The sequence below is a fragment of the Hippocampus comes genome, unplaced genomic scaffold, assembly GCF_001891065.2.
Source record: "Hippocampus comes isolate QL1 unplaced genomic scaffold, H_comes_QL1_v1.1 scaffold443, whole genome shotgun sequence".
NCBI classification, from domain to species: Eukaryota; Metazoa; Chordata; class Actinopteri; order Syngnathiformes; family Syngnathidae; genus Hippocampus; species Hippocampus comes.
In genome coordinates, this window is record NW_017805111.1 from 1 (window position 1) to 144179 (window position 144179).

The 144179-nt window shown below is 42.0% G+C and overlaps 3 protein-coding genes across 4 annotated transcripts; 2 read left to right on the top strand and 1 right to left on the bottom strand.

Annotated features, from left to right (window-relative positions):
* Window positions 1-119: 119 nt before the first annotated feature.
* Window positions 120-60405, top strand: LOC109513217 (ryanodine receptor 3-like; the record flags this gene model as incomplete). Its single annotated transcript, XM_019865505.1, is given in 93 exon segments — window positions 120-284; window positions 588-709; window positions 1309-1489; window positions 2788-2923; window positions 3593-3688; window positions 3774-3892; window positions 4006-4139; window positions 5557-5798; window positions 5909-6101; window positions 8579-8795; window positions 8871-8975; window positions 10991-11094; window positions 11589-11672; window positions 11770-11929; window positions 12227-12371; window positions 12541-12743; window positions 13221-13395; window positions 13920-14128; window positions 14210-14409; window positions 14682-14748; window positions 14827-14987; window positions 15063-15228; window positions 15825-15911; window positions 16574-16800; window positions 17486-18296; window positions 18459-18659; window positions 19597-19699; window positions 20793-20924; window positions 22833-23106; window positions 23202-23349; window positions 24135-24246; window positions 24445-24548; window positions 24947-25082; window positions 25167-25353; window positions 25511-25619; window positions 25712-25832; window positions 27518-27687; window positions 27991-28211; window positions 28436-28526; window positions 29080-29220; window positions 31207-31370; window positions 31471-31549; window positions 31920-32009; window positions 32100-32246; window positions 32342-32404; window positions 32547-32622; window positions 34102-34225; window positions 34302-34417; window positions 34496-34563; window positions 34643-34764; window positions 34919-34968; window positions 35678-35738; window positions 36840-37078; window positions 38709-38790; window positions 38882-39012; window positions 39110-39433; window positions 40035-40275; window positions 40341-40428; window positions 40502-40594; window positions 42857-43027; window positions 43100-43157; window positions 43160-43302; window positions 44324-44436; window positions 45841-45937; window positions 47418-47527; window positions 47603-47654; window positions 47719-47769; window positions 47851-47950; window positions 48024-48103; window positions 48180-48256; window positions 48356-48429; window positions 49723-49740; window positions 50749-50829; window positions 50917-51005; window positions 51108-51236; window positions 51326-51430; window positions 51713-51794; window positions 51911-53241; window positions 53949-54007; window positions 54341-54512; window positions 54597-54683; window positions 54770-54967; window positions 55465-55595; window positions 55683-55725; window positions 56758-56885; window positions 56947-57007; window positions 57083-57229; window positions 57380-57514; window positions 57586-57742; window positions 58247-58311; window positions 58405-58505; window positions 59240-59291; window positions 59514-60405. Coding segments are annotated over 93 exon segments (13710 nt in total), but the record flags the coding sequence as incomplete, so codon positions are not given.
* A 6394-nt stretch (window positions 60406-66799) lies between these two features.
* Window positions 66800-70995, top strand: tmem179ab (transmembrane protein 179a, genome duplicate B). Its single transcript, XM_019865494.1, has 4 exons — window positions 66800-67603; window positions 68814-68951; window positions 69548-69626; window positions 69712-70995. The coding sequence occupies exons 1-4, from the start codon at window positions 67095-67097 to the stop codon at window positions 69883-69885; spliced, it is 900 nt and encodes a 299-aa protein (XP_019721053.1). The 5' UTR covers window positions 66800-67094; the 3' UTR covers window positions 69886-70995.
* Window positions 70996-71394: 399 nt separating this feature from the next.
* cunh14orf180 (chromosome unknown C14orf180 homolog) lies at window positions 71395-84695 on the bottom strand. Of its 2 annotated transcripts, XM_019865492.1 has the most exons (10): window positions 84314-84695; window positions 83874-83904; window positions 81394-81480; window positions 77916-78036; window positions 76282-76312; window positions 76010-76118; window positions 75086-75249; window positions 74716-74848; window positions 73788-73814; window positions 71395-72847 (listed from the first exon to the last, which is right to left on the bottom strand). In XM_019865492.1, exons 1-10 carry the CDS (start codon window positions 84464-84466, stop codon window positions 72630-72632), a joined length of 1074 nt encoding a protein of 357 aa, XP_019721051.1. In that variant the 5' UTR covers window positions 84467-84695; the 3' UTR covers window positions 71395-72629. The 2 variants fall into 2 exon arrangements, with proteins under 2 accessions (XP_019721051.1, XP_019721052.1); XM_019865493.1 differs by lacking the exon at window positions 73788-73814 and having other exon boundaries at window positions 84314-84693.
* Between the last annotated feature and the right edge of the window lie 59484 nt (window positions 84696-144179).

Below are 144179 nucleotides of genomic sequence, written 5' to 3' on the forward strand. Positions count from 1 at the left end.
TTTTTTTGCATTTATCACTGTATTCTGCAAGTGGGCATAATGTTGACTGGTGTCGAAACATTTATCGGGTGATACACAGACAACTTTGACTTTTTGTTTCTGTCTCCTCCCCTGTCCAGGAGAAGCTTGACCAGAGCCCCAAGCGGGACATTGAGGGGATGGGCGTGGCGGAGATTAAATATGGAGACTCGCTCAGCTTCATAATGCACGTGGCCACAGGGTTGTGGCTCTCCTACCAAGCACCTGATGTCAAATCTGCACGTTTGGGTCCTCTCAAGAGACGAGTGAGTGTCGTAACTAAAGCGCGCACACCATCAACTTAGAACGTAAAGCAGAGACGGAAGCAAACAGTGAAGTCAATTATATGCAGGGTAATGAGTTGATTCAACTTGTATCGCCGCCTCGACTAAATGTAAAACTTCCCATTATTTAGGGTACATAGAGGCGTGAATGACAAACGATTGGAATTGATGATAACATACACCTTCATTGAAACAAAGCAGGACATCCTCCTGACATCCTGACACCCAATGTAGCTTTTCCTCATCATGACAAAATCTCCCTTTTATTTCTCTCCCCTTCCGTAGGCCTGTCTACATTCCGAAGGTCACATGGACGACGGCTTGACTCTGCAGCGCTGTCAACACGAGGAATCTCGAGCAGCGCGTATCATCCGCAACACCACGCTCCTCTTTAACAGATTCATCAGGTACGCAAAGGTGCTTCTGCTCCATATTGTGCGGAGCAAACACGCGCCGCTTTTTTTCCAGATGATGTTGTAAGTTATCCTGGTGATGAAAAGTACAAACTCATCCCACGAATGCTTGCTCAGCGCCGTGAGTCATTATGTAACGTTGCTCCAGATTGTAAAAATATTGGAAGTGAGCGGAGACAGCGGTCCATTCATGCTTTTCCAAATCATAAATGTGGCCCGCATATTGTCCAAGATGAACGAGGAAGCAGTGGAATGTGTAAGCGGAAGCGCTTACTACCTTTATTTGTCATCAAGCCGCCCATCTTGTGTCCCTTGTGTGGAATTGGACGCACTCATGGTGGGAAGATGTGAGTGTGTGTCAGCCTCCCTTGAGGCGGTGACACACACATCCCCTCACACTCCTCCCATGCCCACGACAGGAGCTATTTTTAGCCAACCAGTGGGAAATCAGCATTTCAGCATAGATGCCCCTGTGGGCTTAAACATCATGCTTTTGTTATCCCAGCCTATCGTCATTTAGAGAGCATATTCATCACTGGTAGTATTTTGTCGACACGCGAGCAATATTTTGCACGTCTGTGTCCCTTTGTCAGGGATCTGGATTGTCTGGGTTTGAAGAACAAGGCACTTGTGGCTCTGCCCATTGAGGAGGTACTCCAAACCCTCAACGACCTCATCACCTACTTCCAGCTTCCTGACGCTGAGCTGGAGCACGAAGAGAGGCAGATCAAGCTACGCTCCCTCAAAAACAGGCAGAATCTTTTCAAACAGGAAGTGAGTTTGAGTACACCAGGAAATATTTGAGTAAATACCTCTTAATTAATTAGTTAGCAATCAGGAATTGGGGTCCCCGGATTTGGATGCTTTGGTGTCCCGATACTTTTGTCCTTGTCGTGTCTCCATCAATCCAGTTTCTTTTGGGCTTGTCCTGATTAGAGTTGCGGGTGAGTCGGAGCCTGTCCCGGCTACGGTTAACCAGGAAGTGGTCGCGAGCCATCAGGAGCGACAATATAGTGTGAGGCTGGCACGAATGCACTGAGGCATTGCGCAGAGCCTCCAACACCCAAATTGTTTTCATCGGTTAGCAAATGTTAGCTTCACGCTAAGTGGGGAGGAAAATAAAAAGGATCCAGACTCGTTTTAACTCTGATAATAATCACATCACATTATTAAAAATGTATTTGCATACAACGTGAAAATTGGGCGTATTTCATCATCTTCTGTTGAGTTTAACTCTCGAGGTACTGTTGGGGTAATCTGTGATCCACCCTTTTTACTTTGCACTCACAAGGTCAATTTATCACTCAAAACAGCTGACTCTGGATTTTTCCTGCCATTATAAATCATCAGCAATTTCCATTTGGTGCGTTTAGCATAGCTGATCACTGGAGATACTTGGCGTGCAGCATAAATCACCATGACACCAGCACCGAAGGGGACAGGAGACAAGCCAATTTGGGGGGGGGGGGGGGGGGGGTGTTGCCTGTGTGATTGCAATGCTTCCTTAGTCGGTGTGAATGTCATGTGCTTTTAGATAGACAACTATATACACACTGTATACTTTGATTGATAGATTAGGGATTGCCAAATGTATCTTGATGTGTTGGTCTCATCTGCAAACACATAGTGACTCCCTATAGACCACTGAAAAAAAAACCTGACATTTCTGGTAAGTAGCTCACTATGACATTGTAATGATGGCCCTTGTCCCTCACTATACCTCACAGTTCTTATCTTCTGGATTCAAATTTAAGCTCTGGCCTATCTCAATGGAGATTGCATATTCTCGCCCCGCTTGCATGGGTTTTCTCTGTGTACTGCGGTTTCTTTCCACATTTGAAATACTTGTTAGCTTGACTAAAGACTCTATATTTTCCACGAATATGGACGTGAACGGTTATTTGTGTATATGTGCCCTGTGATTGACTGGCGACCAGAAGTCAAATGGCTGCCAGCTTCCTGCACCCTTCAGGGCAACAGGGGCACCACAGATTCCAGGCTGTGGGGTACATCAAAGGAAGTGTCCCATGTGTGCCATTTTTGACAAGCTATTGGTTGGCTTCATTTTGTAGGGCATGCTGACACTTGTGTCCAACTGCATAGACCGTCTGAATGTTTACAACAGTGTGGCCCATTTTGGAGAGTGTGCTGGCCCAGAGGCCGGAGCAGCCTGGAAAGACATCCTCAACCTGCTTTATGAGCTGTTGGGTAAGCTATGATAATACAATGCACACATGCAATTCCTTGCCGTGATGAATGGCTTTATCCAGCCAGAGCTGCGCTGACATGCTATTTAACCCCCCGTCTTACTGACTCTGCACACTTGGGATTGATTTCCAAGGTCGTGACGGTTCAGAAGGTTCAACTTGCACACTCATAAATGTTCTGCTCACCTGTGACAGCTCATAAATTCAGTGACGTGACGTCGAAAGATGACGGCATTTCATTTTCATCTTATACGACAAACACTCTCTGGTTAATTAACGACCAGAAAGAGATGCGAAAAAGGGAATGATTCATTTGTGATCTGTTTTCGATTTTTTTGTTCGGCAGCAGTTCATGTGGACAACCTTAATCCTAAATATGACTGTCATCCTGTCATCCTGAAGCTACTCCTCACCCTTAGCTTGTGGCCTTCAGAGGCTTATGTACACTTATTTCACTTGCAGGGTTATAGTATATTAGTATTTCAGCCATGTCTCGTCCTCCTTCCATTCAGTCCTCCTCCTCCTCCTCCACACCTGCTCCTGTGCAGTGTGAAGTGGATTTAGAATTGCCTCTCCATTTTTTTCCCCTTTCTGTGTTTGCCTTTATTTGTCTGCCTTCCATGACTCCCCTTTTTGTAACAAGCGCGCATTCTTTCCTTATACCATGCAGCAGCGTTAATCAGAGGAAACAGGAACAACTGCACTCAGTTTTCCAACAACTTGGATTGGCTTGTTAGCAAGCTGGAGAGACTGGAGTCTTCTTCAGGTAAGCTCACTGTAAGCTCCCTGATCAAAGATACCGGTTGATGCTTTGCGATCCGTGTCGTCGACTAATTGAAGACGACTCGTAGGCATTCTCGAAGTTCTGCACTGTATTCTCATTGAGAGCCCAGAGGCTCTCAACATGATCCAGAGAGGACACATCAAGTCCATCATATCGCTGCTATACAAACATGGACGTAACCACAAGGTCAGTAGCACATACATCAAATACCGGATGACATCGGTAGAGCGACTGCACTATTATTTATGATCTCGCTGCTGCCTCTTTCTTCCCGGCTCCTTCCTCTCCTCTGCCTCTAGATCCTCGATGTGCTTTGCTCATTGTGCGTGTGTAATGGCGTCGCCGTGCGAACCAATCAAAACCTCATTTGTGATCACTTGCTGCCCAAGAGAGACTTGCTGCTACAAACTCAGCTGGTCAATGATGTCCAAAGGTGAGAAAGCCAGTACTTCTACACTAGATGACCAACTTGTCAGCTTTATATATGCCAATGTATCGACCAGATTTTTACGGCCCAAGCACCATGCGATGCAACAGTCCACTCGGCGATGTTTATTATCCTTCTAATGAACCAACATAGAAGCAGCCCTTTTGGGTGAATTGTAGCGCTCGTCCTTTCAACAACTCCTAGTGGGAATTGACGAATGAGCACCGGTGGAAACCTGGTGGACTCGAACTAGACAGATGTCTGACACCAAATTGCAAAACATTTTTGTCAATGGTGGATTTGCATGTATGAGGATTTTTTTTCTTCACTTTTATTCAATATGTTTTTACATTTTTTTTTCCATTCCTTGCCATTTTACTGGAAAATGTATTTTGAATGTGTTTCATCATATTTTAAAAAATATTTTTGATGGGGGTGTGGGGGAGTAAAAAAAAAAAAATTGTTGCATTTCAAAGGGTGTCAATTGTATGTGGATTTTTGCTGTTCGTGGGCCGGACGAGTCCTTATTCCCAGAGTGGAGGTCCACTTTCACACCTAATGAGGGCGGACCATGGCATCAGTATGACAATCATTTCATGAAAATGGGGGTTGCTCGGTCCTTTTATTAAGATACTTGTGTTATTCTTTGACAAATTAAGAAAAGAGGTTTTTTTTTTTTTTAATTCAAGCAATCTTATGACATTAACAAAACAAACAAACACATCCTGGATACTTTTTTTTCAGATCTGTACTTAAATTGTTATGGATTTTGCGGAAATGATTTTGTGTAAATCTTCTCGATATAGCTGTTTGACTACAATGACTCGTAAATTTGCCATGGGTATGAATGCAGTGAGAAAGCTGACCATTTGGCCTCTCGTCATTATCCAATACATTTAATGTCCTTTATCCCTGATGATTAATGTGTGCACTGAAAGACTGGCTCAAGTGACATCATTTTATGAATTCCAATATAATCTCTTTGCTCTATTTTAATATTTCGCTCTGCCTTAAGATGTTGACATTTTTAGAAACTTCCCCAAAACAAACAATTACCGTAATTTCTGGACTATAGACCGCACCTGATTATCAGCTGCACCACTACATTTTAAAGGAAAAAAATATTTTGTACACACATAAGCCGCACCTGTGTATAAGCCGCAGGTGCCCGTATTGTAACATGAGATATTTACAAAGAAAGACGGTACACAGGCAGCCGTTAGAAAAGTCTTTATATAAGCCGCCTCATGAAATAAGCCGCAGAGTTGAAAGCGTGTGACAAAAGTCGCGGCTTATAGTCCGGAAATTACGGTAATTAAATATATTGTTCTTACGGCACACATTGAATTCGATCTGAGGAAGGGACAAATATATTGAAACAAAATTACTTAAAGTGACTCCATTTTTTTTCTTCCCTTGGCAGTATGAGACCGAATATCTTCCTTGGGGTGAGCGAGGGCTCAGCTCAGTATAAGAAGTGGTACTACGAGCTGATGATTGACCAGGTGGACCACTTTGTGACCAGTGAACCCTCTCACCTGCGAGTGGGCTGGGCCAACACCAAGGGCTACGCACCTTACCCCGGAGGGGGCGAGGGCTGGGGGGCAAATGGCGTGGGAGATGACCTCTACTCCTATGGTTTTGATGGACTGCACCTCTGGTCAGGTCTGAAACTCCTCGTGTGTTTTTCCGAGTCCCTTGATGCATGCAAGATGAGTTGAGTCTAGACAGAACTAAAACCCAACAACATCAGCATGCATTTGTATGTTTCCTAGGACGCATCCCCCGGGCGGTTGCATCCCTCCACCAGCACATTCTGACTTCGGAGGATGTGGTGAGCTGTTGCCTCGACCTCGGCGCTCCAAGCATCTCTTTCCGCATCAACGGACAGCCCGTTCAGGGCATGTTTGAGAACTTCAACACAGACGGACTCTTCTTTCCCGTGGCCAGCTTCTCTGCGGGTGTCAAGTAAGTTTTTAATTACACACTCTTTCTATGATTCCAAATCTGTCCTTGTTCTTTTCTCTAGTGCATCAGGTTTTCAGAACAATAACATCATACAATACCGTACAGTAAAATATTTAGTCACCTTTATGAATTAAGGGTTCGATTCAGCAAAAAGTGGAATTTTTTTCCCCCAACGCATGAGTAAAATCACGCAAGCTTTTATAGGTCAAACTTAAAAAGAGAAAATGAAAATATGTCCGAAACCTGATGCGAAGATATTTTTAAAATCGGTATGAAAAATACATCTTTGAGTAAGATTTGATGTTGACCAGTGTTTGTGTCAGGCAAATATACTCATCACACTCGCGCATGATGAGCAGACACAAGCACAATGAGATGAGACAGACAGACACACATTCCATTCCCACAAAACCCTGCATATTTGAAAGCCATCTCATCCTCCCAACCCACTCCAAATGCATGCACGCATGCATCCTGAAAGCCTTGAGATTGGAACGCAGGTAAAATTGGCTGGCTGGCCTGTATTTGTCTCTGTTGCTGTGGCGACCGCCGATAGTGTGGTTAACTTGCATTGATGCAATTTCATGCCCAGGCAGTTTTTCATAAGGACTGGCGGATTTTTGCAATGCCGATTTAACTCTTTGAAGCCCCCAAACATTTGACAGGAATTTTAATTTACTATTTGCTTTATTTAGCAGGATTGGTTTACTGTTTGGCAGCATTACTCAAGGGACACATTGGAACCATTCTAGTCCTTTTCATTCCCCGACATTGAGTGCACGTGCTTAGTCTGATGAAATCAAGTACAAGATCAGTCTCGGAAATGCTCACTTTGTAAAATGAAATGACTGTTAATGGATTATTTTATTATTTATCATCATAGTTGTAGGTTCCAGTGGTGTCCATTTTGGGTGGGACAAAATATTGTTTTTCTCATGTGGTACATATCAAATATTGTTAATGTCTTATACCCAAGTATACGCACTTCATGAATGTTAAATATGATACAGCATTCTCCCTTTGTACTCTCAACATGGTGTATCTAAGTAACAATTTTTACATACTCCGTAATGGCGCCGAAACATTAAAAAACATTACACATGCAACATATTGTCACGAATGTGGTGGCGGTGGAGGACCTCAAAAAGCAGGCAGAGGAAGGAGCAGGGTGAGCTAAACAAATTGTATTAAAACACAGAGAAAACTAAATCCAGAACAAACAAAGTCCTGAAAACAAGAATCCAAAGTAACAAACAAAAACCCACGGCATCAGCAAAAAGCATGACGTGACGAAACTTCAAACAAAAATCCATGGCAGTAACGCACAAACACTAACCAAAAGAAGCAGTGACAGAAACTATGTCGGCCCGGGAGTCCTTTTACCAAAAAAATCTACTAATGACATGATGACCAACAGGTGTGCTGCTGTGGGAGGGGCCACCTGTTGGTCTCAAACAGATCAACCGTGATGCAATTTTTTTAGTCTTCATTTCTGGTCCAAAATCAGTGTGATAACTTTTGTTTTTGTTGTGTTATAATTCATCACTGGGCTTTATTTCTTGCTTGTAAAAGAATGGCTCGTGAGGCACTGAGTCAAATTTAAAAATGTTCGAGCCAAACCTTGCAGTGTATTTCGAAATTCGCAGCCAAAAATTAAAAAAGAAAAAAAAAAAGAAAAAAAAGTTTTCCAAAAATACACCAGCATTCTTTTCACACACATTTTTCGTATGTTTTCAAATTGGAAATATACAAATTCAGCAGTTCTGTTGATGAAATCATGCATATTATTGGTTTCAAAATGAAAATGAATATAAATCGCACGACAAAGAAGTAAAACAAAACAATTTCATGTCATTATTTATGAACTTATTTTTTTTACTCTTCATATGCAGATGAGGCTTTGCCTCCCCTGCGTCCCCGCTGCCAAACAGAGAATTTGAACCCAGAGCCTTTGACTGTGAGGTCGATTCATTTGCCACATGCTCCACCAGTGGTGCGCAAATCCAAAATCACCCTCACATACACGGGATTCTCAACTGCAATGAATCAAAAAGGAAAATTGGCTGCCCTTGTTATTCCTTTCACGCTGTGTGATTTCCAGATGCGGCATTTAATTTGGGAAGTGACGTGCTTGCAAATGAACCCGCTGACCCACTGAACAAAGGTGAAAGTCTCTGCCATTTGTGGCATTCCGGCTCTTCAATAATTGAGGGCTGCGGCCATAAATGACTCATTTGCGTCACCACGTTAACGTCATGGCATCTACTCCAATCTTTTATTTCGGGCTGCCTCGGGAGGGCTTCATAACAGCGGCGACGGAGACGTTGTTTTTAATACTCTTGAGTTAAACTGGTCCCTCTTCAAGTTTCAGCGTCGCTGATGCAGATTTTTATGAGACCGCAAAGTGAGAAGCATCTGCTCCCTCTATTTGTATTGCATTCCATTGTAAGGAATTAACCCTTTTTTAATGTCATCAGGGTAAGGTTCCTGTTGGGTGGTCGTCATGGCGACTTTAAATTCCTGCCACCATCAAGTTATGCCCCCTGTTACGAAGCCCTGCTGCCCAAAGAGAAGCTGAGGGTGGAGCCAGTTAAAGAGTACAAGAGGGACGTGGACGGGGTCCGAGATTTGCTTGGCACCACCCTCATCTTGTCACAGGCCTCTTTCATTCCCACACCGGTGGAAACCAGCCAGGTAATGAGCGGAGTGTTGGTCTTTAATTGCAAGAATGACATGAAAAAAAATAATCCACTCCGTTTGTGTCATCAGATCGTTATGCCGCCTCATTTAGAGAAAGTTCGGGACAAGCTGGCGGAGAACATCCACGAATTGTGGGGCATGAATAAAATCGAACTGGGCTGGTCCTACGGCAAGGTGAGAGCATTTCCGTCAGCCATTTACAATGGCAACAAAATCCCCATCAAGATAATAAAATAACAAACAGTCCAGGCATTTTGCCATATTTTGGAGAAAACAAACATCGAATTTACACATGTTCTTAAGTTAAAAGTGAGTAACTTTAGGATTGAATCTATCACAAAAGCCTGTACGTCATCTTGCTTTTTCTCCCATAATTTGCGTTTCACACCAAAAAGAGGGTAAGTGGAAAGACAAATTACCTTCTCCATGCACAGAGCTTTCCATACCATCTGAAGCTTCCTCACAGTTTATTTGGAGGAAACACAACATGGCGGTCTGTGTTTCAATGTCCACTCAGTCACAACTGAGTGTTGTTTCACCCAAGGGCACAACAGGATCTCTCCAGTTTTGGTACAGTGACAAACCAAGAGGAACACTTTACTTTCTTTGCCTTTTCTGCAAGGTGACATTGAATTATCCACTTTATTGAAGAACATAAATGAGGATTTTAAATGAATATGCAAGCACCAGAAAGCACCCTGAACATGTAAAAATATAGGAGGCTGTAGTGCTTTCTTGCCTGAAGTGAGAAGTGACGATTCGACCAACAAAATGAATTTCTTTCAGTAGTACTCCCACAGAACCACATTTGTCAGTTCTATTTGTATCGGGGACTATGAACAAACAAAAAGTAAACCATATTATTCTTAATGTTTTAGGGGAAGAGGTTTAAATGATCATTTACCTAAATTACATTTTAACAACAAGAATGATTTGAATTGGAAAATGGGATTTGATTGAAAAGATTTAAGTGCATCGAATCGAACTGAATTGAATCGTTCCACTTTAAGATCTTTTGAGGTACGAATCGAAATGTCTTGTCGTTGAAGGAAATGCCACATTTACACAACTGACAAGTTCATTTATATCACAGGTGTCAAACTCAAGGCCCAGGGGCCAGATCTGGCCCGCCACATCATTTCATGTGATCCGCAAAAGCAAATCAAACACGTCAACTTCTATGATGCTTGCTAAAATCGCTACCAAAATGTAAAATTCTTATATGGAATAAATAAGAGAGATACTGTCGCGTAAGCATTTCTTTGTTACTAAACCCCTCATGACAGGAATTTAAAGAATAGTTGAATAAATAGTTTTTTTTGTTTTGTTTTTTTATGCTTCCAGTCAGAATGGCGGAGATGGTAACCAAAATGTGGCCCGCAATAAAAATGAGTTTGACACCCCTGATTTATATTGTAAAATGACAATGAGAAACTCATCTCATCTCATCATACAATATACACCCTCTCCAACTGAGCGGTATCATATCGAACTGAATCTTAATCTCGCCTGCGTGAACCAAAATGAGCCGTCGAGCTACGTATCGAATCAACTGAATAGAATGTCTCTCTCTTGGTTTATCATGCAGTGAGTGATGAACATACTAAACCTGTTTTGCCCTATTAAGAAGAAATAAAGACATGTTGAATATAGTATGTGTATTATTTAAACACATGAACATCCTCCCTCTATGACTACGACAGTATTTTCTTTTATGAGGCAAGAATTTGCAAAGGCCGAAAGTCTCAGCGAGCTTTCTTACATCCTAAACCTGTGTAGATGTGAAAAACTGCTTCAAAAGATACTCGAACTGTTTTCGAAAGAGCTGGCTGGTGTTCATCACGTCCACGCACAAACACAACTGCATATCTGTGCATGCATTTGTGGTAAACATCCACCATCGCCATGCAGCATTGCCAATAGGGGATTTTGGCAAAAAGCGCAGCCTCTCGAGAGGCAATACATCTCTCGCTTGGTATTCCCGTCATGCAAGGAGAGGATGTGTTTCTTCGTTGTCTTCCATGACATGTTCACTAGAGCAGCCTGTTACTCTTCATCAGCGGCAGCCTGTGGTATACATTTCTCTTCACTTGTCAGCCCACAGTGACAAGACGTGTAGTTCTGTACTTAGTACCAAATGCTGTTGGGGATGGAGATTCAGTTGATATACATCTTGTTATTGCCCTTAGATCAGGGATGATAATAAGCGGCAGCATCCGTGTCTGGTGGATTTCTCCAAGCTGCCTGAGACTGAAAAGAACTACAACCTGCAAATGTCGACAGAAACTCTCAAGTATGTTGACTGCTTTTGGATATATATATATATATATTTTTTTTTGGGGGGGGTTGTGAATTCTCCATTTGTAGTGTACATGCAAACAAGGTCAGATGTTCTTTGCTCCTGAACCGTTTGTCAGCATTCCACACAACACTTAAATTGGCCTCTAAAAGTCCCACGGGGACCTATTACAAATGCGTTACATAAATACTCTCGACTTGATGCACAGAAGGCCAGAATTTTCCATAATTATTCTTGATGTGTAGTCTGAGCCTCTGGATGACGTCCATGAAAAAAGTGCTTTTTGCAATGTCCTCTCAGAGGGTGTGAAGACAATTTCACACCCTTTGCAGTCCTATGGGAATTCCCTGGACTTTTATGATGGCAGATTTGTACAGTTTTGGTACATTACCTCACCACTCTAAGATGTACATACGGTAGTCAAGGCGAAGGCGGAGGTGATGTTTGGGATTAAACATGATCTGTGCTGTTTTTTTCCCCCTTCACAGAACTCTGCTGGCACTGGGCTGTCGAGTAGTTCAGGTCAATTCAAATGCTGATGAGTCACTTAAGAAGATTAAACTCCCAAAGAAGTAAGAGTACCGATTTTTCCTCCTCTTCTGGTCTAACCTTCTGGTCTACAATCATTTGGCATTTTTAAATCAATAATTTGCTCGATTTCTCTTGTAGCTTCATGATGTCCAGTGGTTACAAACCATCCCCTCTGGACCTGTCTGACATGAAATTGACGCCAGGTCAAGAGTTACTGGTGGACAAACTGGCAGAGAATGCGCACAATGTGTGGGCCAAAGACCGTATCAAGCAGGGTTGGACGTACGGTATTCAGCAGGTACATTGTCCATATGTGTCTTGAAAGGCGCTTATAAATAAAATGTATTATTATTATTATTATTATTATTATTATATGTGCTCATGTACAGTAAAGTGGAGGCTCAGCAAAAATGTTGACACATTCCTACAATACAAACAACTTTGCGAATTTATAATGCCGTTAGTTCAGCTTTTTTCATTATCCCGGAAGCATGAATGAATGCGACGTTCAAGTTGAAGTAGGTTGCCTGGTTAAACATGCCTTTGTGGTATACTGGACGTTTATATTGTTTTTTTTCCTCTGCGATGCTTTCAGGATCTGAAAAGTAAACGTAACCCTCGCCTGGTCCCTTACGCCCTGCTGGATGAGCGCACCAAGAAATCAAACCGTGACAGCCTACGCGAGGCCATTCGCACCCTGATTGGTTACGGTTACAATGTGGAGCCATCCGATCAAGAAGGTGGTGTGTTACATCTTAAAATGTGGGCTAAATGGACAAAAGCATTGAGGAGACGAGAGGTGTAAGAGCCAAGTGCCCCAATACTTTTGTCCATGCACATGGCTATTACTTTCCAAACTCTTTTTCACGTTTAAGAAGCCTTCTCTAATTACATTGCCATCCCTTCCAGGACAAATGGTTGAGCGACTCAGCATCGACAAAATCCGATTTTTCAGAGTAGAACGCACATACGCGGTGAAGACGGGGAAATGGTACTTTGAATTTGAGGCCGTCACAGGAGGAGACATGAGAGTTGGCTGGGCAAGACCTGGGTGTAAGCCAGATGTGGAACTTGGCACAGATCAGTTGGCTTTCGTCTTTGACGGATACAGGGTAATCGCATCCATTATTACTTTTCATTTCTCTTTGTCAAAGTAAGAGCACGAGAGATTATTTGAACCAATGTATCTCCTTCTAGGTGCTAGAGGTCAAATGTCAGATGAGCTGATACGTTTTGGCATATCTTCCGGCAGTTCTCAACCTGACGTTTTGACAACAGTCTTATCAATTCAATCAAGCTGAAATGAAGTCATGAAATATGGTGCAATTTTCATAGAAAGCTTTTCAAACTTGGAACAATTATTTCATGATGCCAAAGCAACCACCAGTGATTTCGAATCATCAACATGTATCTGAGAGGAAATTAATATCGATATGCACATCAGCCGCTTTCACACAGACTTTCTCACTAATCACTCGTTACTCTTTGCCAATGACTCATTGGGTGCAATATCGTCATTTTTTTTAAAAGGAGGCCTTCAACAGATCATTTTTGCACATTTTCATCCGGTCTTCTTGACATGTGCACAGGGCCACTGTCTGAATTTGGGTGGCCGTTTGTTCGGGCGCTGCTGGCACAGTGGCGATGTGGTTGGCTGTATGATCAACATGGAGGACAAATCCATGATCTTCACCCTCAACGGAGAGATACTCATCACCACCAAAGGCTCTGAACTTTGCTTCACCGACTTTGAAACAGAGGATGGTGAGAAACTGTGCGTTTGTGAAGTGGGATTCAGTGGACACCATTACTACAGGGCAGTGGTTCTTAACCTTGTTGGAGGTACCGAACCCAACCAGTTCATATGCACATTCACGGAAGCCTTCAATCGGGAAAAATAAAAATATGATTCAAGAAGTGTTCCTAATAAATCACACGCCGTACGATCACGACAGTCACACGTTGACAACTGAGCGAACTCAATTCCTCGCAGCACTGATTGGACAAGCCATGTAATGTGATCATCTGCAGCGGGCGTGTCAATTGACATTTTGAGTCGGATGTGTCTTAACCTCCAAGGCAGAGGCTCCGTTGAACCCCTGAGACCGATTCCACGAACCCTTGGGGTTCGATCGAACCCAGGGTGAGAACCACTGCTATAAGGTCACCAAATATAAGACTGCTATCGTCTTGAAATGAAGCCTTCGCATGCGCAGTGTATGTGGCCCATCCTGCAGGTAGAGGCGAAGATAATAGAGGATTTATTGACTGCCCTTGTTGCTTTTCAGGGTTCATCCCAGTGTGCAGCCTGGGCTTAGCTCAGGTGGGTCGTATGAATCTTGGCAAAGACGCCAGCACCTTTAAGTATTACACCATGTGCGGCCTTCAAGAGGGATTTGAACCCTTCGCCGTCAACATGAACAGAGAGCTCACCATGTGGTTCAGCAAGCGTCTGCCAACGTTTGTCAATGTGCCAAAGGAGCACAATCACATCACAGTTAAGACAATAGACCGAAATACCTTTTCGCAAACAACGGTGGTCATTTGTATGGATAATAAGACTGTCGATTCTTCGCAGGTGACGAGGATTGACGGGACTGTGGATAGCCCGCCGTGTCTCAAGGTTACTCACAAGACATTTGGCACCCAGAACAGCAACGCAGACATGGTGTTTTGTCGACTCAGTATGCCTGTGGAGTTTCACTCCTTCTTCAAGACCAGTCCTGTTATCGATGTGAACGGAGTGCACGATGATGACACCCTCAAAGTCAAACATAGGTGCTTATTCTTTGAACACGGGCCTTTAAAAGTGATGCGATCCAAATGAACAAAGCAGACTGTGGGTGTGGGAATTTGTTTCCATTTGGGTTTTTTTCTCTTGTTGTTTTTTTCCCTTTTTGCACTGCGGTACAGTCTTGCATAGTTTGTCCAACATATCTTGTAATGATGTAGCGAATTTAAGATTCAGGCTGAAGTGAAGAGCCACCACCTTTTATGAACAAATAAACTTTCTCATCTCAAAATCATCTTTTAAATGTGGTCGTTGATAGGTACCCCCTGCGATCCGTGCGGCACAGTGATGAAAGTAGACGAGTGGACTACAGCAGTATCACAACGGTAGTGAAACATCATCAATTAACATGCATAGTAAATCACTCCATCACAACATTTACACTCTTCAACATTTCCTTACAGTACTACCACTCCGTGAGGGTCTTTGCCGGTCAAGACCCCGCATATGTTTGGGTCGGCTGGGTTACCCCCGACTACCATTACTATAGCAACAACTTTGCCCTCAGCAAGACCAGAACAGTGACTGTGACCTTGGGTGATGAGCGAGGGCGAGTCCATGAGAGGTGAGATTTTCGCTGTGCCGCCTATTCAGTCTTGTCTTCAGCGTAGAGGAATCAATGATCGCCGCCTTCTGATAGCGTCAAGAGGAGTAACTGCTACATGGTGTGGGGTGGCGATGTGACCAACGCTACTCATGGCTCAAGCAGTCGCAACGTCGACCTGGAAATTGGATGTCTCAGTGACCTCGCCACTGGACTGGTAAAGTTCACAGTCAACGGCAAGGAGGTATCCACATCCTACCAGGTAACGAATGCGTTTGCTGTAGAAGCTAACACGCCTGTCGATATTTAAAGATTAATACGACGCTGTAGAATGATCTGTGATAGATAATCTGAGAAATATTTCTCGATGTCGAAGAGTGACGATAACGCCCTCTGCAATTGTTCATCCATCCATCTCGTAGCAGTTTGTAATGGTAATCTTGTCAGGAACTTACTTCCTGTCTTTGCATATTTTCCTAACATCGTCATGACGTTTGCATTGTTGATTTTCAGACATTTGACAACTTCTCTGTTCGGCTCTGAGAACTCTTTTGAAGGGTTTAATCTTCTTAAATTCAGTGGCGTCATCCAGCGCTGAGTCATCCTCACTGTCGCATTCATGATGCATAACACACACACACACACACACACACACACATACACACACACACACACACACACACACACACACACACACGCATACACGCACGCATACACACACGCACACACACGCACACACACTATCCGAAATGGTGACGTTTTATGATGCCACATTAAGCTGCTTTGCTCAAGTCATACATTTGTATGTGTTTTTTTTTTTTTTTTTGTGTGTGATGGCTACTTTTGTCTCTGCTCCAGGTGGAACCAAACACCAAGCTTTTCCCTGCAGTATTTGTGCAACCCACCAGCCCTAACCTCTTTCAATTTGAACTAGCCAAAATAAAGGTACAATTTGTGACTCTTTGTGTAATATTTCCGAGGTTACTGTATGTTCTGAAACACAGAATCATTCAGGCTAACATTGTCATCTAACCAGAATTCTGAAAAAAAAACACTCTGCCAGTCAATGCTTTATGACTAATCAAGTGCCTCTTGCATTGTGCTGCTCTGCTTTGTAGCCCAAGTAGAAAGTGCCAAAAAGTAGAATGGAACACATTTGATAATTTGGTGACAGTCACAACTTTTGAGATTGGAATTGAAAAAAAAAACCACATGCAGAAGCAATATATACATAACTGTACCCTTTGATGGAAATAATGTTTAAGGGGAAATCATGATGGCTTTCTCTCTGTAACTCTCGCACACATACGGAGGAAATTAAATTGCTCTGTCTTGAATAGCTCAGACGAGTCCCTATTTAGCATTTTAATGTCTTCATAAGATGCTAAAGGCAACAGGAACAAGATAGGTACTTATGCCATTTGCTTGTCGGAAAATAGGATAAATCATCCACATAACCACATTCTACTTTAAAAAAAGTCATTTGTTCAGAAAGTTTGAAATCACTTTCATTTTAAATATTTAAATACCGCATTGCGTTTTTATCGCGGATGATCACTCCGTGCACGGAGCTCTCTAACGGCCTAAATGTGACGCCCCCTGCACAGAACGCCATGCCACTGTCATCAGCCATTTTTAAGAGTGAGCATAAGAACCCGGTGCCTCAGTGTCCCCCTCGCCTTGATGTTCAGACCATCAATGCGGTTTTGTGGAGCCGTATGCCAAACACCTTCCTGAAAGTTGAAACGGCGAGGGTCAGCGAGAGACACGGATGGTCGGTCCAGTGTGTGGAGCCTCTGCAGATGATGGCGGTTCACATACCTGAGGAGAACAGGTATTCATTTATGTTTTTTATTTCACTGCTGCAGTTTCTGGTTAATTCTCTCAAGACCAAACTGAATTATTACAGTGGTACTTCTATTCACAAGTATGCAAAGTTGTTATTGCTAGTTTGAGTATATTTCCTCCAGTCGATCAAAGTCTGCAAAGACCAGATTTTCGGATGTCTCAGAAAGATCATCCGAAGCCGTTATCTTGTGGTGTGCGCCCATGTGTGGCTCGGGAATCGTTTTTCCTCTCCGATCTGCTCGAAAAAGTTTCCGGGTTGACAATCTATAAATGTCAAAACGGTTCCATTTCGAAATATCAGGTGTTTACTCTGCTTTATGCATCAGACTCGTGACTGTAAAATACAATGACCAGGAGTGTGACATTCTATCCATCTTCATCAACTGCCATTATTAGAGGGATGCCTTCGACTCGGATATTGTTCGAGGTTGAACAGTTACGAACATTAAACAAAACGCATTTGCATTCCAATTAATTCATCTGTCCAGTAACACTTAATTTCTGGTGGGATTTTACAAGTAAGAAGTGCTTTTAATGAAGTCTCAACAGAGTTCCTGAAATCTTTTTAACGTACACGGTTGTCATCAAACAGTGACGACAAATGGTTTACTGGATTTTTCCCAGAACTGTGTATGATTTTCAGTGTACAAATCTATTATATCTATTTGAAGGTGTGTGGACATCATGGAACTGTCCGAGCAGGAGGACATGAGGGAGTTCCACTACCACACCTTAAAGCTCTACTGCGCCCTCTGCGCTCTGGGCAATACCCGTGTGGCCCACGCCCTCTGCAGTCACCTGGATCAATCCCAGCTTTTGTACACCATTGACAACCAGTACCTATCCGGCATGTTACGAGAGGGTTTTTACAATCTTCTCATCAGCATCCACCTGGAAACCGCCAAAGGTGCTCGACTCATGATGAAAGATGAATTCATCATCCCGGTCACAGCGGAGACGCGTTCAATCCGTCTCTTCTCCAACGCTTCCAAAAAGCACTCGCCGCCAGGGGTGGGACTGAGTACGTCGCTCAAACCCCGCCTCAATTTCGCTCCTCCCTGCTTCATCAACACCAAACGGGAGCATCACCTGTACAGTCCGCAGATCCCGCTGGATGCATTAAAAGAAAAATCCATTTCAATGTTGACAGAGGCGGTCCAAGGTGGTGGCCACTATATCCGCGATCCTGTCGGAGGAGGTGTAGAGTACCAGTTTGTGCCAATCCTGAAGCTCATCAGCACTTTGCTGACCATGGGCGTACTCAGCAGTGAGGACGTTCACAAAATTTTACGCCTCATTGACTCGAATGTATTTAGGGAGACACCGCATGACAAAGGGCCCATTGGTACAACTGACAAAGAAGGATTAACGGGGACGGAGGACAAGGCGGTGGAAGCAGGAGAGGAAGAGGCAGCCAAAGAGGCCAAACAGCTGATGAAAGGACTTCTGGAGAAAAGGCTGCCTGAACCTGTGAAACGTCAGGTGAAAGCATGCGCACACAAACAGATTAGGTTTATTCTGGATACCTGCCCGTCGCATCAACAGGAATGTTTACAGTCAAACTTTCGGTAACAGGAAAGGGAAATCGAGTACAAGAGCACTCGATTTACAAAGCATTCAACATAATGTTTGTCTACTCCCCAGATGTGTGAGCTGCTACACTACTTCTGCGATTGTGAGCTCAAGCACCGCATCGAAGCTATCGTGTCCTTTTCCGACAACTTTGTCTCCAAGCTACAGTTCAACCAAAAATTCAGATACAACGAGCTGATGCTGGCCCTTAATATGTCCGCCGCTGTCACGGCAAAGAAGACCAAGGAGTTCCGCTCGCCTCCCCAAGAACAGGTGTGGCCACTAGACACCGTCACCGCAGTGCTCATACAATGATAATAATCATTGCCGTTATAGCAGAAATACTGTTGTTCATTATTATTTGTTTTTATTTTTATTGCTGTTATGGTTCCATCATTTGGTGATCGTGGGACATCCTACAAGCTCGTCTAATTATGATACATTCGTGCTCCATATTTGCACTACAATAATAAGGATAGATATCGGGCAGTGTTATCTTTTGATACTGTAGAGGTCTTTTTTTTAAGTGTATGGTAAATTTTGCAGCGCGTACTTTCAATGAAACCATTGTTTTACTGGATTTAATTTCCAAATGTGGAAACACGAGATGAATACGCCTAACATTTCAAAATATCCACATACTGAATGCATTATTTGACTCACTTGTAAACGCATTTGCTTGCAGATAGAACAAATCATAAACCACACACATACCTTCATGTTCATATCACTGACCACAGAGTCGGCAGCCTCTCTGGCTCTCTAATTAAAAGATTTATGAGCAACATTTTACATAACCTACGTAATTTTCCACAAACATGACTAATTTATCTGCATACACTCCAATTCCCAATGGCCTTTTTTGTATCACTGAATTCTTGAATCGTGGCGTCACAGCCTAGTTCTAGTGTAGTAGGTGTTAAAAGTCCTCTTCATCAATTTGAATCCACACACTTTTCTCGCGAAATACAGCTTCAGTTCTGCAAGCACACACCCGCACAGGCACAAATGCTCACCCAAGCAGACACATGCGCACAGACACTCCACACCTCCCTTGGGGGGGTCACAGCTGGATACAGAGTACTGTGCTTTAATGACTTCCAATGGTCTCCTTCATTCTCACTGCCAAATTGAACACATGAGCTTTTTTTGGGTGTTAATATTTAGAATTATTTGCAAAAAAATTGTTGTTATCCTTTTTATATTTTAGATCAACATGCTGCTGACCTTCAGCACTGGCGATGACTGTCCGTGTCCATCAGATATCCAAGGAGAGCTTTTTGATTTTCACAACCAGTTGCAGCTACATTGTGGTGAGCTGGATATTATGGTCGAAAATCAAAATTTTTTTTTGAAATGGTCGCATTGCCAGAGATGACAAAAGGACTTCCATGCTGGACTATTTAAATAAAAGTACAGATATGTCTGTAAAAAAACTAGTTCATCAAAATAAAGAGTTTCCCTTTTATTAAATTGCAGTGTCCTTATACGGAGAAAGAAAATCACGTTAGACATCACATTTGATTCTTTTTCTTTTTCTTTCTTTTTTTTTTTTACAAAGAAATAGCTAGCATTGACTCGACTTTTTTTTTCTTGACAGTATCCTTCAAATCTGTTGTCATTGTCAATTATGGTCCCTATTTAACATTTTTTTTTACTCTCTGGAAATATTTTCCTTTTTAGTTTAAAACAACTTACTAATACCTCCAGGATGCCCCACCAAACCTACAAAATAATATACGAGTATTTATAATATGTATTCATATTGTATCGTGTAGTTTGTCATTTTATTTAAGAATACCTCAAATAAATATTTGCAAGTTGCTACTATCTGCAATTAAGTAAATAAATGTCTCTGGTCAATTTTTTAGGTAAATATGCAGTATGTGACCTTGAAGTAAGCCAAAATGTGTAGGGGCTCAAACTTAGAACACCAAAAACTCAAATATACAACACCAAACAGCAGTACATGTGATTTCACTCGATATTCACAAAACTCAAAGTGATCTAATTTCTATTACAAACATACACAGAATAGCCCTATGCCGAAATAGCGCGACTCACTATTGCTTTTAGCAATTATGGATCACCAGTATTTGCTTTCCTCTTTCGTCCTCTCCAGTGTGCGAACATCTTGCTAAATATTTGAACCGCCCGGCCCTGCACAGTACAACCGATCTAATGGCAGCTTTAGTCCAGCGACACAGCACCAACCTGTCATGAGCTTCCTCCACGAAGAGAAGCAATTAACTTGGAATTACCCACAAGCATGAGAACCCGTTCCTACCGCAGCACACGTCTTATATTTGACATGTACAACCCCATACGAGGCTTAGCTTGACCTGACATAGTGCCACAATAAGCTTTTCACATGATGTTTACGCCGCGTCCCTTTGTCTTTTGGAGGAATCCCGATGGAGGAAGACGAGGACGAGCAAGATACATCCATTAAAGGCCGTCTTCTAACTCTGGTGAACAAAATCAAAGGACAAGCTCATAAAACAGAGCAACCGTTGGAGAAGGAACAAGCTGCGCCATGTGAGTATGATATTCATTTATTTGGGGTTTTGAAGTGTTTGCAGTATTTTATTTTCTGATCATCGGAAGGACTCGCTGGTGTTTCCAATTAACCGCTGACATGATGCAATACCCTGTAATGATAGCATTTGGCACCCCGCTTGTGCAGTAAATCGGTGCCTGCACCAAAGTTTAGATGACATTTAATACATCCATGCTCCACTTGATGCCAACAGAAGATCATATATTTCACCAGTTGGGAGAAAACAAAACAGAGGTCTGCATCCAGGAAAGAAGCCATTGAGTACTTGCTAAAACGACTATGTCCGCCCAACCCATTAAAAACTGGAAATGAAACGGTCAAGAAACAAACAATTTTTCTTTTTTTTTTTTTTTTTTGTGGAAATCAGAATATTTTCATGGACAATGTAATCAGAACAAAAGTAGCTGTCACTCTAAGAAAACTACAAAGTACTTTTGGTAAGACTAGAGGCGTGTACAAAGGCTTCAAAAAGCGAGGGAGCATAAAAAGCCTAAAAATGCAACTCAAAACCAACAACGCCTTAAAAATAATGTTAGCTTTTAAGTGTGAAAAGGTCTCGTGAACCAAATCACGAGGTTGGCCGAGATTTCCTCTTTCAATTTCTTTGCAATTCCATTATGCTAATGGGGCTCCAGAGTGAAGAGCATCATTCACCCGTTTGTGGGTGGTGGGGTGGTGGGGGGAGTGGGGGATAAAAACAAAGCACTTATGATCAAATCCGCTCCTTCAACTGATTAAAGCAATAGACAGGCTGTGTTTGTGCCCCAGCAAATGTGCTGGTGTAGCACAATCACGGCACGCTCAGTTTCCGTTGAAACATAATCCAAAATGCAGAACAAAAGGGGGATTCGTTTTCCACTTGGATGACCTCTTATCAAGGCGCACATTTGAAATTATTACAGAATCAGTGATATGTACATTTTACTATTCCACTCATTATTATTATTATTGTTATGGATATTTGCCATGATGTTATCATCAAGTGTCACACTGTTTCTGTTCAGAGATACGAGCGTACGCCTGTGTCATCGTGAAAGCTGATGCAAGGCTTTTAAATTAACAAGATGCGGACCGCCCAAGTACTCAAAGTGCAACGTAGGATTGAAATTGAGGAGTGCACATTTGTTTGTGAAAGACTGTGAGGAGTGTTACATAAGGGCTGATTGATCAGAGCACCGGTTTATAGTGGCAGCTGCAGTTCAGAAATGTCTACCTCAGCAGCATCTGGTGGCTTTGGAAAGTGTGCGAAGGGCAGCGGAATAACCGAGGGAGAATTGAATCGCTGCAGGCAAGGCTCTTTTTGTTTCATTCTCTCGCAATAAATAAAACCCTTTATTTTAAATGCGCATATGCCAGTTTTTCTGTTTGTTGGTTAGGTAGTGGGTGTGTTTTCTTTTTCCTTATTATGGTGAGTACATCCATCTATCTTCTAAAGCGCTGGTTTTTCCTGTTCGTTCTTTCCATGGAGGGCGTGAAAGACGCATACATTGTTGGAACCTCGATCGGAGGTATTCTGTCGTTTGGAGTTGGCAGTTTCCTGATTTATAAGAAGGTTCAGAAGACGCTGACAGTACTACTGGAAATGGGCTAGCTGCCAATCACTTTTGATGGGCTGGGGCGCGTGGTCAACACTCAAACTCAGGTGACGAGTTGAGCTCAGTCGCGGGCCACATAAAATGACGTGGTGGGCCAGATGTGGCACTGGGCCTTGAGTTTGACACCTGTGCATTAGGTTGTTGGATGGAGAAACTGGCATTGTTTAAGATCACTTACAATGGAGAAAAAAAACCAATCTCGGCTCCTTTTGTCTAAGTGTGGACAAATCGGTGTCTGCAGGGCGTGTTGACACACATGAAATACTGTATTTCCTCTAACGTTTCTTGCAGCCAACCTGAAGGAATTGATCTCGCAGACGATGGTCAGCTGGGCCCAGGAGTGTCACATCCAAGACCCAGAGCTGGTACGGAGGATGTTCAGCCTGCTGAGGAGGCAGTATGACAGTGTCGGCGAGCTGCTCAGAGCCATGAGGAAGACTTACACCATCAGCGCCGCCTCAGTCCAGGATACCATCAAGCTCTTGGCTTCTCTGGGCCAGATCAGATCATTGCTTTCTGTTCGGATGGGGAAAGAGGAGGAGAAGCTCATGATCGATGGACTTGGGTGGGTGAAACTGTTTGGGTGGATCAGCATTGACCTCCCTCATACAGTCTTTAATACACACTTTATACCAACCGGTGCTCTTCTTTCCCTTCCAGTGACATCATGAACAATAAGGTCTTCTATCAACACCCCAATCTTATGAGAATTCTGGGCATGCATGAGACTGTCATGGAGGTCATGGTCAATGTGCTCGGAGGGGACAAATCCCAGGTTTGAAAGCTTGAAAGCTATTTCCTGAGTAGAATCAGAAATTGCCTTCACAAAGATAAAACTGCACACATTTGGGGAACAAAATCAGCAAGATGTTAATGACATATTTATTACTGCAGCTGTAGCGTACCGTGCTGCAGAACTGTCATTATCTCTCTTTTAGTGATAACGGTAGTGATTATGTAATGATGAACGGCGGCTGTATTTTATTGTCTGTCATCTACTCAGGGGCACCACGTTGTTTTTTTCTTTATTAAATTTTAAAGGCTTAAGCAGATGAAAAACCTCAGAAAATCAGTCATTAGTTAGAAGGCTGCTATATACTTTAGCGTTTCGACTTCACTTTTGAAGCTTGGAGACGAAGAACTTTTACTTCAGCACACATACAGAACACAATGTAGTTTTATGAGGTGAACATTACTTCTCAAAATCTACATGGGAATTGGGAAGAAGAGGCCATAAAAAGACTCACTATGGTGGAAAGGGGAGCAAAGAATGAGAACATTATAGGATGGAAGAAAATAAAACAAAAAAAAAAATCAGTTAAAATGGATGCTCTTGGCGTGAGATAGTGGTAACTTTCTAAAAAGATGGGCACGCAGCTCCTTGACTAACTTAACACTCAGTTTTAGGCACGAATTTTGTACACCAGCAATTTGCACTCACTGATTGTCTTCCGAATGGATGAGCTGTGAGGAGTTCATCCTTATTCGAGTCTGCAGTCTGGCAAACAAATGGAAATAACCACACACCCACTCACACACACACACGCACGCACGCACGCACGCACGCACGCACGCACGCACGCACGCACGCACGCGGCAAGCTGTTGTCGCTTCCTGTGTTACTTTTGCCGCATCAGTCGTCAGAACCAGAAAGCAATGTTTGACCACCTAAGTTACCTCCTGGAAAATAGCAGCGTGGGCCTTGGTTGGTGCAATTTGAATTCTGTTGACATGCTACATTTACACACTGCGCGATTGCACAATTGTTTGAATAGAGAAACACTGCAAATTCTATATTCTTGTTTGACTCCTCCCACCACATGTCCTTACACATAACCGCGAATGCAACTGAACAATGGGAGAATGCTTATGTCTGAAGTGTACATTATATTTTGTGCTGCAGCTTCACCAGCTATGAGGGGCTCCACTCCTCTCGATGTGGCTGCTTCCTCGGTTATGGACAACAATGGTCTGGCTCTCGCACTGGAAGAACCTGATCTAGACAAGGTAGAACTCTTTGGAAATGTCACTTCAAGATTTTGATGCTCGCCATCACCACACAAGGGCCACATCTTGGAACCTGGTGACAATCATTGGGTAAGAGATGGGTAGAGCCACATGGCACGGATCCTGGAGTTGGGTCCTTTCTGGCTGGCTGACTGACTGCCTGCGGGATGGCCAAGCGCATCCTTTTCTCCACATAGCATGGATCACTGGCTCAGTCAAACTGTTGTGGTATAAAAAAGTCGACAGATCCTCCATTTTGCATAACAAAGCAGAAAACAAAGAAATGTCACTTAAAAGGGCATTGTGCAGAATACATGACTTTTCTGAAACCAAACCCAAGGTATGTGGTTGAAATCCAGTTAGCAGTATGTTAGGTTATGTTTTCTGTCCACCTGCAGGTGGTGACCTACTTGGCGGGCTGCGGTCTCCAGAGTTGTCCAATGCTTCTGGCCAAAGGTTATCCAGATATTGGCTGGGACCCCATTGAGGGAGAACGTTACCTCTCCTTCTTGCGCTTTGCCGTCTTTGTCAATGGTACGACTGTTGTTGATATCTCCACTCTGCAGTGTCTGCTGATTGCGTGTGTTCTGATTCTTGAATGACTCCATTGTGTTGTAGGTGAAAGTGTGGAGGAGAACTCCAGCGTCGTGGTCAAGTTACTCATCCGTCGTCCGGAGTGTTTTGGACCTGCACTGAGGGGGGAAGGAGGGAATGGACTGTTGGCGGCCATGAAAGAAGCCATCAAGATCTCCGAGACACCGGCTTTGGATCTGCCTGGTTCGGTGCAGGGAGTCAGCTGTGACGTGTGAGCCCAACAGATCAAGCAAAATTTTGTGAATCAACCCAGAGTACTTGGACATTAGATTAGCTGCTCATCCCTTTTCCCTTCCATATATTTCCTATTTTAGTTAATGTCAGAAAGAAAGTATTTTTTTCTGTTTATGTTCACTCTCAACCTGTAGATCCACTGATGGTGACAATGAAGAGGAAGTGGTCCACATGGGCAATGCCATCATGTCCTTCTACTCAGCTCTCATTGACCTGTTGGGACGTTGTGCCCCAGAGATGCATGTGCGGTTGCTACAAATCATGTTTATGTCTTCTTTTATTTTTGTTTGTTTTGTTTCTTTGCATTTAAATACTTGTTCATTTGCTGTTTAAAGCTTATCAACAAAGGGAAAGGTGAAGCTCTTCGTATTCGTGCCATTTTGCGCTCCCTGGTGCCCACTGAGGACCTGGTGGGAATCATCAGCATACCCCTCAAAACACCGATCATTAATAAAGGTATCGTCTTCACTCTATAGCCAGTCGTAGGGCCCAATTTCCATTCCCAGTGCAAGTCTAACTCAAAGCGCAGTCAAAGTGTGTGCAAGGTTGGAGTTTTCTTTCTTTTGCTATTTTGCTAGACTTTGCAAAGCTAGAATCGGCATGTTGTGCGCCGTTGTGGGGTGTAAGTAGCCTATTCATGGCCAATTGTAGCAGTAACCCTCATTTGCATTAAAATCAAGGCAGTCAGCACACCGTATGCACAAGTATATCAGACTTGACGTTGTGGAAACAAGAAATAGAAATAGACTCGCACTGGTCTGTGCATGACATTGGCAGATAAACTGCAAGATCCACACTTGCGGATGATGTAATTGGCCGTGCGTGTGAGCAATAGGAGAACGCCTTGCACCCACGACTGTGTGTCCATGTGTTACACCACTACACCCCATTACTGACACATGTGCTATTAAAATATTGTTGAGATGATAATGATGATAATTCATTCAATGAATTGATTTCTACAATGATTCAGAAGGATTGTCCTAAGCAGTTGTCATCTTTATCAATGAAATGCGATAACATTCACTACGCATGTCCGCAGAGCGCCAAATCTGTCTACCTGCACCTCAATAAAATACATCAAAATCACATTACACCATCTGCACCACAAGTTAGACGTGGTTTTACAGAGTCTACTGTTGGAACTAAATTTGCAGATGCGCCGGGGGACGTGCACTAGAAATTGCCCTCGGCCCCCAGAACGCCGAGTGACGTGCAGCGCAGTCTACCAAATTCACAAACATGCTTAACTAGACTTGGCCTTGTATGGAAATCGAAATGCACCCTATTTTATACCAAGCTCAGTCTACCTTTTGTGACCAAATTAGTACGTCAGGGAGGAGGTAGCTCTGGACTGCGGAACGCCCAGTGAGATGTATCGTGGTCTCAAACGTGAGACTAGACTTGCCCTGACACCAAAATGAAGTGATGCTGTTTTTACACCGAGTGCAGGGACACTAGTTGACCAAAATAGTGTCCCGAGTATTTAGCACAAAAGCAACATACATTCCATGTAGTTCACAAGCTGTCAAACGTCAAATGTACCACTCTAATGACAGGTTGTATGATATTAAGCAGTATTAATTATATTTGCATATTACAACAGGGTGTCTCGTATATCAATGGCTACAAAAGCTTGGACATTTAGAGCAGGGCAGAAGGTTATTGATTTCATTTTACTGCTCATGCCTTTTTAATCAGCCAAGCGCTTTCCTGTGCACTCCCACAGCTCTGAGTAAGCCAGATCGCTTCTACACTGAGCTGTCTTGCTCTATTGATTGATCTGCATAAGCACGGCAAGATATGCCTCTGATGCAGCTGTGAGCTCTGTCAGCAGACCGTTGTAGAAGACAGAAAAGTCTCATCTGCTGAATAAACAAACATCCAATAGTGACCAAAGTATTGAGGCACTTATTTCATCAACATTCAAATCTTTACCCTTGAATCTCAATTGTTACCAAGAAATTTGGGGCAATTCCATGACTCCAATTTTTTGGAGTAGTTTACATTTTCCGCATGATGCATTTTCATTTCTTGTAAGTGTAATCCAGGACAGTACTTTCATTTGTATAATGTGCATCCAAGCAAGTTTTCAGGGGTCTTAAATCCAAATGAGACATATTCCTTTTGTTGTGTCTCAGATGGCTCTGTGACAGAACCTGATATGTCAGCCTGCTTTTGTCCGGACCACAAGGCCCCCATGGTGCTGTTCCTGGACCGAGTGTATGGTATTGAGGACCAGAGCTTTCTTCTTCACCTTCTTGAAGTTGGCTTTCTTCCTGACCTGAGGGCGGCAAATTCTCTTGATACAGTAGGTAGAAGTGTGGGTAGAGTGTCCTTCTAGCAATTTTAACAATTATTTTGTAGCTCAAAAAAATAGGTACTTTCAATTTAGGTTAATTAAGTTTATTATTGTAACCAGTTGTAATTCTGTATTTGTATTTACAATGTCATATTTCACAAAAGCTTCGGCAAAGTTGCAAGCAAAATCTCTATTTGAAATAAAGTAGAAAAATTGTGCCGTTCAGTTGGACTCTGTATCTCGCCACTGAAGTCTTACCGTCCCAAGTATTCATGAGCTATCGAGATCTAATTTTACCCCCACTCTCCGCAGGAGGGTCTGTGCACCACCGAGACAGCGTTGGCCATGAACCGCTATATCGGCTCAGCCATTCTCCCTCTCCTCACTCGCTGCGCACCCCTCTTTGCCGGCACCGAACACCATGCCACGCTCATCGATTCCACCCTGCACACCATCTACCGCCTCTCCAAGGGCCGCTCCCTCACCAAGGCCCAGAGAGACGCCATAGAGGAGTGCCTGCTGGCTGTCTGCAAGTGAGGAGATCACAAAAAGCATATTTAGCTGCGTCGACGGAGGTTGAGATGAACAATAAATCGGATCTGGCTTGTCTCTCAAGTCAGTGAGGGTAGTTTTACCCTTTCATGCACCCTGTAACCTGCCAACTCGACAAACTGTCCACTGTAGTAACCGCTGTCCCTGAAAGGGTTAAAGCAACTCAGGGAGGGTGCTCTTATCTCTTTCTCGCCTTTTTCTCCAGGCACCTTCGCCCTTCAATGCTGCAGCAGCTTCTGCACCGCCTCGTCTTTGATGTACCCATGCTGACTGAATACTGCAAGATGCCTCTGAGGGTGGCCAACATATTCTTTACTTCTGTTTCTTGTTTTGTTTAAATCTCTCATTATATTCCCCTCTATTGCCTTTTCTGCATACTTCAAAATCCTGCCTCATTATCAGACCTCTCTTTGGTACTCTGGTCACCTACAGTCTTACAGTGTGTTGTACGACTAAGATACCAGTTTTATTCCCCAGTGTCTCACTCGCTTGGTGGTACACCTCTGTGCTAAACTTAAAGTGTGGAAGCGGTGGGCAGCAAGGGAGGAAAAACATGTGGATAAAGCAGTAGATTTTGTGATTACAGTTTTGTTGGCTCTGCTCAGCCACTTCTTCCATCTGAGTGCCAGGAAAAAAAAAGTTATAAGATGTGACCTGCCTGTGAAATAGGGGAAACACTTTTACGCAGACACATCCAGAATGAATTTGTGCCGAGCCCGAGATGGTGCTTTTCTGCATTTCCAAAGCCTCCGTGCTTATTGTTAGTGTTCTCAAAGAATGAGGTGCATAATTTGTAACACCTTTTAAGTCTTGATATAAAGTGACCTTTTATCCCCGTTTGTCCTCCAGCTGCTAACCAATCACTATGAGCAGAACTGGAAGTACTACTGCCTTCCATCAGGCTGGGGCAGCTACGGCACAGCGCTTGAGGATGAACTCCAGCTCACCAAGAAGATTTTCTGGGGAGTGTTTGAGTCTTTGTCCCAGAGGGTGAGGCATCATGTCCATTTACATCAAGACTATCCACCAAGTCAACAACAACAACAATAACAACAACAGTTCCCCATGAAAGCTTGACAGATGAATCTATTCTTAAAAGATAGATTGATGGATATTGTGAAGAAAATATGGGGACAGTTGGTGTTTGTGAGAAGAATGCAAAAGGATGGCACGCTGCAGAGACGGGCTAACCGGACAAGCCACAGTGAAAAGATGAAGAGAGAAAGAATCGATTCTTAAAATAAATGTCAGTGAGCAGCTCTAAAATTGAAAAAATGTGTAGCTAATACATGTGATCCATATCTGAATCGGTAACAAGCAAAAACTCATAAATATTTTGTGCTCAGTAAACGATAATTCATACCAATATTTCATAGAAACACATTTGTATGGGGGGGACACGTTTATTTTGCAGGTCTACTTAAACATTCCAAAACATAAAACATAGACAGGCATGTCTACCTCCCAGTTTTGAGGTTCTCTGTTTGAATCTCGGCTGCAGCTTTCATGTTTGGAGTTTGCACGTTCCCCTTGTGGTTGCGTCGATTTTCTCCGGGTACCCAGATCCCTCTTGCATTCCAATAACATAAGTTCATTGGAGATTCTAAATTGAACATACATCTTAATATTTATTTATTTTTTAGCTCTACATTGGCTAACGACCAGTCTGGCATATACCCATCTCTGGACAAAAGTCAGCATCAAAGTAGACTCCAGTTCATCCTTGACTCTAATGAGGACATAGAAAATGGATGGTCTGTTAAAAGTAGACATATATAAATAATTTTCTCTTGTTCCTGACAAAGACATTAGTACACAATCAATGACAAAACAATATGAATTACACATAACTTGTACAGTTTACATGTACGTTTCAAAATACAGATTTTACTGCTGGGCAAGGTTCCAGGTTGCTTTTAGCTTCCTGCTGGTCCCTGCTGCTTCTGTTTTGATGTGATAGGTCAAATGAAAAAGCCTTCCTGCTAAACATGCGGTGAGAGGACCAAATCGCCGCCAAGGATTGCGGCGGGAGTCATAATTACACTGCCTCCTCCTATACATGCAAATTGGGACAAAGATAGAAGTCCCATCAAAAAGAATCATGAGCAGGACCGAGAACTAATATGTGATCAGAGTGAGTGAGCAGCTGGGATCTTAAGAACTATAAGGAGCTAAAATATTCTAAAGGGAGTCTTGGGACTAAGACTCAAGAAGATTTTCTCAAATTAAAACGACCACATTCATTGCAGTGGCCTTAGGGATCTTCATGGCCATTTGCAGTGGTGTACTAAATGAATGACCTGGACAAATGTGTGCAGTCTTTGACTTTGCATGCATACAGCAAATTTCATCTGAATTGCGTCGGATTGAATGGAGGTATAATTTGTCATTTTTGGAAGTTTTGATGTTTATTTTTATTATCAGTAGTATCATATTGTAAATGATTTTAAAAAATATATATATCCTTGTTCAAAATCAAGTTTCGGTGTCAAAACCTGTAGATGGACTCAGTTGTACACAAGCAACACCTGCACCTGAGGGATAAAAACATCTCTCCGGCAGAGCTGGCAAGCAAAAAAGCCCAATTTGTCCTTGGCAGCCAAAGACATTTAAATGTGCTTGGTGAAATGTCTTGACCGTGCACATGATCTATTATTTAAATGAACACGCACATGTGCAGAAGACATCTTGAGATATCGCAAATCTCTGGACTCAGCACACTTATCAAGAGGCATGCCAGCGAAAAGAGTCTCTTCCGAGCGCCAGCCTAAAAAAACATCAATATCCGAATGGATGATATTGATCCAGAGTCTGAAGCATGCGAGCGCTTCAGCTCTTAACATAATTCATCGTTAACGTCTGTTCTACAGCTTCCTCTTTGTCTTGTCATTACTTCATTCGCCTCCCAGCTCTGATGAGCAAGTAATGAATGACAATGCTTCAATTAGGCAAAGCTTTCTTCTTCCTTTTGAGCAGAAATATGACCCAGAGCTGTTCAAGATGGCGATGCCGTGCCTCAGCGCCATCGCCGGAGCCTTGCCGCCTGACTATGTCGATGCCCCCATTGGGGGAACAGAAGACAAGTCTGTTTCCGTAAATTCTCAAGGCAATTTTGAACCCAAACCTATCACAACTGCGAAGTAAGCCACACGAGAGCTACATTGTATCATGCTCGTTTACACACTTTTGTGGTCCTAAAGGAATAGAAATAAAGAGACTTCTGTCTTTTTTTTTTTTAAGCGTTTCCCTCCCGGAGAAGCTTGAGCACTTTGTGAACAAGTATGCAGAACATTCTCATGAGAAATGGTCAGCAGAGAAGGTAAGGCCATAGCGACCATCCTCAAACTACTTTTCATCAGCACAACACTTGAGAGAGAAAAAAAAAAAATCCCACAACAAAATAATCCATACTGCAATAAACTATGCAGCAATAGATTCGTGGTTGTAGAAAAAGGACTTTTGTGAGCCCCTTTATTCTCATGACAAAAAGTCAGCTTGTTTATGTACAGGGGAGCAATTCCCTCCATTGTTTAATATTCACAACTGCACCACATGATTCATTGTTGTATCTGAGCAAAGCAATAAACAGCCAAGTCGAACAAAATCCAAAAGTATCATTGTGCGGAGGATATTAGAGAACAATAGAGAAGCTGCGTTATCCATCACAATCCGCTCCGATTGTTCTCCAGGTGCTGCTTGGGTGGAAATACGGAGACTGTGTGGATGAGAAGGCAAGAATTCACCCACAGCTCAGGACATACAAAGCTCTGACAGAGAAGGTAGGGAACATCAAATTTGGGATGAAGCCGTATGTGAATCAAACAAAGGTGATCCTCGCTTCTTTCATTGTGTTACCTCTTGATGTCAAGGAGAAAGAGATTTACAGGTGGCCAATCAGGGAGTCATTGAAGAGCATGCTGGCAATGGGCTGGAGTGTTGACCGGGCCAGAGATGGAGAGAGCATGTCCCACCATAGGGACAATGAAAAGCTACGAAAAATCTCTCCGGCCTCACAGGTGTGATGGAAAAAAAATGTACATATTATAAATAGATTCAATACACCAATAGAATAATTTCACCAACTGACTCCACATTCTTTTAACATTTTTAGGCAAATGGCTTTAATCCCGGCCCAATACATACAAGCAACGTGATCCTTTCCAGAGAGCTACAAGTGAGTCAACAAATGAGAGTTTTATTCCTTTTTTTCTGTCAAAAGAGCAAAAGACAAACAAAAAGATTACAACACACATACACCCAATTTATTGAAGCAATATTGAGACCCACATTTCCTTCTGTTTTGTCTTTGGTCCAAGGGGATGGTGGAGGTGGTGGCTGAAAATTACCATAACATCTGGGCCAAAAGAAAAAAGAGTGACCTTGGAAGTAGAGGTGATCTAGAACTGTTGCGCACCATTGTGCTTACTGGTTACACATACACATGCATTCAGATGTCACTGTCGAATGAAAGGAACTCTACCTGCTCGTTTGTTTTTTTAATCTTGCCCAAGTGCAAGTGATACGATCTGTCTTTTGTTTTCATTGTATGTCTGAAACTACAGAAGCTTGCTAGTCTCATGCATACAAATAATTTTGGCTTGTGTCAAGGTCTCCAAGGTATTGAAGTGTAGGAGGTCCATAACTGTCTGAGGTGCTTAGTTAGCATCAGCCTATTTCAGCAGTTTTTTTTCAGAATCAGAATCAATCATCACACACAATGAATTTGTCTCCGGTAGTACAGGCTACACTTGTATTGCAATAACAAGCAACTACGATAAACAAAGACATGACATACAAGTATCGAAAAACTTTACGTAATGTAAAGGTACCATTGTGCAGTAGTTCAATACTGTGACGGTTGTGCAGTTGGTGCAGATAATCTTTTTTTTTTTTTTTAAGCGGCCAGTAGTAGTAATTGTAGTACAACTTTAGGTGTGCAATTATACAGAAAGTCCTTGAGCAATTTAAAGTGTCTGGTGCTTTAGGATATTGATCAATGACAATTGTTCAACTATGTAGAGAGTGGAGCTACAATGATCATTGCGGTAATAGTGTTCCACAGGGGTGTGCAAAAATGCAAAGGGACGCACTAGATTTGAGTTCCTGTTTAGGGCGTGGGTAGCGAAACAAGAAGCTGTTTGAATGTCTGCTGGTTTTGGTGCGCATGGATCGGTAGCACTTGCCTTAGGGTAGTAGCTGGAAAAGGTGGTGGGCAGGGTACGGTGGGTCCAGTCGGATTTTCCATGCCTTTGTCTTGGTTCTTGCGGCGTGCAAGTCCTCGAGAGTGGGTAGAGCGGTGCCAATTATTATTTGTTTTATTTCCGCAGTCCTAACTGTCCGTTGCAGTAGCATTTTATCTTTTTTTTGTGTCAGCCTCAAACCAAACCGTAATGGAGGAACACAGGACTGATTCGATGACTGCTGTGTGGAACTGCCTCAGCAGGCCGTGCTTCCTCAAGCAGCCTCAGGAAGTTCATCCTCTACTGGGCCTTTTTCAAGTTGAATTAAATGTTGACCTGCCACTGGATGTCTTGAGAGACTGTAATTCCCAGGAGCTTGAAGGTCTCCACCGTTGGCACAGGGCAGTTGGATAGTGTGAGAGACAGCTATGGTGAGGGATGTTTTTTGCCTTATGTGAAGGGTCACTAGTAAAGAGGTAAAACCTCTTGATGAGGGCTTTTTTTTTTTACATGAGATAGACAACAAGAGAAAAGAAACAGACAAGATGAACATGTCACCTATCTAGAAACACATGGTGGAATGCTTTGGTCATTGTCCAGGCACAATATTTTTTTTTGCCTCCATTCCATTTAAGCATCTTCCCTCTTGCACGCCCGACTGCTCATGGTTGATCGGACACTGTGATTTTAGTCGGCGGTACGCACCCTTTGCTGGTGCCCTATGAGACGCTGACAGCGAAAGAGAAGGCTCGTGATCGAGAGAAGGCTCAGGATCTCTTCCGCTTCCTGCAAATCAGCGGCTACAGCATCACGAGGTGGACACAAACGGGACTAATGCGCGTTCCCTGAGGAACTGTTGGCGGGGAAATTATGTCATGAATTGTGTTGCAGAGGTCTGAGGGACTTGGAGCAGGACTCCTCCTCAATGGAGAAAAGGTTTGCGTACAGGTTCTTGAAGAAGCTGCTCAAGTATGTTGACTCTGCCCAGGAGTTCATCTCTCACCTCGGTATGATCATGATGATGTCACGACCAGAACCGTATGAATGTTTGATTCAGTTCTAATGCGAATACTGATTTGATGCAGAGGCCATGGCTGCCAGTGGCAAAACGGACAGGTCACCGCATGAGCAAGAAATCAAGTTTTTTGCCAAAGTAAGATTGCGATGCGCTTATATACGATGTATAAATATCTGTGATATGTAAATCTGTCACCTTTGTTGTGCCTCACCAGGTTCTTCTTCCTCTCATTGACCAATACTTCAAGAATCACTCCCTCTACTTCCTGTCATCACCCAATCAGAACCTGAGCAGCAGCGGCTACGCCTCTAACAAGGAGAAAGAAATGGTCACCAGGTCACCCCACATTGCCCTGCACGCACACACTCCTCTTGTGCATGAGAGGAACACTCACTGCATGATAACAAACTTGATTGTTAGTCTTTCCTTTTACTGTTGACTCATTGTACCTTTTTCAATTTCTTCCCTTTTCTAACTTTCACATTTCCAGCTTGTTTTGTAAACTGGCAGCTCTTGTCAGACATAGGATCTCTCTCTTTGGTAAGGTACTTCCTTCTCTGTGTAAATTGTATGTCTCCATTTGTGTGTGTGTGTGTGTGTGTGTGTGTGTGTGTGTGTGCAAATCAGGACTTTTTAATTGAAATTAAAGCATTTTAAATGCTGACACTCTTTTTTAGCTTATTAAAACCTTCTCTTTCTCATTATATTTTAGGTAGAGACACTCAAAAAAATATGAATTCCATTCTTACCTAAAACAATCATAAACAAATGAATACATTAGAAAGCAACAACATCCAAAGATATACAGGTATTCTGATCGGAGTAGCGGTAGTCTTTATTTCTCTATCACAGTTGTATTTTTTTTTTTTTTATGTACATCCCCACATCAGTGTGCCGCAGAACTTTGTAATCTTTGAGTTGCCTCTCGTGGCACACGTCAAAGCAAGTGTAAATCACACACCGTACAAAATGTTAAGCACCATATGACAATAAAACTGGACTATTTTCCCTTCAGCAGAAATGCTGAATTTTGGGACACAAATGTTACACAATTTATTGTCATTTAAATGCAAGATGGTGCAAATTTTTCTTTTCTACTGAACAAAAAAGTATTTCTTTTTTTTTTTGCTCTTTGCATTGTTTTTGCATTCAAATGTGTCATTTTGTGTGAAAATATGTCGTCGTTTTTTTTTTTTTCTTCTTTTTTTCTCATGCTGATGATTCCTTCTGCATGCTTGCTATCTCCTAGGAAGTGACTCAACCACGATGGTGAGCTGTTTGCACATCCTGGCACACACCCTGGATACCAGGTGTGTGTAGACGTGACAGCATATAATATAAGTAGTATGACGAGCGGCGCGGTGGTCGACTGGTTCGCACGTCCTCCTCAAAGTGCAGAAGTACAGAATTCGATTCCGGTTCTGGCCTTCCTGTGTGGAATTCTACCCGTGCCTGCGTGGGTTTTCTCCGGGTTTCCTCGCACACTCCAAAAACTTGCATGGCAGGTTAATGTGTGTTCACTCTAATTTGTCCCTAAGTGTGAGCACGAAAGGTAGTTCATATGTGTATGCCCTGCGATTGGCCGGCAGCCAGTTCAGGGTGTCCCCCGCCTACTGCCTTACGACAGCCGGGATAGGCTCCAGCATGCCCGTGACCCTCGTGAGGATAAGTGGATCAGAAAATGGATGGATAGAATAGTATTACTGAAGTATAAACAAAGGCACTCTGAAAACATGAAAAAGATTTTCTCACTTTTCTGGTGTACAAGGACTATGGCTTCAAATCATTTGTATCTTGTTGTATCTTCATTAAAACATAGTTGTCATAAAATATTATTGCTGGAGTGTCTTGTGGGAGGCAGTGGTATTAGCAAAGAGCATCCTTTGGCATTTAATTTAGCAAAGAAGTTGCATGCAGCATTTGATGCCCAAGGCTTAAAATGTGCTGCTTGTTAATGCAGCTCAGACATAACGAAGGCCATATTGCGTCTCACCTTTCATTTCTCCTTTCTACTGGGACACATCAAGCCCTTGTTATTCATTTAACTATGTTATTATTTATGAAATGCTGAAAATAGACAAAGAAATCATATTAATGCTTTGCATATATTCTTTCTGTACTCGGACATCAGCAAAGTCACCTCGGGTTTAAACCTTTCCTGCACCCGGTAACCTGATAACATGAGTTGTCCACTGTCGTAACCGCTGTCCCCGAAAGGGTCATCGTAAATATTTTTGTCATTTATTGAATAAATCTCGATTGTTTCTGCGCAAGAGGCAGTGAGCTGGATGACTCGTATTTCATGAACGTTCATACCGAGAAGTGCTGTACTTTATATGCCAAGAGTCATGTAGTTGTTTATTACTCAATATACTGAGTGTTGAACATGTTTTTTTTTTTCACTATGGCAGGACAGTGATGAAGTCAGGCTCTGAAATGGTGAGGGTCGGCCTCAGGACCTTCTTTCAGAATGCCGCCGAGGACCTGGAGAGGACGTTTGAGAACCTCAAATTGGGGAAGTTCACTCATTCGCGCTCGCAGATGAAAGGCGTGTCGCAGAACATCAACTACACCACGGCGGCTCTGCTCCCCATCCTTACCGCTCTGTTTGAACACATCACGCAACATCACTTTGGGATAGACCTGCTTTGTAAGTTCCCACAGCTGATACATGATCAAGCACAAGTTAAGATGCAGGGAAATGGAATGCTGGTTACATTTTGAGAAAGGAAACTACTATAGTATGATATATATTAGTAGATATTGTCAATAAAATCATCTGGATCCAGATAAATCTTTTCAGTCGATCGTTCTGGCTCCAGATGACTTTATTTCGTGGAACCACTTAACGGAATAAAAGTGAGTAAATTCAACATTTTTTTGTTGTTGCAGCATATTCAATGTCTAACTGTGAATAAACTAAAAGCGAATCAAAAACATACTTGCTGAGCTACAATTTTTGAAATCTATTTTTGTTCAGCGATGCATCAACAGGGACTGAAAAGCCAACCATTTGACAGTGCAGTCAGATAAGCAAGAAGGTAGCACTAAATTGGACACCTAAATTGCAGTGAGATGAACAAGAGATGTCAACTGAGTTAGTGGATTTGCAGATGATTTTAAAATAGCGAGGTACTTTTTATCGTTTGTGAAAAGTGGACGTGGCCACAGAAAAGACACACTCTGATCACCACAACGTTTGAACGCATTGTGTTCCTCAGATTGTAATGGTTGTAATATTACCTCAATTTTATACTCCCAAGTGATAAAAATGTCATCATGCTTCTTTTGTGATATTTTGAGGCCGATAGTGTTTCTCAAATACTGAGGAGCAGCGATGCGACCTTTGAGGTCACTTAAATCTCCGTTGTCTAAAACTCAAATTGAACCAATAGAACGTCTTGGCCAAAATTTTATTTGAAGAAAAGCTTCAAATTGGTCAGACATGTTCAATAAATGACAAATCGTCACTTGCAACACGGTTCAGTTCGACTTGTTTTTGACAGGGTCTGTTCAAAGACCTGTTGGACAGTGAGTCCCCAAAAGGCAGACTCAGATAAATAGCTATACAAAAATATTAAAAGAAAAGCGAGAGACCGACAAAGTATAAACAGAGAGAACAAAAAACGCCTGCAACTGGCAAGGAAAAACTGGAAACCGAAAATCCGCAAAACGAAATGACAAAGAGTCCCACCACATGACCATCAAACTAGTCAACAATAACTTGACAAAAAAAAGACACTGATGAAACCAAAATGTATCGAGACAAAAGCAACGATAAGCGCGATCATGAGGTCTAAATAATGGTACTAGGGCATGAACAGCGAAAAAGGTCAAGAATCCGACAAAGAGAAGCAGAAGTCAGAGAGAGTCCTTAAATGCAAAGAATCTTGATTGCATGACGAGACACAGGTGCACCGCTGAAGGGTCACGCCCAACACTCCAGCTGGTGCTGAAACAAAAACAAAGCTGAGCAGAACATGACAGTTTTCTTCGAAACAAAGTCAAAACATTATCTCCATTTGCCTTACAAAGAAGAAATTCCAGCAACAAAGAACAATCTAAGATTACCGTATTTTCCGCGCTATAAGGCGCTTCGGAGTATAAGGCGCATCTTCAATGAATGGCCGATTTGAAACCTGGTTTCATACGTACGGCGCACCACATTATAAAGCTCACAGATTCAAGCTACAATAGTGGCTGGGGTTGCGTTATGCATCCACAAGATGGAGCTAGGCTAAAGGGAATACAATATAATACAGTTTTCATTACTGTTCCAGTGGATGATGTCCAAGTGTCCTGCTATCGGATCCTGACCAGCCTTTATGCTCTGGGGACCGGGAAAAACATCTACGTAGAAAGGTATCCACATGATTCATTGCGATGAATGCTGAAGTTCAGTAATTGTAAATCCATGCCTTGACAGACACGAAGCTTCTCTGTGTCCCCACAGACAGCTGCCAGCTCTCGGTCAGTGTCTGGCCACCTTGGCGGGGGCCATGCCGGTGGCTTTCCTGGAACCCATGCTCAACATGTACAACCCCTTCTCAGTCTTTACCACCAAGAGTGGCCGTGAACGAGCCAGTAAGTCACAAGTTGTACCAAGTCTGCGGTTATTCTAAATAAAATCCATTTCAAAGCATGACGCTTTAATGTCTAAAATCCACACTGGTGTCTTTAGTCCTCGGCATTCCGGATTCCGTTGAACAAATGTGTCCCGGAATGCCCCGGCTCGACGGTCTCATAAAGGACATCGACGACATGGCGGAATCTGGAGCGCGGTACACCGAGATGCCCCATGTGATTGAGGTGGTCTTGCCCATGCTTTGTAACTACCTGTCCTACTGGTGGGAGAGGGGGCCTGAGAACCAGCCGGCTGGTGGTAGCAGCATGTGCTGTTCCACCATCACCTCAGAGCACCTAAGCCTCATTTTGGGTAACATCCTGAAAATCCTTAACAACAACCTGGGCATTGATGAGGCCTCATGGATGAAAAGGATCGCAGGTGGGTGCAATGCATTGAGTCATAATGACTCTCATAGACGAGATCTTCTGATGGTAGGCGAATTTGAACACAATTAAACCATTTCAGAGGATACAGTAGGAGGAAATTTTTCTGCAATTTAGTGATTGCGTTCTCGATTGTCAATTTTCTTTTTTATTCATATGACATTTGCATACAAACAGAACAGCCCACTTTTCAAGCTTCAACAAGGCCAGTATTTTAATTCAGCCAAAGAAATGTTACACCGGTCAACACATTTTTTTTACTGCACACGTTATTTAATCAGAGATGCAAGTAAACCTTTCAAAATGTATTTATTTATTTATTGTTTTAATTTGCGCTGGTTCAGAATCTGTCCTTGCTTTTTCTCTAGCACATCGTTTAACATCCATCCGTTTTCTGAACCGCGTAGCCTCACTATTTAGAAATATTTAAGAATGTGTAATCATCACAATATTGTCATGTTCCGTATTTTTCCATTGCGGCCAAAGCGTAATCACGAGGGGAAATAATTACATACATAAATTGCCTTTAATACAATACTGTACATGCTTCTCAAATACATATTGTGGTGTGCCAGACTTTTTTGCTTTTTGTCCAGTGTATGTGCAGCCCATTATCAGCAAAGCTCGCACTGCTCTACTAAAGAGCCACTTCCTGCCTACGCTGGAGAAGCTCAAGAAGAAGACGGTGAAAGTCGTGGCCGAGGAGGAGCTGCTGAAGGCAGACAGCAAGGGAGACACACAGGAGGCCGAACTGCTCATCCTGGATGAGTTTGCTGTACTCTGCAGGGACCTTTATGCCTTTTACCCCATGCTCATACGTTACGTGGACAACAACAGGTTAGTTCACGATGATGGAGCTCTTCAGGTAGACACGATCAGATTCAAATGTCCCTCTGCTGCAGGTCCCGATGGCTGAAAGAACCAGATGCTGACTCAAATGAGCTCTTCAAGATGGTTGCTGAAATTTTTATTCTTTGGTGCAAATCACATGTAAGATCTACACAGGAGCGACTGGATTTATCCGCAGATTCGTCACTTTTGAATGGTCTTTAATTTTTCACAGCATTTCAAACGAGAGGAGCAGAACTTTGTGGTCCAGAATGAAATAAACAACCTTTCCTTCTTGACTGGAGACAATAAAACTAAGATGTCAAAGGTTTGTTAATCAATTATGCACTATACACTGGTATAACATAGGATTTAGTTATCGCATTGAGTCATGTGGGAAAGGACTTTGTAGGTCAGCAACTAGAATACAAATAGCCATATACCACAGGTACATCTCAATAAATTGCAATATAGTTAAACAAGTTTATTTCGTAGTTGTTCAGTTCATAAAGTAAAAATGACATTTTATGCATCATAGCAAAACCAAATTTTTAAATTTAATCTTGAGATGGTGAATCTCGGGAACTTCATTAGGTGTGATTTTTAATCACGAACATTATTAAAAATAAATTCATGACATATTTCACTCTGTATGTCGTGATTCTATCAAATGAGTTTTAGTTTCTGGTTCATTGCCAACATATTTTAATATGATATTCCAGAGTGTCATTTTTCTCCCCATTTTTTCTATCGTGCATTGATGACAGAACAGTCTGATCTCTCCCTAAGGTCTGTCTAGCTATTTGGAACAGTGGTCCTTAAAAAAAGTCAAAACATTTTCTCCATTGGCCTCGCAAAGAAGAAATTCCAGCAACAAAGAACATTCTAAGAGTACCGTATTTTCCGCACTATAAGGCGCTTCAGAGTATAAGGTGCATCTTCAATGAATGCCCTATTTTAAAACTGGTTTTACATATACGGCACACCGCATTATAAGCCGCACAGATTCAAGCTACAAGCTGGGGTTGCGTTATGCATCCACTAGATGGAGCTAGGCTAAACGGAATACAATAACAATACAGCTTTATTTAGATAGCGCTTTCACAACCACTGCAGCAGTCAAAAAGCGTAATACAGAACATTTAAAATACGACATCCAAGAAATCTGAATATTGATCCATATATAAGGCGCATCGGATTATAAGGAGCACTGTCGGCTTTTGAGGAAATGGAATGGTTTAGGTGCCCCCTTATAGTGCGGAAAATGAGGTATGCAAATGTGTGTGAGCCTTTACGTATGTATGCAACTAACACTCATCCATCAGAAACAAATATTTCTGTATATTTGTTGACATTGAATGCTTTGGAAGGATTTATTCGAAACACTGCACACAAGTGATGACTGTGTGCCACCATTAACTGTCATCCTTATCCGCTATCTGCCTGTCTTTCTCCCTTCCTGTCTTTCTTTCTGTCTCATACAGTCCTTTAAGGAAAAGGTAGAGTGATGCAGCATGTTTACATGACAGCTTATTGGCTCTTAAGCTGAAGAACCAATGGCGCATTGTGCCTCTGTGCCTTGTAATTTATAATGAAGTCTTATTATCATGTCCCCTATTTTATTTGTGTCTTCTACTTTCATGATTGCTGTGGCCTTGTGAATTTCCTTTTTTTGTTTTTGTTTTTAATTGTATTCAGGGGTGAAATATATATATCCAGACTCTTTGTAGGCAAATGTGCTTTTGTTTGATAGAGTGTGGTGTGCTGTATTTGGGTGTATAGTTGCCTCAAGTGTATATCTTTGTGATTATATGTATTATGTGTGTGTGTATGTTTATGTCAGCGTGAATACACACGTGGACGTGTGGAAATGTTTGTGTCCCTTTGTTGATGAAAGAAAAGTAAAAAACTAAACTAACTAAAAAAAATATTTTAAAAAAAGAAAACTGACCAGTAAAAATCAGACCTTGCTTTTAAATTGTAGCTAAACACAATTGTTTAAAAAAATAAAATAAACTAATGAAACAGGCCAAGACAAAACAAATGATGGTACTGCTCGAAAATAGGCTGATTACTTTTATCAGATTCAAGTTTTTTTTTTCTCAAACCACTATGGGTTTTTCTTTCATTAACAGCAGGGTAACTGCAACTTTGTCCAGGTGTGTATGTACAGTGCTGTTTTGTTTTTAAAGAGTCTACTGCTTCAATTCAGGTGAAAAATTGAGAGTTTTTTTTTTTTTCCGGACCTAAACAGCCACAGTCCAGCCCAAACTTCTTGCTTATTAAATAGAGACTGTTTTTTTTGGTTGTCAGTTGTAAAATATCATCCTTCAGTGAAGTGTGTGTTTTCCTAGATTGTGTCATGGCTGAGAAAAAAAAAAGTAGTGTGTTGCTTTTAATTTAAACCACCTTGAGAACACACACAAAAAAATGATAAAACGGTATTTAAAGGTTTGATTAATACTGGTGACATACAGGGAAAATAATTCCTTAAATGTATTCCGAAATGCATTTTGCCTTTCGGAATACATTTCTAATAAATTGTGTATTTTGGAAGGTGATTTCTGTCTTGAATATTGTCTCTTTTCAGTCTGGCGGACAAGACCAGGAGCGGAAACACAAGAAAAGGCGCGGTGAGTTCTACTCCATCCAGACATCACTGATCGTGGCTGCGCTCAAGAAGATGCTTCCAATCGGCCTCAACATGTGTACTCCGGGGGACCAGGAGCTCATCTCCTTGGCTAAGACGCGCTATCTGCTGGTCAGACTAAAAACCCGCTCATTCGACAAGTGCGCGGCTTTGATCAAACTCAAATTTGATTTGGTTTTACAGAGAGACACGGATGATGAGGTCAAAGATCACATTCGGCAAAATCTTCACCTCAGAGAAAAGGTGAGAGTGGACTACTGTCCGCTGTGAGGTGGCAGTTAAACCTTTACAAAGATATAATGGTACGAGGCGAGGGGCCCCCTGACCCTGACAGGGTGGTGGATCGTATCCAGAGGATCTCTGCTGCCGTTTTCAACTTGGAACAGGTAGAACATTTGCATTTTCCCCACGTTGTCTGGAGGTGTTGGCAGCAAATAGTTGTGTGTAACGTGGAGGGCAATGGCCAATGGGAACATGCCGTTAAATGTTACAATTTTGTGATTTTAAATTGCAGCCATGTAATGAGTGAACAATACAAATAAAAATAAGCAAGTGAAAAAAAAGAAATGAAAACCTTTATTTGCCTCACAATGGAGAAATTCCCAATTTACAGCAGCAAAATTATGAAAGGGAGAAAGTAGAAGACAAAAGTATATCAATAAATATAAATATAAGCATATTATTTGGTTGATCCGATTTTTTTGTATGTTTAATTTGTTGACACTTGAACTGAAACTGAAAGTAAAAAAGTACATTGGACAAGAAGTGAGAGTAAACTGCAGTTATAATGTAGTGTACTTAAGCGGAAGGTTCTGCACCAATTTGGGGTTTTAAAAAGAATAAACTAAAATCATGAGTCGAGACATGCTGTATGTTGGATAAGGATGATATTTGAAAAACAGCACTGTACAGTGTCACGTTGCGTGGTGGTGGTGGACCCCAAAAAGCAGGCAGGAGGGAGGAGCAGGTTGTACTTGAGAGTTGTATTGATAAAACACAGAGAAAACTAAATCCAAAACAAAGTCCTAAAAACAAAACGAATCCAAAGTATCAAACAAAAACCAAGACTGAATCTCAAAACTTAATAGTTACCAAAACATGATCGAGAACATAACAGACAACCATGACAGCGACAACGAACAAACAATGAACCGACACGAGTGGTCGTGCCAGGAGTCCTTTTAAAGCAATAATTACGTAACGACCAACAGGTGTGCAGCTGCAGGGAGAGCCCTACAGTGCCACCTGTTGGTCACAAACAGATTCATGACATACAGAAACATATCATGGCCAACCCTGCTTTCACTCGGTCATTATTCGGGTCTCAACAATATTAACATTATGACAAACACTTGAGGTGATGCCTATTACCATGTCTTAGCGTGAATCTTTTCTTTCTGCTGGCAGGTGGAGCAACCCCTGAGATCCAAGAAATGCGTCTGGCAAAAGTTGCTGTCAAAGCAGCGGAAAAGAGCGGTCGTTGCGTGTTTCCGAATGGCTCCACTTTATAATCTGCCAAGGTATTGGGAGGAAACAAATCTACTCGCAGGTGTTTAATGTGCACAGGCTCCCCCCCTTTGTAGGAAAAATGCCTGGCCCGCAGATGTTTTCAAGAAATACAAAAAGGGACACTCGCAATTTCATGCCCTGCTGGTCTGTAACTCAATTACAGGAAGCAAGCTACAGTAGGAGGAAAACAATTACGGGGTTCGAGCAGGAGGGTGGCCACCTTCGATATGTGCTCAGTTGCGACAACCTGCCTGCCTGCAGGCAGTGTATTCCATTCTTTCCCAGTTGTTGACATTGAAATATGTCCCGGCATCGCAAACATTTATTAAATTCTGTTTCCAATGCAGACGTGCTTCTGCTCCCGAATGTGAGGTCCCTGCATGTAGAGGATAATACAAAGTTCAGTGAAATTCTTCCTCAATGTCACACTGTCTTGTACTTGCCTCCTTCAGGGACAAAAACAATAATTACTTCCTGAATGCCTATCAACATATTTGGTTGGAGAAAATGCATGAGAACTCAGACTATGACAGTCTGCTCTCCGTGTTGACGGTAACGTAGCATTGACCCACGTTGCTAATCATGCGCAACCTCTTGTCGTGAGCCTTTGCTTCCCTTCCGACACAAACCTTAACTTCCATTCATTCAAATTCCCCCGCTGGTTTCGCCACTGGTCTGTCTGTTGGTTTATAAGGCAGTAAGGTGTCAAGCAGAAAGACATGATGATGTGCCAGGGTGTCGGTACAATACTCATTTACCGTCGGTTTTCATTTTCTTCATCTGATTTCCCTCCTCACAGTTAGTGACACATTTGTGACATAGAGAGTGCGATATCTCTTGTCTTCACTCATGTCATGGGTGAGATGGGGCCTTTGCCAGCTGAGTTTGGACAAGATGTGGGCCACCCCCTGGCCTTGCATGACACATAAAAAAAAATAAAAAAAATTAAAATAACATTGAATTTCACTTGGGCAATTTAAATTCTAATTTACCCGGTGAGGGACAGCGGTTACTGCAGTGGACAATTTATCATGCTATGAGGTTCCAGGGCGCATGAAAGGGTTAATCTACTCTTCATGTTTTATGGAAATTGAGAGGGAGAGGGAGTACCCATGAGAAAATTCATTCAAGCACAAAGTGTACGGACAAACTCCACACGGAGTGCCGAGGCTGAGATTCAAACCTCCGAAATGTAAGGCAGGCATGCTTGCCACTTGTCCCACCGTGCTGCCTCTGAAAGCATTTTGGCTTGACTTTACTGAAATATATGGTGGTTGAAACCGTATTTATGACCAGTGGGATGTACCAGTACCCAGAACTAACTAACAATTCGAAACCTCTTCTGAAGGGCCTGCTTCCCTCCTCTCCTCTGCTTGAATCTAACCCAGGCTAATTTCCTCTTACCCAATCCCTAGGCATCGCTCTATTAACCTCTTCCTCCTGGCCTATCAGAGAATATGGATAGAAACAGAGGAGTACTCCTTTGAGGAGAAGCTAGTACAGGATCTTGCAGTAAGTAGTTCCAGGATATATGGCCGTGTGCCCTGGGGGAGGCGTGCCTCTCCTCCTCCTGTTGTACCCGTGACATTGTTGTAAATGCTTGAAGGTGTTCTTCCCAATTGTCAGCCAGGTGGCACGTTTGTGTAGCAAGCATGACATGGCGGCTGATGTCAGAGCAATATCACTCAGTCGTCTTCTTGTGCAACTGCAGTGTTTCATCCCATTGTGAGAGCGTCCAAATCACATTGCCTCATTTTGGTTTTCTGTCTTCTTCATACTTTTGCCATCCCTGTGATGCTCGGATTATAGAATGCACATGGGCAAAGTACCGTATTGGCCCGAATATAAGACGGTGTTTTTTGCATTGAAATAAGACTGAAAAAGTGGAGGTCGTCTTATATTCAGGGTCTAGACATTACACCCATTCACGACGCTAGATGGCGCCAGATATCATTGAAGCGAATGCTAAACTTGACTCCTCAGACCAAAGTGAACCCCTGTCACGAAGAATAAAAATTAAAAAAGCGGTAGCACGAAGAAGAAAAATAAAAAATAGCGGTAAGAAAGAAAACAGAAGAAAATAATAGAAGAGATAACAGAAAATGGAGAAACGTAGCGACAATCTGGAGAAAAGTGGGTTGAAGATTGGCCGGGTTAACCGGCAGCTGAGGAGAAGTTATGATGTAATTTATTTAAGATTTGAATGAGGTAAAATAACATGCTTTTTCTCTCAAATATATTGTTATAATCATTTGTTTCAGATATACTGTAATTATTTTCTGTATAAAAATTAATTTGGTGTTCAAAAAGTCTTTTTTCAAACTTGAGTCTTGAAAAAGAGGGGGTCGTCTTATAATCAGGGCCGTCTTATATTCGGGCCAATACGGTATATGAGGGGACTGTAGCTTTCCGTTCAATAGCTAACAATGTAGTCGTTCTTGAGTGGGTATTTTTCCCCCTTTGGTATTACTCGGCAAAGTACCTCAGCATCCAAACACAGTTTTTGAAGTTATTTGAATTTTACACCTGGTGGTATTTTCTGAACTAAATTATACTGAAGTGCAAATTAACCTACATTTTGAAAACAGACTCTCTAGTTTTGTTTTGCTTTTTCCTCACATAATGTGAAATCGAAACCACAGGGGACCGACATTTTAAGAACATATGACCCAGCGATTACTTTGTACAATAGTTGAAAAATAGCACATTCTTTTTCTGGTACAATGACTGCTGATACAATCTTTGTGCCCCTGGATCAATAGTTGGATGTCAATAGAACTACAAAAATATCAAGCGCTCATTCCTGCTCATTGCCATTCTCTGCTGCATGTCACCTCTGCTTGTGTTTGTGTTAGCATGTTAATTCATGCTTGTGCTTGGTCTGCACGCTTCCAGCATATCCAATATTATTATATAAAGGTACAAACTATATCAGGTACTGTCACAACACAGTCAGGTACTACCGTCTTAACTCAGGCCATGACTTGTGCAGAAAATACATCACAAAGTGGAGGAGGAGGAAGAGGAGGAGGTGAGAAAGCAGCCCGATCCTCTTCACCAGCTCATTCTACATTTCAGCCACAATGCTCTTACGGAGTGCAGGTGAACACACGTCATGTGACACAGCATATCATGTGATTGTACATCCTTTCACCATGTCCTATTGTTTGTTTTCAGCTCTTTGGAGGACGATCCTTTATATATCGCATACGCAGATATGATGGCAAAGGTACATTATTGTCTGAATGACTTTGCAACCATGTAGCGGTTTGACATCATATTTCTCCTCTCAGAGTTGTGCTGAAGGTGAAGAGGAGAATGATGAGAGAGAGAAAACATTTGAGGTACGAGTGAAGCAAACTGGACGTTTTTCTTTTTTTTTTTTGTGTGTCACACTGTTTTGTGCTGAATGTCTTGCCTTTTAGGAGAAGGAAATGGAGAAGCAAAAGATGTTGTACCAGCAGGCTCGACTGCACGACCGTGGGGCTGCAGAGATGGTCCTCCAGATGATTGGCGCTAGCAAAGGTACCTGTCCACCTTCATACACTCACCACATTTGCCACTGTTTGAAGTCTGATTGACACAGTGAGGTCATTAGGTCGACTCGATGCTATGGTAACCTTCACCCTGAAACTGGGCATCTCGATTCTCAATGGCGGGAACATTCTGGTACAGCAGGTAAACGCTGCTCGGTAACCAGAAACGATTTAACTGGCTACGTCAACCATCATCTTAACATCCTTGTTGTGTGCAGAAAATGTTGGACTACTTGAAAGAGAAGCGAGATGTCGGGTTCTTCAAAAGCTTATCTGGACTAATGATGTCTTGCAGGTAACAAAGACACCGATGCCCACCCCATCACCCTTTTTCAATGTAGTCATATGAAGCCATACTAATATGAGACAATAATGTTTCATCTTTCCTTCGTAGTGTGCTGGACCTCAATGCTTTCGAGAGGCAAAACAAAGCAGAAGGTCTTGGGATGGTTACAGAAGAAGGATCAAGTATGTAACGAAAGCAGCACCGACAATATGTTCTTGTTTCATTTACAGGACAAGTCTTCGCCTCCAAAATTATCATGTTGTCATTTTCAGATAAAGAAACATTATTCTTGTTTGTGAGAACTTTTTGTTGGGTTGTACATTCTTACTAAAACAGGAGTTATGTTTCGTCAACATAACCTCATATTTTCCTTCCCAATCGATAATTATATTACAGTATAATAGTGCTGTACATAGTTTCTTATTTGATCCTTGCGGTGTGCCTCAAAGTGAAAGTCTGCCCTCTAGTGTTCACAAAATCCCGCTATTAGTCGTATAGAGAGCAATAAATTAGTACGGTACATACATACAAAAGGTATTCAAAGTCCGTAATATGAGCTAGTTTCAGGTCAATGACAGGTACGCTCATGATGACTGGCCACTTCAATAGGCACACCTTGCTAATCTAATTATATGCAGAAAAAATGCTCCCTTTAAAAACAGAGAATGATTTAACCATGTGTTGAGAAGTCATTTAACTATTAATTCAACATGCTATGAGCAAAGTTTGGTGATTCAAAAATCAAAACATGTCGGTCAGGCTCGCACAGTTCTTGTTTTTTTGGCCTTGCTGGCCACATCTCCGGGACACTCCAGACCGGCACAAGACTCCTTTGCTCTTTTTGGGTGGCACAATTCCATTTTCATATTATGTTTTTTTGTTTCATGTTGATATTGTCATCACACAGGTGAACCTGTGTTACTGTATGTCCAAGTCCTGTCTTACTGCGGCCAATCAATTACGTTTACTTAGTGACATCAATTAAAAACATTCCCCATGTGGAATGAATTTGACTGCAGGTTTGCATACAGTATGTAGAATGATGGATAACTTCATTAGGTACATTTGCACAATCAATTAAAGAATTTTTAACAATGTAACTTATTGCTTCACATTTACAGAGTCAATATAAGTCTTGCGTTGGATCCCATTCGATTGTGCATTTGTACCTAAAGTTGTATCGAAACAAAATATGATCCACGACGCAACATTGGAGCTCATTTCCACTTCACCACAACTCAGGCATAAGTGATGGTAACTGTTTTAATCCTTGCCTGTAGAGAATAGACTGTATTTCTTTTCAAACTTCAATTGCAAGCTTACGTTGCAAATCAATGTACGTAGAAGTTACATCTGGAGTGCAATCATTCTCTCCTGTGGTTGTGATTGAATATCAATGTCTTCTCCTTTGCTTATGTCTGCTCTTTGTGTGTTCCTATCATTTTATTTTTTTTTTTATATGTCGTCGGTCGCAGTCAACGTGAGTGAGCGGGGTAAATACACGGTTTAGATTCTACTCTACTCTTCTATGCAATGCTGACATCTTGATTGCTCCCTCCCACCCGTTTGACCCCTCTGATGTTTCCACCCTTTGCACCCTGAATGCAATACAAGCATCTCCCTACTCCTTATTTACCGTATTAACCCAAGCAGCCGGAACACATGCATGCTCATTTTAACATCTGGTTAATCAATACAGTATATTGTTCAGTCTTTGGTCAGGTGACCCAAATTCCTTCTTCGTTTACAAGAAGGTCATGCTTGCCAGTTGTTTTGATTTGCCCTCATTTGGATTATACTAACCAGTGTCTACTAAGAGTAAAATCTTTGCTTTGTTTGCACCAAACCAATACGTTTTTTTCTGGCGTTTAAACAACACTGCTCAGTTTTATTCCTATTACTAGAGTTTTGCGGTACAGTAATTGCCCTCCATTGCAAAGTTTACAATCCGGACCACCCCAACAATAAGAAAAATTTGCTATACGGAAATATGTCACCTAATTACATACAGTACCAGTCAAAAGTTTGGAAACACCTTGAAGCTATTAACTCTTAATAATGTATAGGTGTAAACGGAAGGTCAGAAAGCATCATCCACATCTTCAAGCTGATTGAGTAAATAACAAAACATTCAATAATAGGGTGAGATAAAATACCGAACTTCCTGTTTTCATTCTTTTTTTATAGTCAGATTTCCATTGTGTCGAATTAAATAGTATTTTGCTATACAGTGGTCAACATTGGAATTGCTCCCAGAATAAACTGGAGGCAAAACAAAATAGTCATGAACCAAGACAAAAATAAAAATAAAATGAAATCACAGGACTGCGAACAACTGCAATGGAGGGGTCTTTACTGTATGCGCAATTAGCTAACTAGAAAACATCCTTATATACATGCAAAATTAATTCTTCCACTATTGCCTCTATCAATAAACAGGAATTTCATCTGTCCGCTTTACCACTGACACCAACCGTTGATTTGGTTTCTTGTCACCGCAGGTTCCAAAGTGCTTCAGAATGACGAGTTCACTAAGGATCTTTTTAGATTTCTGCAGCTACTGTGTGAGGGACACAACAACGGTACGCTCGCACATTTAAACCGAATGATAACATGTTATCTCATTGATGAATCTTTAATGCTTAGTGATGTCAATTCATTATCGTCAGATTTCCAGAACTTTCTAAGGACCCAGACAGGAAACACTACCACAATTAACATCATTATTAGTACCGTGGACTACCTGCTGAGACTTCAGGTGTGATCTTCTGCTATGAGCACTTCCTAAAATATATACAACACATCATGAATTGTCTATTCTATTTTCCGCTGTTTGATATGTGGTAATATTTCCTGATAGGAATCCATCAGTGATTTCTACTGGTATTACTCTGGAAAAGATATCATTGACGAGGCGGGTCAGAGGAATTTCTCCAAAGCGCTGGCAGTTGCTAAGCAGGTCTTCAACTCATTAACGGAGTATATACAGGTGCGATATCACGACACCTAACAAGACCTCGGTTTTGACCAATCTGAAGACAAGTCATGAATTGATGAACTGTGTCATGTGCTCTATAGGGGCCATGTATAGGCAACCAACAGAGTCTGGCTCATAGCAGATTGTGGGACGCAGTTGTCGGCTTCCTGCATGTTTTTGCAAATATGCAGATGAAGTTATCCCAGGTTTGAAATCTTGATTTTTCTGATTTTCTCATGATATACTTCCAGTCAACCTATTTTTTTCCATCTTATCTCCCAATTTGGAAGTTGAGTTCCTTAACGAGACCCAAACTGGGTAAATTACACTACCAGTCTAAAGTTTGGAAGCACTCTCTTGTTCAGTTTGTTTCTTTTTTTTTTCATTATTTAAACAATTTGCTGAATTGTAGAATTAATGCTGAAGTCATGGACATAAAGAAGAAATACTGATGGAATTATTTGGTAAACAAAAAAATTGTTCATCAGGACTCCAGTCAAATTGAACTGCTAAAGGAGCTGCTGGACCTGCAGAAGGACATGATCGTCATGATGCTCTCTCTTCTCGAAGGTGAAGTCTATCGGATCTCTTATAGTAGCATGTATGCAGAATGCAAAACGCAACAATGTCATCTGCACAATGAATACGATTTGTGTGATGAATATCCTCTGCTTATCCCATCACAGGAAATGTTGTCAACGGGACCATCGGTAAACAAATGGTGGACACCTTGGTGGAATCGTCCAGCAATGTGGAAATGATCCTCAAATTCTTTGACATGTTCCTCAAGTTGAAGGACCTGACCACGTCGGACAGCTTCAAGATCTACGACGCCGAAAGCAAAGGTTTCATCTCGAAGAAGGATTTCCAGAAGTCCATGGAGAACCAGAAGCAGTATTCGCAGTCGGAGATTGAGTTTCTTCTCTCTTGCGCCGAGGCGGATGAGAACGACATGTTCAACTACGTGCAGTTCGTGGAAAGATTTCATGAGCCCGCTAAGGACATCGGCTTTAACGTGGCCGTTCTGCTCACAAACCTCTCGGAGCACATGCCGCACGATGCTCGCCTCTCGACATTCCAAGACCTGGCCGAAAGTGTCCTCAGCTACTTTGAACCCTACTTGGGTCGGATCGAGATCATGGGCGGAGCCAAGCGCATCGAACGAGTCTACTTTGACATCAGCGAGTCGAGTCGAACCCAGTGGGAGAAGCCTCAGGTGAAGGAGTCCAAGCGACAGTTCATCTTTGATGTTGTCAATGAAGGCGGAGAGAGCGAAAAGATGGAGCTGTTTGTCAATTTCTGCGAGGATACCATTTTCGAGATGCAACTGGCATCTCAGATTTCAGAGCCGGACCCAGTTGAGCGTCAGGAAGAAGACGACGAAGACGACAAACAGAGCCTGGCGGAGAACCAGCAGGAGGAGGAGGAGGAGGAAGAGGGGGAGAATGTGATGTTGGAATCTTCATCGGCCTTTACCATCGCTTGTGTCTCCATGAGAAAAAACATCTGCCACATTCGCCAGTTGCTCACTTTCAAGAGCATGAAACGGCAGTACAGAAAATTCCGGAGGATGAGCGTGAGGGAGACGGTGCATGGCTTCTTTGCTTTCTTCTGGATGATTATCGCCGGCCTCCTCCACTTTGTGTACAGCTTGGTTTGGGGTTTCTTTCATATTTTGTGGACCACCATGTTCGGGGGTGGCCTCGTCGAAGGGGCGAAGAACATGAAGGTCACGGACATTCTGGGAAACATGCCGGATCCCACTCAGTTCGGGATCCACGGCGATGTGCTGGAGACAGAGAAGATGGAGGCGCATGAGGCATCGGCCTTGACCGAGATGGGTCACATGGTTCAGGGGGAAGTGGCGGAGGCAGACCTGATGGCCGAGCTGCTGAACATCCAGCCAAAAAAGGAGGGTAAACATGGAGCAGAGCCCGGATTAGGGGACGTGTCCGAGGTGGTTGTCGGGGGTGACGCTCCGTCCATAGCCAGCGCTGTCAAGCAGAAGAAGGCTCAGGTGAGTGCCATCGAAAACGGCGGAACCTTCACTCGAACACAATCTGTTCAGTCCGTTTTTCATTCGGGTAATTACGTGCAATGCAAACCGTACGAAGGATTAGCAGTATACAAAACGGATGCCGCATTGCCACCAACTACCATTAAAAGTTGAAAGAAATATTTTCATACTCCTCTGATACACGTGTAAGGAACGAATAAGGCTAAAATAAAGTAAAAGATTCATGATTTGAAGATGCCTGAAAGATGGCGATGTTTGCGAGGTCACACTGTCATGTCATGGTATTGAAAGTGTCATGTCGCTTTAAAAAAATTGTGTTTCTTATTTTTTTTCCCCTCCCACAGAGTGCTCATCTTTTTCTTGGTCATGCTCGGTGAAGGCTCGTGAGATTTGGTTATCATGCATGATGATTGAATGTTTCAAGCTCACGTTTTGTTTGACTTTTGAGATATATGGGTTGAAATGTTTTTTCGACTTTAGCTTTTGTGGTGTTTAACCTCGGAGGTTATATTGCACTTCATTTTGTGTTTACATGGGTGGTGTTCTTGGAAGGGAATAATTACTGAAGCCACAGGTGACAATATTTAATAATGAAACATGATCTTGTCAAAAATAGGCAATATTTAGAACCGAATCTGCATTTGTAAAAGGAGTGCAATGACAATTTCACCTGTAGGAGTTAATGTCATTGTTCATCTGTTTTCCAGTTGGCTGCGAAGAAGAGGGCTTCAAATGGAGACTACAAATCGGATTCAGAGAAGGCAGAGTCAGTGTTTTGTGATTTTTTTTTTGGTGTACTAAATTTAGAGGGTGGCGGCACTGTGGGTTCGATCCAATGTGGAGTTTGCATGTTCTCCCCGTGCCTGTGTGGATTTCCTCCCACATTCCAAAAGCATGACCGGTAGGTTAATTGATCACTCTAAATTGTCCATTGGTGTGATTGTCTACAGTATGTGTGCCGGCTGGCAACCAGTTGAGGGTGTCCCCCGCCTGCTGTCCGAACACAGCTGGGATAGACTCCAGCATGCCCCGCGACCCTCGTGAGGATAATTTATAAGGGCTCTCCTGCCACATGTCTCTCAAATGTTTCTTGGTGTAGCTCTGACGATGGTGAGAAGAAGGACCACGACAAGGCCAAAGATGAAGCCCCTCCTGAGCTTTCACTGGAGAAGAAGGTCCCCAAGAAAAGACTCGGCATCAAGAAAGAACCACCGGAGGCCTTCACAGCCAGTTTCTTTGCTGGCTTGGAAATCTACCAGACCAAGATGCTGGTCAGATTATATTTCGATGACAGCTCCTCCAATTAATGACCGATGACTATTTGATGGATATTTTTGACTTCTTGCATTCTATAGAACTACCTGGCCAGGAACTTCTACAACCTGCGATTTTTGGCACTCTTTGTCGCATTTGCAATCAATTTCATTCTTCTCTTCTATAAAGTGAGTTAAAAAAAATGCATCTTGCAAACGTGTAAAAATAAAGTCAAACAAAAATATTTGATCTTTTTTTTTTCTTATGTTATAAGGTGACTGGCGATAACTCTGATGATGAAGACCCTTGGAATGGTCGAGGGAGAACGGAGGAGGAGGAAGAAGAAGACAGCTCTCTTGAATATTTTATCCTACAAGAGAGTACAGGATACATGGCGCCAACGCTTCGCTGTCTGGCAATACTGCACACTGTTATATCTTTTTTGTGTGTAGTGGGATACTACTACCTGAAGGTACACACATACCTGCCCAATGAACTTTCAGACAGTACAAATATAAATACGGTTCGCGATATAGACAAAAGCATCGGGCCCCCGTATTCTTTTATGACATGTCGAAAGATGCGAGCGCTTTAAAATGACCCATTCTTTGGCTTTTTCCAATTCTGAATTCAAGATTTCTAACCAGTGCACTTGTATCTTCACAAATTTAAAATCAAACAAGTCTCAGGCGAGGTAAGACACCCTTGAGAGCCTGTGCGGGTAAAACATGAAAGGGTATGTAAACTGTAATATCCCCCGTGCTTTTGTTTGGTGACATCTTGTGCGGCGACAGTCAAAAGCCCAAATTTTGCACGACTTTGGATCAGAATTTTCCCTTGGAATTCCGCCTTTCAGGATTCCACTGTTCTTTTGTCTATACAGCGTACTGTCCAAATGAAACAATTTATAAAACAGATTACCAAAACACCACAAAGGACTAAATGAATGACTTATGGTGTGCCTGTAAGGTTCCTCTAGTGGTGTTCAAGCGTGAGAAAGAAATAGCCAGGAAGTTGGAGTTTGCTGGACTCTACATCACAGAACAGCCATCAGATGACGACATTAAAGGACAGTGGGACAGGCTGGTCATTAATACGCCGTACGTCTGTCTTGCCGATTCATATCCTTGCTTTATATTTCCAAGAGTGTCACGGTATTTTTTTTTTTTTTCATGCTGTTTTGTCAGGTCTTTCCCCAACAACTACTGGGATAAATTTGTCAAACGAAAGGTAAGGTATTGAGCATTTTATATTCTCAAACCAAACTATTGTATCTTTGGAGTAGCATTAGCTAAATCCTAAAAGGGTTTGCTTGGATAAGAAAACATAGTTCTTAATTATTATTTATTTTTTAAAGATGCCAGTTTGCTTTCTAAGCACTCTGTAAATGCCTTCTAGCAAGGCACCAAACCCCATTCAGTAAAGTAATAATAATGCCATAACTGTCAACATCAGTGGTGATTGAGTGAATGAAGAATCTCTCTGTGCCAGCCTTGTTTGTCGCTGGTGTAAAATGAATATCTCTTTTGAGGCTCGATTGTATAACATTATCACATTTTGGGGTTAGAATGTCTGGTTTACAGTTTGAGATTCTGGATTTGAATCTCTGCTTGTTTGGGTTTTCTCAGGGTATTCTGCTTTCCAGATATGAGGTTCATTAAAGACTTTAAAATGTCCATATACTGTAAAAAAAGAAATTCAAGATAGCAAACTTATAATTTAGTTGGGCAATTCAACAAAATATTTGACGTTTGTTTAGCTCCTGTGAAAATTGGCTTGCCCCGATTTTCAGCAAAGAAATGAAGGTTGACATAACTAATTGTCCCTTGTATTGTCCCCCAAATTACGGATATAAAAACAACTCAGCAAATTGTTTTGAAGAAAACAACTTTCTTGCTTTGTTGTGACATTGTTGCCATAAATATCACGAATATATATATTTAAAGTGTTCTACTTAAAGTAATGAAATACAGGTTGTGCTTTTTACAGTATAGCTGTGATTGGTATATTATTATTTTTTTGTCTATAAGTTCCCTGTTATTGGCAAGCAACCAGTCCCTGGTGTACCTACCTCACCTATCACCCAGAGTCGGCTGTGATCAATTCCAGCTCACCTTCATGAGGACATGTGCTATTTAAAAAAAAAAATAGATGCATGGAAGTTTTCACACCCACTGATACCACACATGTAGAATACTAATATTTTGCAAACATCAGTTGGGGACTAATTCCCCTGTTCCCCTGATCCTGTTTTCCTTGTAGGTGATCAAGAAATATGGCGATCTGTATGGCGCCGAAAGGATTGCAGAGCTGCTGGGCTTGGACAAAAGTGCTCTGGATTTTAATCCGACAGAGGAGGCTGTTACCAAGGAGGCATCGCTGGTGTCCTGGTAAGAGACGAGATGTCTAAGAAGAAACTTCTTGATGAGACATACCTTTTTCTGTCAACAGGTTGAGCTCCATCGATACAATGTATCATATTTGGAAAATGGGGGTGGTGTTTACAGACAACGTAAGTATGAATGCTTATACAGATGAATTAATGCATAAGAGAATTGAAGTAACTTCAAATTCCTTTCCTTATCAGTCATTCCTTTACCTTGGGTGGTACACGACTATGTCCATTCTGGGCCACTATAACAACTTCTTCTTTGCTGCACATCTACTGGACATCGCCATGGGATTCAAGACGCTCCGTACCATCTTGTCCTCTGTCACCCATAACGGCAAGCAGGTGAGGCACAGCGTACCCGTGACTGTAATATTTTTGTCCGTTATAAAAGACAACCAGCCCTGGGTGTATAACAACCGGTCAACCGTGACCCTATAATGGGATGTTCCTTTCTAACAGAGGGGCTATGCTTGTGTGTGCGTGTGTGCGCAGCTGGTGTTGACAGTGGGTCTCCTGGCCGTCGTAGTCTACCTCTACACTGTGGTGGCCTTCAACTTCTTCAGGAAGTTCTACAACAAGAGCGGAGATGACGACGAGCCAGACATGAAGTGTGACGACATGATGACTGTAAGACAACGACTCTAATCGTCCCCCCGAGTGGAATCAGTACAAGTGTAAGAGTCATCTTTCCTCCGCAGTGCTACTTATTCCACATGTATGTCGGTGTGAGAGCTGGAGGTGGCATCGGTGACGAGATTGAAGACCCGGCTGGCGATCCCTATGAGCTGTATCGCATCCTTTTTGACATCACCTTCTTTTTCTTCGTCATCGTCATCCTCCTGGCCATCATCCAGGGTGAGGCGCGTCGTTGCGACTGTGCACAGGACTTTTTCCTGTTCATTTGAATGTAACCAGCGTGGTAGGCACACTGCTCGTGTATATATTTTTACCATGAGCTTCGCTCTTTCATCCACAGGTATTTCATATATGCATTTGAAATTCTGAATATGGTTAAGTATTGTTGTAAATCACAATCTGTGTCATTTATATACTGTATTTCTATCACTTGGCAGCATGTCGTGGGCGGCTGTGTCACACTTGCAGATTTTAGAAATTTATTTTTCTCAATGTTTGGAAGCTTCCATGCAATGAGATAATTTGAGATAATTTGCAACATTGTGCAACTGCGATTCAAATTATGAATCGCCACAAAACCAGAAGCTGAGACTGGGCCAGTCGTGATATATTGTGGGAGAACTTGGCACACTGACCGTCCACCACGATTAAGATCACACACATAGTAGCCTTCCATCCTTCAGTGAAGGTATCCATGAAGTTACAACGTGTTGATGTTTGCAGGTTTGATAATTGATGCTTTTGGAGAGCTGAGAGACCAGCAAGAACAAGTCAAAGAGGACATGGAGGTGAGAGATTTCAGACAAACGGAAATAGAATCAGCCCACACGATGAACACCCTTTTCCTCCTCATCCTTATGATTTCTTCTTTCTCTCATCAGACTAAATGTTTCATTTGTGGGATCGGAAACGACTACTTTGACACAACGCCTCATGGCTTTGAGACTCACACTTTGCAAGAGCACAATTTGGCCAATTACCTGTGAGTATTCCACTGTTAGAATAGTTCAATACAGTATTATCTTTTTCTGTGTCTAACTATGATGACGTTTTTAGTTCTCTGTCACAATAGTCATACCAAAGTCACTCAAGGCACCCCCACCCGCTCTTACAGTCAGCATGAAATAAACTTTCAGAAATGTATGTTTGGTTGGCTTCTCTGTTGTAGAAAATGTGGAATTAACATTGTAACCACATGCCATTGCTTGGCAAGAGCCTCTGAAAGGAGAAGTAATCTAATCCTCCATTCATTCATTTTCTAATCCGCTTATCCTCACAAGGGTCGCAGGGCGTGCTGTAGCCTACCCCAGCTGTCTCCGGGCAGTAGGCGGGGGACACCCTGAACTGGTTGCCAGCCAATCGCAGGGCACACATAGACAAGCAACCATCCGCGCTCACAATCCCACCCAGGGACAATTTAGAGTGTTCAAGCAGCCTGCCATGCACGTTTTTGGAATGTAGGAGGAAACTGGAGGACCCGGAGACGACTCAGGCAGGCCCAGGGAGAACATGCAAACTAACACAGGAAGGCCGGAGCCGGAATCGAACCTTGGACCTCCGCACTGTGAGGCCGACGTGCTAACTAATCTATCACTGTGCCGCCTCTACCGAACACACATAGCTTCATTTTGTTTTGTCTGTTTTTGCAGTGTTGCTATGACAGATATTTGTGTTTCTCTTTCATTGACTCTGCTTTGTTTCATTCATTCATTCAAGGTTTTTCCTGATGTACCTCATCAACAAGGACGAGACTGAGCACACTGGCCAGGTGCAGCATGATTTGTTGTGATCAACAGAATTACATTGAATCAGAACCGGTGTGACCACACGTGCTAATAAAAAAAAAAAAAAATCCTTTGAAATTATTTTTTCATAACCTATGATAATAATCCCCTTGTAAATAAAAGCATGCATGACAGTAAATAATGAAACATACAGTCAATTAAGCAATTTGTTACCATACTTTTCTTTGTGTGCGTATGTGCCTCAGGAGTCATATGTGTGGAAGATGTACCAAGAGCGTTGCTGGGATTTCTTCCCAGCAGGAGACTGCTTCCGCAAGCAGTACGAAGATCAGCTGGGATAGAGCGGATGCTTCTTCCTTACCTTCTTCCGAATGGGTGCTGCTGCTCTAATCTGCACCCATGAACTCCCCTACCCACACTAAGCAGAGTGGGACACAAATGACATGTTTAATTTAGCAAGGAAGAGCGCTGCCCTCCCCACCCTCACTTCAGATGTCAGTCTCCAATTCACCTTGTCAGGTTTTGAGTTTGTAGGGGACAGCATTGCCTTTTACTCTGCATAACCCCCCCCCCCCTGCACACACACACACACACACACACACACACACACGATCATTGCACAGTGTTACGTTGTCCTCTTGAGAAACTAGTGGGGTTTGTGGGGGTGTTTAGAGACAGTTTGCCAGTCAAATTATGCACAAGAATCCAACCTGATTATTTAGAGTATGTTGAGACTTAATGCCAAAAGAAGAGTGAAGTGTGTTTGTCATGTAACCTTGCAAGTGAAGTGTTGAGGCAAACGGTATTATGTCAAATATAATTTTTTAAAATTGTTTTCCATGAAGTGCCTTATATTGTAGTAGCAAGTCTACATTACAAAGAAGCTATGCAAACCTTTGTGCTGTCTTTTCTTATCGTAAGTAATAGAGTACAGATCCACTTTTCTTTCATGAACATGAGAGAAGAATACGTGATTTATTTGTTTTGCTGAATGCAGCATACATGCAATGTTACATGTTGTAAAAATGACATCTGAGTTGACTTGGAATTGCTATTGTACGGCCGTTTGTATGTAGTAGCTTTGCGGATTTGTGCATTTCTTTTGATGGAACAAAAATAAACTAGTGCCAGAAATGACTTGCCTCTGTTGTTTTTGAACTTCATTTAGAATATATATACATGAGTACATTGGCCTTAATTAATGTGCAATCCTTTTCTTTATTTTGCCAAATTTGTTTTGGCAATATTTTAGTGCCGATACATTGTGCCTTCAGAATAATAAAAATTATAAAATTAATAAATAAATAAACACCATACCTGCTCCTCTTGAAGATACTTTCATAATCATACTTAGCACTATGAGCATACACTGAATTGTAGTCCACCTAAAACATTCCTATGATTCTGTATGACACACTACCGTATTATCATTTATACAATTAAATGAAGGCAATTGACTTGAAAATGTTTTAAGATGTCCGTCGAAAAGTCAAGAGTGAAGGAGATTTAAAAAAAAAAAAAAAAAAAAGCAAGTGTACAATGAACCATAAAGCGTCAAACTTGGAATAACCTTAACCCACAAGATGGCACCACAGACCACTGTTTGTGAAAGAAGCCCCAACAGTAAATTAGCCACTTGCACATTTCCTCTGCCCATGCGTTAGAATCGGGGTTTAAAACAAAATGAGGAAAATGAGGTAATTTTTATGCAAGAGAGTCCTTCGCGCTGGGGGGGAAAAAAATCGTGTTGTTGTTTGTTTCAAACCCTTTGTTGTTAGTTTATGATCGAGGATCTTTTATACATGCATTGAAAAATGTATTATGCAAAATTAAATTCACGAAGAACACGTATTTCACACGCATTCACATAAATTTGATCATATTTGAAAAAAAATATCTTTGTCATTGGTCAAACTACCAAACATCCTGTTTGGAAGTAGGTGGTCCTATGTGGGCCCCTCCAGCATTTAAAATGGCTTCCTGTTGTGGCAGTGATGTCAGCAGATGTTTATGCCCTCTCACAGTGCGGCTGCACAGCATTGCTATTTTTTTCCGAGTACGACATTACAGATATGATTTAAACAAAATGGATTCCATGAAACTCATTGAGTCACTGAGTAGTAAAATCAAATATAAATTGATGAATAGATTTTTTGCCTTCACTTAGCTTCAATATCTTCCATGTCCAATATTAATACAGTATGACTGACAACAAGTTGTCAACCTGCTCATCACTGACTGAAGTGTGGATGATCAGTAGTCTGTAGGGGGCGCTAGTGCTGTACACTGTACAGCCTCATCGATGACCTCATGTTGGTCTCAGAGGATTTTGTTTCATCACAAGACGGCAGGTGACCTCTTCATCAGCACCACCCCCTCCTCGAGTCCCTTTTCACTTCTTTTCTCCTGTCTTCCAGCAGAAACATCAAAGCCTGCCATGATGTCATCTTCTAAATGAAGGCCAAAATTTCATGGTGGGATGTGAGTGACCTGTCTGATAACCTCGCTCCTCAACAGAATGTTTTGATTTTCTTTGTCCAAAAAAAGAACACCATCATAATGTTTGTTATTTGATTCTGCTATTCTGCAAATACATGCTGGGTTAGAAGGCCAAACATTGTCGTATAATTGGCAGGACATGAGCAGATAATTGTTTTAGCCATGTTTTATTGGATAATTATTTCAGTGTGACGCACTCGTCTCATTATTTAGTTTACAATTTGGGTCCATATGGCATCTGGCAGGTAAAACTTCATTAAGCCGTGTTTGCTGAGCTTGTGTATGTGTGTGTGAGAGAGAGAGAGAGAGAGAGAGAGAGAGAGAGAGAGAGAGAGAGAGAGAGAGAGAGACCCCCAAATATGTGGGTGTTCCAATGCATGTTTACACTGATGCCATGACATCTATTTACAAATTAGGTGAGAAATTTTACAAACTCTCCTCTTGGATATAAATGTCATATCTATCTACAGTGGGGAGAACTGGTTCGTAGGCGATCAAATACTTATGTCATGCAATAAAATGCTAATTGGTTATTGAAAAATCATCAATTGTGATTTTTATATCAACCTACATACCGGTACCTGTATCTATCTAGCTATCTAGCGATCTAGCTATCATGTTTTCTGTCTCATGTGCCTTAAAGTGTTGGTCGAAACTGATGAGTGTACGATCACCAAATTAAACAGCTATAGTTTTTGTCATGTAGGTTCAACCGCGCCAGTATTAGCACATAACAAGGGTTTTATGTTGTATTGGCTAATTGTATGTGTTTAAACAACAGTGTGGATTCAACAGGAGGAGATGAATGGCCTCTATTAAGAGCATTTAATCAGTGGCTGGCCTAGTGCTCTCAGAGGGGGAAGATGAATGTCTACAGGATATTTCATCAGACCTCTCACATCAGTGTGCAGGATATGAGCCTCTAATTCTCTCTGTTTTGTTTTGGCTTGTTTTCAGGCACACAATGATGGCAGGATTGCTTCACAGGACGCCATTAGAACTGGCCCCAAAAAATATTCAAAAGAAAGCACAGTATGGGACACAGGGCATTTTGTGCATTTGAATATGAATACGAATACTCCAAAGTCATCTAATTGGTTATAATGAGCTCAGAGGACAGCACATTGGAAAGTGTTTGAAACTTTCGCCTAATAGTCGAGAGGTTAAATGAAACCTGCGATTTGTCCATTGTGTGAAATTGTGAATGTGAGTTTGAATGCTTGTTTGTTTGCACAGAGATTGACAGGTAGCCAGTCCAGAATGTACTCTGCCTCTCACTCTAAATCAGCTGGTCCAGCTCACCTGAGACTCCGTTGAGGACCAGCACGATAAAAAAAAAAAAAAACAGAGGGATGGAAGATGAGCTTATAATAGAGTATTTGGACAAAAGAAATACAGTATCTATATCGTTGACATAGACTAACTTTCTTCATGCTCGGCAGCAACGTTCCCTCTAAGGTGCGCGCGTGAGCAATTGCGCACTTCTTTCACCCTCTGAGCGCACATGGTGATGGCTGGCGCGCAGCACGCACACACTACATTTCTACACTCATTCCTTCATTTCCACATTACTTTAATCTACAAACAGGACACCAGACTATTCCCCCTTCCATTACGGTTTCAGCAGTGCGACCGAGGGTGAACACTCACTTGTCGGATAGTTTGATGCATACGTTGACACACATTCACTCATACTCAACACAGACGAGAGGCTGCAAGAGCTCCATTCGGGAAGTCCAAACATGGACATAGTTTACGAGCCCCTTGAATGAGGCTCTTTTGCGAGTTTAAAAGGTCAGGTGACTTGAATTTTTAGTGTTTTATTAAATCACGTTTTCATACCTGTCAACTTATACGGTTTACCCATAGTTCATACGGATTTTGTGGTGAATCTTACGTATATGGCCATATCGCACAAATCATACGGATTCTGAAAATTTCCGTTTTTTTTTTTGTTTCCCCTAACAGGTAGTTCCGTTTGCTTTTGCCCAGAATGGTGCTAGTCTACTCGAATGCTTTCATTTCCGGTAACTTTCCAGTAAATCACGTGGTTCCTAGTTGAAAACAGCAGAGTATTCATTGCATACTTCGGTAGTGTACAAGCAAGTTCTACAAGGAAACAAATATATCATTCATATTTCGTGGGTTTTTTTGTGCCGTTATTTTGACATATAAAATGCTTTGGTATGTTATAAGGATTTTTTGCTCTTTATAAGGATTTTTTTGGTAGTTTATACAGGTTGGCGCTCCGAAAAGTTGACAGGTATGTGTTTTCCAATGTGTGACCATAGTTATACAGACTGGTTGAATTAATTATACTTAAAATCACCTGTCTGTTGAAAATAAAAGTCACAAACTTGGGCCAATTTTATTCAGGTCCTAAGTCTCCATTTGATGATATGTTCTATTTTGATATAAAGGGAATTAGATTTTTTTCAGAACATACTACATCACATACCTTGCTACGATCGCAGGTTTTGGACAAGTGTGATGTTGGTTTGGCCACCGTGTGCATGTCTGGTGTTGCTCACAGTGGTCCGAGGAATGCTCAGGGTGTTTGTGTGAATGCTCAGAAGGATGGAAAATTAGACGGAACATTAAAAGTAAAACAAGTGTAAATATACAATCGCTATCGTGTGATGAAGGTCCAGCACTGGTGTCACACAAAACACACTTCTAAACCAAGCTACAAACAATGAGTTTTCCCTTCAGGTATAAGCCAGCGATCATTTAGCAAGCCGAAAAAGAAATCTGCCATCATTTGCTGGATGGGAAATGGAAAAATGGATATGTCAAATCCATTGCGGTAGTGTATCAAATCGCTATTCACTTCCAAATATTTGTGATCTTAGCAAGGTGTCGCGAACCTGCCCATGTTGTGCATCTACTTGTCATCAATAAATTGCTTTGTGAGGGCCCCTGCTATTTCGTTGTGCTGCCACGCCCTCCCACTCTCTCGATTTCACCTGACAGATGAATCTCCTATAATGTATTTCTCAGAAATTATTAATCATGTGTGAATTATTAAACCTTTCGCTGATTAAAATCTGACCAAATAAATTGTGCAGCCGCCGTGTGTTGTTGTAACGTTGCGGCCGACACTGCAAGGACGTGCAGTAGACAATTTGGAGCGTAAATGCATCTCATTTCATGGCGTCCTTGAAAGCACACTTTAGATTGTTCAGCGCGCTCGATAAAGTGTATTTGCTTTGCCGCCTTCGCATCTCATGAAAAATGGATGACCCCCTATTTGCTTTCTGCTGCCCATCGCTCTCTCTCGTCTGAATCCAGGGACTACGTTTGGCTGAGCATCTTCCTCCTCGTCTTCCTCACCCCCACACTCCCCTCTACCTCTGTAGTCTGTTTAAGGGGGCCGGAGGTGGGAATAACATATTTCAGCCTGACACACTTTTGCAGTTGGTGTCCCCTGGGTGCTCGGTTCATGAGCCCACACATACTGTTTTATTTAGAAGTGAGGCTTTGAGGACTTCTGCGTGTGGGTGTGCATGGAATCGCCCTTTCGCGTTTATTCGGAATGCCCCGTGGAGTTGTCTGCCCATCCTCGACATTTGATCCTGTATCAAACTTTGACAGCAGACAATCTGTGTGTCAACACAACACCACCTTCAGCCAGATTTATTTTTTTTTGTGCGTGTGTCTTCTGAAAATTCTTCTCACAGTCTGGATTCATTGTGACCAACAATAAAAAAGTGCTTACAGAAACGCATAAAATATATAAAGAAGTTTAGGCAAGAAATGACAAGATCTTTGCTGTCACCATCTTCATGCATGCTCAGCTAACACACAATAACCAAGTTCATATGATAACATGTTATAAATGTGCAGAGGGGCGTGGTGCAAATGAAACATAAATCACATGCAGAGTGGATGCAAAATTGTGCGCTTTGCATGATGGATACAAATAGCCATCTGATGTGTGCACGGCTCTCACATATATACTTGTCAGCTCCACTGCAGAAACTAAATATCTCACAGCACATTGGGCTATTCATTTTCTCTCATTCCAAATGAGTTGCTGAAGCTGAATCGTCGTTGCTTGGTCCTCAGCAAGTTCTCTTGCTGCATGATTTGAATATTTGATTGTTTTGTAAACTGTATTCGTAACGAGGCCATTTTGTTAACAGGCCTCCGTATAACAAAAGCTATATGGTCGAACAGTTTGTTCCCGTGAACAGTACTGTACTGTTGACAAGGAAACCACGTACCACATGTCAAGCACAAAGAGGACAATTAACGGGAATTATCCACTAGAGGGCACTGTAAGCGGTGCCAGTTGGATTTGGTGGTCCAGATGGACCCAGTGAAGCAAATCAAATGAGCACCCCTGGCTCTGACTTCAACGCTGCCACTTTTTTTTTTTTTTTAAACAAACAACACTCATTTGTGTGGGCCAAATGTTTTGTTCGATCAAAGGTAGAACGCAATTGTACATTTGATCTGGTCTCTGATCCTATCGGCTGAAATCTAATTCTATACATTCTGGGATGTAGTTTAAAACTATTAAATACACAGATGTAAAAGGTAGAACACAGTTGTACATTTGATCTGCAGGTCTCTGATTCTATCGTCTGAAATCTAATTCAATACATTATGGGATGTAGTTTAAAACTATTAAATACACAGATGTTTAATTATGAATTGGAAAATTCAGTGGTCACAGCAGCAACCCCTGAATCAATACCCTAAATTAATTGCTTACATATTTAAAAATATTAAATTAATCTAACATGAACATTTAAAATCATGATTATGAAAATATTTTATGGAGCCTGCATTAAATTCATTCATTCATTCATTTTGAACGCTTTCGGCACAAGCTTTTTTTTTCTAATGAAATTTTCTCGGTGTTGTAAAAGGAGTCGCTTGAAAATAGTTGGAGGCAAAACCATATAAATGGTGCCTGTTGCAGTAAAATTGGATATATGAATGAAGTAATGTCTTTAAATTAATAAAGAAATGACGGACTTATATAATGTAAATCCAGTCAACATAAATGTAGTCGATTAGTAAAAACACAAACATATTACATTGAGCAAACATTAAGTGAATGGTTTTGCATTTAAATAACTAAATACATACATACACAGGAATGCTTTTGACACTGGACCTGGAATTTGGTTGTCTCGTTATTTTTTATAGAGATTAAATACATATAAAAACGTGTGGCTTTAATTGCGCAAAACAAACAAACAAACAAAACAACCTCTCAGAATCCAACGCTGGACGAGTGTGGTGTAGTCATAAAGCATACGTGCGTATATGTTTGATAGCCCCGCCCCCCACCCCCCCAACAAACAGTTCTATTAATGTCAGACATGCCAATGACAGTAGTATTAGGCAGAACAGGTGTAAAAAGACGTATTAAAAACAATGTGGCTTGTGGGCCTCCGGTGCTCGTTAGTTTTCAGAGCAGTGAGTCTTCGAATCACGTCGGTGCTTCGGATGCGGCACCTGCCCCCATTGCGCATGCGCAACCGCTGCAGGACCCTGCACTGAGGAGGGAGACGGATAAAATGGCCCTCGATAATTTAATTTTCGCTCAGTGCATTCTTTATTTTTTAGCCTTCCTATTTGGGTTCATCGCCGTGGTGCCTCTGTCCGAAAATACGGAGGACTTCGGTGGCAAATGTTTGCTGTTCACTCGTGGGATGTGGCAGAATGAGAACATCACGGTGTCGAAGCAGCGCTTCATCGTGGAGGAGTGGGGAGCCGAGTCCTCCTGCAGCTTCATCGCTTTTGTCGGGATAGCCTCCCTCATATTGTCCGCAGTGCAGGCCTGGAGGCTGCTGTTCTTTTTGTGCAAAGGACATGACGAGTGAGTACTGTCCGTGCACTTGTTCTCATTTCAACATCGTCCACATCTAACGCCCCGATTGCATGCTACTTTGAGCATCACAAACAGAAACACAGCAGAATATATGTCACGCTAGAAAAATGGAGGAAACACATACTGCCAGCCCATGCCTTTATAGGGCTCTAAGCATAATTTGATTTCATGTGTTGCATATAATAAAATAATAATAATAATAATGATAATAATTATTCTTATAAGGATTATTTCATGGATTGCATGATGGTAGCTGGAGGACCCCAACAAGCAGGGAGGCAGGAGAAGGAGGGTGGACAAAATGTGTTGAACAAAAACAGGAGTACACTGGGGGGGGGAAAAAAAAACTAACTAAAGTATACAAACAAAGTCCTGAAAACCACAAGGAACCAAAGAAACAAACAGAAACCTATGACAGAAGCAAAACATGACACACATAATGATCTGACCAAGACTGACAGAACGCAGGGAACTAAATACAAGCAAAGTGACGAGACAATGAGAAACACCTGTACAAGACACAAAGGGTTCAGCGAGCTGATTGGTTCAACACAAACGACTCAGGTGACGAGAACAGGTGGAGACAAAAAGGGCACATGAGAGAACAAAACCAAATGTAATCGAAACAAAAACATGACACATAATCTCTTTTTTGGGGGGCTCTAATGGCTAGGAAACCCAAACAGCCACATAGTTTGCTGATGCCTTAACTTGTCTGTCACTTATTGTAATCAGGACCAAGACCCGCTGCGAATTGTGAAAAATTTGCAAGTGACATCCCCTAAAGGTTTATAACGGACCAAAATGCCACAAGATGGCACAAAACAATTATTTTAAACACCTGAGCTCACTTCAAAATGGTTCCTTGGCACAAAGTACAACTAAGTACTACTTTTGCCTTAGTGAAGCTCCTCAAATAACTCACACCTAGATGCCTGGTGGCACCAAAGTTCCATAAAAGTTTGCGATTATGTGAAATGGTGAATGCTCCTCGTACTCTGGCTTAATAACATGCATGTCAGGATAGTGGAAGACTCAAAATTTTCCATCGATATGTATGCGACTGTGAACGGTTAGTTCTATCCATACTGCGCAACAGGCTCCAGCCCACCCAAGACCCAAATGAGGACAAGCGCTGTAAAAAAAATAAAAATAAATGAGTGAATGGATAATAATTGCCCACAATTTTTTTCTGCAGCTCCATCTTCAATGCCTTCCTCAACCTGCTGATTAGCTCCTTGGTGGTGTTCACCGTCTTCCTGTCGAGCACCATGGTCAGCGTGGGATTCAATTTGTGGTGCGACTCCATCACCGAGGGTGGCACCATGCCCAGCAGGTTGAGTGACCCAGCACGTTTTATTTATTTATTTTTTTAATCACAAATCACAACATAAACAAACACAAAACCAAGAGTAAAGGCTATGTTTTGATCCAAGTCGGATTTCTCGTAGGTCAGCCAGAGTTCCGAGCACGCTTGGCTGATAATGTAAACCAACGCTGGTCACTCGTTGGTCAACCAGATTTATCATTGCGGTGTAAATGTAATGTTTGAGGATACATGACTTCAAATGATGAAAAATAAACACACACACACACACACACACACACACACACACACACACGCTAATGTTTGCAAATGCTGAAATTATCTCGCCTTAAAAACTAAATAAATAAATCCTTCTGACTTAGTGAAAAGAAGCTGAGTTTTTTTTTCTTTTCAAAATTGCAGCCTTTGCGATTTGAAAATTGCATTCTGTCATTGCGCTGTGCATTTGAATTTGATTAATTGTTCAGGCTTATTTTCCAGGTCCCAATAGTCACCACTAGACACGACACGGTAGTCATCCTGACACTTAGGTTGACATGTGCGCTACTGAGTGTTCTAGTTCTATGATGTTATTTTGTGAAAATAACATTTCCAATTTTATGTAGCTGTGAAGACATGCAGGACACTGACCTAGAACTTGGCCTGGACAACTCTGCTTTCTATGACCAGTTTGCAATAGCTCAGGTAAGTTCCCCTGTCATCATCCCAAAGAGCCAACAAAAAACCTCTTGTCACTCGTCATGAAAACACATTTCTGCCCCTCTTGCAGTTTGGCCTGTGGGCCGCGTGGCTCACTTGGCTTGCTATCGCCGTGCTGGCCTTTCTCAAGGTTTACCACAACTACAGACAAGAAGACCTGCTGGACAGCCTCATCCACGAGAAGGATCTGCTGCTCGGACGCTCCTCTCGCCGCAACTCTGACCTCAAAACCGGCCTCATCTAGAAAGCAGAAGATGCACGCACACACACACACAAACACACACTTACAGTTTCCTGCCATGAGACTCGCCAATGTTTGCCTCTGTTGACAATCAATATCAGTTGACTTTTGCTCCCGTTGTGCAGAGAGTGAATAGAAGGGTTTATCTTTGTCCTCTAGCTGATTGATTTCCCCCAAAGAAAATCCACGCGTTGTTGTTAATCCTTCCTTGATTGAGTCCATTCACCCACTAGTTTCTCTTTTAATCTGATGGTCGAGCTCGTACCAACGCCAGTTGTTGCAAATGCACTCCCAGTTTGAGACTCAGAAACGCTGTTAAAGGCTTGGACACGTGGTCCGATCATTACTTTATGAAAGCTTGTGCATGAGACCAAATGCATGGCAAAATAATATTACAGTTGCTTTTAGATTTAAATGGATCATACTGTATATCTCGTTTTCTATGCCAATCAATGAGACTCTTGTGTTATTCGAAGTCCACACTTCATCCTGCATGCTGCGGCAAAAGTAATAAAACAGCATGCTTTTGTGATGTTCCCGCACTTAATGATAGTTATTAAAAAAATAATAGTACAGTAATAACTGTACTTCTGCAGTCTGTCCCCAAATGCTTTTCGCAACTTGTGTCAAACCGTATCTCAGGCTACTCCCTACTATTTACTGTCAGCATTAAACAGTCATACTGTGTGCCATAAAAAAAAAAGCAGAAAAATGACTGCATGCATCTCACAAGAAAGACGACCACCATTGGATGAGTTTTATTCCAAACAACTGAAATCATAAAAGAGAAGGAACCAAGAAAACCCTTCGTGAAGGCACTTCATACAAAGTGACCAAATGCAAAATGCTACCAAGTTAATGTGCGCCCAAATGTCTTATTTTGGGATCTTTTTTTCAAGAATAACCCTTATTTGCTTCCATACAGTTATTATATATTCAATATTGCCTTGACATAATCCACTCTCCATAAAGTCCATGAAGAACTACTCATCAATGGTAAATACGGAGACATCTGTTATTGCTCATAACGAAAAGTACACCGTGTGTTGTGCTCCTATAAATTAAATGTGTATGGCGGTGTGAGTTATGCTTTGATAAAGGAGACTCACATAACTGGTTGTATTTGTCGTCTGTGTATTGCCTCAAAATCACCAAACAAGTTGAACATGCTCCAACTGTAACTCACCCAGACATTGATCAGACACCACAAACGAAAACGGATTATTGCTTTTGGAAAGAAATGTAACCTATAGCCCAAAGTCCACAATTAGAAACCTTATACGAAGTCTGATCAGATGTGCTTTCCAGATGGATTGTCAACCGGTCTTGCAATGAGACAGAAAGCAATCTCCTCCTCCTCCTCCTCCTCATTTCACCCGTATCACAGCTGCCAAATACACTTACAGGCCACATTAAAGGCACCTACACAAGCTAATGCGGTCCCATACAAGTAGTGCATCTAAAAATGCAATTGTCGTGGCTACAATATTACAAAACACAACTCAAAAACTGTCAAAATTGAGCATTATTGTCTTTATAAAGACGACATCACTGATGTAACACTTGCACTGGATTGTGCGAGAGTGTTGTCACTTTATGTCCAGTAAGTTGAATATCATTTACCTTTATTAAAGGACACGTATAAAGCAGAATTTCAGGATATTTGTTACTGACACATTCAGTTTCATGTCTTCTATACACAAATCATGTTCTGTACAAAAATAAATACTTGCATCATACAATTATACAATACGTACAATAGAGGGCAGCTGCGGAATCAAGTATGGCAAGGAATATGTGAGCGTAAATGTGCAAAATTGAAGAATAGGAGCAACAAGCCAGAGCGACCCCATTGAGGTGTTCATGCATACGTCACATACACACGAGCATCAGCGCGGGTATGAAAAGCCATTTGAGCATTTAATTGATGTCCTTGTTATCCAGCTTAAGGTCCATGTACTAGTATGCACTTTGCCTTCACTAGTAAGACAAATAAACACACTAATAGAATGTCCGTATCTTATAGTAATTTTTTTCCACTACTCTGTGACATTTTTGCACACTGGTAGAACAATTTTGACATCCTAGTAGAACTACATACTTCTAGTGAGACCATACTATGGGTTATCTTGGTGCTACAGGTGGGATCCAGAAGAGTACTATTACATAATACACGATTCCTGTTTGGTGTTACTAGTACAGCACAGTCATTTAGTAAAAAATAGCACTAGCAGTGGAAAAAGAAACATTACTAGTATTGGTGAATTGTCTTACTAGTGAGGACCAATGGCTCTATCTTAGCGACTGGTGGAAATCCTGTGCGGCGTGTGGCGTAACTTGGAGGCAGGTTAGACCCGATGTTGGTAATTTCTCAGATGAATGAAGGTCGGTGGAACTGCGAGAGGGTGTACTGCGCCACTCTGGGAGTGGTCACAGCTGACTTCAATCATGGCCAAACAAAGCAGCTCCTTTAATTGCCTTCAAATGAAGCGCGCTCGTTGCATATTGGATTCTTGGGATGAACCACTTGGAGACCGCCCAAATGTCCCCGATCGCTCTGCCCCTCTTGCACTGATCGGAAAATCAGGATCCCCCAGCAGTGGCGCCATTGTGCAGATGCATTGTCTTTGAATTTACAGTGTACTCATTCATGGACGTTAAGATGGATATCAAATAAATCCGATAGCTTTGCACACGTGGGAGCTAGATGTCTCACCACAAAGGATGTCCTGTCCTGTGACTGGTCTTCATAACTGCATGGTCAACCACATCCAACAACCCCAAACAAGCTGCTTCATGTGAAGCAGGTAAACGGCCAGAGTGGCCTCCAGCTGCTCGCACACTCGTTGTGGATGCCGCCGGCCTGTGCAGTACATGGCCACGCCCAGGAAGGACATCATCAGGAACAGGCAAGTGAACAGGAACAGGTGAGGGCGGGAAGGTGTCGTTTCATAGGCTACAAAGGCTACACACACACACACACACACACACACACACACACACACACACACACACACACGCACGCACACACACAGAGACACACGCACACAGACAGAACAGACACATAAGATTAAATAAAGAAGACGATTTGGACAAAAATAAACACTAGTCCTTGTTGGCTCAAAACTATTTTGAATGTTAAGTGTCATTCACACTGCAGCATTGTCACACACTCACTGTGATAATGTGAGAAGGGGAATAGGACAAGTCCGTGTTTGCAATCACTCCCGCTCCACTACATGTCTGAAATAAGGAGCTGATCATTTTGTTGTGCCATTCGAATGTGTCGTGATTCCTTATCCCGTATATGTATTAGCCCGAATTTATCCCCCAGTGTTCTTGAAAAGTAATGAACAACGATGGTTCACTAGAAAATCAAACATAGCCCATGATGCATTGAGCTGGTATGGAAAAAAAAAATCTTTCCAGTTTGTGGGATATTGTTTGATTTTCAGCACGAGAAACATTTATCAGGGTTGCCCCAAATATATGAATTATAAGAATCATATATGTAGCGCAATACGTCACAACACAGATGGATATAAAATGCATTGTTTAGATGAACCCTTTCAGGGACAGCGGTTACTACAGTGGACAGCGTATCATGTTATCAGGTAACAGGGTGCATGAAAGGGTTCATATTGTAATAAACTCAACTTAAAAGAACATACAAATTGTAATGCGCTTTAATTTCTTTGGTCAATGTTTTGCACAGAAGGCAAGCCAGCTGATCTGGTACATTGCAATTATGCAATAGCAATTTCCTACATAGTGACGACAGGAATAAGTGAATGATTCGATACCCAGCCCACCTGTGATACTTGCTGAGTCCATCCAAATTTTAAAAAGTTAAAAAAAAAAGTGCAGTACTGCTGACACTTGCTCATGCATCAAGTGAGACTTACCACCTGTGTCATCACAGGAAGGAATGTCTGTGAAGCCGACAGAAAAGCAGCGTGTCAGGTGGAAGGAGGCAAAATCCGGGATGCTCTGCAGTTACAGCTGGCTGTTTAATCTCTGGAGATTTTGCTCTCCCGCCAGAGGAGACTTTTTTACATGCATAATTAATTGAGGAGAAAGTCCTTTGCTAGTGTCTATCGCATATCTATCTGCATTGAATTTATTTATTTATTTTGTCATAGCAGTAAGACAGTACAAAGTCCTCTTATTTGGAGCAACCCGTGCACCTTCTATTGTAAATGGATGAACGGGGGAAGTTTGCACATGGCGAAATGGCAAATGGTATCAGTAATCAAATACAGTGGAGCTGCTGCAATCCGTTTTGGTGCACCTTTTTTCGGATTTAGAAAACATGATCCGGAATACATCTGTTCCATGATCACATTTTGACCATCAATAAATCTTCCCTCCCTCCATCCATCCATTTTCTAATCCATTTATCCTCACAAGAGTCATGGGGCGGGCTGGAGCCTATCCCAGCTGTCTTGGGGCAGTAGGCGGGGGACACCCTGAACTGGTTACCAGACAATCGCAGGGCACATAAGACGAACAACCATCCGCGCACACCAAGGGAAAATTTAGAGTGTTCCGTTAACCTGCCAGGCATGTTTTAAGAATGTGGGGGGAAACCTGAGTACCCGGAGAAAACCCACGTCTTGTCTGATTATCATGCTTGACAGCCATTGAAATCAAGATTTTTATGTGACCTTTTCATCGAATTTAAAAATGTCGGATATAAGGTATTTTCATCATTCGAAGTTTACATGTGTTGAAGTTATTGGACAGGCTGCAAAACATTTTGATGGAAGTCAAACAGATACACCAGATGGCAGCATGGTTTCTTTCGGTCACATTGTTGTCTTGTTCCCTCACCATGAACCGTGGTCTCTGGCTCCCGGAATCGAACCCTCCGCTCGCCTTTCCGGCTTTGGGGGGCTTCTGTGACTGACCCGCGAGTGGGGCTTGGCTTCTTGAGGATAGATGTGGGAATTTTTCCATTGATGAACTGAAAGTGCAATCGGAATGTTCAAAAAAAAAGAAATAAATTGAAAAAAACATGCAGGCTAAATTGTTACTTTGACACGCTTTTCATGAGGCAGTTCAATATGCATGTACAGTGACCAAGAGCGGAAAGGAACTGTCTCCCTTCAGGACAAATGGCGTGTGTGTGTGTGTGTGTGTGTGTGTGTGTGTGTGTGTGTGCGTGAAGGTGGTGTGCGTGTGCAGGTGGATCTGACTCTACCTTGTTTTCCGTTTTGTCTTCCTGCTGGTGGCAAAAGTCCTTTCTGTGGCGAACCTCCGAGTATTTCTCTGGATGTAACTGAGGAAAACCGTTGACGGTTTCCGTGATTGACTCAGCAGCAGCGAAGCGTTTGGAGAGCGCAGACACACGCTGACCCAGGGAGTCTTGCAACACATAGTCACACATGACTACTTCCTAATATTGCATCACACTGCAGGCTGCTTCAAAGGCAAGTCAAACAACATTAAACATGCAAACTTTTTTTTTTTTCTGAGCAAGTTGACTGTGTTCACACCAGCTACAGTGATACATTCTTCAATTAAAAAAACAAACAAAGCGTTCGCTGATACTCACCAAGAATCATTTCATCGACTGCAGAATAATGTGTTATACTGTCAAATGAGGTCACAATAATCTTCAGTTTGGTTGCCCCAACTTAATGCTTGCCTCAGCTAGGTTTTATAAGCATTGTCAACAATAACTCTTGAATGATTTGCATGCTGTATGTGAGGAATAATGTAATCAATTGATAACGCCACCTGTTCTTGTATAGTTTGACTTGAACGAATGGAAATGTGGACCCAAAAGAATAAAAGGGCAGTCATGTTTATTTTCCCGTATTTTTCTGGTATAGGGTAAAATGTCTGCAAGCTAAACCTCGACTGTTCATGTTGTTCTTGGAGCTCGGTGAAGAAAATTCAATGAACCCAACATGCATGGAGGACCCAGAGCACTGTAAACCCAAACAGAATGTACACAACGAATGCCCTTTCTTTCATTTTGAAAAAAGAGATATTATATCTTACACGGTTAGACGCCATATGTATGCGCACCTTTTATCTTGTTTTGTCATGTAGCTGAGTCGGCTGCCAAAGAATCTCAACAATGTCGGCAAACCCATTCAACGACACAAGTATGACCTACCTGAATATTCAGTCTTGCCAATCTCGGCATAGACTGTGGCCATGAGCTCCAGGCTTCTGGCAGTTATTGGGTGGTCGTTACCAAAGGCCCTCTGGTGGATTTTTGCAGCCTGAAGGGAATCCAAATCAGAACTGAATGTATCAAATATTGTCAAAATAACAATTTAACCTTTCAGGGACAGCGGTTACTACAGTGGACAGTTTGTTATCAGGTTACGGGTTATCATAAATGGTGCATGAAAGAGTTAAAAAAAAAAAAGGGCAGTGACATACCTTTCCACTGTACTCTAGCGCAAGATGAGGTCTACAATGGGGTATAAAAAAAAAAGAAGTAATTAATCACATGTATCCTTGCCAAGAATTAAACATGTGCCACCCATAATATCAAGAGCAGCCATAAAATCTTTGTACACTAAAAGATGGTCACGTTGAAACCACACCCGCAATATTTTCAGGATGCAAGGGGGGAAATAAATCTGACGCGTGTCTCAGATTTATAGAATGTAATTCTTCAGGTCGTACTGTATTCAAAATAGCAAATTACAGTAGATCTCAATTGAATTTGATTTCATCTTTGCGGGTGATTAAAATGTTCCGAGTGTCTGAATATGAGTTTTGAAATCTCTGTTCAATTTCAACTGCTGCCAAATGTGAAATATCGATTTGAAACAGACTCACTGGTTTGACTCGGCTTGTTTCGCTGTTTTCAAAGAGAAAATTGAAAACCAAGAGCGATGTGGGTCAACTGGGTTGGCTCGTGTTGGTTGTCATGTGAACGTTATATCTGTTTCACAGTCTGAGGTGCAGCATCGAGACCAACCTCAAAAATGCACCTGATGGGATTAGATGCGGGGAGAAGGTTGCTGCCTGGGGAGGAAGTGCAAAATTGATCTATTCTTGGCCTGCAGGTTGTTTTACGGGCTTGTGCCTCTCACCCACCCTTTTAGTGTTCATCCAGGTAGACACGATGCAGAAAATATGCAGGTCAACCAGCCGTGTCTCCTCATATATAACCTGTCGCCGTCAATGTGCCGCACTCACACCCTCACGTCTTGCGTGTTCATGTAGAGCAAGCTCTGTTTAGTGTGACAGAATGTCAGACTCGCTTTTCCAAAGCCACACTTCCCTTCAATTAGTAATGGCCAGGTGTCAAATTTCCGTCTTTTGAACGGCCCGTAGCGGACACCTGATCGAGGAACATCGAAAAAGACTTCCCAATGACATTGCTGAAAGAGTGATGGCGGCATTAATGCTTCAAGGCGGTATTCGTTCTAAGATAACTCATTTCATGACTTGAATTTTGCATGTATTGCCATGCGAGGGGATTCCCTGAGGTACACAGCAGAAGTTGAACAACCGTTCCATTTCTACGACAGAAACACCGCAGGCAAGCCTCAACGAAACCAGACCCCTCACCTCCTTAGCCCAAGCTTGATCACTGAACCCCAAAAAGAACAGACCGAGACACCTTGTGTGGTATTCCTCCTACCGACATAGAGTGCCGTGTTGTTGTTGTTTTTTTAAACTGTTATGGCTTAAGTAAACTGTGTCTTATAAAGCTAAAAAAATATATTTTTGAAAAAATTTATTCAGTGGCAGCTATTTTCAGAGCATTCTTTACCCTTCCACATGAACATTTTTGAAAAATATATCAATTATATAGCAATATATCAATCACCTGGGATTGAATGCCTGGATTCTTAAAAAAATATATATAATAATTTAAAAAATGGCCTTGAATGAGTTACAGTGAATGGAACAGTTGTGGTTGTTATTTAAAAAACTAATGACTTGCATGACAACCTCATGACTACATCACAACCTCTGGTGGTTCAACAGCCATCAAAAAAATATGTCCATCTGAACATGCAATGACATCTTTATTCCTCAGTGGAAGTTTTACCTACTGTTTGCTCATGATGCAGAGCTGGGCCAGGCGCTCGAGGTTCTCTGCCTGGGATGCTTGCTCCGAGAGTTCCTCTTGGGTCGCACATCCTGCGGAGCCCAGTGAAGGCTCCTCCTGGAGCCCTGTTTCACAAATACAGGGCATGGGATCACAATCAGACTGCCAACAAAACACTCAGGCTATCAAAGTCCTCTCGAGTAGTTATATGCAAGCTTTAAAAAAAAAGAAAAAAATTGTCGGAGTATCTGGTACTTCTGTGAACACAGAAAAGCAACAACTGAGAACTGAAGACTAGAGCACAGAGATATGGGTCGAAGAGACCAGATAAGGGGATCAAACAACACACTCGCCACACCCACTAGAACGCTGTGACACACATCCGTGCAAGGTGAAACAACAAGTAGAAAGTCTGTGGACACGCTTCACACATTAAGTAGGAGGTACATGAGTTTAATACGGTTGATGCCCATGGAGAAAAGCGAGCTAGTGATCAATGGAAAATTTAAGTATTCTGAAGCAAAGCGACACACAGCTTCGATTGAAAGCCATGAGGTCATATGACTGCCCAGATTTCCCCTCCAATTTGGGTAGGATACACAGCGCTTCCTTCTGCAGCAAATGCAGAAGGAGGCAGACATGCAGAGCAGAGAGCAAGATATGATGAATGACCAGCGCACTGCTGATAGCAGCTCAACTCCCAGTCGGTAAACAAACACGGAGGCACGTCAAAGAGGGCCTTCGGTTGACATAAGAAGGTCAAGTTCAAGGATTTTTTTTTCACGTTAATAAGATAATTTTCACAATACAGTCCAACCTCGGTTTTCGAACGTCTCGGTTCTCGACCAATTCGGTTTTCGACCAAAAATTTCTATTTTTTTTTATGCCTCGGATGACGAACACATTTCGGTCTCGAACAAACTGAGCGCATTTGAATGCACCATTTGACTCCTTTCGCCTTCCTTACACAAGGAAGTGATACTTCCTCGTGTTGCTTTACATTGTGAGCGGATGTGTTCAGTAAACATTTTTATTTTTAAAAAGAGCGTGGTTTCGGTTTTCGAACAATTTCGGTTTTCGAACAGCCTTCTGGAACGGATTATGGACGAAAACCGAGGTCTGACTGTAATTCAAATGAAGATATAGCTGCCAGATATACATTTCCTTAGTTTTTTTATCATTGCAGTTGTTCTCAGCGTCTTTGGTGCATTTCTCAGATCAGAATTTAAATTTGGGAAAACGGTAAGCTCTCAAAACAGTTTGTACTCAACATGCAAAACATCACGGTTTCCCTGCAAAAGCCGGTTTCTTTCTCAAAATCCAAGTGCATTGCTCAAAAGTAAATATTTGTGTTCACAGACCATGTGCGTGCCAACAAGGGAACATCATCTTTGTGTCATTGTGTATGGATAGGACAGCCAAAGTGTACTCGGGAAGCTTGCTCTGCCGTTTCACTTGACAATTTCAGTACCGGTACTCCAAATTGAAAGTTTGAATATCTGTGGTAGATTGATTGTTCGAGACTGGGTAAGATTCACATTTCACTTTTATTTGGTTGCACTGTAATTTGTTGACAAACCATCTCATTGTAGTACGGAAAGGAAAAGACGGCGCTGCATAGCACAAAGATAATACGAATTTTTAAAAAAAATAGAGATACGAACATCAGGCAATTGCCTTATATAAGGGAAAATTGTACATGCAACACGATAGGAATTTCAGTGTCGTCTTCTTACGGTCTTTGGCCACAAGTTCTCATTCGCATGACAATTATTTCTCCTTTGAGGCAGGGAGGAGTAAGTGTTTATCTTCACTTGCAATGAGCTATTTCTGGAAAGCCAACAATTTCGGTTTTCGAACAGCCTTCTGGAACGGATTATGGACGAAAACCGAGGTCTGACTGTAATTCAAATGAAGATATAGCTGCCAGATATACATTTCCTTAGTTTTTTTATCATTGCAGTTGTTCTCAGCGTCTTTGGTGCATTTCTCAGATCAGAATTTAAATTTGGGAAAACGGTAAGCTCTCAAAACAGTTTGTACTCAACATGCAAAACATCACGGTTTCCCTGCAAAAGCCGGTTTCTTTCTCAAAATCCAAGTGCATTGCTCAAAAGTAAATATTTGTGTTCACAGACCATGTGCGTGCCAACAAGGGAACATCATCTTTGTGTCATTGTGTATGGATAGGACAGCCAAAGTGTACTCGGGAAGCTTGCTCTGCCGTTTCACTTGACAATTTCAGTACCGGTACTCCAAATTGAAAGTTTGAATATCTGTGGTAGATTGATTGTTCGAGACTGGGTAAGATTCACATTTCACTTTTATTTGGTTGCACTGTAATTTGTTGACAAACCATCTCATTGTAGTACGGAAAGGAAAAGACGGCGCTGCATAGCACAAAGATAATACGAATTTTTAAAAAAAATAGAGATACGAACATCAGGCAATTGCCTTATATAAGGGAAAATTGTACATGCAACACGATAGGAATTTCAGTGTCGTCTTCTTACGGTCTTTGGCCACAAGTTCTCATTCGCATGACAATTATTTCTCCTTTGAGGCAGGGAGGAGTAAGTGTTTATCTTCACTTGCAATGAGCTATTTCTGGAAAGCCGCTGATGATTGGGTGATCTCAAGCTTCACATATTTCCCTTTATGAGAAAAAGTCAAGATTCACCTGAGGAAAAAAGTCTCATCACCGCGGGCGGGACATGATTATTTGTACTAGTATCCTTATTCTTTTATTTCCTCATAGTACGGTAGCTATTTTTATATTGTGAAATATTAATGTTGAGTTGCTTATCACCAGGACATAAAAAATATAAAGAGTGTTATGTTGTGATTTTAGTTTGATTGACGGTAAGTCTTATCTCCAACAGCCAAAATAATGTGAGGTATGCAGGCTAAAGGCTTCTTTATACTCGTGCGAGCAAATAAAATGTGCACATGTGACAAAATGACGTGGGACAGAACAAGTAGATGACAAAAATTCAAAAGAACTGAGAAAAACGGAGAAAAACTGGAACATTACCGTCAATGGTTGGAGGCTACATCATTATCACGAGGCATATGACGTCCAGTCCAATTCAAATTTAAGCGAGCAAATATACTTCCTTCCCTTTGAAACAGTCAAAACACTTTTCCAACCTGAATTTTGACCACAAGATTCAAATGACTTTTGGGAACCGTGTTATGTTGCTGCATAAGAATACCTGTACTGTTAACAATGTTTGTTAATATGAGAATATAAGAAATGTTCGTACTCTGTAGCAGCAAACCAGAAAAACAACAAAAAAAAAAGACCCACCCCCAAAAAAAACATCCATTGCAAATTAAATTATTTTGTGAGTTGATTGCATTTGACTTCAGATACTTTTCTCCGATCTCAAAGCAGATATGGTGAAGTATACAGATTTTTGGTGACAATACACGCGTCTCTATCCTGAGAGCTCAAAAACACATTGTCATATTGAACTTGCCTGTGCTCCCGTGTAGAGCCGTGAGCTCGATCAACGCCACCTCGTAGAACATTTTTTCAGCTTGAATGAACTGGAGGGCCTTCCCATCTGTTTATATGGGTAAAGGATCACTCCGTTGTCCAGTGGGATGAGTCAGTTGTTGAAGTTAAAAACAGCCCTGTTGCTCAGCTCAGCTCTGTTTCTTGTGTCGTTCCCCCCCTGCGCTCATCACGAGAATGACCTCCACCGGCTGACGACACTACAGGTTGTTGATGAGTTCTGGTGTCAATCGATGTTCCCGTTTCGTGACAAATGGAACACCTGAAATGCATTTTTAAACCGAGTATGCGGAGTCCTGTCATTATTCCACAAAGTACTACATTGCGTTTGAATGTTGGACTTGTTTGGCCAGACGCCAGTTATTTCTGAGTACTGTTGTCATCAAAAGCCTCTATTAAAAGCACCTTCAAAAATAGGGTCTTCTTACGTTGTCAGAAAGACTCCATTGTACTGGGCCCTCTGTGAAATGACACCAGCGATAATTGTCAGGTGAATTTAAAGACCACGTGCTTAAAAATAAACACAGCCCCTACTGTCTAAATGACCTACTTAAACCACATCCCTCACGTGCAAAAAATAATTGCTCAGTGTTCACCGGCCATGTGACTTTCCATTCCTCATAAATAGTTACATCCAGAAGTATTTGGACTTTGAGCAGAGGGGGAATACATTTGATAAGTGGTGGTAGACTGTTTGGGGGTAGGGTGAGGGTTGCGGCCATCATTGAAGGTCGCAGCACTTCCTGTGCCCGCTATTTTTAGCCTGAGTGGATCACAACAATGGAAGCAAGAAGAGCTCCACACAACTTAAGCACTGTGCTATCACTGAGCGCTTACACTAACAATGGCACCTTCGTTTAACATTGTACACCATATTTTTTTTTTCCATTTGTTTCTTTTGAACAAACTTTCCCAATCTTTATTGAGCCGAGGCGCATCGTTTACGTGAGCTCATGGCACCTTGCCAAAGGAAAATGATGCACTTATCTCACTTTACTCAGAAATTTACTGAAATCATGATACTGATTACTGTTACTGTATACTGAATACTGAAGGCCTGTTTAGTTTCACACAAAGCTATGCAGTTATATGAATGGCAACAGTTGGCTACACAGGTCAATTTTACCTTCTGCCATTTGGTGAAAGCCCATTTAATTGTTCCGTCTGTCACTATAGGTTGCTGGCAAAGATAGATGTAAAAAGATACATTACTTGCTACCAATTTTTTTGGACCACTTTAGTGAAAGTGGATAATTCGCTGGGTATCACTGCAAGAGACTCAAAGAGATGTAATTATACTGTGTGTTGTCCTACCCCCCCCCACACCCCCCGCCCCTCTGCCTCATCCCACCATAATTATAGGAAATACTGAACACTGGTTTTATCTGATGTCCTTCTTCATTGCCACATGCTTTCCAGGAACCGTATCAGGAAACACTCAGCAACCAAAACAGCTTCTGGCTGGGACAAAGGTCCCTGCACTGATAACCAAACAGTAGGCCTACATTAACCGGTTAATGTGCACTCACTGTTAAGTGTATACCAGCAAATGTGGCTCAAATCTTTAATGTGTAAATTCAGCTTTTGCGCAAGTGAGAAGTGACAGTCAATACTGTTTCTGTGCTTCATCATTACTCGCTACGGAACTTTGACTTTGTTTTGCAGAGGGCCACTGGAAAAACAACAATCAAAAACAATGCCGAGGAAAACTATGGACGTTGTTTTGCAGAGGGCCACTGGAAAAAACAACAATCAAAAACAATGCCGAGGAAAACTATAATCAACTCTTTCAGTTTCCACAATTCTTTATCATTTTTTTTTTTTGTGGTTACGCAAGGCCACTAAATATTCAACAATTTAACACGTGGACATTAATATTGATGCCGTAATGTACTGTAGGGCAGAGGATGTAACCCTGTCCAACTAGATAAGTGGATAATGTTTCATGCTGCTGGAGTCCTGCTGATTGCTTGAGCTGAAGCGACACTGAACAAACGACGCCATTTAAACAATGGTTAGTGAGGGGTAGCCACTGTTTCATGTAGCAGGCCAGTTAAGAGTCGCAGTGTCTCAGTGACAGGGGAGAGGAAAATATACACCGACACCAAACACCCTCTGTTATCCCTATGCTGTATAACGTTGAGCTTTATGGAGGCTGTTAAGTGGCAATGGGCAAGCGAGTCAAGTGCAGATAGCCTACAAGTTAATTAGTTTACTTTGCCGCTCTGTTGTGCCAAGATAAGAGCCTACAAATCCTCTTACCACTAATGCGTGAGCTTTAGACAAACACCGTATCATTGCAGGACAAAGGTACCGTTATGAACCTGTCAACAGATATTGACTCCCTCTCCTTACAACCCTTCCATTTGTATTGAATTCTGTACATGATCTATGTCCTCTCGAGGGCTAGTAAACGTAAGAGAGCTAAATTGAACAGGATACAGTTCTTTTCAGTGATGAACAGTTCCGCGATCTGAAAAGCACAGAAGAACAATCAAGGGTTAAAAACACCGGATGATGTCATGAGTTGTCAAACAAGTGATTTGTTATCGCCTCGAAGCATCCTCGGTCTGCTCATCATCACGTTACTGTTCACGTGGTCTGGAGTGGACTATGTTTTGACATCTGGGACATTCCTTCATGGACTTAGCAGCAAAAGAAAAATCCCTCGCAGGCCTTGTGAATCCCACAATGGAAGGAATTGGTATCTCTTTAACAATAGCGAGTTTCCTTTAAGTTCTAAGGGTGCTCTTTAAATCAGCACCGTGTACATGTTCAACGCAAACACACACATTTACCGGGCGTCAGATGTGGGTGATGCATGTGGGGAATACGCAAACAATAACAATTTATGGGACAACAACAATGTGAAGCTTGTTCACCTGGTGAAGGCAGTTGGGCAGAGAGGTGAAACTCTGCACGTGGGTCAGTCCAAGCAGGCAGCTGAGAAAGCAATGCAGGGCGGCCTGGTACTCCCCCTGCTGCTGGAGCTGCTGTCCCAGCTCAAACAGGCCCTCCCTCCCCACACTCAGCATCCCCAGTCCCAGCCGGAGCCGGCACTGCCTCCCATCAGAGCACTCCAAGATGCCCAGGACAAATCAGCACTTTAGCCCTTGCATCAGCAACTGACAACGCACACTAACTCGCTATCCGTCCCGGAATGTCCCGTCAAGGACAAGTAAGAAGGAGCAGGCTGAGGGAGCTCCGGCGACTCGCACTGATCACATTCATCCCCTTCCCTCTTCCCAGGCTGCACCAGGGAAGGAGGACAGAGGAAGTGGAGAGTATTTGCTGGTCGAGTGGCGGAGCTCTGGACCAATCACAGCTGTGTATTTTTCACACGCTTTCTCCTCCCCCCATCAAAGGAGAAAGTACAATGTTGTGATGTTGACATAAAATCTGTCTCAGCTTTTCCACGTTAAGATTAAAAAAAGTTGTCCTTTTACTTGATATTTTAACAATTAAGCCTATACGGGCATGTTTAAAACAACAATGAAAATTTTACTTCCACCGGTCTGCTTTCATGGTGTAAAGAGGACTTGCCACAAGCGAAGGGAGAGTGAAAGCTGTGTGTGTGTGTGTGTGTGTGTGTGTGTGTGTGTGTGTGTGTGCGTGCGTGCGTGCGCGTGTGTGTGTGTGTGTGTGTTTTACATGAAAATGCCAGAGGGACATTTTCCATACAGCAAGCCAACAGATGTAAGCACAGAGCCACCAAGATCTGTATCAGCGAGAGCGAAAGAAAAAGAAAGAGCTCATCACTGTTCAAACAGACACAACAAATATTTATCCATCAGGCGTGCACTCTAAAAGTATTTGCATGCGACCCATGACGCTCTGCCAACTACCAACGCCTGCGAGAAAAATGCAGAGAGTGACGGGTGTACACTTCACACTAACATGCAGCCAGGGCTAAATGACTGGGATAAGAGAAAGCAAATGAGCAAAGTCAGTGTTCATGAGTTTCCAGTGCAGTGAGCTAGCTAGGGATTTTAATGGTGGTGAATGCAAAGTGGATAAAGATTAGAAGCATTTAGCATCTGATGACAGGTCAGACAGGAACTGAACAGTGTGGGTGGTCTAAACGATTTCCAGCACTTGATTATAGAGTCTTATCAGAGGCGGGCAAAACAGATGGGTGCATGTTCTTACGTCAGTGAGCGTGTCACGTAGCATGAGGCTGACACTCGGATGGAGGGGAGGCTTCTTAGCATCAGACAGCGTGGTCACCTCCTAATGGACATATAACGAGAGGCATTTCCTCATTACAAGGTGGTCAAGCGGAACACATTGCATCACACACCGACTGACAGTATGGATTTGAAGATCAGACAGTCGACAACTGACGTCACATAAGTGGATGAATTTAATGGCTGGTGGTGTTTTGTTATGTAGGGAGCTAGTGCTTGTTTGAACCCTTTCATGCACCCTGTAACTTGATAACATGATAGGCTGTCCACTGTAGTAACCGCTGTACATGAAAGGGTTAACTACAAAATAGTTTAAGCCATCTTACGATCTAATAGTTAACGTTGTGGGAAATGTCTTCATGCGCGATGGTCAACTGGTTAGCGCGTTGGCCTCACAGTGGAGTGGTCATGAGCTCGAACCCGGGCTCTGGCCTTCAGGTGTGGAGTTTGCATTTTTTTCCCCCATGCCTGCGTGGGTTTTCTCCGGGTCCTCCGGTTTCCTCCCACATTCCAAAATCATGCACGCCAGGTTGACGGAACACTCGAGATTGTCCCCAGTAGTGATTGGGAGCGCGAATGGATATTTGTCTATGTGTGCCCAAAGACAGCTGGAATAGGCTCCAGCATGCCCGCGACCCTCGTGAGCGGATTGGAAAAATGGATGGATGGATAAAAATATCTTCAATCAAGCATGCAAAACTGACATGCAAGATAACTTTATTTCGTATTTCAATTAGTTTGAGAACCAAGAGAGATAGATAGATAGATAGATAGATAGATAGATAGATAGATAGATAGATAGATAGATAGATAGATAGATAGATAGATAGATAGATAGATAGATAGATAGATAGATAGATAGATAGATAGATAGATAGATAGATAGATAGATAGATAGATAGATAGATAGATAGATAGATAGATAGATAGATAGATAGATAGATAGATAGATAGATAGATAGATAGATAGATAGATAGATAGATAGATAATGTTGAATTGCACACAGTAAGCATTGAAATGACTTTATATCCTTGTTTAGTTCTCTGAAGAATAGACCCAGTTCTTTGGCTTTAATACCTCTACCTTGTGGCCAGGGCATTTACATTGGTGTCGTATTCTGGCAGTTTAATAGGCCTGGACCTGACACCCCCAGCTACTGGAGGGCATTTTATGACCTCCATGTAATCAGCAGTAAATGCTGCAACCATCTGTCTCTTTTTACTCAATTATCTGACCCACTGACTTTACTGATAAACACTGCCCAAGTCAGCACAGCCACAAAGATCCAAGTTAAAGTTATCACATCATTATCGACACTTTTTTGGGGAGGGGGGTTATCTCATTTCAACAGAAGCAACTTTGATCAGCCATTTATGAGCTTAAAATCAGACTGGAGAATGAATCATCAGAAAGTCAAGACGTTCCATTGTATGAGAGTCACATGTAGTATTTACAGCACACTCAGCAATGCATGGCAGAGTCAGCACTTAATTGCTCAAGTGCTGACTTTCAAACAGGCTGTTTAACTTGGATTGCATTGGATTCATCACCGTCACAGTCAGGTAAAAGCAAATCATGAATTGCCGGTTAAACCAAATGCTTCCACATCGCTACCTCTGCTGGGTTCATACATTTTTGCTCCACTCTTACTCCCCCAAGTGGAGACCTTCGAAAACTGTGCGGCCCATTCTCATGAGGTGTCTTTTTCCTCCTGTACAAATAATAATATTAACATTCATCATCATCAAAGCTAATTTAGAAGTTAATGACAAAATGATGCTTAACTTTGATATTTTTAACTCGTTGTATTAAGACAGATTAATATAGATTGTAATGTCCTTCAACTGATGAACAATTGAAAGGTTCTGGTATGATTACACGAGTAGATAGGATAGTCACTGGAAAGGGAGAGGTCCAAGCTCATTGAACTTTTTATTTACAGTCAACACGAACCTGTGGACAATTTCATCATGGGAAATAAACAGCCAGGGCCATGTCCTTCACCAGTGAAATACGTCAGCCCCCCTGAGCAGGAAACAACACTAATAAAACATTCTGGCACGTGGGTATAAAACCCCAAATAGCAGGTGCACACCTCCACAATACTCACAAAAGAGCTCTGGTTTAAGCCATGATTTAAACAGTGTTAATCAGTTGCAAATACAGTGAGAATGTGCTTGTGACAGGTATGTGTAATGATGGGATGAATACTTGAATTTATGTTTTCATGAAAGTGAGGAGTTGAATCGTTTAGGAATCGGCACTCTGCTAAAGGATCGTAGTTTTTTTTTTTTTTGTGGGGGGGTGTAGAAAAAAACCCATGCCATTTTTTTCTGAATAAGGAAATGAATTATTTTATATGCACACTGAAATCTGAATCAAAAAACATCACAAATGTACTCGGGCATATTTGAATTTAAGCGTAGAGGCACCTAAAATTTGGATTTTCTGCACCAACTGTACAAACTGTCATAGTATTGTATTCTACCACTATCACTTTAGCTCTGCTTGATACTTTGCACATTGTCTCACAGTTGTCACTGGGTGGTCCCACCGCACTACGGTTCACTTACATTACGAAATGTCCTTCCATACCTATTTGTCATGTCCTTGTTTATGATGATACTAATGCAGCGTGTTGTACCGGAGACAAATTCCTTGTGTGTTCTACATACTTGGCCAATGAAGATGATTCTGATTCTGATTCTAAAAATGCAATTATCCCTGATGGCGCACATTTTAGAATTGGACTCACATTCGAAGTAGTAACACATACACCTAAAGAGTTGCGCAAAACTTTTGTGGCGCAATTGTAATTTATCACGTCACACGAGATGACCCCAGAAATTGTACCTGATACCACTCACCCCCCCAAAAATAGGCTATTTGGCTATGGGAGGGGAGCACGCTCTGCACACTGAACACACCCTCTCAGAGCAACGTTCCAAACCGCGCCGCGTGATCAATTACGCACCTCTCGCATTCTCTCAGCTCGCACGGTCACGGTTGGCGCGCACAACGCACACACTATATTTCCACACACTCATTCCTTCATTTCCACCCCACTTTAATCGACAAACAGGATGCCAGACTATTCCCACTTCCATTACAATTTCAGCAACGCGACGAAGGATGCGCACTCAGTTGTTGTACGATAATTTGATGCAGTCACTGAAACACATTCACTCACACCGTTTGTTTTTCTACTTGACTGTGCCCTGCGGTTGGCTGGCGACCAGTTCAGGATGTTGTCACCTCCTCGAGGGCCCCTATCCTGCATGTTTTTAGATGTTTCCCTCCGCCAACGCACCTGCCTCAAATGATTAGGATTGTTATCAGGTCTCACGGAGCTTGCTGATGCTCATTTCAATCAGATGTGTCGGAGAAGCGGAACGTGCAGGAGAGCTGCTTTCGAGGACCGCAGTTTGAAACCCGCGCTTTACAAATTGAAAAATAAATCAAGTCAAGGACAACTTTATTGTCAAATGAAACCTCTCCATTGTAAGGCTTCAAACAGGATGTTCTTGGAGGGAAGTGATCGCTGATCTTGGAGCATAAGGTTGCAACCAAACCAATATTTGCAAACTGTATATAATTAAAATACAAACAAATCGAATATAATAAGAGTGTTCTTGTTATTCTGCTGTATTTTCATTATGCCAGAGTGATTTTGATAAGGAAACCAAAACCACTTTAATGTGATATTGACTCGCATCTGAATAATCCATTTCTATGACTACATTTGCCCCGAAACAAAGAATGAATTAAAATGAAATTTTCAAACAGGTGCTTGTATGGGAAATGGTTCACTTTTTTTTTTCCTCACAAAAATAACCATCATGATGTACATGCTAGTTTTGACCATCGTCTATTTGTCATTTCAACAAGGCTACTCTCCTTTGTGCAAACATGCTGTTTTCAAAATTGTGTTCTGACTGTTCCCATCTGGTTGTGGCCATAAAGCATGAGGGAATGAAATAGCCCTCTCAGGGGAAATCTATAGTTTGTTTGGCGGGAAACGGGAGGTGTAAACAAACGGAAGGCAGCGGAGAATTTATGACTTTCTGATACAGACATCTGTGTGGTAGGGACAATCGCTACGACTCAGTCGTAGCTCATTGTGACAGGCTACAAAAAGACGAAGGAATTCATAGAAAGTAAACTGACAATGGTCTCGCCGAAATTGCTGCTCCTCCTATTGTGCAAAAAAAAAAAAAAGTAGTAGTAAAATGGTAAAATTAGCCCTTCCGAAAATCAGCCCCTCCAAATCTGAAACAAATGGAGCAGACTTTCCTTTAGAAATAGGGTGGGAAGTCCATTCAAGCCGCTGCTCCTCCGTGTCAAGAGCACTCAGTTGAGGAGGCTCGGGCATCTTGCTAGTATGCCTCCTGGATGTCTCCCTGATGTGGTTTTCTGGGGGCATTCCACCGGATCAGCAGAAGACAATGGATGGATGGCAGTACCGGAACACGTGGTCATATAGCTTGATCCAGAGTATCCCAAACATGCTGAATGGGTGCCATAGCCCGTGAGTTATCTGGCTATGCAACAACTAGGATGTTTTTAGCTCTCAGGCAACTTTCTGAGCCATGAAAAGTGAAATTAGGTGAGAGATGCACGGCGGATGGTTTAAAATAATATTTGTTACCCAGCTTGCCACCAAAGTCTTATATACCGGTATGCTCTGTACTTTTTGTAGAAAACAAATATATTTTTTCACTAATGTTCATACTTAACCACCAAATATACAATAAACAAAAATCTAAATATAACCTTGTGATTTTCAGTTGATGGTGGTAGTAAAGGCATTTATTAATTCAGTAAAACGCTTAACAGATTACCCTAAATTTAAGGCTGATCAGGTTATTTTACTGCTCTGGACATGAATTATATTTGACACATAAAAAGCAAACAATGTGACGACATACTATACACTGCATGATGTTGCCCATTACATTGGTATGCAACCATAGATGCATTGACTTTTTATTGCCGTTTCCCCTGACCATAAAAGCCGGGGGGTTATTGTTGCAGCTAACACCCCGATGCAGTATTTTATTGTGGCCTAATAAAAATGAATTCATCTACAAACGCTTGATGGTTTCCCCTCCAGGAAAAAAAGCAGCGGTCATATTGTAAAAATTCATGATAATTATCTAGCAATATTGGTTTTATTACTGCAGGATGTATCCCAGCCACATGCTGTTTTCGCTGATAATTCTAATGCTTCACTGCCACATCAGGAGGGGAGAAAACAATCATGAAGGGAAACGAGCGCACCCGCGAAACACCCGTCAAGACGGGTTGAAAGGGATGTGCAGCACAAGGAGGTTTTAGCTTACTTTGTATACCGTGATGTTCTATTATGCCCAAAGTATAATATATGACACCACGAGTGGACAGTATACCAGATTCCAGTTACATTTAGGTCACTGTTGGGCAAAAATATAAATAATGTACTGCATATTGCTTTGATATGTTATTTTACATTGGGTCTTTTTATTTTAAAAAAACTGTGCAAGAATAACATTTGAACATGGTGAACTGGGGTCTTGGATGGAACCCAAATCTAAAATATCGTAAATATACAATGAAGGATTTTCGCTTGAAGAGGGAAATATCCAAAAACACAACCAGGAAGGGGACAAACCCCGTCAGATGTCTTCATAGTGCACGCAGTGACACGTATCCGCAATTAATGCCAAATGAAACGAATTCAAGTCTCCAACCTTCCAGTGTCCTTTTTTTCCAGCAGGTTTGCCAAGGCATCAAGCGCTTTTTTTCCCCCCTTTATAGCTATTACACTATTCCATTTGTGCCCTCTGACCCACAGTGATGTCATATTTTCAATCCAATTCCGAATGAAATGGACAAAGTGAAATCCATGGGGTGTCTGCGGAATAGCGTGGGGCTCGGCGTGTCTAAAAGCAGTTTCTCTGCGCAGTTCGTTGGGCATTACATGTCAGATAATTGCATCCACTGCCTGAGGTCACGAAAGGCCAGAGATTATTGGATGGGATGTGTATCAATGATGGAACTTGTGGAATGAGAGGAGACCATTCCTGAAAGTCTCACACAGCAGTGAAAAATGAAATGGCTTTTGAAAAACTGGGCCACTGTGACATTTTAGTGTCATACACTGTAGACATAAATTGTCCGTTTCATCAGGGGGAGCTTTTCACATCACATCCCTACAACTTCGCTATACTCTCAGGGTTGGTGGTGGTTTCCAAACCACGCACACATTTTTTTTAAATTTACTTGTTAGATTGATGCTTGCATTGGATGTAAATATAAATAGAGAGAAGGATGCACGGTACCTCATAGACGCATACTGCGGGTTGTTACATAACAAACTCCAGCTTGCTTTTTTCCAACACTTTTTGAGATCATGCACACTGCTATAAGCACCAGCAAACACCACCACTCCTCAATTAATAACATCTAATTTGTTCGGATTGGAGAAAAGTCACATTCACAACCAAAGTCAAGAAGCAATTTCCTCTAAGCGACATCTGAATAGCAGCAGCAAGTCCACCTGGGCAGGCAGCTGAAGTTATCACAACACATCCAGCAACATCATTCCAGCTAGACTCTGAAAAAAACAAAACATATGATTCTGCTTGAGCTCACAGTCGTTTTTGGCTAGCAATGCCCCAGAACGATCCATAAGGAGTGTTGATCCATGGACGGGTGCTGCCGGGATGCAAGTCGGTGCTTGATCAACGCCTGGTGAGGATGTTTGATGTCGCGAGACCCGAAACAACCAGGTCACAACAATGATGATGCGCCCCAATGCACCTCAGCGCTTTATCTTACACAACAGCAGCGTTTCGCTTCTTTTTAAACTATATTTTTCGGCCTCAAGCGGGCAGAGAAGTCTGTAAAAATCTTGATGGCCATATTGCCCTTGACTGGCCCAAAGCATTTGTCAATTTGGATATATTTTATAATGTCAGAATTCAAATGAAATAGAACTGCTCTTTTTTCAGGAATGTCAGAGAGAGAGAGAGAGAGAGAGAGAGAGAGAGAGAGAGAGAAAACTCTTATCAGACATATTAACTTGACCAATAGAACAAAAACATGAAAGTGCCCAGCAGGCAACAGCAATCAAATGACATAGAAGCGTATTTCTCTGTGACGTGAGCCATAAAAAGCACCCATCCAAAGAAGTGCGTGTGTATGTGTTCCAACAAAACGCTAACATGGAAGTGGCGAGAAAACACCTGTCTTATCTTTCCAAAGACTTCAGTGCTTACTGCAGCAATAGTTGTTCTCCCATTCAAATCCTTTTGTGTCCTTTCCCAAGAGTTCATGTCAGCTGAAGTTTGCTTCAATTTTATGGGCTTGTGAACTGGTGGAAACAAGGAGAGAGCGAGAGAGAGAGAGCGAGAGAGAGCGAGAGAGAGAGAGACAGAGAGAGAGAGAGAGTACACCCTCCTCACTACTTGCGCAAACAAACTATCCCGAACAATAAAAATCTGATCTATAGTATATGAACTAGGAAGAGACACAAATTCAGCGTGGCGGTTGCAGCCTTCATTGCAATAAAGTGCAAGTATCAGCTGCTAATAATTCACAATTTTAGGGGCTGTTTAACAAAGCAACGAGACGCACTGTTCAAAGATGCAAATTTCAGTTGCTTTTTCATTAGGAAGAACTGGACAGCAAAAACAGGATTTTTTTTTTTTTTTTTTAATGGAAAACAACTGTCTCCCCTTGTATTATCAAATTTCTTTATTGGTGTAAGGTAGAGTGCATCTTCCAGATCCATTGCTTTTCCAGTAATAGCCCATAAAATTCGAGGGCAATCATCTCTCTTCCGTACACTAATGTCTCCGTGTCTTTTAGAAACAATTGGAGGGCTCACATGAGATGATATGTCTTTGAATTGTGCCGTGAGATGAGCACGTCTCCGACTAAATAATAGAACTGGATGCTGCTCGGTCTCTCCTCACTTTGATGGCGGAAATGAAAATGAATCAAGACAAAAGATAAAAGCCTGACAAGCACCACAGTCAATCCTTCAGTCGGAGAATTCACTGCTGATGAAATGAAAATGGGCTGCTGGGATGCGGGGAGCAGCGTTATTGGGAAACGAGATGGCGTTAAGCAGTCCGCACGTCATCTTCTCTTCACACTTAGAATGGAAACAAAGAATGCATTTGTCGAGAAGCTCCAGGCCTTGACCAGGGAGGTCACATTGCTTCAAGCCATCCTGGGAAAAGAGAGATTTGACCGAAAAACTGTTCCGACTCTGGTAAGTTGTCCACCAGTCTCTCTCTCTGAGGAGGGCTGCTGTATTATTTACAGCAGCTCTGTGAGATTGTGTCGTGCAGCTTGGCAGTGATGCAGTGACTTACAATCCGTTAGTCTCTCGTCAGCATTTCGCAGCAGGTTCTTGCCGTCTCTCGGGCCGCTGACCTCATCATTGGAGCTTACAATGAGCAAGCAAATCCATCAAAGTCACACCAAGCACATGTCTGCGTCCACACCTGGCAACGTGGCTGCCGTGAACTTTCAAGAGCAGCCAAACCAAATGGGTGCAAATCAGCGAGATCCCACACGTCACACTTGCTGCGCAAACATTTCTGCTCCGGTTATTGTTTCAGGCGGTCTCTGGAGTTTTCAGCCACAGACCTGGAAAATGACTGCGCCTTATTACCCCTAATCATATTTCTCATATGAAGTCCTGCTGTGTCTCTAATCTCATTACAAACCTCCACCCCAATCCCCCCCACAGAGAACAAACTGGAGTGTCCCCTCAGAGGAAAACACCTGCTTGCACAACAGAGATCCATGCTGCGACCCAATTAGGCAATATATCCATCATTGCTTTTTTTTTTGCGAGCAAACACCTCAGCATCACCTCCTCATGCAGTCGTCGAGTTATAACAACAAAAACAGGGTTATAGACTAGCAAAGTGTATTTCAAAGGACATGCTTCAGTTGTTGTAGATGGGGGGAAAAAATCATCCAATAAAACAATGAGTCTATGAAAAGAAAAATATACGGAGATATCAAATACTGTGACAAAAACGCGAAATTTCTGCGATCCAAACAAATGAATGACTTTTGTTTAGAGGAGGACGGGTGACAACGAAACCAGTGTTTGGGAAAACATCACTTTCAGTTTGCTGGAGCTCTTCTTGGGATGACACAAAAAAATCTTTCTGGAGTAGCTTCTCGTATCAATTATTCCATCGATTACTCGGGGAATCCTCTCCCCGCAACGCACCCGATTGTACACTCCCCACCTTTTTTTTTGGTATGTCAGATATTGCTCTGGATGCCTCGACACATAACACTCAAGTCAGTCAATGATGATGTTTGAACACGATACTAACCCCAAACTAAAGAATATTTTAACCTTCCTGTTACGTTGCCAGTCAAATTGACCGGTTTGGAAAATCTACAACTGAAGAAAAAAAGATTGATATTCTGTCTGATGGCCTGTTTTTCATTTTCGTTTTTTTTTTTTTTTTGTGTGACCATTTTTTAAGGTTTTAAAATCATTACATGGGGTTATTAGTGTCACGTTTGCGAGGTGGTGGTGGACCCCAAAAAGCAAGCAGGAGGGAGGAGCAGGGTGAACTTGACGAATTGTATTTAATAAAACACAGAGAAAACTGAATCCAAAACAACCAAAGTCCTAAAAAACAAAACGAATCCAAAGTATCAAACAAAACCCAAGCTGTAGCTAAAACTAACAGTCAACAAAACATGATCGAGAACACGACAGCTACAGCAAACAAACAGACATGACAGCAACAAAGAAACAATGACCCGACACTGAGTGGTCTTGCCGAGTCCTTTTAAAGCCATAATTAGATTACGACGAACAGGTGTGCAGCCGTAGGGAGAACCCTGCAGTGCCACCTGTTGGTCACAAACAGAATCATGACAATTAGATAGTTTTGAGGGATACATTTTTGCATCAAGCAATTTTTGTGGTCAACACAACCCAGTTGTTCGACTGATTTCCCTGCCTTAATCTCTTCCTCTTTATAAAAGTGCACACTGTTGCACGTTGCATGTTGACGACATGAAGGAGCTCTGGGGAACAACATGAAGATGAATTGGAGTCAGCCTGGCTGGTGATATGAGGTCAAAATGGATAAATGACTGATCCTTCTCCCCTGAGATGCCTAATGAGGGACATTTGGAACAATTAAATCTGAGAAAACAACTCTCTGTACATCCAAGAAATAGTACTGCTTCTGCGAGCAGTCGTCAGTCAAGACTTTCAACTAAAAGAATTTGTTACGTCAAACACCAAGAAAAATGTTTCATGAGGTGGTCACGTGTGCATGTGGCTCAATTCAGTTCTCAGTAAATCCGATAGAATTAGCCTCAGAACGTCTCCTTGGTAGCTTAGACGAGCTCCTTTTCATTTGAGAAATATAGAAATTGGTATCAACAGAATATTTCTGCGCCTTCTAAGCTGTTTTGTCACATGCACATGAGGTCGTTTAATTAAGCGTGTTCAGCAGAGATATATGCACATTTAATTTTAAGATCTGATTAATTGCCACGCTAATGGCTTTTATGCGATTTTATTGCTAATGTCACTACAAAGTATGTGAGGTGAGGGGCTATAATTTACCTTAGTTTATAAGTAAGATAACGCCAAATTAACTTCCAAATAACTCTGTAGAAGGGCAGCGCAATTCAACTGATTTGGTTTTGATTCAGATCAAGGCTAGATTGAAGAAAGTGATTCCAGACAGGGGCGGCAGGGTTCGACATCGGCTCTGGCCTTCCTGTGTGTAGTTTGCATGTTCTCCCCGTGTCTGCGTGGGTTTTCTCCGGGGACACACACCGGTTTCCTCCCACATTCCAAAAACACGCGTGGCAGGTTAACGGTCCCTCGGTGTGTGTGTGGACGCGGATGGTTGTTCATCTATGTGTGCCCTGCAATTGGCCGGCAACCAGTTCAGGGTATACCCCACCGACTGCCCGGAGACAGCTGGGATCAGCTCCAGCATGCCTTGCGACCCTTGTGAGGATAACCGGATCAAAAAATGGATGGATGGATTTCTAATAGAGTGATTACAGAAGACTTGAACTCGAGCAGTCGTCACCACCTAAAGGAATGGCGTGGAATCGCATTTGCAGCATGTCATTCAAATAAATTACTCAGCTAATATGTGTAAACTCAGAGAGTCTATACATTAATTGATGTTAGCACGCTTCAGCGGTCCCAATAAATCACACTGCAAAAACAACAACAAAACAAAAACTTGCATTGAAATTAAAATGGAGCAATAAATCACGGGAATGACGTGCCGAAAATGTACGCTTGTTGCTAATTAACTTTGGCAAAAAAAAAAAAAAAAAATTTTCGAAGCTTGCATAGATACTGGGAGGATTTCTAAATCAATAAATTGTTCTTCAAATGAGACTTGCTTCTGGTAATTTCACAGCAGAATGCTTCATTAAAAATAAACAAGGAAATAAAACTGAGTAAAAAGCAAGAAAAAGTAAGACATGATGGACTTAGTGATGTGATTTGTGATGTGTGTGTTTCTCACAACCAGAGAATTTATTGGCCCACAAGGGGAGTGCTAAGAGTTGTTCGCCGAATTTCAACATGACTTTCATACTCTGTGTTCCAATAAACCCCCATTTCCCCCCTGATGTGCAAGGCATCACGGAAGAGTGTGTGGATCCCAATTTCATATCAGTCGGCAGTGAGGGCAACCCTCCCCCCTTTGCTCACAAAAGAAAGGCAACATTGCCCCCGCAACGCTGCAGAACCCAAATAATTAAAAGTGAGGCATTAATCAGTGTTTAAGCAGTAATCACACGAGCCCCAACCGTATCCCAGCAAGGATCCCGAATCGAGCGGAAAACAAAACTGCCGCACAGACCTGAGGTTGGAGATGCATTTCACAGAAACCACATTGCTCTTTTCCTGCTAAAACATATCGCTAACAACGATTAGGTTAAAATCAATTCAAGTGCAACAAGGAGCATTTTCACTACAGCGTAGCCTATTATGTGACGCATACACAACACATAAAATATGGACAACTTATTGCCGTTAGCCATGATCATAGCGAGTGAATGATGAACAGTTGACAGTTGTGTGGATGGAGACATGGGAGGAGAAGGCACAAAGCCAGCACCACTGATCCCTCCCGCCCCCCTCTCCAAAAAAGAGAAAAGTGTGAGAAACGAAAAGAAGCGATTGATCAATCCTGAAATCTTACTGATTAAAGCCTGGCCGGCACAGGAAGTCAATAATGATTCACCAGTGGCTGCCTCCTCAGCAGGTCAGCAGGAGGTGTGACAATCATGCAAAATGCAATCGTGCAAAAAAAAAAAAAAAAAGCATGAAACTCAGTCATCAGACCCAAAGCATTCATTTCAGATGACTAAAAAGAGAATCTGTCTTTTTGAATGCCTTCTCACTGCTAAGACATAATTTAAAAGACGAAAGATGACATCACGACCGTCTGATAAGTGCTTCACAAAATGGACGGCTGAATGGATCAGCCGACCATTTCTTTGTTCTTTCAACTTTAGCTTGTTGTTGAAAGAAAGTGAGGGACAAGGACCTTTCAGGGCAAGGATCAAAGTAAATTTTATGCACTGAGCAGTCGAGTGTAAAACGGCAGCGCTCAGGATGGAGAGCGATGAGTTGCTCCTCCATCTGTCATGTGACGGAATATACGATAAAAAGCCTGTAAGACGATGAAATGAGACACAAGAATTACGAGTATGACCAGACAGCACTTAACAAGTGTCTTAACACGTGCTGCAAATTACGGAATTCATACCACCAAAGCTAATAAATAAAAGAGCCTCCCAGCCCATTCATGTTTTTTGTGGTTTTTTTTTTTGTTTGTTTGTTTATTAAACAGATAATCCAACTCATTACTTCACAAATCAAATAGCCTGACCTAGAGCACCAGATATGGGGGCTTAAATGTCGAAAATACATGCAAATCCCCACATCTAAACCCACCGTATGGTAGAGCGGAGATAGATTGCCAAAAGAATCCCAACAAACCTGCCGTGAGCCATATTTATCCAGGCGCTAATCTGCAGGGATCAAGGCTTGTTATTGTGTTTACCTGCTAATCAGCACCGAATGCGCACAAGAAACCATCAGAGAGCCATATTACTCAGTGGGCGTGAGTGCACAAAGCCTTCTGTGATCAATAAAGTTGTAAGCGAGCACCTCAATCATGATTCCTTCTATTCTCGGCTAAACATCCGTGTGAATAGGAACGACAGTTATACCCAGTCTGGTCAGTGTTTTCCCAGGCAGGACCCGAATGTTAAACAATAATGACTTTTTAATGCGCCCCTGAGATTACACTGTCAGCGTGAAATACGGCTCTTCTTGACCACACTGGGGACTGAAGGCCTAAATGTGAATTACAAGCATAGATTACAAGGGGAATGTCAGGTGAAGCAATCTTCATAAATTCAAACGTAATCTTCACGGAACTTCCAGTGTCATTCACGGAAGGAAAGGCCAGAGGAGATGATGGCGCTTGGCTTAGTTACTTACAAGTCACGAGACGTCTGGGACCAACGTCGCGTGATTTTTGCCTTACCTTCAACAATTCGGGACCCTCTAATCTCAGCTACTGCCACATTGACTCTGTATTGCGTACTTTATGGAAATTGTGATGCAGCCCAGACACCCCTTCAAATGATCCACTAATATTTCTTTGAATATAATGATACAGAGGCGGCCCAGTGAACAAGTGGTTAGCGCATTGACCTCACAGTGCAGAGGTCGTGGGTTCGATGGCATCCTGTGTGGAGTTTGCATATTCTCCCCGTGCATGCATGGGTTTTCTCCGGGTGCTCCGGTTTCCTCCCACATTCCAAAAACATGCATGGCAGGCTGATAGAACACTCTAAATTCTCCGTCGGTGTGAGTGTGAGTGCGGATGATTGTTCATCTCTGTGTACCCTGCGATTGACTGGCAAACAGTTCAGGGTGTCCCCCGCCTACTGCCCGGAGACAGCTGGGATAGGCTTCAGCACGCCCCGCGACCCTTGTGAGGACAAAGTGGATCAGAAAATGGATGGATGGATGGATGGATGAATGTATGGTGTGGTAGCAATGCAAATCGCCTTCCCAATACACCATCGAAAGTTGACTCACGTCCTTGGGGGAGATTTTGTTTGATCCTTCTGGGACCACTGTATATGGGTTGCAACTTGCAAAGCTGCAGGGGCCCGGACAGAGCTATTCTTATTCAAGTCCAAATGCTGTTATTGACTTTTTCAGTCATGTTGCTGCCAATGTAAATGACACAGTACCTATTAGCGCGACGTGATCTCACATGCTGATGGCAGTCCCTCTGTATAGCACACTTCTAAAGATCCCATTGTGAGTGGAAAAAAAAGGCCTTCAGCAAACAGTAGTTTTCAACCAATTTCGTTCTATAGTGACAATTTGCTTTGAAATAGATTTTGTTTTCTTCAGAAAGGATGCAAAAAAAGATAGATGACTGATCTATGCATTAGAGTTGCTGTGTCAAACTCACTTTTGTGGTGTGATGCCTTCCCTCCAATTTCATAGTATTATCACAAAACACAATATATTTTAAACAACCAATATAATATCAGATAAACAACAAAATTGGTGCATTACTACAAAAAAAGGTAGCAAAAAAAAAAAACCACAGTTAATATTTATTATACATTAGAGTTTGAAATTTTGCAACTGACGTTGACAACCATGATTTGCTTGAGCAGGGCACATAAAACATTGTGGTAGGGTGCAAATGGCCCCCGGGCCTTGAGTTGTAAATCTGTGCACTACGAACTGACATTTCATTCAGTTTACTTGACTCGTGAACAAATAAAATAATGTATTAAATGGTGTTATGTATGCCCTAATTATTATTTCTACAGTATGTATACATATATAGTTCTGGTTTGTAAAGAATTTAAATTACCGTATTTTCCGCACTATAAGGTGCTCCGGAGTATAAGGTACACCTTCAATGAATGGTCTATTTAAAACTTTTCATATATAGGATGAACCGCATTATAATGCGCATAGAATAAAAGCCACAATAGTGGCTGGAGTTGTATTCCCTTTAGCACAGCTAAAGGGAATACAATACAATACAGCCTTATTTATATGGAGCTTATTTATATGGCAAATGGCTACAGCTGTAACAAAGCGCATTTAAAATACGATGTCCAAAAAATCTGAATACTGATCCATATAGAGGGTGCATCGGATTTTGACAAAATGGATGCTTTTTGGTGCGCCTTATCGTGCGGAAAATACGTTATCATTCATGCTAAAGTTTCATTTTAGGAAGCTGGGACAGGCAACAAATTGTATTATGTTATTATGTGTTCAAGGTAGTGTCAATGAATCTTTCAAATTGTTTTACATATGAAATCAGATCAATTCACAGATTGATTGATTAAAAAAAGGTGTTTTACAGTAAAATTCATTGTACATTCATGCATTCCTTGGGAATGCAAATTTGACCGATTCTGTGCAATGTCCCCTCCTGCTTCTCTTTTTTTCCTCCATGACATCGACGTAGTAAAAGGTCAAAGCCCCCCAAGCGTGCCAACACACCAGCAGAGGAATTAGCGGCCTGCTAAAATTCTGAACCAGCAGCCTTCATGGCTCAGCGCTTCCCGACTATGTTCTCCCCAAGCAAACGCACTCATTTGCATTTCATTTCCACCCTGCAGATAGTCAACCCAGAACTAAACAAAAAGATACAACGGTGAATTATTGAGAATGTGTGTGTGTGTGTGTGTGTGTGTGTGTGTGTGTGTGTGTGTGTGTGTGTGTGAAAATGAGACAAAAAACTGGCACAAGCGTTTGATGGAAACGGTTTGATCTAGCATTTTACAGGTACCCAAACTGTTCCCGCACTCCATGTTAAAATAGATTAGTGTGACACATTTGGAGAAAAAGTGATAAAAAGCAGTTGAGGGAAAAGCCGTTTATTCTGAATCCCTCAAGCTCTCACATGAGGCCATTATCCTCCCTGTGTAGGATTCTCTGATGTCTTATATGCCGCACTAAAGTGGCCCTCTCGTAAGAAAAAAAAAAAGAAAACAATGTGATATCTCCAATTTCTAATTAAATAGGACATTATCTTCAAGACGAGCCGAAGAGGAATGAGGCCCTCAAATGGGTTATGAAAATAACATGCCGCTCATCGTCTAATCATGCTTTTGCTGATCTCAGTGGTGTCGCTCTCATTCAGGCCATACTCAGGGACAAAGTGATCTTATTACACATAGATAATCTATTGAAGAGGATGGGCAGGGTTTCCTGGAGGTCTACTACTATATGTAAATGCTTCTCGCAAATGGTTAATGCAAATCGGCATACTAAATGTCATTAAGGAGCCTTTGTTACCTCCGCCAAGCACAAAGGCCATATAGTTATTTGTTTTGTGTGATGTTTATTATTGATGATTATGCCAAAAAAAAAAAAAAACACACAAAATTGGTAGCTACTGGCCAATAGGCTATCATGAGATTCTTCAAATGCCGAACCACAGTGAGTACGAATCAAGGTCTCATGCTAATATTTGTGTATCGTCAGAACGATGGCCCCCCCCCGCCCCAGAAGCCAAAACCATTGTCTGATATGCTGCGACACCATCACTCTAATGCAGTGTTTCTTAACCTTGTTAGAGGTAGCGAACCCAACCAGTTTCACATGCACATTCACCGAACCCTTCATTAGTGAAAATTAAAAATAAGATTTTTCAACAAATTCAAGACATTATAGAACACATTTATTAAAAACAGAAAAAAAGGAAAATAAAATTTCAAGACATAAGTATAGTTTTTTTTAATTTAATTGTATGGCAGAGGTTCCGTCAAACCCCTGAGCAGGGTCTCATCCCTTATCCGTAGAGGGCACTTCAAACAAATTCAAGACATTAAAGAACACATTTATTAAAAACAGAAAAAAGGAAAATAAAATTTTAAGACATAAGTATAGTTTTTTTTTAATTTAATTGTATGGCAGAGGTTCCGTCAAACCCCTGAGCAGGGTCTCATCCCTTATCCGTAGAGGGCACTTCGAACCAAGGCCTCGGATTTGGAGGAGCTCATTCACATCCTAACCGTGTCAACGCTTACAAACCGTTCCAGGAAGAATTAAAGATCAAGGCTTGATGAAGCCAACAGAACCACATCTTCAAAAAGCAGGGACTCAAAAGAGAGGCCATCAACACAAACCCCTTCAAGGCCTTCGCTGTGGGTGGTTATAAGTCAGTGACAAATCGCAGCTTTGGCAGAGTCTCGGGCTGTCACTGTTGAATATTTTTAGAATTGATTCTTTCATTGGGCGGCCCGGTGGAGAGTGGTTAGCGCGTCGACCTCACAGTGCAGAGGCACCGGATTCGATTCCAGCTCCGGTCTTCCTTGTGTGGAGTTTGCATGTTCTCCCCGGGCCTGCGTGGGTTTTCTCCGGGTACTTCGGTTTCCTCCCACATTCTAAAAACATGCAAGGCAGGCTGATTGAACACAAATTGTCCCTTGGTGTTGTTGTGAGCGCAAATGATTGTTCGTTTGTGTGTGCCCTGCGATTGGCTGGCAACCGGTTCAGGGTGTCCCCCGCCGACTGCCCGAAGACGGCCGGGATAGGCTTCAGCACCCACCGCAACCCTTGTGAGGATAAAGCGGATCGGAAAATGGATGGATGGATTCTTCAATCGAATAGGCTGACAAAATTGCATTTTGCATTCAAGTGTATTACAAAACCATCTTTTTAGGATTATTGTTGACTAACCAATGATTGCTTTTTATTTGGTCTTGCTCAGTGATTTAAAAGCAACGATTAAGCAATATATCACACGAGCGGGACTGCCGTTGTGCTCAGCGCTCAGCAAGCTTTTTGAAACCAAGTCAGTTACTGATCCGGTCGATGTGTTCCGGAGTAAAAGTGGAAGTTTGAAAATGTCTTCTTTTGATAATACACAAAAATATTCAGTCAGGTTCAACCCACTGTCCTGGCTTTTCAGTGTTTGCTCACATTGGATGCATCAAACCAGATATCAATGTTCGTGATCGACTATGCTGCAAAGGCCAGTGATAATGGGTTCACTCAGCTAAAATGTAGACAGAACATGCGGTTTATCTAAGTGCACACTCACAGCCAGCAGAATGAAAAAGACTATTCACATCATAGATTTCAAAGGTGCACTCCATCGATGTATATTTTGTAGAGGAGAGGAAAAAAAAACATAAAAACCTGGACCGGTGTTGCTAAGTGACGTGACAGGAGCCTTGTAAAGTGTCCTCTAGTTACATTATATGGCATCAGCTTGCATGCATCAGTGACTTGATACTGTCTAATAAGAATAGCCACCATGAAAGGCACCTTACTTGCCATGGGGCCATGTTGGCAAGCCGCATCTTGGTCACTCATGGAGAAAGATGACAAGGACACACAGAGCAGATCGCTTCTTCCTGCTCTCACCCCTGCATGCAGAAGATAAAGGAAGATAATTAAACAGCTACATTTATCTTTCGGGCTTAATTCCATCTCCAGCTCATGCAAGCGCCGACACAAAGCGTTCAATTTCAGATAACGTTGTTTCTACTGTTTCAGTCGGTAGCTTCATTTGCAGGAATGCGTATCGCAGTAAAAATAATGTCATGGTGGAGAAGGGTGTTTGACAGGATCGTGCAGGTTAAAATGCTGAAGGAGAATCATGAGAACTCAACAACGTTGGCCTTTTCCATCCATTACTCAAACTCTTTGTGTCACCGAATAAATAGCACCATTGAAAGGCTCACGTACATTTACATAAGCTCTGACACGTCTAGCCTAACCTGAGCTGAACTTTTGCAGGGCACTTTCACAGAAATGGCGCTTAAGAAGGATTCATAGCTTTAACTCCAAGTCGAGAAATGACTAAAATCAAAGCCGTCAGACGATTTTACACAATCGCAAATTGTCTGAGTTATAGCAATGTTTATCTGAAGCATTAAAAAAGAAAGATAGATATTTCCTCGAATTTCCCAAATGTCTGCTGGTGATAAAAAAGGAGTCTAATAAAGGGACTACTGGGACATTTTGAAGGCAGCACAGATATATCCTTGGGCAAGACGATAGTGCTGTACATCTTCAAATCAGATGGAACTGTAGAAACGTATGCTGTTTGTATGAAAAAATGCTATTGATGTTTTTCAAAGTGCTACATAATCAGATTTTAAAAAATCACGTACAGTGGTTTTGCAGATAGCAAAATTATAAATGTCACCATAGAAACCATTTACATTAATAGATGGTTAAAAAAAATGTACGTGGAAGGGAAGTGTTAATGTTCCATCCTGCCTGTAAGACAGTACTACAAATAAAGTTCTTCTTTTGAAAAAAAGAGCAGTGTGGACTAAAAATAAACTTTAACGGACATAAATAATTTCAGAGAGAGTTAAAGAATACTACATCGAAGTGAAGTTTTCAGTCAGTCTTTTTAAGGTTCAAATAAGTGGTAGATAAATGTAGATAAGGCACACCTCCATGTTTTTAATCCGAGAGGCTGGCCACCGTTCAACTAATGTGATATTCCGTTTAAGCAGAGACACGCACTGGGAACCATTTGCATATTTTAACTTCCTGGCTCTGCCTGAAAGAGGTGACCCCTGTTTTCATTCAAACAGCTGCCACCTTGGACTTCATCTGATGGTGACTGCACTTTACAGTATGCCACTAATGAGACTTCTCCCCATCGCCTCGTTGTGTCACTCCTCGTTTGGAAAAAAAAAAAAGGAATAAAACACGCAGATATCAAACAATGACGAACACGCTGTAAGAATAATGCTCGGCGTGTTTGTCTCTTATATGCGGCCGCATGTTGTCTCATCTCTTGCAGTAATCAGTGCGGTGATACACAAGGTCGCGGATGAAGCTGATTGGATTGACAGTGTGAGATCTCACACTAGGCCTGAAATGAAATGGAGGTGTGTGACAGATGAATAGACGTTGCGGGCAGACTGCTACACTTGCTCAGGTGTGAAATTAAACCGGAAGGAGACGTGACCTCGGATTGTGTAACGCAACTGGAGAGGCCCTCCGGAGTGTATAATTAATGGAAATATCTCAACTGTCGACTGCATCATCGTCAAGAGAATGTGATGAATCACTGACTTATAAGGCGGGATCCACTGGCTGAATAACATACCGGTATACGGATTTATCTTGAACTTGTTGCACTTTCAAAACAATATTTTGGCATTCCAGTCAATCAGGCTCCTAAATGTCTCACAGAAAGCACGTGGGTGAATACGTGCCGATAGCCGGCGGCAGCCTGGCCCGAGCTCGGAAAGATAAGGAGGAGAAAAATCAGTGAAAGGAAAATGTAATCTAAAAGAAAATGTCGGTGAAGATACAAAGTCAACTGTCAGTGGGGATACCCACAAACCCCACCAGCAGCAATCACAATCCATATTTCATACCGGGGTGCGTAGGTGTGCGCGCGTGTGGTGTGCTGGGTGTGTGAGATGGTGGTGGGGGGGCAGGGGGGGGGATGCAGAGGATGCTGAATTATTGAGTTGAATTTTCACGGGCTGAAGGTCAGCGAGCCCTGAAAACAGGGGAAAAAAACATGTCCGATTAAAAATTGATGTTTTCTTATAAGCTGCCATGCCATGCGTTGCAATAACAAACCTTGCACAAGATGATTATTCTGAGAGCCAACGCTTTCAAAATCATCTTGCGTGAAAGGATGCACTGAAAAAAAAAGAGTCACAAGTAGCAGGGAATTTGAGGTGTATAGAATAACACGCATGGCCGGAAAGGACAGATAGAGCGGAATCTCCAAGTTTGAACACAATCTGCTCCAGATGCTGGTCAAGCTCGGCCCATTTGTTCGGATGGCAAACCTCATGCTTTCTTATAAGAACTCAGCATGGTGGGTTAGTGATGAGCACGTCCGCCACACAGCTCTAAATCTCAGGGTTAGAAATGTGGCTCTGTGGAATTTCCGTGTTTTCTGCAAGTTTTTTTTTTTTCCTGCACATCCCACAGTCCCAATATACGGTTGGCTGGCGACCAGTCCAAGGTGTATCCTGCCTCCCGGCCTCCCGGCCGATATTCGCCTCTAGCTCACCCGCAACATTGGTGGGCTAATTGGAACGTGGAGTGTAAAACTGCAGAATGAGTCGGCTTGTCCTCTTAATGAGCGTTGTTCTCATTAAACTATCATCAACCATCTCTTATACGGCCTAATTGATATTTCATTACAACCTTTCTATTTCAGGTTTTTAATGGCTTGTTCTGCATATTGCGAGGCAAAGCTGTTACTGGCACTCGTGGCAAGGGCCCTTGCCAATATAATAATATCAGCTTCAATGGACTTAGGATGAGATCTAATCATAAAAGAAGCTGAATTTATGCTTTTACCCTTTGGAGGCGGGTTTGTAAGAGTCATTCAGCTGACCGCACGTCCCTGCTTTGCAAAGAGACATGCATGTGCGCAAAGTGGTAAGCATCATATATTTCACTGCCCCGCCCCCACCCAAAAAAAAAAAAAAAAGCATGACCTTTTTTTTTTTTGAAGACCATACGACTTTCTCGCGGTGAATGGCGAAAATTCCTCCTCAGCAGGATTGCCTCATCACTGCTCCATCTGACGTAATGCCTCTCTGCTCCTGTTGTGATAACCAGTCATGTCATTAGCTCTATTGCAGTTACCACAGCACAACCCCCCCACCCTACTCATCACTTCTTCTTTGCAGCTTGATGAATGTTAATGGTAGACGCCGAGCTCGTGTGCTGGGATGGATGTTGTGGCAAAAGGGGATGGTCGAGGCCGGCGCTAAAGTGCAATGAAGGGTAACGGTTAAAGCACTTAATAGATTGATCCTTTCCAAAGGAACCTTCGTCTCCTGCACCTGTCCTGAGCTCATGGACCGCGTGACAACCAGCCCCCGAGTCCGCTTTCCATATCTCGGTAGTGTAATTTGCGTGGCGGACACTTAAATGGAATGTAATGGTGGCGGTGGGAGAAGCCTGCAGACCTCGTTAAGTGTTTCAGTCAGTACGATGAGCTCACAGATGAGTAAGATGATGAGAGACGACTGATTCAGAACAGCTCAGAGGGATGTCAGCCGAGGCGTATTCCATTGACTAGGAACAAGCGCTGCACTACAAAGGCGTCATTACACGACCGGTATGGTTTGTTTGAACCTGAACAATTGTGAGGGTGGTTGTGTAGCGGAACCATCCACCGTGCATGATAGGAGTAGAGGGTGACGCACACGGCACAGTGGGCTGATCAAAGCAATGAGACTTTGGCGAATGTTGTTCATTAGGCAAACCCAAGTGATTTTGAGAGCGAGGGCGATGGGAGGAGCGCAAGGAAAAGAGTGAAAGGGTGGACAGATATATGACAGACAGGAGCAACGCTATGCAGTAATACTGAAGTCTGTATTTATATTCCAACTTAATTTCTAGAGGTCTTTAACGTGCAGTTCCCAATGTGGCCACTGGGTGGGGACAGTTGTCTTCTTTGTTTGTAACTCACTCAGCGGTCGCCCTGATCTCGACTGTACAGCGTCCACGTTTTGGTTTGACCTGTAGCTTCTTCTGAATTAATGCAAAATAAATGAGAGTGTCAGAGCAGGGAGTGATGTGTTAATGTGAGAAAATGAATCATGTGCACTTGTTATACACACAGATACTCTGCGGGCTAAGCCATAACGGCCGAACAGACTGATTGGGTTATGGATGAAGGTTGACATCCTGCAAATGGGCAACAATGGATGAACTCCACTTGTGTTCATTAATAACTACAACTTGCTTATGAATTTAAAGTGCAAACTGTTAATATTACATCAGTAACCAGGGCTTTATTGTCTTAGAAGGAGATTAATGGCTGCCAGAAGAAGGGATGCCAAACAAATACTTCCGTTCACTCCTGTTTGTGGCAAAAGCGTACACGGTAAATCAATTTGGGATGCGGACTGCCTGCTCGGTAAAAATATGGAAATAAAAACAAATGTCCTTTTTTTTTGAAAGAAATACCAGAGATCCAATTTAAGAGATATGAATACTATTCTCGTCTCGTCAGTGGGGAAATTAAATGGACAGTAGCAAATGGGTGTCTGTGCTTCTACCTCAAACTTTCACATCACAGCATATAGATAGTCAATTCAATTCCTCTTTCATTTTATTTCAGATAATCTCCTCATACATAGAACTAGATAAATGGAAAGAAGAAAAATAAGACAAGATGGCGAGGGCAGCAGCTCTAGTTGGCGGAATATACCAGCAGCGACCAATTCTCCACTTTACAGTGATACGCATTAGCTCGGTGAGCTTTATAGCACAAAAGAGGAGGAGGGGCTGGACTACCTCCAAAGCAAAAACTCTGCGCCTAGTCATTTTTCTTCATCTGAACAATTAATTGCAGGGCTTTTACCCATCCTTCCTTCTTAAAGGGCATCTCATGAGTGATAAACTCTGGATGCTAAGGGGGTTTGAAACGTGCTAAAGTGGTTTGAGGGCTGAAAGCACACGGGGAGGCTTGGTGATAAACTGTGCACGGCGTTGCAGTTGGATCTGGGATAAATGCAGCGAAAAATAGGCCCATAAAAGCAAGGAGAAAATAAATTGGGACCACATACTGTATAGTAGTTGTCTCTTAAGATGTACTTGTAGAATAACAACTGCTGGGCAGCAATTCATGAAACCCATTGTGATGAGAAGTTGTGATGACAACCTGGCTCCTGAATCTCAAAAGCCTTTATGCTAATTCAAAGGAATAACTTCAAAACGAGACAATCAATGCAAATATCCTGTCACTCAAAAGAAGCTTGGGACATATTTAGTCTCTCTTAGCCTTATGACTGTATGCTTGGGTAAAAAAATAAAATAAGGTTAGGCATAGCACCATAATGAAGATAAAACATTTTTTATTCATTTAGTGACGCCGCTAAAATTCCACGTGAACTTCTCCGTCAGTCTATAGAGTCTTCACAAATGCCCGAGTTCAAATCCGAAATGCATAATTGAATTCTAAAAAGGAATCACACTTCCCATGCTGTTAAAAGAGAATGGTTAATATGAACACTTTGATAAAGACATATTTTATGCATGAGTCTTCTTAAACTGTTAGCTGTCTTGGATCTACAAAAAGTCAATTTCCTCCAAATCACTTCCAAAACAGCCTACGATCATGAATTAAGGCCATTGACGACCCTGAAAGACACGATCAGAGTCCAGGGATCCTGATGTTTCAAATATTGCTCATCATTTATGCTGTCATGTGTGGACATCTGTATTTGGTTATGTAGTCGTGGTTTGCTGTAAATGGAAATCTGTTGCACTTGACATTTAGTGCGATTGAATGGCTTTGAGAAGCATTTCCAGCTGGCCAGTTGTTGTTATTCCAAGTAGAAAACCATAATAGTGTCCAAAAGTGTTGAGATGCAGCCTCGATGTCAGGAATACCCTCCAATTCCTGGCAGCTCTCCAGTCTGAGTCATGAGGGGCCAAAAATCATTGCACAAAAGTTCATGTTAAGCCAACATAAATGTCTTTTCAAGCAGCATAATAACCTTCACTACGTATAACTTTTCAACCACATCACACGACTCCACGTGCACATGAAGGTCATTAAATGCAATAGTGAAGCGCGAAGCTTTATTATTAGTACCTAAATTCTCGTAAGAATATTATGCGGCTGTCCCAACTTGTACAAAGGCAATGGCGGAGACGATTGTGATTAATACAACATAGAATGTCACGTAAACTGAGTGAATCTTACTTTTTTTTTTTTTTAATAGTTTGGGTGGAGGTTTGAGGATCTTGGAAACAAATCTTCTCCCATTGTTCCATATTTTTGCGATCGTGACACAATCATTCAAAATAAATGTTTCGGATTAAAGACAAAATATGAGATGACACCAATTTGGCGGCTATACAGCCAATCAATTGTCTAGATGAGATTTGACCTCCAAACTATTGTGTCTGCACTTACTCAATGGAGCGTAATCCCATATTGAGGAGTAATCCACAGGCTGAGCAGTCAAAGAGTGCTCTCCTTCAGCCAGCCAAGCCTAACTGAAGTGGTTGAGGGGATTTTAGAGCACTCACCAGGCTCTGTCTGCGGGGGTCAAAGAGAGGTGAAAACAGACTGGCGGCCAGTGTTGTACGATACTGTACGTACGGTGTGATGCACGTGCACGCTTATCGCGGCATATGGGAGTCTGATTGGCTAGCTTTGCGTCAGACTGCAAAAGTTACATCCACGGGATCGGATTTTGCCACTCCAGCAGTGTGTGATGAGAACAGCAAGCGAAATTGCAGCAGAAAGTCTAGAGCGTTACGTTTGAAAGGTGCCTTGCTAGCTATTCGATAGCGCTATACTCGCACTGGAGTGAGCCAAATGATGAGTCAGCCCCTGGGGAGCAGCAGAAAGGAGAAACTGGAATGATGACAGTCACCACCACTCTCCATCTATTTGTGCCTCTGCTCAACTAAGGTGCCAAATGAAAGAATCTATATTTGTGACATTTTAAACATCAAGTGAGTCGTTCGAGAGAGCAAACCCCAAACTGAAAGCACAAGCGACCCATACTAGGTCACGAGTTTACAGCCTACGGTAGGAATACCATCAAAAATGGATACGTCTTCGGAAACCATCAACAATGCCCAGATTGAAAGAAAGAGTGGAAAAAAATACTTTCCTAAAGAATGAACAATCACTTCTGGTGTCAAACCTCAAAGGAGCAACAAAGTATTTATAGTCCAGTAATCCATGTGTCATGTTGCGTGATAGTGGAGGGCCCAAAAAAGCAAGCAGGCAGGAGAAGCAGGGTGGACTTAACAAAAATATTTAAAAAAACAAAACAAAACAAAAAAAAAAAAACCTCACTTGCAGGGGTACAATGGAAAAACTAAATCAAAAACACAAAGTCTTGAAAACCACAAGAAACCAAAGTAACAAAAAAACAAACAAAAAAAAACCCTTTGAAACAACAGAAACAAAATAACGTGACAGGAACACAACAATCCAACAAGATTGACCGAACCCAGGAAACTAAACACAAGCAAATTGAGAGACAACGAGAAACACCTGGACAAAACACAAAGGGTTGAGGGAGCTGATTGGTTGACACGAGGGACCCAAATGACGACAGCTGGACACAAAAACAAACGAGGAAAACAAAAACACGGGGAAACGAAAGGCATAATTATAACAAGTTGTTGGATAAAAGATGATTGAGAAGCATGGAAGCATTTGAGTGACGGCCTCTTCTCCCAATGCACACTCATAGACATGGTTAGTTTCCGTGTGGGCATTTAAATGGTTTTCTCCTCCACCAAAGTAGCAATACATCTGTCGTCAACTCTTTCTTCTGACTAAATAAATGATTAAAAAAAAAATTTAAAAAGTAATTTTCCAAACTTAACTTCAGGAAACCACCGGTGGCTTGAATATTGGGGCATGCAGTGACCCAGACGTCACCTTACCTGGTGGATCTGTGGCTTTCTGCCTTATCGTCGTTATGCAGACACCAGCCATAACAAACAAGCTGTAATCCTCTTAGTGCAGGGGGAAAAAAAAAAAAAAAACCATTGGTTCCGCACACCCATATCGACTTTAAAAGAATGCGACAAGAATAATTCAGTTCTACATTTACAACATACTATAGCTCCTTTTCCCTCAGATAAATGAAACCTAATCGATCAGTGGTGAACTGAAATGATAATGGAGGGTACTTTTCTACCCAATCCAATTCTACATTTTTAGGACTTGTTTGATCAACATGTAAATTTAATTTTACAGTATAATCGTGTTTATTGCTGTATGTGTGTGCGTATCACGAATGCCCTTGTGTCGCCAGAATGCCCGCCACTGTCACCGGGTTGGCACCGTCCGTGAACAGGTGTAATTAATGCTCTAACATCTGGTGGGAGTTCCCTCATCCCTTCCTGAAATTTGGCCCTCTCTTGGTAGTCCGCCATCGCCTCCATAGAAGCCCCTTCTTTAAAAACATCTTTGTTTGTCTTTCTTTCTATCCAAAGTCAAAGTGATGATCAATTATATGACCCGGCTCCTGTCTCGGAGAGTTAAGCTATAGTATCCATAGCTCCCTCATTGTAACTTTGTCTGTCAGCCTTGATACAAGCAAGTCTCTGTCATTGTCACCTTAGCTGTTGCCCCGCGTTTGATCTACGTGCCATGCTAACCGGCGATGCTTCACTGTGCAGAGATGAAACGGCTGAATTCTGGCAACCTGAGCAAAGCAAGTCCCATGCCACTGATCCTTAACCAGTTTGGCCTCTCCCCGGAATTGCACATCACAACCTGACAGGGAATGTGCGAGAAGAAAATAAACAGTTGGCTAGCAAAGGTACCCGGGCAATTACTCACAACAGATGTGAGTCATGCTAAACACAGGCAGGAGACAGAATAGAAAATTCAATGTGGGAACGTTTTACATTTCTTTGCTAATGTCTGTGCTTTAGCTGTATGTATCAGTCAGTGGATCATAGTCAATGTCAAAAGGGTCAAACTCATGGCCCGGGGGCCAGATCCGGCCCGCCAGGTCATTTAATGTGGTCCGCAAAAGCAAATAATGCGTGTCAACTTGTTAAAATGTGCCCCGTCAAATTGTCATGTGTAATAAATAAAAAAATTTTTACACAGTTTACACTCACTTGAACAATAATTGAACAAACTGTTATAAGTGACTTGACTGATTACAAAACTAGTCATCTGTTATTTTGTTGCGTACAAACAATAATTTTGTAGTTTCACTGTCATAACGGCCCTCTGAGGGAAGACATAATTCCAAATTGGCCCGGGACACTAAAATGAGTTTGACACCCCTGGTCTATGTTGTTTGGTTCATGAGCTCATGTAATAAAAAACATTTTTTCCCCCTTATGTGTGGTTGTCAATTCTGTATCAGTTGAACTGATATATTCGGACATCTTAAGGCTCAAATCGCTCTGTTTGGGAATGTTGAATTTCATTAATCACGGACACCTGGTTACAGCTCAGATTTCCAACACTCAAGTGCTACTGCACTTGAGGCTAGTAGCTAAGAAAATGGATGAATGGATTTGACACTGCAAGATCGAATTTTAAAACTAATAATAAATTGTTCAGGAAGTGAATTTATTTACATTAGCAACACTGTGATCGTGATGTGGTCAAAAATATTGGCACAGCTAACATTTGCGTTGGAGTCACCAAGAGAATGTTTAAAATGGGCCATGAATAGTTACAATTACTATTTGAGAGCCGTCGTGTCCGCATTTGAATATGATGAGCTCTACAAGTGTTCTCTCAATTTTCATTTGATAAATTATCCAATGGTTTGCTTCTTCTTACACTTTTATCAAAGTGAAGTATGTTTGAATGTTAATTAAAACCTTGCATGATCTTGGTTAAATGCATGATAGTTCGTGTTGAGATGTTTGATATGTCAGGGCACATGTCATTAGATTCTTGAGATAACAAAGCGTGTTTACCTCTGTGTGTCAGTACACTCATTCAGAGCTTGGATACAAGCCAAGCTAGTTACAGTTAGGCAGTAATTGGATCGCAGATAGTGAGCTAGTCCACTTTGCAGTATAACTAGTGGATTGGTGTCAAATTAAGGCATGAATGGAGAAAGATGGTGAGTGCAGATGCTCCTACGTTACTGTACTCTGCGATAACGCAGAAAAACAGACCGCAGCTGGTTTGTGGCATATTTAAAAAATTCCGAGCGGGTCCAAATTGACTTGGACAAAGGCTGTCAGTGTCATGATCCAAATGATAATGAATGAGGATTCATTGCTGTGGCACTGATGAGGAAAGTTTCAATCACAAATTCTGCTCGACAGACAAAACTCAAGAACGATGCCAAAATTGTTCCGTGTAATAGGTGATTTTCAACTTGAATGTTGGCTATTAAGCATCCGGTTTCTTTCTGAGGTTGTGGTTTTTTTGAACATCCAGGAGCTCAGCTGTCCAAAGCAATACGCTGATAACTGCCCATACAGCCACACATCCCGTTCATTTCCCTGGCTCTGCATGGGGCAACTGATGGGTTGTGAGAGGACCGTGTCTTGCCATTATCACTCCCAGCATGAGGCCATGTGTGGACAGACGAAGCTGACGGAGAACTCTAAATGTGGTTATCTCTTAAAAGCTCGATATTTTAAAGTCGGCCGTGTTTACTTTTACCCTGGGAGAAGCACACAAAGGATTTGTGCATTTTGAAATGTGCCAACGGATTGAAGTGTTGTGGAGTTTTTATTTTATTTTAAGTCTAGTACTGCACATTTGACTCACTGATACAGAATGATGGGATTAGTGATGGAGTAAAAGACACGCCAAAATTCAAGGGGTTTATTGATTGATTCATTGATGCGGAGGGGGTGGACTTCCTTCATGCAGAGTGCCAGTTTTGAGGGGGGCGGGGTGTGAATATAAATATTCAGCAGAGATGTACGTAGGTGAAAGGCCAGCACTGGATGGACACATTAATAAACATGTTCTCTGTCCTAGTGCAATTACAGCAGAGAGCTCTAGCTGAAGTAATTGGTGTCCCAAGTTGCTTTCAGAGCAACTGGACCAAACTGCAAATTGAGTTTCCATCTTCTTGATGGCTGCGGCTTGACCATCAGGCATCCACCCACTCCCACACTAATCTGTTGAGTTTGCAACCATTAAATGTGTTTACATCATTTTGAATCTAGTTTGAAGGTATCATCATGAGATTTCATTTCTCACAGTATTACCGTATTTTTCGGATTATATGTCGCTCCAGATTATAAATCGCACCAGCCAAAAAAATGCATAATTAAGAAGGAAAAAACATATAAGTCGCACTGGAGTATAAGTCGCATTTTTGGGGGAAATTTATTTGATAAAATCCAACACCAAAAACATAAATGTCATCTTGAAAGGATATTTAAAATAAAAATAAAACTAGACGAGAACAGGCTGAATAAACGTACGATATGCTAACGTTACATGACGCTTAAACAACAAACTATGAATGTGCCTGGTATGTTCACGAAACATATTAAGTGTTATTTAGACAACTATAGCACAAAGAACATGCTAAGAAATTTACCAACCATCAGCGTCACTCCAAATCACGAAGTCCAATAAAATCTTCATGCTCAGTGTCACTTATAAACAACTCCGCCAACTCTGGAGGTAGAAGATGCAGTGCTTCCTCTTCTATGTCGCTTATGTCAGAGGCATCGTTAGTTGTTTTTCTCAGTTACAACCAACGTGGAAAGTATCAAAACAGGCCGAGGGCACCCTTTTGCGGTTTAATGTGAAAATAACATGTGATGTGTACAATGTGTTAACCAATTTACACATAAGTCGCTCCCCCGGCCAAACTATGAAAAAAACTGCGACTTATACTCCGGAAAATACGGTAGTTGGAAAAGGAGGCAGAAGTTGCCATTCAAACTGCAAATTTACAAATGCAGTGTAGCCAGGCCAAGGGTGCTTTTGTCCGGTCCTGGAGAGCCCTATCCAGCCTATTTTTAAATGTCTCCCTCCTCCAACAACCTGATTCAAATGATCAGCTTATCGGCAAGCTCTGAGAATCCTGATACCGATCCTGATCATTTGAACCAGGTGTGTTAGAAGACTGAGATATCTAAAACAAGCTGGATAGGAGCTCTCCAGGACCGGACTTGGCCAGCCCTGTCTCAGACCAAGAGGCCGTGTACCACAGATATTGTACAGCGTGGTAGAAGCTCCCGGCCCACAGAGGCTCCGTGGCCCATGAAGAGGGCTGCTGGGTGAGATAAGACCTCATCTGCTACTTTCCTAGATAACGCTGGCCCTCAACAGCCTGGAATTGCAGTCCAAATACAAATAAAACAGTTGGGATTATGGAGCCACCTCCTCTCAAGGCTTTGCTGTAAATTCAAAGGAAAAAAACTCTGTCAACAATAAATCACAGGCATCACCCCAAAAGAGCACTGAATTTAATGAAGTGAGGTGTTTCAGAAAAGACAAAGGGATATTTCCACAAGCAGCATTAACGTTAATGTTTTAAACAGAGGAGAAGGTGACGATTCAATTTAGAATCTAGTCTCTTCTCTATCATCAAATGAGAACTAATACATCAACAGCCCAGTGAGTAATTAAGGGTTCTAGGCTATCTTTAGATGGATCAAGGCATTACCAGCCACAGGCGCAGGAAATGAGCTGAGTCAAAATCATTTATATTGTTCAAACAAATTGAAGCTGAAAGCGCTCGTCCACAGTATGGCTCCGCATTGTTCAAAATTCATGCAGGCTAATGAACAAAGACCCGCATTCAATTTCACAACAACCTGCAATTCCTGCGATGTGACGGCAACGCTAAATGGGAGAGATTCAAACTAATCATACCTCATGAATTGTGCAGTGAGGTGTACCCCGCTGTAAAAAGGACCATGGCAACTCAAAAAGAAAAATACAAGGTAATGTACTGAAGGACAAAGCAGGAGCAAACATGTATGGAGTATCCGCAAACCTCCTTGGCTAAGGATCCTCCGTCGAGACAGATAAAAGCAGAGAGAGGCGACCGGAGAACACCATTTTAAGAGCAGTTGAGAAGTGTGTTATGCAATCAAATGTAAACAGTTAAATGTGATGAAGATCCAGCCATCCATCCATTTTCTGAACCGCTTTATCCTCACAAGGGTCGCGGGGCGTGCTGGAGCCTATCCCAGCTGTCTTCGGGCAGTCGGCGGGAGATACCCTGAACCGGTTACCAGCAAATTGCAGGGCACACAGAGACGAACAACCATCCGCACTCACACTCATACTGAGGGACAATTTAGAAGGCTCAATCAGCCTGCATGCACGTTTTTGGAAGGTGGGAGGAAACATGCAAACTCCACATAGGAAGACGGCAGCCGGGATCGAACCCACGACCTCTGCAATGTGAGGTCAACACGCTAACCACTGGACCACCAGGCCGCCTGCCAACCAAGATGACAGTCGAAAAAAAAAATACAAAGCAGAAGTTATTGCATGAAGAATAAAGCAAAAAGAAAAACAATAAAGTCATTTTGTTCCCAAATTTACCGGTACATAAAAAAAAATCTATCTGATATTTGCTTCTAATGCTTTTTGCAACCAGTCAATTAGGTGACCAAAAAAAGGGCACAGAAACAGTGCTTTTCATTATTAGATTTTCTTGTGAATGCTCATCTTTTATTTCCTCTAATAAGATTATTCAGAGTCAAAAAAGTGATCGAAAGTATATGCCACCAAAGCAGGACCTACATAAATACTCTCTCTCTCGCTTTCTCTCTTTCTCTCTCTCAGGCACCATTCAATGAAAGCAAGATATTACCGCCTGATATTCCATTCCCACTCAGCAGATTACAGTCACGCTGCTTAAATGCTGATTGCAAGATTATTTAATCATCTCCAAGTGTATGTCTGTGCATATCTTAAACCGGCAAAGATTGAAAATAAGACTGGTCAGAGACTTTAATTATGGAAACCCGCTGAAGAAATATTGAACTAATCACTTGTCATTTACATCTTCAGAGGATAATATCCATTTGATTCAATGATGAAAGTTTTATGATTGCATTCGCCGTCACGTATCAAAAACTTTACCAAAAAGGTAGCAAAGAGTACGTCGAGTATAATGATCTTGCATTCCAAGCTTTCGTAAGTGTATTTGAAGGGATACGTTGAGCGTTGTCCCAGGTAAAATCTCATGTTGAACTCGAACTACCGAATGTTTTATCTAACTAGGCCACTTCTCTGAGGCTGTCAGTTTTACACATGAATGCAATGAGCACCTCAGATGGATTGAAATGCGCTAATAAACAACAACGATACAGCAGAACACAGGCAGCCCACCGTATTCTCCCTCTACGGCTGTTGGTGTTAAGCAGACCAATTTTATTCGAAGGGACTGAAGGCAACAAGAAAATGGACAGCCATGGTGACCGTCGAGATCAATCACTGTGATGCTTCAGGCCCACATATGAAAAACAGTCATTTCTTAAGGTCATCAGAAGCTGTAATTTCTGTCGCTGTCTAAGAAAACGTAGCTTGGTAAAGTTAAGATTGAGTCTTACCTGGTCCTTCTGAAAATAAATCCATTTGGTAGCTCAGGTGAGGAGAGGCCAAGAGCGTGCGCGAGGGCACACGCACATGCTATCGCAACAAAGTTCCTTCGGTGTTGCACGCTCACACACGGCTGTAACACAGTCATTCATAGCAGCTTGCAGTCATCACTTGAAAGCAATGAAAGGCCGTCTGAAGGGAGAGAGAAGTAATAGGATTGCTCAATTAGGTGCCAAATGGCTTTCTGGGGGCCAGTATTTCATCTCCTCTGCCACTGTAAGCAACCTGGAAGGAAAAGTGTCGGCTTTTGAGAAGGTGAGCACAGGTATACAATCAGCTGCTTATCGGATGATTAAAAACAAACAAAAAATATATATATATAGATATGTATATATCTATATATATACATATATATACACCGTAATTTCTGGACTATAGACCGCACCTGATTATAAGCCGCACCTGTGTATAAGCCGCAGGTGCCCATATTGTAACATGAGATATTTACAAAGAAAGACGGTACACAGGCGGCCGTTAGAAAAGTCTTTATATAAGCCGCTTCATGAAATAAGCCGCAGAGTTGAAAGCGTGTGACAAAAGTCGCGGCTTATAGTCCGGAAATTACGGTATATAAAATTTTATTTTTTTGCCTTTACAACATGCTGAAGACTGCACTGGGTCTCTTGAGGTTTGCCGGCCAATCAGACCGTTGACATGCAAAATCAACCAAGTTCTCTCCTAAGGTCTGAATGCACAATTTCACAAAATGTAATTCAATGACATTTGCATTGGGTGAAAACGTACATGAGCAACAGCGCTCAGACCACCAAAAGTAACCAAAATACAAGGGCATTGTTTGAACTGTATCTTTTAGATAAAATTCAACTGCAGTCAAGCAACATTTTCAGTCAGAAGTTGACTGTATTTTAAGGTGGCACAGCACACAAATGTTGATGCTCCTGTTGTCAAAAGGTTCGCATGGATGTAGCGCAGCGCCTCTAAATACAAGCAAAGTGACGAGATAACAAGACACACCTTGACAAGGCACAAATGGTTGAGGAGAGCTGACTGAAGGGACCCGGATGACGAGAACAGCCGACGACAAAAAAAGGGCACGAGGGAACAAAACCAAATGTAATCGAAACAAAAACATATAACACTAACGGCGGAATGATCATCTGAGATTTACGCCTCAAAAAGGGAGCCTAAATTGAAAGCAACCCCTTGGCTACACTCGCCATGCGTCTGCTGTATATTTGTGGAACTTATTGATTGTCGAAGAGGAAGTTTCTATGACTGGCACTGTGGGATTTTCAACTGTATAGTCAGGGTCTAACTTAGCATACAGTATTACAAATTCAGTACAGTCTAGTTATTTCGGCCCTCTCCCTGGACTGCTCCTCCCAGCAAGCACTGTTCTAATTGTGTTCCGTTGATCGGTGGTGTGGAATTGCTGAAATCCCTGACCAGAGCAGAAATGGGAATATCAATAAAAAACAGACAGTGGATGATCTTTGCTTGTGGCAAAAGTGCTCTGCAGCAAGCCTCGTATTCTGGCTGCTGAGGTTTGTAATTACATTCCCCTGAATAATTGAATCACTGTCCTCGGGCTGTAAGTTCATCTAACATAATGTTCAATATTACATTATCATATTTATGTAGCGATGTATAAATTCTTTTTACTTGCCATCTTTCTGGCAATGTTACCGGGAGACATTTTAAATGCCAAAACGTGTCGGTCAGCACGGTCAACAGACGATGATGATGATGATGATGATGACGCTCACCTGAAGGTGTGCTGCAGTCAGTCCAGCGACCTCTGCACTCTCGTCGCATATCATGAATCCAAACAGCTTTGGCGCCTCGCCTTCGCTGACTCGTAGACGCTGATCTTCGCGACTGTGGTAGTTATCTGTGGAAGGGCGAGGTGATGGCTGCACCCATAAATTCCCACCGGGCTTTATGGCAGCACGGCAGCGGAGCAGGACTTGTCAGTTCATTATTACTGTAGTATAGCTTTCCGTTTTCATGATGTCTGCCTGCTCTGCAAGAATTTATCTGCAGCAGTGTAGATATGTGTATATCACTGTGCATTGCCAGTCTAACACGGAGCTGAGGTCTTAAATACTTTCAAAACAACTCATGGAATTATTCCCGCATATCTTTTTATAAATAAAGCAGATATGTTTTAGGGGGTGACTGATCGTGTTTCTGTTTTCACTTTCACCCTCTCAATGTTCCCATGAATGACCTTTACTGAAAAAAAAAGCTTACCTTATCTGCTTGGCCTTAATTAACTTTCCATGTGGCAACAACTGTACAACACAAAACATACTTGCGCCATTATTATCTTGTTATCGGACATTGCAGGGGGTTAATATCTTTCTTAATTCCCATTAGTGCCAAATAGAGGCATGCATGCACTCCTCGGATAGCCCGAAAGACTCTTACTTTAAATGCAGACAATAATTCTTAATGACAGCGGTGACATCTGCGTGCAGCGCGCTTCAGCTGCACGAAGAGAACATTGAGGTCACAATAGAAATCGAATTAGTCACATCATTGACTGAGAATCATTTTAAAATTAAACAAAAACCATTTGAGGTATGAAACACAATTTGAACAAATACTATGAGTTTTCAATAATCAATTTTAAAATGTCAACGGTGCTGAACAAAAATGTATTGGCCAGATCACCTATCCTGAAAACAAGAGATGACAAAAAGCAGCACAAAAAGCTTATTTAACTCACATTTACTAAGCGATTGAAGTTATCCCATTTGGAATAGGAATGAGGAATTAAATGCAAAATTGAGCTGCAAAGTCAGAAATAAATCACGCATGACTAAATTTTATGTTGAAATGCAAATGCAAAATAAGTGGAAAGCTTTATAAAATCGAAATATCTTAAATTAGTCTTCTAAACTCGACTCACCACAGAGAAGATGTCATTCACAATTCTGCCAAATTTTAATGAATGGAAAAAAAGAAATCACGAAGTAAATCTTTGTAAAATGAGGCCATTCTCTCTGCTTCCAAACAGCGTGGGCGTGTCATCTGAATTCACTGAAACACCCCACTCAGCTGTCAACTGTCAAATAAATAGCGCTTCTCCTAAAATGGAATCGACTTCATCTACCATCTTTTATATTCCTACATACTGTAACTACATTTCTGAGATGCAAAAATATATCCACCTGAAGCCTCCAGTGGCTGGAACATGTCCCACTGGGTTTTGTGGGGATTTTCCATGCTGCAACCATGAGGCACTCTAAAGTGGCCACCAGTCCGAAGATCCAGTGCACACACTGTCTGTCAAGTCAGACTTTTTTTTAAATTTTTTTAAATGTTTCCCTCCTTCTCTGTGCGTTGTCGGCATGCACTCAAGGCCAACAATTCAGCGCTTCAAAGCGGCCGTGCTAGCGACCTATATGAAAGGAAGATGTACCAGCAGACTACACGTTGCAATTGTGCCAGATATCTGCTGATGTTAACAAGCCCGCTCAAGATGTTATGTACGTGGGGGAGGGGCGATTCATGCTACTACATAGTTCTGAGTATTGGCACCTTTTCATCTTCATACCTGTATAATGTTGTTAGAAACAGAATTCTGAATCCACTTTATAGGAGAGGTGCCCAAGTCCGGTCCTTGAGAGACGCTATCCAGCCTGTTTTACTTTGTAAATGTCTCCCTCTTCCAACACACCTGAATCATCTCATCTACAAGCTTTGCAGAAGCCTGAGAACAATCCTGATCATTTGAACAGACTGGATAGGGGCTCTTGGGGACCCGACTTGGGCATCCCTGCTTTAGGAGGGTCTTTAATAAACAATGAATCAATTTACATGATCATTCCCAATCACGATTTTTGACCTGAAGAGTCTCTCAGGACATTAAACCGGACAGTAGGTGTCTTGATGACAATTATGAAAAACGAACTGTTGACAAAACATTTCTCATTTTGAAGACCTCTTGAAATGTTTCACCCGAGAGTGGAAAGCAATTATGGGCATCGTGGCCTGTGTGAAGTGCTAATCTGCAAGCCAAATTGTCCAGAATAATGTTCTAATTCAATGGAATGAATGCTCTGGGAGAAGACCCTCGTTGGCGTAATGACCCGGCGCATGATTTAGAGCCAGAATGTGATTCTAAGCTCAAGATTTAATCGTACTCAGCAATTCCACGAGAAGATCCATTGGATGCGACCTTGGTTAATATGCTCAGTCTCACACACATATGGCTTTTCTTTTCAATCATCTGAGGGACTGATTCTCCACTATGACCCAGGGTTCAAAGGAGGGGATGATTGCTGTTTTAAATATGTCTCATTATATACACAGCTCGGTAATGTTCTTGGCAAGCAAAACTCTGGCAGCTCAGCCTACCTCCCCTGTGGAGGTGATTCATTCTTTTACTGTCCCATTAGTCACTGTAAGCCACTCATCCTCGTGTCCAAATGGCTCGCAGGCTACACACGGGGCAAAAAAACAACACAAGCATCGCAAGAGGCGATTATAACCTCGGCTTTAGCTCATCGTTTGCACTGAATGGCCCTTAAATTTTAGCTGTCGTGGCACACATGCATGAGGAGGCACCGTGAACACCCTTGGAAATTCTCTACGAGCCAGAAAGCGTCGAAATCAGATCTCCACAAAGAACGACTGTTGAAAAAGCTTGTCAACAAACTTTGGCAGTTTCTGAGGCAAAAAGAAAACAGCTATTATTTTCCTGCCGATGGGAACGCTGTCAAGATGCAACGCATTTTGATTGAACATATATTCACAGAGGGACCTCCTGGTTACCTTTTGTATATATATAAGTCGGCACAATATATTTGGGAAATGGGATTCATATATACTTTGTATTTTCCATGCAACAAGCCTTACAGCTCATGGTAAGGTATCTATTTTGTTATTCATACCAGGGGGATAAAAGGCAGCAATCTCCTGCACTGAGCTCCCCCACACCCTCCCACTGCTTCTCTGTGTGCTGGCTCCTGCTTGGCTGATCGCTGGATGGGCTCCAGCACCGGCCACAAAGCTTCTCAGATAAAAGCAAACGAAACCAGAGAGGAATAGGGATTACCTCCTTCAGGTGACCTTCCACAGACACAGAAAGATGGAGGGGGTTTGGCGAGAGTGGCAAAGAAAAAGACTTTGAAAAGCTAAGACACATAATCTTTTTCGAGCGTATAGTGGCAGGACAGCAATCCATTCATGGAAGGGGATGCTGAGGGTGTAGCCTGACCACAGACCTGGAGATGTCATCGCCACTTAAAGACTGCGGAATTGGATTCACGTTCAATTCAATCAGACTCTTGAAATGGTGATGTTGAATGTATGAGCGCACGTAGGAATGGGCATATTAATTGTCTCATTGACTATTAACGTTATGTAGATTGTGTGGAACCGACTGATTAAGTACCTTTTCGAGCAGTTAAAACAAACTGCTTATTCAGGCTCCAACAGTTGAGTCATGAAGGAGCTACATCCTCATAAACCTATGAAATGATTTAAATCAGAAATCAGTGATTAATCAATCATTTTTTTCCCTGTAGTTGATCAAGGTAAAGGTATTAGAAATGTAATTCCTCCTACGCTGATTTCTGGTGTCGTTTTGAAATTGCTTGAGTCAATTTGGAGGGACTACGATTAATAACACCTGTACATAGATTATGAATTGTAATCCTTTGGGTAATCATCCGTTTTCATGTACTTTGAAAACGGCATCTGCAAGGCGAACAAGCGCGCTCGGTTTACAATATCACTCTCGGTAAAGGCAAAAGCATTTGTAAGATCTGAATCAATCCCCGGCCTCCCGAGATTTAGGGAAACAAAGTCTATGTCTGTGAATATAGCCATGGTGCAGGAAATTGGCTCTGAAATACGATTCTGTGGGATGGCGTGTTGCAAATGACTTGATGAAACAATTTGCTCTGCCATTGCAGGGCTGCGGCCTAATTAGCTCGCTAATGCTGCCTTCATTACCTGGTTCTGTCTCTGGACATCTTCCACTTTGATATACACAGAGAAGCAGAACTGCTGGAACAAAATGAAAATGCAGGAAGTCTGCTGCGACTTCATTGTTCATGTACTTTATGTGGATTCGTAAACCGCATTAGGTGAGGGAGACACTGACCAGGACAAGAGGTTGGTGCATAATCTGTGGAGTGACGGGATTCAGAGTCATCGTCAATCCAAATGGAATTGACCTCACTTTTTCATCTGTAAAAACAATTGCCAGGTTCATCATGACATTTTCCTTGCCCCAAACGAGCAACTGAAAGTGCACTTTTAACCCGACTGAAACATAAAGTATGTATTTGTCACAGACAACCATTCTGAGAAAAGAGGTTAGTTTGCAGTTAAAATCTGCACCAAAGACAACTGCAGCTGCACACTATAAATCTCCAAACGCGTTTTCTTTTAGTGTTTGTGCAAGGTAGGTGGTAGCAGACACCGCATTTTATGAAACATATCATCTGTCTCCCTGAAATTTGATGTAAGCTACTTGGCGCTGGAACCCGTATCCATTTAATTTGTTTAATTTAACAGTGATTGCTTGCAATATCACTTTACAAGTCCCTGTGGAGAAGCAGGCTAATATCATCGGCTATTTAGCTTTTGGGCAATCTCAAATAGCCCATTCACATGAAAATAAACCCTAGACAAGGGGAAAGCTTCATCCCTGATTTCAAAGTTCATTGCCCTGGTAAACTGTTGCCTACAGGAATCACATGGCAAATGTCCACAGCTACCCATGTAACGAGTCCATCTATCCCGCACAATGAAACAACTCGCATCCTGCTCGCCCGGAGCCTCAGATGAGTCTTTCATTAAGGCTGCTGTCAGTTCTGCTGACCATTTTTTTTCCCCTCTCAGCTTACGAAGGCTCTCAGGGCACTGCCAAATTGTTACAGGATAGATGATCCGTCCGCGGCATCCGGAGGAAATAGAAACATCTCCATCAATCACCAGACACGCATGACACACACGGATGTGCACACAATGAAATCCAAATGCAGTCGTACACCCAAAGAGATCACATCACTATATTCAAGGCATCTACTCTTGGCCCATCAACGGCAGATGCTCTTGTTGATTTTCTCAAGTCACAGCTTGAATCAATGTATTCAATAGGAGATTTGCCTTCAAGTCGAGGCAAAGTTAGTCAACAAATCAAATCCTCTAATTGTTCTCAGAACATTTTGTTTTGGCGAAGAGAAGGGAGTTTTCTGAAAAGGGCTCTGACAAGATAATTAGTATCTTGAGAGAGGGGTTTTAGTTTTCTTGAGCCATTTTGAGGTACTGGAACTGACATTCTGATTAAAAAAAAATGATTAAAACAATACGGCAAAAAAAATCCTCAAATAGAACAGTTAGGCTTTCACTTTACTTTCTTCAAAGTGCAAAAAGCACTTTCCCACTTTGACCACATTGCAACTGCTCAGAGACACTTGCAACAGCATGGTTGCTACTTTACCATAGCCAAATTGCCTCATCGCCTTGCATCATCAAAAATGGGCACATTTTGCTCGAACCAAAAGAGATCATTTTCGTATGACAGTGAAGCGTGTAAATGAATGCAGGATTTTAATTTTCAAACCATCATGATCTAGTTACTTTGATGGTGATTAAACAGAGGAGTGGTTTTCTGCCAAGCTTTGGCCACACTGCATGTTTGTAATTGGTCATCCTCTGACATTCACGCAAACCTTCATCACTAACTGGAGACATAAATGAAACAAAGGACTTTCTGCATGACACATTTGTCAAGTCAATTGAAATGTATTTATCTGGCCCTTAATCACAGAAAATCTCAAAGGGCTCCGCATGCCTACTGGTGACAAGTATTAATGACGTCCCCTGACCTTGACCCATAGGAAAGCAAGGAAAAAAAAAAGCAGAAAATTTTGAAACCTTGAGAAGGTGTAGCATATGGGGCAATACCCCTTCCGGGATAACCAGGTTACAATGTATCATTTAAAGGTGACAAGTATGAATGACGTCCCCTGACCTTGACCCCCAGGAAAGCAAGGAAAAAAAAAAAGCAGAAAATTTTGAAACCTTGAGAAGGTGTCGCATATGGGGCAATACCCCTTCCGGGATAACCAGGTTAAAATGTATCATTTAACACAAGATGCTGTAATACAATGTTAGTCAAAATAATGTAAGCGTCCATTTAATAAGATGAAATGCTGCAATTGGTGTATTTGTAGTTTCCGTTTTGGTATTTCAGACCTAGCAATAGTCAATTACTGTGCATCACTAATTGAAGTGTCGTGACATGCTATCATTCAGTCTAGTTGGGGAAGAGCGCTGTTATGTCCGAGATCCAATCCAGCATGATGGGTCAGCCATGACCTTTAATCCTATAAGGCATTACTGGAGCATTTGAGCATGTCAACACAGGAGGAGGAAGTCACGAAAATAGGGAGGGTGACAGTCACCCTGACCACTGACGTTGGGGTGAGCAGGAGGAGGTGGTTGGTGCCTTTGAGGTGCGCCTCAGAGGTTAAACGATTCTGGTGATTATTAAAGGAGACCACATAAAATGCCGTCCTGGTTCATGATTATACTGTCAACCTGAAGGGAGAGGCTATATGGGGGAGTAGAGCTTGTGAATTGAGGACATCCACCAAAAGAGATGAATTTTAGCAAAATATGAATATATTTCACATCAGGAAAACCAAGATGAAGCTTCTTGAATATCCAACATGTCTTGGGAGAGGACAGATGGCGCATTGCCTGCAGATTTTAACCATTGCCTGCAGATTTTATTTACTTCAACCCTTTCTTTGCAACATGAAAAAACATTCTTCTTCCCCGTGTTGACAGACAGAAGTGTGACACATTTCCTGAGCAAGTGTCATGAAGGGCATTGAGAGGCATTCTTAGCCCTTAGGCAGCCAACTGCAGATTTTTTTTTTTTTTGATGGGTGGGGGCAAATTCTAAATACATGCAATCTATTTCCCTGTCAAAGGCCTGTGATCCGCGGAAGGCCGTTCGACACGGTCACTAGGAAAGGGCTCAAGGCAAGCAACTGCTGAGCAAAACAGTTTGGACTTGGTCTTAAAATCTTGTTTTGCTCTGCAGCAACTTGCCACAATAAGGAAGACATTGGAGGGGAAATTCAAATCCAAATAAAATCTGTATTAGTTAAGGAATGAAAGAAATGTGATTTTTGGACAAATCATTTTCAATTTGATGCCTGCAACACGTTCCAAAAAACTGGAATAGGGGCAACAGATGACTGGGAAAGTTGAGGAATGCCCACCCCCCCAAAAAAAAAACAAAAAAAAAACATGTTTGAAACAATCCACAGGTGGACAGTTTGATTGCAAAACAGTTGAGTGAGCATGAGCAACAGTTTGAGAACATCTCTCAACGTGCAATCGCAAGAAATTCAGGAATTTCATCATCTATGGTCGGTAAAAAAAATTAGGAGAAATCTCTGCACATAAGCAGCAAGTCAAGACAACAACAGTGGACGCCTGTGGACTGACGAGTCCACATTTCAAATTGTTTTTTGAAATGATGGACATTGTGTCCTCTTGGCGAAAGTGGTGAAAGGACCATCCGGGTTGTCAAGAGTGCAAAGTGCAAAAGACAGCATTTGTGATGATATGGGGCTGCGTTAGTCCCCATGGCAGGGGTAAATTGCACATGTGTGAAAGCACCATTAATGCTGAAGGCTACATTTTTAGGACCGAGATCTTTTTTTCAGGAACGTCCCTGTTTATTTTAGCGTGACAATACCAAGCCATATTCTACATACGTAACCTCAGTGTGGCTGAAAACATATATTTTTTTACTTTCCCAGTAACTGTTTTGAAATCCATGTGATCCTTTGTTTTATGAATTCTCAGTGTCAGTAAGTTCACAAAACAAGAAAGTGATCTGTCGAGATCAAGCTACGTGATGCCACAGTGACTAAGGTTTGCTGCGGATGTGAAGGGCAGTTTGAGGACGGCTAGTCCTCCGATAGAAAACAAGCTATAAATACAGAGAGCCAACAGACACCCAGGCAAGCACCAGTGGGAGTCAGGCTCAACTTCCATATGAGCTTTTACGGTGGCAGATACACCGAGGACCTCAACTAAATGCTCACAAAGTGCACACACGCTGCCGTATCATGTAGCCGACCTTTGATATTCCACACAGTCGTGATGGGTCTGCTATCGGGCTCTATTTATACTCCATGTACTGTACAATCAAATTAGCATCACAGAGATACACACAAAGATTTTGAATTCAAATATATAATATATTCAGACTCGCAGGTGTCTCCGTGGGAGACTAATGGCAACATCTGATGCATAAGGTAGTTCAGACTTAGAAATTACAATGAAGGCCAACCGCTGGTTGTATTTTAATGATTATACATTTTTGAACACCCCAGGGAGTGGTGAATGAAGGCTCGCGGTCATGTAGCGGCTGGAGGATGGGTAGACACGCGTTTGGAGTGCTGAATTTTCACAGCATGCCCCCGATGAGGTAATCAGTCATTTTGACTGGTGTTTGTGTTAATGTTTCACACGCTTGTTCGGTGGGCTCCCGATTTTAAACATGTTCCACCAGCATGTTCTTTCCTCTCTGGAAATGATGTTCTCACTTCACAGACTGCCAAACTACTCGAGCGCCGTGTGTGTGTGTGTGTGTGTGTGTGTGTGTGTGTGTGTGTGTGTGTGTGTGTGTGTGTGTGTGTGTGTGTCCCATAGCGCTATAGGGACAAGCACACAAGAGCGCTTTTTCTGCACTGGTAACGCATACTGTATATCAACAAGTCATCTTATATTACATCTCTCGTTTCCTTAAAGATAAGGCTGTAATTGCAATGTGAATGTTGGGTTTTCGAAAGCTAAGAGTGTGTTCTTGCGCTCTTCTGTAAACATGATTAAACAGGAAATGTATCTTTGGAGACAGCACATCCCACCCAAGGTCTCTCAGAGGTACCCTGCAGTGCCTGTGCACGTTCCTTGTCTCTTATCACAACTCAACCCTCCCTCAACCAGACCTGTCAACAAACAATCAGAGCGGAGGAGAGGAGGTCACCTACACCCACACATATTGATGGCTCTTTGCGCCTCTTCCGCCGTGATGATATCCCGAAGAGAGAAATGGCCACATTGTCGAAGATAAAGCTTACATATCGAGGACTTGCATTGCAATATCTAGACGGTAGTAAAAACACGACATTCGTTCATCTTGTGTGATGAATGGTAAAGAGGAGAAAATTGGTTTATGGTAATAAAACAAAAAAGTAGGGTAAATGACATTGTGGAATTTGACATTTTCCATGATGGCACCAAACCGTCTCTTCACCATTACTGCCAAGTGATGTCATGATTGACACTGTACATTTTTGGTGACTTGGCTTCTACATCTAGTAATAAAACTAACAATACATCATTTCTACAATCTACATTGCAGGCATGTTGGCCTAATCCAGTGACGGTAAAAGTTCGTCAAAAGAGAGTTAAAGTTGTCCTTTCCAAATACAACACTAACAGATGTTTAGGTGAAGAAAATCCTTGAGAAGTAGATGACCAATATAGGTAAGTGATTCATTTTACACTTACAGAATAATTAAAATGTTAAAATGACACTGACAAATAGCAAGTTTTAATTCTTTCAGGAAAAAAAATCATCTGTTGCTGAATCCAACTCGTAACTCACAAATATTGCAAAACATTTTATTGTTATTATTATTATGATTATTATTATCATTCGGCGTCACGGTGGAAGACTGGTTAGCATGTACGCCCCACAGCGCAGAGGCGCAGGGTTCGATTCCGGTTCTCCCCGAGCCTGCATTGAAGTTCAAGTCAATTTTATTGTCAAATGTGCTACATGTGCAACATACAGCACAGATGAAATTTCTTTCCTCTCAACCACAGGAGAGAGAGAAGCCGCTGCGGGCGCCCGCGACGCCATCATCCCGTGAACTTCAGTCATAATGGCCCTCCGCAGAAAAACTATGATGTGGCCGGCGACCGAAATGAGTTTGACACCACTGTGCTCGAGGAAAAAAAAAAAAAACAAGGGCAGATTCGGATTCAGCAGGGGGGAAAAAATCAATTATCTTTACACCTGCTTGACCCATAAAGTTAAAGAATGGAGGGGCAGTGGGGGAAAGCGATGAAGGACGCAGACGTGTAACCTGAGAAGACCTCTTTAACATCAGCTGTTAACTTTGCGTGTCTTTTAACGGAAAAGTGCTATGGCCTAGTACTTTGTAAATCTCTCCAGGCTTCTACTCCATCATCTCTCCCATACTTGCACGTGACACATCCCCTGGAAATGTCATTAAGGTAACATTTCTCCACACTGACTGCTCTGGTAACCAACGTAGCTTCTCCCTCACCCACCAACATGCAGGCAAAACTACACACATTTCAAATGCCTGGTAACCCAGGACTCACTACAGTAATCCCTCGCTACTTCGCGGTTCGTTTATCGCGGGTTCAGTGCATCACGGATTTTTTCAAACATATCAAAAAAAAATTTTTTTTTTTTTTTACATATACATGGAGTACAGTACTGTTGTTCTGCAGCTTCTCGCAGACCGTTTGCGGACTTTAAAAAAAATGTTTTGTTTTTTTTTTTTACCTGTTTATGTTAATTGGACGCTAATTTGCGGATTTTCGTTTATCGCGGGTGGTTTTGGTCCCCATTAACCGCGATAAACGAGGGATTACTGTATTTGTATTTTCTAAATATTTTTAAAAATATTTTATATTTTTTTGCAAAATATACAAGACATTGTGTGGGAAACAATACGAAAAGAATTTCAAGTTTTTTGAATTTTGTAGCTGCGAGACAAAAGAAACAGAAAACATAGTTTGCTTCAATAATGTTTTTTAAAAAAATCATATTTCACCCCACAAATGAGCATTTGACGGCTAGTACCTTGGAAAATATGTTGTAAAATACCACACCGCTGTTCTGCACGAATATTATCCCCTGTGTGCTTCTTTTTGGACTTTTGAGACTCTTGGTTGGAACCTTGATTATTTTATTTTCTGCATTCTTCAATTGCACGACAAAGCAAATCAACAGTGTGCTACACCAACCCGAAAAATAACTGCATGCTGAGAGAAGTGAATAATGCTCGAGCAGCATAGTGGCAAAACGTTACAAGCACCCTGCCATTGCGTGGCGTCCAGGGTCTTGGTTCATTATTGTCAGACATCATAAATCAGTCATTCAAAAAGTGGTTATTTGTCTCGGGGCTGAATGAAGCTGATGAGAATTTCACAGCAATGCAACCAACGAACCCAATCCTGGCTTCTGTCGTTATTTAAGTAGAGAGAAGAAAAAAAAACATGATGGTACCTCTTCCTTGATACTTCAAACACCTAACCTGGAAACCAACAACTGAACCTTTGCCCATCTTGTGATGTGTCGTCACCCGTAAAATGGTGTGTTGACAGGCAATTACAGAAGAATCTCTTTATTCCCCGCCGCATCAGTTTGGGCACGTCAGCTTGCTCGGCTTGAGCCACTTGACTGTCGCGGTCAGCTCTCCGGCGTTTGAAGCGTCTCTCTCTCTCAATCTGTCAAGGACAAATGCAGAGCTCGACACCTGCCAACCACTGAAATGCCACTGCGTGTTTCCACAGCGAGGAAGGAGATTGCAGACCTTTAGAATAGAGAACATACTCTTCTGGTTTATTGGTTTCTGGCACACGTACGTACCAAGTGCGAAGGACGGTTTGAAAATGTCTGTGGGCAAGAGAAGCAAGTGGATATTAAACCGCACTTAGCAGTTTTATATCTTCAACCTGCTGGCCAAGATTGTTTTTCGAAAATGCAATCACGGCCATTCAACTAGTTGCTGTTCAGATTGCTCCCCAAAAAATATCAATGCGTTGTTTGTGTTGGGGGGGGGGTTTTCTGTATGTTATGTGTGGTGCTCTCATCTTTACATTCAGTATCTCAAAGGCATGTGCTCAGCACTCATACATATAGCAAATTAAAAACAAAAACCTTTATTGTATCTGCTGGCAGATCGAAACACCGCTAGCAAGACCGCACACCGAGCGACAACTCCAAAAGTGACTAAACTGGAAAATCTAAAGTGCTCCTAATTTTTGTGTTTGTCAATTTTCCAGCCATTATAAATGGAGCAGAAATCCAGATACTAACTCACTGATTTTTCATCATGGGGCGGGTGCACGTATAGTTGAACCCCAAAAGCATCACGGTGCGATTATCAAGGAGAGTAGGCGGTGGTCGGTCACTCATGAAAGCGAGTTGCGTAACCCCGCACACTGCATGCCAGTTCAGTCGGCCTCGGACGTGTCGCTTGATGTATAGCGGGTCTAACAGATCATCTGAACAATGCACTGCCCCGAGAGACGGTGTATCTCCTGGCTCAGTGGCCATAACCCTTCAATTGATTTTCACTTTGTATCCCTTTCACAATATATGATGCAGTTACTGTCTGCCATTTTCATTTAACTTTGCCTTATTTATCTGGGTCCTATGTCGAGAAAGAGTGAAAATCGACTTTTTTTTTTGAATTGGGATTTAACGATATCAAAATGTCACAATACAATATGACAATATGTTCAAATACATACAATAATGTTTTACAACATGTTTCTGACAATTCCACGTATGTTAGCGTGGTATATAAACAGCTAGGTCCATGCTATTCGTATTATACAACAGTATATAGTCGACCAAGTGAAAATATATTGGAACTGTAGACTGTCAAGCGCATGCCAAGGCAACAGGGGGCACTACAATCCATCCGTTCTTTTTAGTCTGTTAAAGGGCTGAATAAAATTTCTCTTGGGTGGCATTAGGGATCTCCAAACAAACGGTGAAAATTCTGTTTAGCCTGTTTCTTGTCTGATTTTTTTTAAAAGCCTTTTCAGGAGGATGAAAGACGGGTTGGGGGAAAGGTCGAAACATCAGTTGTAAAATGTATGTTTCTTCGTTTGTATGTGTGGACGTGGCCTTCCATCAAATTTGCTTCTAGGCTAGTTTATATTAGTTCGATGAAAGAGGAAATTAGACACTTGTCGTGGCGATGGTTTAAGCATTTTCTTTCCTGAGCGCTTCATGAGGTCCTCATCTAAATTGTTTTCGTCCACATTTTGCTTTAATTCTCATTGTTGACCTCCCAAAAAAAATCCATCAACCTGTTTGCAGTAGCACTTTGAGCAGGGTCACGGGGTGATGGAGCCTTTCTAACTGCCGTTGGGCGAAAAAAAAAAATATGTGAAAGCCTCACAAGCCATTCAATTAAAAAGCTGACAAGCATTCGTATACTTATCCACACCTAATGAAAGAATGTTTTGAGTCAGTCGGTTGAAAAGTGGCAGGGAAAACAAAAGCACTTTCATCAAATCCATTTGGAGCGGCTCTTGTTAATTACTCGTGCATTCTGTGGGATGCATTTGCATAATTTGTGAAAGCAACATACTTTAATGCCGAGCCAGATGGTTATGAATAACCAAACACTTTTAATCAAGTGTAGTTTGATTTATAATCGTAACTGTGTCTCTTTTGTGACACTCACATTTTATTAGTCCTGTCCTTTACTTACCAATAAAAACCGTTTCAATCAAATGATCTTTAACACAATGTGATTATGTTAAAACGACTATTTGAAGATATTTGTAATATCAAGCATAACGGGAAGTCAGAGAGTTCACTTTTTATACCCTTATGCTTCCAAACAAATAGGTCATATAAAAATACCTGCACTGCTCGATTCCAGACGAAAGCAGTCCAGTGCTTTTGATTCAAAGCTCAACTCGTGCAACAGATAATGATAGCCGTGAAGGATAATTACAAATCATCTCGTATAAGTTCCTGAAGTCATGTCCCATCATGCACATTCTTCAGTGCGTGCATCTGTCTTCATCAGGAGGAACCTTTCCCAGCATGCTCACCCTCCCAAAACTCAAATAACTTAAAGTGAGGCGGCCCGTAACCACAAAGTACCAATAATTTTATTTATTTATTTATTTTTTTTATGAGCCAGTGAATCAGGAGCACGGACAGGTTTACCCAAAGAGAGTCCAAGTTTCTCTTCCCAGCATCCCGTAAAAGAGAACAAACAAACCCCTTTGACGATGACAACTGAAGCAAAGCTCGATGATAGATGTCTTTGCCCGACATCACAGCTTTTACCCATCCGAATGCCAAATCTTTTCTTTTTTTTTCCCTTACCGATTGTCGCCTTAGTTGTATCGTATTGAGCAGCCAAAACATAGTCGTGTGCGTACTGCATCCCAACTTTGTCATAAGTTCCATATTCACTTTGATAGTTGTTATCAAACGTTTCTTCCAGTATGCACATTTTTCCAGAGCGTTGTGGGCACATAGAAATGGTAGAAGTTGCATTCGACGTTAGAGGGTCCAATGCATTTTCCATTCTCCTGTGAACAAGACCAAGAAGCTTGGTATTGAATAATCAAAATGTGTGAGCAGTGTTTCCTCACTTTTAGCAAATCACGCGGTCCCCTGCAAAAGGTGAATTTCAGCCAAATTGAGGTTGACTTTTGGTTGGGTTTATCCCTCTTTTTCAAGCCATTACAAACCCTGCCACATGGTTCCCCCTCTTTTCAAGACTCGTTACACTTAATAAATGTAACTTGTGAAATGTAAAACGAAGAACAACTCCTTGTTGTGGAAACTGTGAGCTTGTTACCACGACTACCATTCTTCTTTGTTTTCTCTTTAGAAGTCATCACCTTGGCTTCGTGAGCCGTACGGCGTCGTGGGGTGGGGCGACTTGTCGTCCTGGCAAAATCAACACATTTTCCCGAAATTCTCAATGCCCAGCACACCCCTGATAATAATGATACATTTCATTTATAAGCGCCTTTCAAGACTTGTCGTCCTGGTAAAATCAACATATTTCCCGAAATTCTCGATGGCCAGCACACCCCTGATAATAATGATAATAATAATAATGATACATTTCATTTATAAGCGCCTTTCACAACACTCAAGGACACTTTACAATGATAGTAAAGTCCCTTTGTCTTCAGTGCAATGCAAGATTCTGGTCAAGGTAAGCCATTTTAAACTAAAAAGAAAACTAACATTCAGCTAAGGTTTTGTCGTTCTCAGCTCATATTCCTTTCCAAACAAAGCCTAGAATTCGAAGCTCGTGCTTCAATTGTTTCCTCACCTTGTACTTCCTGACGCAGTGGGCTGTACTACTTCATTTCCTTAACTCCTTCACAGCACATTTGAACAACATTCTGAGTTGTGGCAGTGAAGCAGTATGCAGGGAGCATATCTCCAAATGCACCCATGATGAGGGAACTGGGATTTTGGGGGTGACAAACTCTAATGTTCATGGTCTCAGATTTTGTAAAACAACATCCCCCTGAAGAAAATCATTGTTTTTGTCCAGCAAGAAGATCTGCAAAATAGTAACGTAAGCCCCCCAATAGATGAGGTTGTGGTCACAAATGAAAACCCCGTGATAGAACGAAGCCACAATAAGCATACCGTAAATATAAGTATTCAGAGAAGCGAGATCAAGACAGATGAAAGCTGGGGTAGTTAATGTACCTCCAACCCCTCCCTCAAGGTTTTATAGACAACTAAAAGAAGCGCTGATTGACACATAGATTTGGACAAAATGACTGTTGTCAGTTTCCTGTAAGAGCATCTGCGGTATCTGCGAGCATCACAGTTACTTTCTGCCACCTGTCAAGAGAGCATCCCACATGGCACATGTTGGCAGTTTTATGTTCACACTCTTCACTCGTGAGACTAGTCAATGCTCATTGTGCATCATGTTGAAGTCGAACGCACTTTCTTGACTGATTTCCCTCTTTGGCATCTATTGTTTCACTTCTATTTCTATTTATTTCAGTCTTCAGTTGCTCCGGGGGCCTCGCATTAGCCTTCAGTTCGCAGGGATGTCCTTTTAACACCAAACAGCGGAGTGATTGTAGCCCGGGGGACCACATCCACGGCATATCCATTTTGCACCTTGAAAAGACAGTCAAAAGAACTTGGGGTAAAAAAAACGACCCCCCCCCCCCGCAAAAAAAAAACAAAAAACTCATTACCGTTGTATTCGTCTGTGGTTTTAATTTTGGATTCCTGGTCACGTTTTCAATGGAGCAAAGAGGCGCGCAGAGGTCCCTACCATGTTTCCTAGATTAATCTGTGCTTGGCTGATCCCAGCAAGCAACGGCGTCAGGAAGACACTGAGCACTGCAACTAAGAGAAGCCGGCGTAGCGAGATGCTCGCTGAGCGACAATATGGCAATGTTTACACTTGCTCCAAGCCATGTAATAGAAATCCGGTGCGCATAATCACTGCCTCTCTCAAAGATTAATTTGATTCCCAGAAGTGAGCAGCACCTGAAGAAGCCTAAAATCCAACTAAAACAAGTACAAAACGATTTCTGTGTTTTCCTACATGAAAGGAAATTAAGTAAAATGGAGCTGAACTGGAAAAAAACGGAGATCTTTGAACGACAGCAAATAGCGGTAGCAGTAAAAAAAACAAAAAACAATAAAACCGTAAGATTGTTTCTGTGCTTAAAGCAGTGGTTCAAATACACAATCCTGATAATCCAAACCACCTCCTTGCCACCTTTCTCGCAAAGCATCAAGTTTACCTCAACTCAGGTTTTTCAGGCGTCCAGCTGTAAATAATTTCGTATCCGGTAATTTTCCTCACGGTGGGTGAATGATACACAAGTCAGCCTCATCCACCTGACATTACTACGCAACCATTTCCTTTTCCTTGACCCTCGAAGCATCGGTAATTCCACGTCATTGCTCCACAATTACATTTCTCGAAAAAAAAAAAAAAAGAGCATCCTGACAGAGCAGCCTGCATGAGGTCATAATAAACAGCCATGGGCGAAGGAGATAAACCCAAAGTGCTCATCGATTAGAAGCAGTGAGACAGTTTAGATCTGCATCTTGCAAGTTCATTAAATGATGCCGGGGAAAAAAAGGCATATACTTTTCCCAAAAGATTGTCAATAAAATGACATGATGTTTGGCCTATGAGACATTTTGGGTGTTAAAAAAACAAGTTACGGACCCAAAAAACAAAGAATCAGAAGAATCACAGCTGAACTGTGAAGCAGAATCAGGTCTTGGGGTCAGTACAATGATACTAAAAAAAAAGAGGAAAAAAATCTGGAAGTCACCATCTGCTCATAAACCCTTCTTAACAAAAACCTGCTAACAGCTGCCATTTGATTTTCAATCACATTTTATGGGGATGACACTTCACCGCAGTATAACATGGCAGTGAGGTTTTATTGGCCCTGATTTGCATTCATTCACCAAGTGCAAATCATTTCATTGCATCCATCACTGCTCAGCCGAATTAATTGATACTGAAACGGTATCATCATAATGTGTGGCTTGTTCTGTCTTGAGGAAAATCAGATGGTAGATAAGAAACGATCTGACGATAATACTGAATAGTCGCAAAGCTTTGATGTGTTAATATGTTGCGTATGTCTTTATATAGTGTATCTGGTGGTGTTCTTTGTCATTGGACCACTCGTACTGTAATAGTGATGGTAGCCGCGGTTGGCCCATATTGTGCAAGGCATCATCAAAAATACCATCTCATCTGTTACATTATTGAAAAGTTTTGTGTATTTTAATTAATTGTTTCAGAAATCCTTCTCTCACAGGTGTCCAAAATAGCCCCCTGGGGTGTGGGGTGGGGGTGGGGGTTGCAGCCCATCATCCGTTTGTTAGCGGTTTATTAAAATTAAGACTTGTGTCAGGAGGCGCAAAAATGCTGACGGTGGATTGCAAAGCAAACACACTCAACTAAGAAGATTTTACAGAATACGATAGGCGGTGGATGGAGGGCCATTGAAGGAAGGCCACTGGTGCACACTAAAATATGAAATCAAAAACCCACACAAAGTGAAAAACAAGAAATAGAAAAAAAAATCACGAAAGCACTTAAAAGTAGACGGTCAGACAAAAAGAAGTTCCTGGCAGTGAATGGACATGAAAATAACAAACCGCTGTGGAAATTGTAACAGGCATAGAGCGATAAGTCAGTGTCTGCCACCCATTTTTCCTGCGTCTAAATACCCTGCTGATGACAACTGCCAGCAGGTGCGATGCAGCAACTCCACCCAGCAACTCTCCATAGTAGATGGTCAAAAAAAAAAAAAAGTAGTTCTTGGCAGAAAATAAACTTGAAAGTCCAGCAATTCTCCATAGTAGATGGTCAAACAAAAAAGTAGTTCTTGGCAGAAAATAAACTTGAAAGTAACAAAATGCTGTGGAAATTGGAGCAGGCATAGAGCAATAAGTCATTCTCTGCCTTCCATTTTTCCTGCATCTAATCACCCCGCTGATGACAAACGCCAGCAGGTGCGACGCAGCAACTCCACCCATCAACTCTCCACAGCAACAGAAAAAAAAGCAGAATACCAACAAATTTATTTTTATTTGTTTGTAATTCACTTTGTGCTGAATTGCTTGAAAGGTGCTATATAAATAAATACATTATTATTATTATCAGGGTACGTGAGGCATGATGCCCAGTTCATATTTTTTGTTCAATCTGTTTTGTTTTGTTTTTTTAGTACTCATTCTTACGACTAAAACAAATGTGGCTTCTAATAAGAACACACCATCTCCATGATGTGACAATCATGCGCACAAAGCACAACATAGGGTGACGTGTACCAAAAGAAACAACGTCACGTGACACAGTTTTTACGAATCATGTTGATCGGATCGGGACAAACCCAGTATGTATGGAATTGCTTTGTATGTCATTACCTCGATTGATGGATTGGTTTAAACATGTTAAATAAATGAAAGGCAAAATATGCCCTTGCATTTTTCCAAGAAACTGCTCTTGGAAGAAATAGTTTGCACAAGCCTGTCTTACAGAGTCCTAAGGCATTGTTAAGTTTAGAGGTTGTCATTGTCTGGGCAGCAAGCGGGCGCTTCCTAATTTCGAGAAGCGATGTTGCCAAACCATTCATCTAAACGCATCTTGCCATGCACAATCATTCAGCATGCTCAGGTGTTTCTCCACTATCATTTGTGGTCATTAATTTCTGGAAGAACAACTCGGGCAGCGAAGGAATGTGGTGTCGGCAATCTGAAGGGCTGCTGTTTTGAACAGCTCATGTTTTCCACCTCTTGGGTAATAACTATGGATTGCTATGCAATCATCACTCTTTGTCATGCGCTATGGCTCGGCTGCCACGCTGTGCTTGGTTGTGGGGGATGAAGGGGCTGCTGGTACAGGTCCAGCCCACCGTCAGGTAGGAGAAAATTCAAAAAAAGAAATTCATTGCATGTTCATTGTATATCAAAGCATTGGATGAGCCAAAGGGTGAAAAATGCATTTTAAGATCAGTAAGTTATGAAATCAGAGGCGCAAATTAGTTGTTGATGCCACTTTGAGCCTCTGAACAACAAGCGTAAAAAAAAAAAGGTGCCCCAGAAATCAAAGGAAATAACTGAGCAAGATATCATGAATAAAACAGAACATGAAGTTAAATGGGACAGAGGTGGATTAAGGTTGCACTTCAGAGAAAAAAAAAAATGTAACGGCATGAATCAGGGGCAGCGGGTGCACATGGCACCTCTGCACGCTGACAAATTTATGAGAGAACATGTACTCATGAGACAGAGACGGCTTTTTTGGAGCTTCACTGTAATCGAAAACTTTGCAACTTTTACAAAAGTGCTGCCAACTGTTTCTTTTTCCTTGTCCATACAGCTAAACAGAAAAATCACAAGGGGAAAAATGATGGATAATATCTTGCTGATTTTTGAATTGGGATAAGTGTGTCAGTTGTGCATTTTATGATTATAAACTGAACAATATGGACAGAAGCAATGAGACAGCACATTTCGAGTGCTGAATTTACATGCTGCCCGTCTAAGTGTCCAAGTCTGCTTTTCTGCCTAGATCCGAATGTTTTGTCTCTTGAGTCATGTCCCTAATCAAGTGTCCCGCATTGTTTGTCAGTGTGAACATTTACTAAACACCAGAAACAAACACAAAGTGTATGGTATATTAATCAGGATGTATTGTATTGGTGAGCATATCTATCTATCTAGCTAACTAGCTAGCTTGCTTGCTAAGCTATCTGTCTATCTATAAATATTTAATGAAGCCTTACAATTATTTGTCCTTCTTTTATTAATCAGTTTGAGATTATTATAACAAACGTAGTCCTAAATTCTAACAAAGCATGAGTACAGATGTGTAACATAATTTAGCCACACATGCACATAGCACTGCCTGTGCCACATAGTACGTAAATGTCACAAACAAACACTCAACACTTCCCCGTCGGGATTATGGGAAAAGCCTGCTCAAATATCTAAATGTCAACTGTGTATAAACACTTTACAATTATCCCCTATGCCAGAAGCAGCTGTGTGTGTGTGTGTGTATGTACGTGTGTGTGTGTACGAGTGCGTCTGCGTGTGTGGTAGCGATGGTGGGAAAGGGTGCGGTCAGGCGGAGCACACATGCTTTGGAGGGTCTGACAAACCCTTTTGGGATTTAATAATGCCACACACATGCTAAAATAACAAAATGGTTGCAAAATGAAAATCAGATTCTTCCCATGCAACCATTAGAGCTCCAGTCAGTGATAGAATCAAGCAATTTGAGAGTACATAATCCCATGAGTAGCCTACTCCCGGTTGGTGGTACGTCTAATAATTTGGGAAGTGACCCTGAAAACAAAAGCTCAACGCGTGACAGCACCAAGCAGCGGTTAACTACCTCCATATTGCCTCCATCATCTCATGTGCGGCGTTGATGATGGTGATGATGACCGCTGGCTGCCATGTCATCAAAACTCCAACAGCGCTCATGTCATTACAGTCCCACTAAATGATGGTCCATTTGTGCCTCACTGGCACAACAGGCCTTGCCGGACCTCTTCTGCCCTTTCCCTAATTACACCCGCAGGACACGCTGACAACCAGTCACGACCGGGGGCCGTATGGATCAGTCGCGTCCAACGGGGACTCTCCTCTCTGCTCGCCAGATGGATATGTAGTCTGCTTCGTGCAGACCACTCAACACCATCTCAGAGACGGATGAGAAACTCATACTGCAAGGCACAACGCAAGCCGTTAAGAAATAAGCCATTTGAAGGAGCAGGCTTATTTGGAAGCAGAGGGGTTTTGACCACCAAAACAGGGAGGGTGTCGAATGGAGATGAGGCCCTTTTCCAGAGGATAATTGCCAAGGTTATTAGCATAGGTAGCAACTGTTACCCCCCAAACTGGGAGGATGAAATCCCTACCCAATTATTAACAGCTACTGCCACATATGCAACATGTACTCCTGGAAGCCTGGTAAGCAGGAGGTTTAGCAAGAGGTGACGTTTCAAAAAGACAAGTGGGAGACAGGGTTATTGAAAGTCTAAAAAAAAAAAATCAAAGCACAAATAAAATGTTCAAATGTTAGTCATGGAGTTGATCACACTAATTACTGAGATTTATAATGTGTCAGATGAAGGGCATTTTTTTGGACCATAAAATACTAAAAATGATCCTTTTCAACAAAATGTATTTCTGTTCCGCGGTACTTGCATGGACCTCATGTGTGAAGTCGATTTGCTTCACACGTATTGCTGATTGATTGACAATAAAGCACACCATATCATAACATGAATGATTTGATAATCAAAGCACAAATAAAATGTTCAAATGTTAGTCGTGGAGTTGATCACATTAATTACTGAGATTTATAATGTGTCAGATTAAGGGCATTTTTTTGGACCATAACATACTAAAAATGATCCTTTTCAAGAAAATGTATTTCTGTTCCGCGGTACTTGCATGGACCTCATGTGTGAAGTCGATTTGCTTCACACGTATTGCTGATTGATTGACAATAAAGCACACCATATCATAACATGAATGATTTCATTTGGATCCTGTCTCTGGCCTTTCTGTGCGGCGTGTGCATGTTCTCCCCATGCCTGCCTGGATTTCCTCCGGCTAGTCCGGTTTCCTCCCACATTCCAAAAACATACATGGTAGGTTAATTAACTGTCCTAGGTGACTGACCTAGGTTTGATTGCGAGTGTGAATGGTTGTTCGTCGACAGTATGTGTGCTCTGCGATTGGCTGACAGGGTGTAGCCCGACTACTGCCCAAAGACAGCTGGGAAAGGCTCCAGCACACCTGCGACTCTTGTGAGGATAAAGCAGATCAGAAAATGGATGAATGGATGGACTACTTGAGAAGCATTCAACTTCAGAACTTATCATGCAGGACCGATAAATGTTCCCTGTGACATAGTCACACTTGTAATAAACTTGTAGGAACTTACAAAGCCTTTCATAGTAGGAGTTGACACCTGTCATCATTTGAAACAGTTTAAAAAGTGTTTAAGACACCCTTGACATTATTGTTGCCACATAATACAACCTCTTTTTGCAATGTATACTGTATTAGTAAACACAAATTGACTTCCAAAGGCCGAGGAATAGATCAGCCAATACAGCTTTCAAGGAACAGCAACAGGTCTCAGGCTAACATTATTGGAGAGCATGCCTCGTATTTTTCTCTGAACATATACGCAACGTATAAACGATAGCACTTAGCGCCACGATATACCAAGCCAACCCACAGCCCTTCGTCTTGGGGGAATCATAAAACTGCAATGTATCGCTAATAATGCTAAAGCAAGCTGAGCACAAGCTTTGGTTTGAAACCGACATTGACCAAAGGGCGGATTTGCCATGTTAACAATTACCCTTTCAGGTCTTTTTTTTTTATTTGTGCATATTTCACATCCCAATGTAATGTGTCCTTTGGAAAACACCAATCACACCGCATACTGCTACAACCAGGGATTGTTGTATCGACCAGTTGACATGTGACATGTCTAAACTGTGGTCCAAGGCGAGAATTACTTGGGCAAACGCTCCAGCTTTTTGAAATACAAGCGTAGCCGATATTGCTGATAGGACAGAGCATTTTGGGGCTGAAGATTCAATCAAGGCAAATGGCAGTATATCTCCATGTATCTTACAGGAATATTGCGTTTATGTGCCCAAGCCCTGGCAGCTCTTTTCATTCCTCTTTTCCATTTATCGGTTTCAATATCCTGTACCCTGATGAGTCTGGGAACGGGGTGTTGACCTAACGTTTAAATCCCAGGCAAGTCCATTATGGTAAGACAGGACAAAGTGGAAATGGAGGAGGAATGATGCGGCGACAGAGACAAAGGACATTCATGGCCAACTGGCTTTATAGTCCGCGAGAACTCTCTTTTGTTATCTTGTATGTGGTTACTCCACGGTGTGTGTTAATGTGATTGTACTGGGCTCTGTGTTCCGTTGGGGTCATCAGAAAATACCCTACGGTGAGTTATGGGCAGCTCTACTGGGCTGGTTCTATTTCCCAAAACAGCTCAATCCCTCCCTGCGGAGCAAATGCTGGAAGATAAGGGCAGACAGCTATCGCTCCATTTCATTCAAACGGACATGCCGGCTCCAAAGAGGGGGGAGATTGCTCCACGGGAGAGGGTCACGGTCCTATCTGTTGGCTTTGGAG

What these genes read in the sequence shown, in the direction of transcription:
- cunh14orf180 (XM_019865492.1), bottom strand. Translation starts at nt 84,466, where the DNA reads ATGCTGAGTGTGGGGAGGGAGGGCCTGTTTGAGCTGGGACAGCAGCTC. An exon ending in TGCCCAACTGCCTTCACCAG is followed by an intron (nt 83,905 to 84,313) that starts GTGAACAAGCTT and finishes TGTGCTTTTCAG; the next exon opens with ATCGCGGAACTGTTCATCAC. An exon ending in TGGCAAGACTGAATATTCAG is followed by an intron (nt 75,250 to 76,009) that starts GTAGGTCATACT and finishes ATGTGTTGCAAG; the next exon opens with ACTCCCTGGGTCAGCGTGTG.
- tmem179ab (XM_019865494.1), top strand. Translation starts at nt 67,095, where the DNA reads ATGTCAGACATGCCAATGACAGTAGTATTAGGCAGAACAGGTGTAAAA. An exon ending in TTGTGCAAAGGACATGACGA is followed by an intron (nt 67,604 to 68,813) that starts GTGAGTACTGTC and finishes TTTTTTCTGCAG; the next exon opens with CTCCATCTTCAATGCCTTCC. An exon ending in ACCAGTTTGCAATAGCTCAG is followed by an intron (nt 69,627 to 69,711) that starts GTAAGTTCCCCT and finishes CCCCTCTTGCAG; the next exon opens with TTTGGCCTGTGGGCCGCGTG.